Below are 144,179 nucleotides of genomic sequence, written 5' to 3' on the forward strand. Positions count from 1 at the left end.
ATACCAAAGAATACAGTCTAAAAAGAAAATCACTGATAGTGGCATGTATTTGTTTGTTAATAGCAACACTTATAATGCAACAATAACAACAATCAGAAAGCACAGTTTAAGAAAATGCAAAAATAATAAGGATTAATGAACTCTTGAAGTGATTCTTATGGCTTTCTCCTCCTTATAAAATCATACAAGATGGACAATTCATTCTTCAAATGATATACAGTCAACTTTAGCACATAATTCTCCTCCAGAGGTAGCTACAGATTAAACAGTAACTTATCTTAGGTCTATCTTGGATAATAATCACAATGACTCCAGTGAGAAATTCACCAATTCCTAAGCACACCAAATTGTTTTGGGCTTTGTTACTAAATTCTGTCCATTTTATAGAATGTATAACTTACTGAATATTTGTCTTTCAGCCACGTAATGGAAGGAGATCAGTGGATATTCGCTAAGGAGGTATTTATTTAATGCTTTTACTCATGATCTACATGTAAATTATTTCATTTTTTAGCCAAATAGACCATGATATTTTTGTTGAGAAATTGTCTCAAAAAGCCTTTAACTGTGTAATTGGCTTAGATTTCCACCCACAAACTTCTCCCAGATGTGTTAAATACACTTACACTCAGGTGAAGTGAACAGAAGCTGTAGTTATTCAGTTCCCAGAACAGAGAGCACAGAGGTGTTTCAGGCAGCAGAAATGGAAAATATTCCATGCTTGCAAAAAATTTGGGAAGTACTGACGATGATAAGTAAATCTAAGAAAGAACTGAATCAGCTACCTGTCAAATGAATGCTGAGAGTAAACTGACATCCTGAAGGTAATTCCCTAATCTTATGAAGTTAAAAAACTCACACTGAAACTGAGTGCAAGCTTCAGGATTTCATTTCAGTGCCTGCAGCTATTTGGAGAGATGTAAAAATGTAGACCAAAACTATAATGCTCTCTTATCTAATGTGTTTTATACTGCCATCATGTTTAAATGTTGTATCCAACTTAAGAGTTATATCAACAGTTAATGCTCTATCTTATTTTTCAGGATTATAGATTCCTGACTTAGAACTAAAACTGCAGGAATGCTGAGTACATGGGCATACTGTTTTCCTTACAATAAGTATCCATTATTAATGTATAATTAGAAATTACTCAAATGTAAATATTCTTATTCTGGAATAAACCAGATTCTGTTAAGAAGGTCTTTACTATCTTGATTATATTAAAAGCATATTAAAATGATTTGTTTCCAAGTGTTATGATGTTTACAACCACATATAATTCAACTGTAAGGGTCAATGTTTGCATGCAACAGACATTGCCTCTAACAACCCTGTTAAGCAAAATTTCTCTTCTAAATAAAGGCCGTCAGCCAGAGAGTTGTTTTAATGAGAATGTTTGATGTCAAGACTACAGTGTTTTTTCCAGAATACATTGTGATTTGTATTTCACTGTCTGTAAAAAAAAAAAAAAAAAAAAAAAGAAAAAGAGAATCTCTTTTCCCTTAATAAAAGGAACCTGAAAAAGTTGCATGTTTTGAAAAAATGTCATAACTTTAATTCAACTGAAATATAATGGCACCCTTTTTTTTAGCTATTAAAAACACAGACACATTGTGGTTCTCATTTAGAAGATTTCATTGCAACTGGGATCACAATTCACTTGAAAACTCAAGTGCTTTTGATGGAGACTGAAAAAAACTCTACTCAGAAGCACAAGTTAGCCTTACAATCTTCTCAGCTTCTCTCTCCCAGTTTATTTTCACACCAGGTTATGTTAAATCATGTTGTTGAAGTTGTAATTATATGGGAAGTAATTCACTCAGAACTAGATGATCTTTAAGTTCCTTCCAACCCAAACCATTCTGTACTTCTGTGATTCAGTTTAGAAGTGGGCTCAAGGTTTTAACATTGTATTGGCTGGTCATGGTTTGAATTGGCCCCAGCATTACTGCTCCTGCTTCTGCACTTTTGGACGAGCAATGAAACTTCAGAAAGCAGCTGGAAAAATTACAGCCTCAGAGAAAAGCCAAATTGAGAATAACTTTTTCTTTTCCCCATTTGTTTTTGCTCTTCATTTTAATAATTAACACTTACAACAAAATTTGTTCACTATTTATGGTTTGATTTTAATTATATTCACTTGGTTATTTTAAAAAGGATTCTGAATTAAACGTACAGTGCAAAATAGTGACAAGCAGTATGACATCTAACAGGCACAGATAACTAACTTACATCATTTCATAAAGGAGCCAGTCAATGTAAGGAAGATTACCATTCTGAATTATTGGTAGCAATCCACTCCTGTCTTTCTGTATTTTCCTATATAGTTATAATTAAATAAAGTACTTTTTTTTTCCTCTGTCTCTTATCCAGAGTTATGGCAAAGTTAATTAATTTCTAAAACAAATACATATTTTTCTTTCATTAGTTCCACATCTGCTTATTACTTTTCATACATTTAAAATGTTTGGTGACTCTGGAGGAAAAAAAGTGGACTTCTTTTTGCTTGTTTGTTTCTTTGGTTTGGGTTTTTTGTGTTTCCAGTGAAACCATGTGAATGAATGAATCTAAAGGAAGCTGAAGGTGGCTCTGATGAGACTGATAAGAAAGTTATTGATATGTACAGGTGCAGTGAGAGATATCTGTCCAGATTAGCAGTGCAAATGTCACTATTTTACATGTACATGCCCCTAAAAGATAAACTCAGAATCTTTTGAACAGTAATGTCTGTTGACTGACACAACTGCCTTTTTCCACTTTCTACTCTTTTGACATCACATAGCACCCACATTACTGTCCTACTTCTTCCTGATTGCCAGTGGCACAGAGAAACAATTTACACTATATTTTCTATTTGAACAAAAATTATTTACTCCGAAAGCTGGATGTTTAAAGGAAAGTGTTGGACAGACCACAGTGGAAACCACTGTTACACATCCTCAGCTGAGCTGAAGATACATGGGGCCACTCTGTGTTTGGAGGTGTTCTGTGTTTGAAGTGTTATAGTCCCAACATTTGTCCAAGCTACACAAGCAGGGCTCATTCTCTGTCTGCCTGATTAAAGGGTTCCCCTCACTCTGCAACACCAAAGACACTTTCTGCTAGTCTTTAGGACTTCATGCTATCATGATAAATTTTCAAAAAAAAAAAAAGAGAAGTCCTGAATCCCATTTTCTCTCTTCTCTTTTGGATAGTTTTCTGTGCATTTCAAGCCAGAAAGAACAGACAATTGGTTGTGGGTAGACCTTTTCTCTCATGTGCACAAGAAAAATAGAAAAAACAAGATCTTGTCATACATGGCTCCATTTGTGATGATGTTTTGTGTATGGTGCCATGTATATGAGGATGGCATGCCATTAAAGAAGAAAACTGTATTTTAGTGCTGGAATCAAACTGTCCAGAATTTTTAATTGATTAGCTAATTAATTTGACTATTTTGAGCAAAATATATTTCTTCTTCTAGCATAGCACTCCTTTCTGGTACAATATGGTTTCTAAATATATTACTCTAATAAAAATGCAATTTGTTACGAATTTATAGTAATTACTGTAGTTTCACTATATCATACATTAAAATTTCTGTGCTGTAGTGGTGGTAGCTGCAAAACCACAGAATCACAGAACAGGTCAGGCTGGGAGGGACAACTGTGGGTCATCAGGTCCAATACTCCTGCTCCAGCAGGGTCATTCCAGAGCACATGGCACAGGACAGCATCCAGACAGTTCTTGACTATCTCCACTGAGGAAGACTCCACAACCTCTCTGGACAACCTGTTCCAGTGCATGGCCACCCACACAGCAAGGAACTTCTTCCTCATATTCAAGTGGACTTCCTGTGAATCAGTTTCTGCCCATTGTCTCTTCTGCTATTGCCTTGGCACCCCTGAGAACTTGACTTGGCTCCATCCTCTGACACCTTCCCTGCAGCTACTTAGAGACATTGATGAGGTCCAGTCAACAGGTCCCCTCTCAGCTTTCTCCTCTTGAGGCTGAACAGGCCCATTCCCTCAACCTTTCCTCATAAGAGAGATGCACCAGTCAATAAACTTGTGTGAGGTTTAAAAGCCAGCTGTGGATCTCCAATAAACAGCTATTGTGTTTGGTTTGCCTCTTATTCAAGGTAGATTTTAATGGCTTTTCTATTTCTTACTTCAGGAAAATATTCATTTGAAGTTTACATTGAAGGAAGGCTCAGGGGAGAGCAAATCAATTTCTATAAATGGAAGGTATAAAGCAAAGAGCCAAAGTGTTTTCACTGGTGCCCTGTGACAGGACCAGAGGAGGTGGGCACAAACTGAGATGCTGGAGGTTCCCTCTGAATATCAGGAAACACTTTTTTTACTGTGAGGGTGACCAGCTGAAATGCTGCATAGTTTTCTTCCTTGGTGATATTCAGCAGCTGTCTGGACATGGCTCTGCCCAAGGCTGATGCTGTTTGAGCTGGAGGGTTCAATCAGGTGACCTCTCTTCCAAGCCCACCCATGCTGCAATTCTGGAATTCTGTGACACACAGCACACTGTTCTTAGGCTTAACTGTGACACAATCAACCTTCTTCAACTATTTAATACGACTTCACCAACCATTTCACTCACAGTACCATACAGAGTTTGGGATATATATATACCACATTTATGAATTTGGGTTCAGAAAATCTTGGCACCTTGTATTGACTTAGAAATTGTTGCTATACCAGACATTCACATTTATGTACATATTCTACAAGGTACTCTTCTGAGTTCTGCCCAGCACTGTACTGTACCTAAGAAAAATGAGGCATGCAGTTTACACAAAATAAAAAAGCTAATGTGATCAAAACCTTTCCTCTGTCTAGATTCTACCGGTGCTTACTGCTGTTGAATTGTTTTAAAAGAGTAAAATAATTCTAGTACTAACACAGTGTATCTAGTAATGTACTCTGAGAGAAGAAAATAATCCACATAAATATGTGGAAGTTGTGAACCAAAACTATTGTATAGTTGCTAACGTATAAAAGCATTGTACATTTATTATTTCATTTTTTTGTATGTGTGTGAAAAGCAATTCCACAGTGGCTTTCAGTTAGTGTAATTAATAGCTGCTTTTAGTTCAAAAAATTTCAGTAAAGCATTTTCCTTTTCTACCTTGCAAGTATTTTTATAGATGAAGACTGCCATCTACTGATTTTACATTTTAGCTTTCATTGATGATTTTAGAACTGTCTGGTAAATACTGGTATAAATACGGTAATTCTTCCTTAAATTAATTTCATATTCAGAATCACAGAAATATTTAGTACCTGCTCTGATATTTTCTTGCTTCACCTCAAATGATAAATGCTTGTACAATGCTTGTTACTCAAGTTTCCCAGATCTGATACTGACAAATTTAAAAAACTAATTTTAATCTTATACTATTGAATAAAAATTTGCATAGAAGCATTTCTAGCTCTAAACTTTCAAGACTGCAAGCTCAAGAGTTACTCAAATAATTTAAGTTATTGAGATGTACTAGAAATTATTTTAAAACACATATAAAACGTTCCAAAGATGCTTATCATTATTTTTACTTCATAATCAGGCAACAACCTTTGCAGGAATGGAAATATCTTCAGAGGAGGCAAAAGCACGTGAAGCTAAGAGAAAACTGTGGAAAGCAGTATGTTAAAGAAGTTACAAATGCTCCAGAGGATGTTTGGGTTATAATTAATTTTTATTGGTCAAGGTAATTACATTCTTGTATAAGAAGCAATACAAAGAATTGAACTGGCAATTAAAAAAACAAATCTAGGAAAAATTAAATACAAGAGGCTAATGAAATAGCAATTTTTGGAAGCAATGGAATCATAGAGCATCTGAGCTACTCAGTTTGTTAATTCACTTCGTGAGAGCTAATTGTTCACTTTTGCTCAAATACAGGAAAGATTTATTTTGCTATGCATGCTTATGACCACATATGTAACCTTATTGAGTTCTGAGTTTCACTAACAATGTGGTGTCCACTCTTGGCAGTTTCTTTTCTCAGTGGGAGTGGTCTAACAGGATTATTCTACCTTTATTTCCCCTTTGACCTGAAGAAAGCCCATCAGAAAAAGTCTCAGTTATGCAAACTAAAGAAAGCTGAGGGACTTGTTAGTTTATCAATTGCCCTGTAAATTCTCTAACAGTTGCAGAAGTTGTGAAAGGATGCAGCAAAAATGTCAAAGAACTCCCAGTCCTGTGTATGTTAGCAACTCTATTCGATGTTTTTGAAAAGCACAGAGAATTAGTGCTTAAATGTTTAATTGTTTTTTAGATTCAGACCAGTTTTCTCTTTTCCTTCTTTTTAAGTTTTTTGGGAGTGTTTTCTCAATTGTCAGGAATCAAGTATTTTTTCTCAGGAGCAAAAGGAATAGGACAACCAAATAAAAAAAGTTATAGAATTACAGTAATTTAAATTTCAAGATCTGAATAAAGAAAGTAGCAGCCTTTCTTGATTTTCATTTGGTTTGTATAATGGAGAACCAATCCTGCAATTTACCACTGAATAAATAAGAACCTTTGAGGAAACTTGTAATCCCTTGGGAATAAGGATGAGTGTCTCATTGCTATTAACAAAACTGGCTCACCTGCCTTTGACCCCCAAGGTCCTCAGGCCACACCAGCTGATTTAACTTCGGTCATATACAAAAGATCCTAATTGTTCAAAGATTAATGAGCTGGAGGGGAACAAGAGGTTGCTTTTGGTGTTTTCTGTGTCTGTGTTTTCTTCATCGGTTGGTTAGTTTTTGGTGTTTATATAACGATTGTATTTTAAATAGTAACTATGAAAATACTGAATATGGTAAGGCATGGTAAAAATTAAAATATGCAAAAGTTTCTCTGATGTTACTTAAGGAATTGAGAAGTATTTGGATGTTAAACTGAAATCTAGTTTAAACAAATGAAAGTAAGATGTATGTTACAGATTCAAAAGTCTCATTTAAACTCTACGATGACAAAATCAGTTTTAAAAACTTAGAAATGACACAGTGCTTGAAGTGTCTGGTAACTTTACTAATATATTTCATAGACTGTGCCTACTATGTATTTTTACTTCAACAGCTCTTTAAATCACTATGATCTTGGAAGAAGCTAAATAAAATTTGTCCTTCGATTCTTATAACAAATCAAAGTAGAAGCAGACTATAGAAAAGGTACATATATTCTTCGAATGCTTCAATACCTTCAGTTATTTAAAATTTATTTACACCAGAAGTGTCGTTATATTTCCTTATTCTTTTCGAGTATCCCACTGTGTTTCCTGGTTAATGAGCACCTCAACCTGCTGACCTGAAAGTTTCCAGAAGGCAAGTTTCTCAAAGCCATTGTAAACTGTTGCATTCAGGGTTACCAGGAGAGAAGTTTACCCACAATACTTGTATATAAACTGGTGAAATACCAGGCAGGTTCATTGGAATAGCTTAACATGGGGGAATATATCTGAAAGCAGAAGGTACTAAAAACATTTCTAAATAATTCACATTATGGAAAATTTTTATGTTGTTTGGAATCATTAGATCTAAAGGCCACTTCTTAAAAAAGGTATTTGAGAGGTATTTGATTATTTTTGAAGGGAAAAAAGATCTGAAAAATGCAAAGAAAATGTACAGAATTTCTGTAATTCTGTGGTAAGAATATTGTCTAAACATGGGTCTTTTGCAATTTCACGGTTAGATATCTTACTGAGATAAAATTGAGTTGGCTCTAATTTTTGTTGTTGACATGTATCTTGATCTTCATTAAAAGTCAGTTCCTTTTTCTCTTGCGAGACTTTATTGCAATATCAGAATAAATTGTTACTTGTTACAACAGCAGAAATTGGACAGTACAAAACCCAGTGATGTGATAAAAATGTATTGAAAAAAATTGAATTAAGATCATGTGTTCTGACAGAAGTTAGTTCAAATATGGTTTTCTACTTCTTTGGTAAGCCTATTGGTAGATACCTACTGGCAGATACCACAGCTGAAAGGTTTTATTTTTGCAGATTGAAAGAGATAACTAGTAGATGTATTTCAGAGACAATGGCTTATCTGCCGCTTCAAACTAGAACGCTAGCTAGTAGTTTGAAATGTAAATAGGTCATCGGGGACTTTAGATAGGATTGCACAGTCCCTTCAAGTATCAAAGCTGGCTGCTATAAAAGTAGCATTGCTTCCTCTCAGCAGCGAGCTTCCCTCCCACTGCTGCTGCAAGGGACACAGGCAGTGTGTGACAGTGGAAGCAGGTGTGACAGGAAAAGAGGCAAACCTCCCCTTTGGTGACCCCGTCTTTGTCCAAGCAAAGCGACCACGTGGTTGTAAACTGGAGCCATCAGATGTGACAAAGCACCAGCCAAATCCAAGGTAATCTGCCGGTTAAAACCAGGTATTTATGGTGCTGAGTCAGTTAAATTGTTTGGAAGAAAAGATTCCAGGAACGTCAGCCAACCTTACTTTACAAGGATTATATGGATTGTGACAGGCTTTCAAGCCACCATCCACTCATTTTAGTATTCTGGAGTGACATGAAATTTAGTTTTGAAACCAGTTACCTCAAACAGATCCTCCTTTGAACAGGCCAGCGTGGATCAGGAAGGAACACACTAAGCAGGTGGTCGTTCTGTGGCTCTGAAGTACATCGTGCAGGATGGTGATGGCATTTCTGTAGGAGACATGGTTATAGTTAATGGAAGTGCACTGGAAATTTCTGCTTCTCTGGCCCAAAGCAGTCCCATCATTCACCAATTCACAAAGGATCTGCTGCTCCTAACTTGGCATTGTTTAAAACTTGTGTTGGCTCTCACATAGCCTCTGTGAAGGAATCAGAACTACCATTAAGCAGCAAAGTCACACTGATGACAAGAGCAGAGCAATAGCGTTTCTAGAATAGTTTCATAAAACATAAAGCATCTCTAAGCTGTCCTGTTCTTTAGGATCCTGCAAAATACTGCCAAAAGAGAAGTAGCTTTAAAAGAAATGACCTCACTTAGGCCACAGCTTTGGCAGAAAATGCAAATGTCTATCATCTCCACAGCGGTGTTGCCTGTTTTGATCTTGTCAAAGAATAATTTGTTACTGCAACATTGCAGTAAGTAGGTGTTATCCTCCCATTCATGTATGATGAAGGTGTGAAGAGACAGGGCACCATCCCGACTTTTTCTGAAGAATTATCAGTGGTTACTAAAGAACTACTGGCAAATTTGACACATGATGTTATTGGTAGCCTGCTGGGTTTTTTGCTATATCGCAGTTCTGTTAATTATGCACTTCTGTCGAAAATATTCCCACATTTTCTCTTGGATGTTCCATTCCTGCTGTACCCTATTATCTCTACTACATTTCATCATTAGAGCATTATCCTTCGTGTGAGTGATGTTATTAGTTTTCCTTATGTCACACTTTCCTCAACTGAAAGCTAGAATTAGAGTATTATGAATCAGTAACAAAAATACGTGTTTTTACTAATGCTCTTCAGAATTCTTCCAGAGGAAAATATCATGGTTAGCTCTTCGGGAGCATTACTAGCCCCTGTCTCTACAGTATCTTTGCATAAGATTTTGGTCACAATTTTGAAACAAATGAGGAAACTGAACCACCTGAAAAGTAACCCATATAAAAAAAGTAATTCGCTTTACCCAAAGAAAATCCATGAAATTTGCAGTCAAGTTCTTTATTTAGTTTTAGACAAAAACACGAATGAAACTTCTATAGATACTTTTTAGATACATTGCTATTCAACTGAAAAATAAAATCCTTTTAACTGAGAGAAAAGACTGGGAGTACTAACACAATATTACTCCTGAGCATTTTATTTTACAGAAAACGGTTTGCCGCAGCGTTCCGCTGCACGCGTAACAGGTTGACGTTTAAATAGTCGCCACATATTTATTCAGTGGTATTAAAAGCCTCGTACACACTAAAGGGTTGAGGCAAACACATCTGGTCTCTGCCGCTCTGGGAATTTCACCGGTTTATGCACAGGAAAGAAACCACGCAGCTCCGCTGGGACGGGTTCGTTTCGGCCCTAACTACCTCGGGACGTACTTCCCGGAGAGAACCCGGAATGCCGCTTGTTCCGCTTTGGGAATGCGCGTGTAACCGCGCTCTGTGCCGGGTTCACCGTGCCGGTGGGGAAGCGTCTCCGTTCCGCGGGCTCGGCTGGAGGCTGTGTGCCCGGTGCCCGCGGCTGCACGCCGCCACCATTTCCCGCGGCCGCGGGGTGAGGTGAGGCGAGGTGAGCCGAGGTCAGGGAGGCGCGCGCCCGGCCGCGCCTGCGCAGCACACGCACCCCGCCTCTCCGCCGCCCCTGTGCGCAGGCGCGCGGCGCGGGGATCACCTCCCCGCTGCGCCCTTCCTGCGCACGCGCGGCGGCCGCGGCGGCCCCGGGGTGCCGTGGGTTGCAGTGCGCGTCGGCGCACGCGCGGTGGCGCGAGGCGCCGCGGCGGCCGGCGGCGGTGGGGGCTCGGCGGCGCAGGCGCGGTGGCGTCGGGGGGACTCCCGGGCCCGGGTGCTGCCGTGCCGCCGCCGGAGCAGCAGCAGCGGGAGCGGGAGGTTCAGTCACGCGGTGCCGGCGGGCGGCGGGCGCGGGGCTGCGCGCGGGAAGCGACGCTCGCCGGGGCAGCGCGGGCGGGCAGCGGCAGCGCGGGGCCAGGTGAGCAGCGAGCGCGGCGCGGGGCGGCGCGGGCGGACCCGCGGGGCCCCGCCGTGCGGTAGCGAGGGGAAAGGCGGGGGCACGGCGCGGAGAGGAGCGGTGGAAGTTTGACAGCGCCGGCGCGTCTCCCGCCGCGAACCGAGGGGCGGGAGTGCGGCGGCTGCCCTTGGGCGGGCACGGCCGCGGCCGGGGGCGGGGGGCGCTCGCGGGGCACCCGCTAGGCCCGGTGACCCACTTTGCTCCTGTCACAACTCCCGGGCGCGTCGGGAGCGCTGCCCGCCTGGCAGCGGGGGCGGCCGCGGGGCTCCGCGGCATCCCCCGGGCCGGGCCGGGCCGCGCCGGACCGAGCGGAGCTTGCGGGCGGCACCTCCCGCCGCGGGCCCTCCGCCGCCGCTCCGTGGGGCGGCTCGTCCCGCGGGCCCCACAGCCCCAGGGCACCACGGCCCCGCCGCCCCACGGCCCCACGGCCCCACGGCCCCACAGCCCCACGGCCCCACATCCCCACGGCCCCACGCCCGGGGGAGGATTCGGCGGCGGCCCCGCGGAGCCGGTGTTCGCACGGCGGCCCCGGGCCCTGCCGGCGGCGGGACAGCCCTGCGGCCCCGGGCTCCGGGCGGTGGCGGGAGCGTGCCCCGCGCCCTCCCTGCGCCAGGTGGGCTGGAGCTGCGGGCTTGTGTATGCGCTCCCTAGGCTTCTCCCCCCGCACTCCTTTTGTTTTTTGGTTTTCCGATAACTTTATTGCGATAATTGCGGCGTGTTCACGCTCGTAAAAGCCGAGGGATTCTCTGTAGCCCCCGGTGCTTTTTCGAGTTACTGCGGCCTGAAACTCAGTGTGGTAAATACTCCGTGCGTGCAGGTGTGAAGTGTGATCAGCGAGGGACTGGAAACCCGTAGAACTTCAATTTTGTGTTTGGGTTAAGGTGGATCAGGATTTTTGGTTGGTTTCACTTTCAAATTCCAGCTGTTTTAGGCCTCGAGTTGGAAATGGTTTTGTTTTCTTTTTTTTCTTTTTTTTTTTTTTTTTTTTTTTTTTTTTTTTTCTCATGAAGAGGAGTGCTTTGAACTAATCAAACACGTTTGCAGTGAGATTTTTGTAAGGCCGTTGTTTTCATGTGCTGGTAAGAGTTAACCTCCCATGAGCTACAGGGAAGGTCAGGTACGATTTTGGCTGGAATATGAAACTCCATGTAGAGGCTGAGTGGCCGATCATAGAACCTGATCTTCTAAATCCTTAAAGGAGGTGTTTTTTCTTAAGCGACTTCCTAAATGACTGAGTGACAAGCAGTGCTTTTGGTGGCAGCATTGACTTGACCCAGCTTGCCTTCTCCTTGCTCCAACTGCAGCAGCACAACAGTTCGTGGAATTGTGTCCCATAACTAGCTTGAGGAAATGATCCAGGTTAAAATTAACTACTTGGTTTTGTGTTTTTGTTTTTTTTTTTTCTTTTTAATGTGGTTATATTTAACCTGTATAATTTCTCTGGCTAACAGGTGTGTCAGGAGGCAAGAGGACTGTTTAAGCAAATACCCTAGTGAAAGAAGTACTTGAGAAATACACCTCGACTGTGGTAGTCCTGGCAAAGTTCAGTATGAACAGTTGCAGTTGTTTCACAATGTGCAGTTTTAGAGAAATAATATTGACTTCGTTTACAAATATCTGTGGGGTTCAGGCCTGTTATTTGAAATTGGACAGCATTTGATTGTTGTAATAGAGGGACTCTACTTGAGAGTAATTCTGCTTTTTAATTTTTTTTAAAATTGAACGATTAATTTTAATATGTATCCGCTTCAGACGCTTCCTCAAACTCGTTACAGACATTGCTTTCAGATCACCAGACGTAATGTGTTTGGTTTAGGTTCTTTTTGTAGAATATGGCAACTTTGTCTGAGAATTTTGTTGGTAAGGCAAGGGTTACTGCTTCTTAGCAAACAATTCAAACAGGGAAAAAACCCCCAAACTTCCGGGTTGATATTTAATAGTTTAAGGTGCCATTCAGCCATGTCTTGTTTTTTATTCCTTCCGCTTCATGTTCTTACATGGAAAAGTTCAACACATTTAGGCAAAACAGGAGAATGTGAAGAAATCAGAGTGTTTTCATTACTAATGAAATGCTCTTCTAAGGACCTGAAAACTTCTGCTGTAGGTAACTTTACTCTCTTTGTACTAAGCAGTTTAAAAACTGAGTGGTAATTACCTTAAATTTGATTTGTGGTGTTGGTTAATTAGCTTCTTAGTATAGAATTTCACAGAAGTCATGAATCTTTGTGGTTGGATTGGTCTTGCAAAAGAAATTGCTGCTTTTAAGAGATTTGAGCTTTTGCTTTTTTTTCCCCCCCTCTATTTTAAATTTCTGCAAAAAGTTGAAGACATAAAATAATAGTAGAGGTAATGCCCCCTAACTTCTCCACATGTTCTTTATATGAAATGTTTTTATCAACTTGGAAAGCTGTGAGTTTTTTTTATTAAAAACTAATAAACTTGTGTTGAAAGTAGCTGAGAATCAAAACTGCAGTTTTCTTCACAAGGTAATTTACTCATTTGAAAGCAGCTTCTTTTTTATCTCTGCTTTCCTTCAGGAGATGCATGCAATTTGTTGTCAGTGCCTCATGGTTTGAGCTTAGTTTTATAGATGAAGACTATGGATAACTCTCCTCTTAGAGTAGAAAATTAGTATCTTAATATAGTTTTTAATGCAAAATACAATTCAGAAGAAGAGAAATTACAGCTGAAAGGTGCCTTTTCATCACATTGTAATGAGTTAGTTTTTCTCAAGGCAAAGACTTTGGTAGATCTCTGATGTAAAGAGAAGTTCATTTTAGTGTTTCAGCCTTTTTAGAGTACTGACTTTCCCACAAACACTGCAAACTGTTTGAGGACCAAATGAGAAAGCAGATGTAGAACTGTTTCTGACCATTGGTGATATTAGTAGGCAGTGGCATAGCAAAGTCATTAATGATTGTTCCTGCCATTCTTATTTTGTTTTTTTACTTTGCAAAGTATTTTTAACCTTTCCAGTGTTAATGAACTGGTTCACCACTGAAGGGGTGGCACAAGACCAGGACAGTCACCAGGCTGTTGGTTGAACAGTAGCTGTTTTGCAGTAACTTTATCTCTAGAGGAGAAAAAAAGTGTGAGACTACAGATAGTGGCCAAACCATTCAACTCTTTCTCTCATCTTAAGCTAATACTGAATTATTGTTAGTAGCTTTTGTATTATTATTTTGGGTTCAGCAATCTGTCAGAATAAAAAAAGATGTGTTGGAAGCACAGCTTCAGTCCCTTAGCAGAATCTGAAATGAAAATCTCAGTATCTCTCTGTAATCTGGTGCAAGGAAATTTGGCTATATCCCTTAGGAAGGTACCTCATTCATTTCTTGGGGATGGGCCAACTGGGGAAAGGAAATTACTAGTAATAGTTGGTTGTTTTGTTAACTCAGTGGGAATCTGTAGTAATTTGAAATTCTGACAGACATTACGCTGTTTATTTGTTTTAGGACTTAAAAGATGTGAAATGCAAAATCATGGAAGAGAAAGGAGACTCATGGTTAATGCAGCTGCCCTGAAGGATTGAATTCTCTATCCCTACTGCTGCCACAAAATACCTTTGTCATGTAAAAACCACTTTAATTTTGGCATACCTCACCCCTGAGTGTTTAAATTTATGGTCTTCCTGTTCTCTTACCATACTTTTTGTGTTTATTATAAATTCTTTATTATAGCCACTTTTAGAATATATAATTATATTATATAAAACAATTTGGTCCTCTGTGGTTGTCATATATCTAATATTATGTGGAAATAACAAGGCTTCACAGATTCTTTCAGCAGTTTAGAACTGCACACTTTGGACTCGCTCCAGCTGTTACATTTTGTCATTAAAATCAGTGAATAAGTTTCCTTATTCTATACTGATGTTCTGAGTATATTATGAAATGATAATCAGTAGTATAAATATTTTATTAAATATAGATCCTTAAAAATTAGTTACATAGATGAGATTCAAGACTGATAATGACTTGTGTTTAGAGTGTGATACTTTTGAAGCTTAGTAGATACTGTGGACATTCCTCATATTCATGATAAAAATGTAGCCAAATGAGGCATAAATGTGGCTACTTCAGTGCTTTGTTCTTAAAACTGGTTTTGATAATCTCAGAGTATGTGAGAAGATTTCAGTTTTGAAGCTAATGTCATTTTACCAATAATGACAGCCTGGTATCACAAGATTAATGGCATTAGACTATTATCCTTTTGTTGAAACAAAAGAAAACACTTCTTGGAGTAAGACAGATCCAATTTAAGTGGATTTTTTAAATAAGTATATGTGACATTGTTCTTTTATAGAGGTCCTTCTAGAGTTCCACTAAAAAGGATATTTGAAGGTACCTCTGAGATGGTTTTTGATGTGTGTTATTTTGATATATGGCCATACTCATGAAAGAATATGGAGGAGTCAAAATTGATTTAGATGGATTTTGTGTGTCCAGCCCCAAATAAAATTTGTATGCATTTTAGAGGTTTCTAGGTTTTCACTAGTAAAATTTTCTGAAGTTGAACACTGAAGTTTTGTTCTCATTCACATCTTCCAGAACCTTATCACAACTGAGCATCTTGGCATCTAAATCTGTTTACTATTCATAAATTAGGCAATCTGTAAATTAGGCCTTCACTTGTTCCAAGGCATGTTCAAACCACACCTCAGGCACACCTATGGATTTGGACTTGGACCAAAATCTTGTGGTGACTCTCCCTTTTGTTCAGAAGCACAAAGGAGTGAGGAGGAAGAGGTTTTGTTCTTGTCTCCTTTAAAAGAAAAGAAACACCCAAAATAAACAACAAACCAACAAAACTCCAAAGCCTAGAACCTCACTTTTCCTTGCAGACAAAATGATTAAAGTATGATTGGGCTCAAGAGATATATTAGGCCAGTTGTTTTCTTGGAGGAGAAGGAGATGATGTATATACTATATTCTAGCCTGTGTTGCATTTAAAAATTTGAATGCTATTTTGAACTGGAACCCATGGCTGATTTCTCTTGTTTGCTGCCCTTCTGCCTAGAGAGGCGTGCATACTTCTGGTGCTCCTCTCTCCAGTAAAGCTTCACTCTTTATTTTTGCTTCCATATTCTGAAAATTGCCACTGAAATGAAAAGTTAGGAGTTGGTGCATCTTCCCATTGCGATGCAGAGCCTGCTGAGAGATGATGGTTTGAAGCCTCTTTGGCAGACTAGAGATTGGCTTTCCAGTTTCTGTGTTCCAGGTTCCTGTGCTGTAACTGTGCTGCTGGGCAAAGTGAGAGCACATCTTTTTTTCCTCTGCTGGCATGTTAAAGGAATATATTACTCCTGCTTTGATAGGAGAAGCTTAGAGCTAGGACAGAGACCAGGAGTGTGAGTACTAACCTTATCCATGTCCTAGGCCTTCAGAAACAGGTGGAGGCAAAGTACTGTGTTCATTGGTTACTTATATAGTTTCCATATATTAACTTTTGAAACGGTCTTGATGAATTATGCGACTATCCCTGCCTTTGGTACTTAAGAATTATTGATGCTTTTGTATGGAATATCCTTTTTGTACCCTGTTTTAATGAAGGCTGTGCTGTCTGTGACAGCCAGAGCAGGCCACAGAACTTACTAACCACATTGCATAGTAGAGGTCTTGCTGTGGGACATTTAGAAAAGGAGGAATACCTGGGAATGGGCTGCTCATCCAGCATGCTGTCAGAATTTGAAGTGCTTTTCAGTAGGGAATAGTATTGCTAGTGACCTCATCTTCCAGAGTTTTTAGCTTGCAGCACCACGAGTTTGTGAGTGAATCTCTGTTGCTTGCTGAAGAATGATCCCAGATCGTAAGCACGTCATGAATTGCTAAACTGGTAGATCTCCAGAAAGTTTCAGCACTTTCTTGGGGCAAGTATTTGTGAACATAGAGGAGCCAGGGTGGCCTATAAAAAGTGGCTCTTGTGGGATGTTAATGTGTGAGTTTCCTAATGTACATTGGAAACACTGAGGAAATATATATTTTTACATCTTAAGTTATGATCTTAATGAGAGTAAAAGATACTAAGCTGCTTTAAAAAAAGATACTTCAAAATACATTAGTACAGCTAATTTAATATTTCAAATTCTGAGAATCCTGTTGCTGTTACAAATAAAACATAAGCCACCATTTTTATGCTTGAGTAAACTTTTTAATGAAGTAGTTAATAATAGTTTCTGGCATTTAAGGGCATCTGAAGTGTTTGGTGGTTATTTCATTGGATGTTAAATGCAATGTCAGTGACTGCCTGTTGAGTTTTAGCTGCACCCTGGCAGAGCAGTGTTCCAGGAGTTTAGGGGTTGTTGAGAAGATGGTTGTGAGTACAGAGAAGGTAGACTCCTGCTGGTGTGCTAAGGTAGAAAGTATGTAATTTTTCAGATTACTCTTATTAGAGAAATGTTAAATGCTTGGATTTTCCCCCGTCATCCAAAAGCCTCAAGATACATTAGGAGAAAAAAACCTGTCTTATTTCATGTGGTAACTTTCCTAGACCTTAGTTCCCCAAAGCTTAATTTGAAACCTACATGTGACGTTGTAAAAAGATAAAAAATATTTTGCCAAAATCTGCTTATTTTCTTGGCTCAGTAAACAACTAGGAAATTTTTGTCGATTGGTAGCTGTAGGGAGTTGCCTTTTTTAAAGCCTGATTTCCTAAGAAAATGTGATTTATGTTTTTTCCTTGTTTTCTCTCATTCTTTCCTTACATATTCACCAGTAGGTTTTGAAATCGTTGATCAGTTGTAGCCATGTTTGTAGGAGGGATGGAAATCACAGACTGTAATGTAACCACAGAGGTTTTGGGAAAATGGGCAAGCTGGGTAGAGAGAAATGTGTCACTGCCCTCTCTTGAGAGAGAGATAATGCAATGGGAATTTGGTACTGACCTGCTTTTTTTTCAGCATGCTCTGGGTCTGTGTTGGATAGGAGAACAGCAGTTGTATGTGTCATCAGGCCTTGAGGAGACAGGATGAATATTGGGCTGTTTTGGAAAGGGATGGAGAGCTACAATATTGTAGTGTGACATTATAGCAAAATAATAATAATAATAATAATAATAATTTTCTGTCAGCATAAGAACAAAAGACAGTATTTCCCAAATCAGATTTCCAGTAAACCCACTCCTCTGTCTTGTAACAGAGAGTTAATTGTTGAAAAACAGGAGCTGAATTTATGTCTAGAATGGCATTTCTTAGCTTCTTTACTGTCTGGCCTGTATTTGCATTACCTATTTATCATAATAAACAGCAGACTGAAATCTACCTCATTATGTTCAACTTGAAGATTTTTATCTCAGTAGAGAAATGTAGGGTGTTCTGCTGCTTGGTTTAGAAAAACTGAAAAATTTAGTAATGGTAAAAGTGAGGAAAACTTCTATTAGCTTGTGCTGCTTTCATTTCTAGAGAATTTTCTGCTTGTCAAACCTTTAGTAAATGACATAATCTTCACAAATTTTAATTTATTGATTCAAGTATTAAAATAGTTCCTTTTTAAAATATCATAGCAGACTGCAAAATAGGTGTTTTTGACTTGTGCTTATTTTAAAGTCGTTTTCATAGTAATAACAAATACTCTAAAGGAAATGGAGTTTTCCTCTACTGTGAGTAGAAAAGCAAGTAGCAGCATGAATCACTGCTTCCAAGAACTGTCAGAATAGGAATGCAGATTCTCTCTCTCACACACAGATACACACACACACACTTCCCTGTCAGTTTTAATGTAGTAAAGTGATTTAATGAAGTTTTCTTGCCATCCACAGCAGCAACATCCATTATGTGTAATCAAGCTACTACTAGCAGTTGTGTGTCTGAGAAACTACAGTTCAGAGCTGCTGGTTCCACTGATAATTCCTTACCATCTCAGCACTTTTACATGTAATATATTTTTCTGGAAACGTTTTTGTTGTTAAAATGTTCTACTTCATTTTTTAATACAGTCTTTTTTTTTTTTCCAGCTCAGAAGCTTTAGCTAAACATTTTGTGCTGCCCTAGAGCTTTTCATGATGTTTCATAGATAATAAGATAGAGTTTCAGCCTTGAGAAGCTTGTGATCTGAATTTCACTGACATAGAAAATGATGACAGTGACCTCAGAAAGGAGGACAAAGATTCAAATTAATAAGCAAGTCATAGCAAGTGAATTAAACACGTTCTCATTTCTAAGAGCATGATAAGGTAGATCAGCAGCAAGTAATATGAGAATATAGAAGCAAAAAACAACATAAAGCAAGTCCAAATAATATACAGATTTGGAGGAAAAGAAGGAAAATATTTTGCAGGATCTGGAAAGCATAATAAAGTCAGAAAAGTTGTCTGAATCAAGAGGAAGAGTAACATGAAGGTTTTATGAAATAAAGCAGGAAAAAGATCTGTAGACACAAATTATGTTGATGGGTTCAGCTCTTCTGAAGAAAAAAAAAAAGACAGGAAAAGGATTTGAGAATATGCTGTTTTAATCAGTTTGGCAGGGAGTTTAGGACACAGATTCTAGTACTAATTTTTTTTTAACCCTTTAAGAAATTTACCTGTCACTTGAACTTGCTTTTGAAGTGAGTGGCGAAACAACAGGCAGCTGTGCCTGAAAATTTCATCTTAGGCATTCTTGTTGCTCTGTTGCTACCTTCTATTACACACAATTTTTCTACAAGCTGGAAGACTTCATAGGAATTTCAGTACAGTACAGGGTGGGACTACAGAAGATTTTAATATCACTGGTGATTGACATATTACCCTTTCATCTGAGTCAAAAGGATCACAAACCTTTTTCACTAAAATAACTGAAACTGCTTTTCCAAATTATTTTAGTTAAATTTGTACTGCCTTTATATAGATAGATTTATGGTTAATTTAGATTGAGTTACATTAAATTTTATGTTGCCAACATCAGAAATAAAAAATTATCTTTCATAAACTGGCATAGATTTTTTTTAAAAAGTGCACCTAAACATCCTGCCCTGTAGAATATAGTTGGCCATTTCTTACCTACATACTGGTGTTTAATTCAAATCACTGATCTCCAACATTAGAATATTTCATTTGACCACTTAGGAAAATAGATGTATAGATGATATTGGTCTGCATTTCTTACCCCATTAGACTTGGCAGTAGATCTTCCTCAAACATTGGCATTCTTCTTCCCTAGGCTGACAGCTTCTTCTTTCTATGTTGTAAGTATTGGAGGACAAGGTAGTAAAGAACAGGGGTTTTTTTGGTTTTTTTGGTTATTTTATGTCAGAGGGAATCCGCCTATGCTTGCATACAATGGAAGGGAGTATATTTATGTGTGCCTTTATGTACACTTTGCCACATGGGAGTGCTCAATAGAAAATACCAGCAGTGGGTAACCAGCAGTAGATTTTTCCAGCAGGATTATCATCAGTTAGATGATATAACAAGTTGGTGCATGTGTATTTAAAACACAGCATGGTGTGTAGGAATACAGAATTCATGATCTGTAGCAGGCGGGGAGCTATTTCTTCATTGAATATGTAGAGTCTGTGTGTGTAGAAATCTCTGTTTTATAGTTAGCTTCTTCTCAGCACATCTTACTGAAATTGTTTTTTGGTTAGTGAGGGGAGTCTTGTGCTGTTACATGCCATGTTCTCTGAGAGCGTCAGGTTGTGTTCCGAGGTAGTTCATGTGTCCTGTTTGAACCCTAGTACACACAATTAAGATTTTATTGATGCATTTTCTTTCTAGAAGTTTGCATAGTGTATTATTGCTGTTCTGCAAGGTGATAATACAATCCAAAGCAATTGTAATGCAATAATTGTAATATTAGTGTTTTGGAGACGTGGTTACATCTGTAAATTTCATGCTACCATTGGGCTGTTGCATTTATCACACAGGTTTGGGTTTCAGACAGTGCCAGAGCTACATAAAATGTTGAAGTTCTCCTTCATGAGTATTTACATTATTCTGTTGAACAGAAAAATTGGAAAGTGAAATTGTGGACAATTTAAGGATGTAAAATGATTGAAATGGCAGGAGAGAAAACAGAAATAATCATGCCCCAAAGTTTTTTCGAACAGATTAATTTTCATTAAACTACAGGGTTTTTTGTTGTTTTTCAGGAGACTGTGCCAAAGAAGACTTTTACTCAGATGACATCACATTTGGACTACTAATGCTGCCCACCCACTCTACAAGACACAATGTATTTCTAGGTAATTTAAGTAAGTAGGTAGATTTTATTGCTACTAGAACAGTAGGGCTTTAAACAGAAACATCTCTTTTTCAACCTCAGGCAAGGTAGACATTCCACTTAAATTTGAGATTCAAACTAATGGGGTGTGTGGGCAAGAATAAACTTCAAATAAGCTTTTTATAAGCTTTTATCCTGTACACTGGAGCATGGAATGAAACAACTCAACTGTACCTGAGTACCTGAGCTGCCTTGGAAACTAGAAGGAGGAAAAAACCCAGACCTTATGAAGGCACTGTCCCCAGCAATGCAGAATGCTTAATGTGGCCCTGTGTTTTCTGGAGACTTAAACTAGTATCTCTCTCAGGGATGTGTTGCAGTGAATGAGGCACACACACTGCTTTTCTGAATGCTTTTTTTCTTTGTTTGTTTGGCCTTTTTTTGTGGTGTGGGTTTGGGTTTTTTTGAGGGGGCAGGGTGGGATGAGGTGGTTTTTTTTCTTTTTTTTGGCAGATGCTCTTGTTGAGATGACTTTATACCCCAGTCATGTAAGGGTTTAGCAGAAGAATGCATCTTGGTGGGTTCAAGTAGCACTATCTCTGTTCACATGGCACCTTATTTATGAGGGGGTTGCTTCTCCCTGCATCCTTGACTGGACACTGTGAACTGTCCAGCTGAGGATAGGCCAGGAGGTGAAGATTTTCATCTTTGCAAGATTTGTGCATGTTGTGTCTTGGAATAAAGTTGCTGATTGCTTTGTGCATCACAGAGAGAAGCACAGAACAGCAGGGTAGTTTGTTTGTAGTTCATCTTTTGAGCAACAAAGGGATTTTGATTCAGTGTATCATGAGGATCATGGCCATGGCCCTCTGTAGACTTCATGTATGTGTTTTTATGTTTGGTCTTTCTAGGTAGGTGTTAGTTTTCAGACCTGTTGTTTTTTTGACTGGGTCAAAACATACGCTTTTATACTGGGTCAAAAATCCCCAAGAAATTGATCTATTTATGTAGAACAGACATTGTGCCAGTCTTGCTGAAATGGGATTATTTTGTCTTGCTGGCAGAAGGCCTTCCTGTATTTCTAGTGGCTCATAATAAATTGGAGGTGCTTGGTCATGCATGGAGTTTGGTCATGAATGGAATTACAGGTAGCAGTGCTTGTAGTTAATGATGCTTGATGCTTTCTGTTCCAGAACTTTGGTTGTAGTTGCTTATAATTTACTAAGACTTAAATCTCTGTAGTCTCCACCAAAAATTGGACCAGTTGTGTCTGAGAATGAGTTGAGAGAGAAGAACATACTGTTTTCTTGATGCAATATGCAGTGAAAATCTTGCCACTGGAAAAATAAGGCACCTGCATATGCTGGAGCAAACACTCAAGGTTTTAGGAGAAACAAATTTTTATGCTGCAGTATTTTTGTTCTGCTATCCCAGTTACATTGGGCAACATGATAGATTTCCAAAAATATGCTTTGTACCAGTTCAATGAATTTCCTAAATCCATTTCATCTGTCCAAATCAGATGAGGTAGATATATTCCAAATCCTTTTAGTCATAAGCAGACAGAGCTACTGAGCATGTTCTAGCTGGACTGTGAGAAGTAAACAGGTCTAATCTCCTCCTCAACTCCATTGTATTGTCAGGTACAAACACTGAGTAAGAAGATTTTCTTCAGTACTCTTTGTGCTTTGCCTTAACTTTATCACCCACCTGCTGTTGAATTGTCCTTCAAATTCTGCTACAGCAGTATATTTCCATAACTGTTGTCCATTTTTAAATTCATTTTTTCTCTATTCTTTGTCTTTTCTCTTTATTGCTACTCTAATATTCACTAGAGATCATAATAAAATTGATCTTTTTGGACAGTGCAGGCTGTGTGTGGTTGAAAGTTATGAAATACTTTTTTTTGAGCATCCTGAAAACCTCTGTGTGTTGTGCATCTTTGATGTTGCTTTTCAAATAACATTTTTAGAGCATGAAGACCATATTTCCTCTGAAATGGAAAGGCAATATACTTAACATTTTCAGATTATGTACATGTAAAAATTTGTTTTTCTTAAAAGACAATTTTTCGTTAGGAATTGTTCCAAAGAAATCTGATTATTTTTTTTTGTTTACATCTAAATTTAGCAAAAGTAGAGAGAAGCCCATTCTTTCATTTGCAAAATCTTCTGGAAGTTTATTTGGATGTTGTATACTAAGCCTCAGTGAAACTAGGTGAGTGAATAGTTTGGTTATTTTAAGCAACTAATGAATTAATTGTAGGGTTAAAAAAGATTAAAAAAATCTTACTTGTAATTTACAGTTCGTGGAGAAACTCTGACATATAATCTAAAATCTAGAGGATTAAATTATTATATAAATTACATAGCCTAGAATAAAAAGGGCAGAGATTAAGCAATCTATTCCTGGCTTTACATCTAAAAAAGCTGTGTGTACACCAAATACATTTTATCTAGTGTTTCTTCAATGAAGTTCTTGCATTCCATAAATTGCTTGATTAGCTTCCCTTAGTATTTCTTTGTTCCTGTGGCTGTTCTCTGGGATGATGTTTAGAACCAGGCTAATTGCAGTATTACTGTAGACTAATGTTCCTGTGCCATTAGCTGATTTTTATCAATTCCCACAGTTAGTTAGCGTGGGATTTAGAGATTGATTTGAGTCATTGCAGTAAACATATAGTAAACTTTACCCCATTTAATTTTTTTTTGAGTTAGAGCAAGTTAAATCACATTAGCAGTGCTTACAAACCTGTCTCAGACTATACTATCTAAATTTTCAGGGGGAAAACAATACTGACACCTCTGAAAGTTCAGAGATGCAAGAATATTTACTTTTCCTGGAGTGTATTTAATAGCACAGGTAATGGGAGAAAATGAATGAATAAATAAATGAGAGAAGGCTGAAAGAAATAAAGTAGAAACAAGAAGAGAAGTAAAATATTTGAAGTGAGAAAACAGGACATGAAACATGGAGTAAATAAGCAAAGAAAAGAGAAATGAAGCCTAAGGAGTAGGGATATCTTAATTCATGTTCTCTGCTGAATTCTGGTACAGAGGAAATAAGTTTTTTGTGGAAGCCAGTAGATAATTATTTTATTTATGATTATTTTTATTTTACAATTTATAACGTTATAAAAATTTACAAATTATTTACATTTATAAATATATTTTTATAAATTTAATAAAATAATTTTATATATTATTTAAATTTATTTAAATACTAAAAATAATTTACTTTATAATTATTTTATTTTTTAATAGTGTGGCATTACAAGGAATGCTCACAGAGTTTTTCTGAAGTCCTCTGGTGTGATCAGATATTCTGTTTGTGACAAGACATCTCTGTTGATTAGTCTGGTTTGAAAAGGTAGGGTATAACTCCCACGTATGCATTCCAGTTGTCATTTGGATGACGAAAACTGCTTTGGAGAAAATCTCACCCTTACCACTTGCTTGGCTCAGTGTGTTTGAACTACATTCCTTTCTCAGAAAACTAGTTGTGAATTCTGTTGCAGGTGCAAAGTGCTCTTCTGTCTCTGCTGGGGACACAGAGTTCTCCATATATCATGAAATTCCTGGAGAAACTTAAATGGTCCATGTGATAGTGATGTTTGCTTCTGGAGACCAGATGAAATGTAATCCAAAACAGACCCTCTTGAACAGCTAGCACAGGAGTGTCAGCACCAGCTGCTTTGATCTACTGGTCCATTTCTGCAGTCTCAGATTACTTGCTAATGGGGACAGAGCCATAGTTGTTAGCTTTGGTTATAGGTCAGTAGATGAGGGCACTGAACTCCAAGGTGTGGATCTATGCTACAAGTCCAGCCATAGGTTTGGTGCTGATTTTGAAAAATTTTAAAGTGCCAAGAATACTTCTCTCAATTTTGGTAATATAAGCCATCGATGAAGCACATAAATACTATAAATGACAGTGGTTCAAACAACTAAATTGTAACCGCCTCTTGTAATTCTGATGGATTAGTTTGGGTTTTTTTCCATACTTATATTTTTAAATTGTTTTAACAGAGGAGTCTTCTGATTTTTTCATTTTATAATTTTTATATGGAATTTGAAAATATGTATGCTTCCTACCCCTTCTGTTTTGCTTGAGCTGCTCATCTGCACTGATAAAACCCCAAGGCCAGTGTTTTATGGCAGTCATTAAGAGCAAGATAAAAAATGAAAAAGAGATGATCCTTGCAGGTTTTTGCAGTTATTATCTTTAGCTGTCATGAATCATGACAGACTTTTTTTTCTGGAATGAATTCCTCAGTTGTTAAGGTGTTGAAAATCTACATGATATTTAGGTGCTGGTGTTAAATCATTTTATCTTGATATAGCAGTTGAAAGAGTACTGTCCATCTGCTCAGTTTAATTTTAAGCTCAGAGTTTCCCAAGAATTTTTGCATGCTTTACTGTAGTATAATATCCCACATATCTAAGCCAGTAATTAGGACTGAATTCAGCTATGTTTCCTTTTTACTGGATTTTTGCAGAATCTTGACCTTGGCTTTCAGCTTTTTTTCTAGAGAATTTCCAACATTCAATTAAGATTTTTGTTGATAGGGATGTTTAAACCTATAGTCTTTTAATAGAGTCATTAAAATCCACACAAAACTATTAAGCTTGTAACAGCATAAGTAGCAGCAGCATTTTTAAACTGTTTGAAAAAATCACTGGCCTTAGTAAAAACAATGAAATTGTTTGCAGTATTATTCAATTTTTTCAAAATTGAGATACAAGCCTCAGTTTAAAATGAAGAAAAGTGTTGAGAGTCAAAATGTGAGTTGTAAGCCAATAAGTTCCAAAGACTCCTCATTATTTTAAGTAATCTTTCCATAAGAATAATTCACTGTATGTTGAAGTGCTCTGCTTGTGCATTTTTTAATGTGTTTGGTATAAGTAAACTGTTTCAAGCTTTAATGTGTGCTTAAATACAATACATCTGTTTTCATTACCCTATTAGCATATGGCCTGAACGTAAAATTCATGTTAGTTCCAGGATTTGCCATGAATATTGATAACTTTTGGCATCCCATTCCTCAGTACCAGTGTTTCATAGGCCACTATCAAGTTCCTGAATCTTTGAAATCATCTCACAGTGTGCTGAGCAGAAGGGAATTAAATAAAACCTGATTGTGATTTTGGTTTTAGATAACTGATGCATTAATTGTTAATTGAAATAGCTATAATACTTTTATGAGGGATAGAACCACGCACTGTGAAGGGGCCTGGGTCCCAGCACTGAAAGTCCCTGATGGTGGCAGTGACTGCCAGAGTGGCTCCTGGATGGTCAGACCGGAAACTTCCCTTAACATTGGGATCTTGAGAGTGCAGAGAAGACTTTTAAGGGGCAGGAAATAAGCACTCAGAAACATGTGTCCTGCTACATGGAAATAATGTGGTCTGATGGTTCTGTGAAAGAAAAACGTGAGAATGGTAGAAGATAAAAATTTAAAAAAACTGAGGAAGAGAGTTTAAAGTCACACAAATGTAGCAAGTGTGGTCCCAAGTAGTTAATATGATTTTTTTGTTGAGTATTGTAGATGGTAAAAAGGACTAATAGTTCTCACAGAAATAACTTTGAGGACTCATTTGAAACCGCATAGGGTTTATGTGGGGTGTCAGGATAGAATCTGAATTTCCAAAATACAAAAATACAAAAAGGAGCTGTATTTGTGATCTGTTCCCCACCCTTAATCTAATCTTGAAAATTCTTATCTTAAATATCTGCAAAGTTTATGAGAGATTGGTGTAGAATTTCCTGATACGTTTTGTCTTTCAGTCAATATCATGATCAAAAAATATTTTTGAAAGAATGGGAGACACATGATGGAATTATGCTATGAGCATAGAATTAGTCTGCAAGGTATTGAAAGCCACAATTATAAAAATTCCCAGTGCCTGAAAAGTAATACTCTCATCATAATTAATTAACTTAATTTACAATTAAATTGACTGGAGCCAATATTTTGAAGATGATACTAATAGAAGTATTAAGAGAAGGGAATAAAAACTTCTTTTCCTAAGAGAAGGGAATTTGTTGTTTTTCTTTTGCTGTTTCTCTGGTTACCCTCAGAAGGTGATTTCAGTAAGTTTTCTGGACTTAGCACAAGCTCTGAAAGTTTCAGATGGAGTGCATGCTTCTGCTCAGGAGAATAAAGAGAAAGTGAGAACATTTGTTTTCTACATAAATAAATAATCTTTTAGAAGCACAGAATGTTAGAAAATGTTAAATGTTCCAGTGTTACTTTAAACTATATTTTTTCTTTGAGCTTTGTTTCCTGGACAGTCAGAAATTGAGTTATGTTCAGTGATCTAATGTTTGAATTAAGTAAAGATAGCCTTCCTGTATTTCCATAAAAGAATATATGCAGAGTGATTACAGTGAAGTTAAATTAAAATTGGAATTGATTTATGTACTTTTTCTTGTTGCTTCATTACTGATTTTGTTTAGCTCATGTAGCAATAGCTCTTTTGTTACAATAATGTATCATCTTTCCTACCTGAACAAGTCCAATGACTGACTAAATGCTGGGCGATTCCCTTTCCCTTGGATTCTTGCTTGTAGCAGGGTGGCAAAAGGATACTTAGCATCTATACCCAAAGTAGTTACTAAGTGTTTTGCCAAAAGTTTCTAGGGACAATAAAACGAAACTTGTTTTGTCTTAGTTTTATTCATTCTCTAGCCAGATGAGTTATTTCCTCTCTGTAGCAATTGCAAAATTCTTCTGTTTTGTTGCTTTTTTGGCGGTTGTGTTTCTGTTTTGGGTGGGTTGGTTGGGTTTGTTTATTTTTTCTTGGGGAGAGCGCTGTCCCCTTTCCTTGTTAAGGCAATTCTTGCCTTTTTAATAAGAAGTACTTGTCCTTTATCTCAAGTCTTGCAATCACTGTAATTCCAGTTGAGCACAGATTATTCTGTTTAAGTTCTGACAAGAGAGTAATTCCGGTGTTTTCTTTAGTGAAATTAAAGTCTGGAATTCTGTAAGTATCGTGTTGAATTTTTATTTACAGTATAAGCTTGTTTTTTCAATAAAAGGTAGTTGTATTGAGGGATAAACTGAAGAATCTGGTAGACACTAGAATTCTAAGAAATTAAGTTCTTTACTTCTGTTGAAGCTTGTTAACCATAGGAATATAATAGTAAGCATGCTAATACGGAAGTGTATTTTGCCACATATTTTTTAGATAGAATCATAGGCTGGGTTTGGAAAAGACCTTAAAAATCATCTAGTTCCAATTCCCCTCACCCAAGAGTAGGGAATGCCATTCACTAGATCAGATTGCTCAGGGTCACATGCAGCCTGGCTTTGAACACTTCCAGGGATTGGCCATCCACAACTTCTCTGGAAAACCTGTTCCAGTGTCTCAGCACCCTCTGAGTAAAGAATTTCTTCCTAACATCTAATCTAAATCTTTGCTCTTTTAAACTATTTCTCTTTGTTCTGTAATTATCTACTTGTGTAAAAAGTTGTTCTGCCTCTTTTTTAAAAGCCTCCTTCAAGTACTGGAAGGCTGCAGTGAGGTTTCTGTGGAGCCTTCTCTGCTTCAGGCTGAGGAACCTCAGCTCTCTGCCTGTCTTCAGTAGGAGAGGTGCTCCAGTGTTCTCATCATCTTTGTGGCCTCCTCTGCGCCTGCTCTAACAGGTCTATGCCTTTCTTGTGTTGAGGATCTGAGGGCTGGATGCAGTCACCCCTTGTCACTGGCTTTCATCTGCACATGGAGTCATTGACCACAACTCTCTGGCTGTGTCCATCCATCCAGTTAGTTTTCCTTCCAGTAGTCCACTATTTAAACCTATGTCTCTCCAGTGTGGTGGAAAGGATGCTATGTGGAACCATGGCAAAGGCCTTACAGAAGTCTAGTTAGATGACATTGGTTGGTCTTAACTTTGTCAGCTCGTGCTCCATCATAGAAGGCTGCCAGATTGGTAAGGCATCATTTGCCCTTAGTAAAGCTGTGCTGGCTGTCTCTAATCACCTCCTTGTGTTGTATGTGCCTTAAAACTGCTTCCATGATCTTCCCAGATGGAGGTGAGGCTCATTGCTCTGTGATTCCCTGGATTTTCGTTTCTCCCTTTTTTTAAAAAATAGGGCTGATGTTTCTGTTTTTCCAGTCAATGGAGTTTTTTTCTGATTGCCATGGCTTTTCAAATATGGTGGGGAATGGCGTGGTAGCATCATCTCATCAGGTCCTACAGATTTGTGGCCATTCAGTTTCATCAAGTGGTCCAAAACTTGCACTTCTCTTACAGTGGAAATACACTGAAATGACCATCCCCTAGTGCTTCCCATGTTTTGTTTAGTTCTTTTTTCAGCTACCTCATTCATTTTCCTTTTGTTAGCACTTTGTGGTCTCCAAATGATGTGCAGGACTTCTGGGAAAAGTGGTGGGTGGAGGTAGAGAGGAGGAGCTGCTTGTCTGGTAATTTTTCACTTGGACTGCACTTCAGTGTTGTAGCTTAAAATTTTCCAACTGTCTTATTTTATGGAAATGTGTACTCTCACTTCATTCTTTCTGAAGATGCTTTCCACTGAAGTATACTGCCTACTCCATTTTTCAGGCAGGCAAACAGTCCACTCCTCACAAAAGCTTTACAGAATAATTTCGCTGTGAATGAGTCACCCATGCTGGGAAATTAAGGCAGCAGAAGCACTTCCACAGCTGCACAAATCATGGATTGTGCAATCAACTTGTAAAAAATAAAGTGGTGACTAGCACTTAATATTTTTAGAAGTGTTTTACTTATATGTATGCATTTCTGTATGATAAAGGTAATTAAGTTTCAGATAAAACAATAGCTTTCTGAAACACCTGTGATATGTTCTTGGATGTTGCCGTTGGCAACTGTTGTAATTTTTTTAAAATTATGTCCATTTGGTGTACCTGTACAATTATAAGTGTTACAAGTAGCTGCTGTTGGTATAAATAATTAATCAGATTTTCTTACTTTCAGATTATTGATTTAGAGGAATATCCTAGTGTATGTATCTGTACTGAGGATCATTCTAAATTGAGGCTAATGAACATGCTGTTTGATGAACAGGTTGACAGCTAAGCAACACATCAGGTATATATATATATACATTTTGCCTGAGATTCCCATTGACTTTAAGGCTGAGTTCTGGGTTTGTTTTCATATCATAAAGCTGATCCATGAGTTTGGATCAGTATGTAAGAGTAAGTCGCATTCTGCCCAGAAGTTTAAATTTGTCATGAATTGTCATGTGGGAGGCAACAGCACATGGGAGAATAAACATGTTTCATTTAAATATGATGCAGGCTTCTCAAGTAGTAGCTAAAATCCTCATTTCTTGAAGCAGAAATCTGCATCTTGTATTTTCCTAATTTTGCTCTCTGTTTGTGGTATAACACATGGTGTAGGTCAGCATGAAATGCCACTGTTGCCAAAAGATGTCTGACCTGGTGATTTGCTGCTTCCCCTTTCCCTGTGCCAACATAGCTTTTGAGCAGTCTTGTGGTGAAACAAATATAGTTGATTTAGCTGAATGAAACATTTAGGTTAGTTTGGGGCTCAACCAGTTTTAGGCTCTATTGACTGATCACATATTAATGCTATCTGAAGAGAGGGAATTTAATGTGGCCATGGAAGTGAGGGATCAGAGTAATGATCAAAAGTTAACATTATACAGACTTTTGGCTTGATCAAGGAGATCGGTGAAAGTACTTACAAACATAAGTAAATACCCTGACCACGAGTTAGGAATAAGTCTTTGTCTCCTAGTTAGAGAGTACCAACCGACCAAAGAAAAAAGGGCAAAACAAAACTAGCAAAAATCTCCCAACAAAACAAAACCACATACAAAAATCTCTTGAGTTCATTTTGTTTAGTTGTCTGGCATGGTGTGCCAGTTCTCCTCTGACCCCTCCATTGCTTTTTCATGTAGGCATAACTGAGAATCAGTAAGATGCTTCTGATGTGATAGATAATTGTATCTTAAAGGAGTAAGTTGATGATAGAAAATAATTTGATGTCCCTTAAAACTGGTTTAATACTCAAGCTTTATCCTTTATGGACTGTAAAGGGCAAGAAAGAAGTAAGGATGAAGGAGAAAGTAAGTAAGAAGCAGCAGTAAGATTACAGCCATGGACTTGAGGAGAGCTAACTTTTGCCTCTTTAGGGATCTTCTTGAAAGAATCCCATAGGAGCAGGAGTCCAAGAGAGCTGGTTGATACTCAAACATGACTCCTTTAAGGCTCAAGAACAGTGAGCAAGAAGTTGGACAGGGGCAGGAGGGCAGGAGACCTGCATGAATGGATAACAAACTGCGGTCGTTTTTCAAGTGTAATCAGGAAATACAGGAGATGGAAGCAGGAGCAGACTGCTTGGAATCAATATAGAATGCTTGTCAAAGTAGAAATAAGACATGAAGGGCCAAGACCCACCTGGACTTCAGTCTGATCAAGGATGTCAAGGACAACAAGAAGGGTTTCTTCAAACGCATAAATAACAAAAGAAAAACCTAAGATAATGAGGATCTCTTACTAAATGGAAGGGGACTTTGGTGACCAAGGATGCAGAGAAGGTGGAGATGCTGAATGCCTTCTTTGCATTGGTCTTCACTGACAAGACCAGCTTTCCAGAATACCTGACTCAGGAGAATGACAAAGGAATGTTGGAAGGAAGACTTTCCTTCAAGGAGGTCAGGGAGGGTTGGGTTAGTGAACACTGAGGTAAACTGAACATTCATAAGTCCATAGGCCCTGATGGATTGCATCAACAAGTGCTGAGAGAGCTGGTAGGCAGCATAATGAGGCTGCTCGTGAGAGGTCAGGGCAATCAGAAGTACCTGAGGACTGGAAGAAAGCAAATGTCACAGTGGTACTCAGAAATGGCAAACAGGAGAACCCAGAGTACTGGCCAGTCAGCTTCGTCTTAATCGATGGAAAGGTGATGGAATGTCTGATTCTGGAGGCCATCTGGAGGCCATGTCACCATGTGGGTGACAAGAAGGTGATCAGGAGCATGGATTCACTAAGGGCAAATCATCCTTGACCAATCTGATTGCCTTTTATGGTGAAACAACTACCTGGAGGGATGAAGGCAGAGCAGTGGATATTTTTTAACCTCAACTTAAGCAGGACTTTCAACACTGTGTCTCACAACAAGCTTGTAGGCAAACTCAGGAAACATGGTCTTGATGAGTGGACAGTGAGGTGGATTGAGAACAGGCTGATCCCAGAGAGTCACTATCAGTGACATGGGATCTGTTTGGAGGCCTGACACGAGTGGTGTCCCCCACAATTCAATATTGGGAATTGTTTAACTTGCTCATTAGTGACTTAGATGAAGGATCAGAGACATGCACAGCAGATCTGCTGATGGCACAAAGCAGGAGGAGCAGCCAGTACCCCAGAGGGTTGTGCAGCCCTTCAGAAGAGCCTTGACAAGCTGGAGAGATGAGCAGAAAGGAAATTCAGTGAAGGCAAGTGCAAGGTCCTGCACCTGGGGAGGAGTAACTGCATGCACCAGCACAGGCTGGGGACCCTCTGGAAAGCAGCTCTGGGGAAAAGGACCTGGGAGTCCTTCTGGACAGAACGCTGTCCATGAGCCAGCAGAGTGTCCTTGTCACCAAGAACACCAGTGGTGCCCTGGGGTCCATCAGGAAGAGCACTGCCAGCAGGCTGAGGGAGGTGACCATGCCCCTCTGCTCAGCCCTGGGGAGGCCACATCAGGAGTGCCGTGTCCAGCTCTGGGCTCCACAGGACAAGAGAGACATGGAGCTCCTGGAGCAGGTCCAGTGGAGAACAACAGAAATGGTTAAGGGATTGGAGCATCTCTCTTGTGAGGAAAGGCTAAGGAAGCTGGCCTATTTAACTGGGAGAAAAGGCAGTTGTGAGGGGACCTTATGAATGTATGTAAGTAGCAGCAGGGGGAGTGCCAAGAGGATGAATCCAGGCTCTTCTCAGTGTTGCCATGTAATAGCCACAAGAGGCAATGGGTAGAAACTGATGCACAGGAAGTTACACCTGAACAGGAAGAACTTCTTTACTGTGCAGGTGAACGAGCACTGGATCACATGGTCTAGGGAATCTGTGGAGTATCCCTCACTGGAAGTACTCAGGAACTGTCTGGATACAACCCTGTGCCCTGTGCTTTAGGATGACTTCCCACTTGAGCAGGGAAGTTGGATGGGATGACCCAGTGTGGTCCCTCCCAGCCTGACCCGTTCTGTGATTCTGTGATAAAGGCACAGGGTGCAGAAATAATTGCATAACTTCTTACACACTCTCTTGGCCAACTGGTGACTTTCTTGATTTTGGGAAGTTTTAGAAAAGCATAATGAGAACAGAACAGGAAATTTTGACTGAAGTTTTCTCTTGATTAGTCAAAATTCTTTACGTAAAAAGTGTAAATGTTCATTTGAATGTAAAAGCTAATAAATATTCGTTGGGTGGGGGTTTTTTTCTGGTCTAGGATAGAATTTCAGAAAGATTCATTTATGTGAAATTCATAATCTCTCTTTAGCTTCCTTTCCCACCTTTTAAGACATGTCTGTATGCTAAAAGTCTGTCAGCTGAAGTGCTCACGTAATGTGTAGGCTCATGTATTTCAGGAAGAGTAATTGAGGTGGATAGCTGAGTGTAGTTGCAGTAATAATAGCAATGATAAAGTCTAATTTTCTAAACTTAAGCCTGCATTTATATCTTGGTTTGGAAAGACAGATATCTGCCAGGGAAAGCTGGAGCTTCCCTTGGAATGGAGACTGTAAACCCCTTCCCTCCAAATTATTGTAATTTTGCAGTTAGGGGCTTTCAGGCAAAGATATGGTAATAGGAATATCAGTTCTTTACTAGGAATATTAAAAATAGAAATGAAGTAGTACAAAAAACCCCAAGCAAACAAATCAGCAAAAATCCTAGAAACCCTGACAGTCAGAATACAACCTGACAACCTGTTGGTCGGGGTTTTGGAAGCATCCAGATAAATCCTCCTGGAGTAACAGATGTGGTTCTGTTGGAGTAGACATGATTCTGTAGAAAGGGTCCAGTGTTCCTCAGGAATCCAATGGAAAACAGGCTGGCCTGCTGTGGTGAATTCTTTATCTAGGTAGGAATGCTTGGCTCCTCCCACTGGGTGGGGCATCTCACAGTAGGATGATGTGATGTTATCAGTCATGTGGTGAGCCTCAATGGCCTATTAACAGGAGATATCCCCCAGGGAAGATGATAAGGAACATTTCTCCACCTGGTTTTAACAGAAGGCACCTGCCTCATTCCCCCACCCCAGAGTTAAAAAGAAAAACACATCTTCAACTGGTTTCTACAGATTGGGAATAGAATACATGCTTTTGGTTATATATTGCAACCCAAGACAATTTATATCAACACCAAAAAGAAATTTTGCATGGAATAGAAGAAGAATTTCCTTGGTGTTATCTCGCTTTGAATGTGTAATAATTATGTCTGTTGAAATTGATAATTATTTTTCTTCAGGACAGTTTTCAAAAAGTACTTCCCTTTTATTATTGGGGTAGACGAAAACCAATGTTTGACTCTTTGATTTGTCTCATTTCTTGGTGAATTTGCATGTTTATTTTCCAGTACAAGAATTAAATATTTAATAAATTTTTCTTCTTTGTTTTGATTTATTAGGATTCTTTGTAGTATTTTTGTTTTGATGAAAATGTGGCAAACTATTTTAGAAAAACAGATCCTTAAACTATTGCTTGTGTCTGATACAAAACATCTAAAATTCATATTGCTCAGCTTCATAAATATGCACATTTTTAATTGGATTAATTATTTCAAAATGTTTCTAACTCCAAGATAGATATCTTAGGACTGTGTTTTAAAGTTTTTTTCTTTAAATTGCTGTTGGTATTGAGAAATCATCAAGTGAAGATTTTTTTCACTGTCTGGTAACTTTATTCTGTAGAAAAAAGATTGGTTTGTGTGTAGTAAATAGTTTTATGAGATAGCTATAATATCCAGTGGGAATTTAAGCTTTAGAAATTGTGTGTATAATTTTTTCACCTTTTGAACTTCTGAAAAAAACTCATCAGTTGTCTATCTTCTCAGTTTCATCTAAGAGGCTGGGAGGAGGAAGCTTGGTTTTATTTGTTCATTGTGAAATGTACCAAGTTTAGATGGATCCTGTTAGAGTATAGCAGACTGCAAATTTTATACTATCTATGACACTTTTTTCTTCAGCACAATGAGCTTAAATTTAGGATCTGTTCTTCACCTGACTAGCTCACTGAAGGTTTTGTCTTCCCAGAATTCCATTAAAGGAAATAGAGAATTACACAGGGATATGAAAGTTTTCAGTTTTGAATTGTAACAGGTTAGTAATTAGCTTCTTTTGACCTAAACTCTGTACTGAAATACTGGTTTTGTGTTAAGCACCATTTAAAGAGAGACCGTAGGTGTACTTTTAAGCCAGACTTGATTATGAAATATATATATTGTATTTTAGATGTGCAAACACACACATTCTCAAATTTAACTCAGGGTATCCTGTTATAGAACCAGGAGTGGGAGATCTGGCTAAGAGCTTCCTGCTCTTTGTAGAGGGGTACTGTTTCTTAGCTGTGCCAATTTTCAAAGGTAGATGGAGCCACACTTTTAAAATACAATCTTTATTATTTTGTTCTTACTAAAACTGTGTGATATATGCATTCTTTTAAACACGTAATTTCACAAATCTGCTTCAGTATGTGGCCAGAGCTAAAGGGGTGTGCATGTCCAGTGAGAGCCAAAGAAGGGTAGAGCCTTAAAAAATGGGAGCAAGGAGGGATCATAACATGTAGCCACTGTCTTTTTTTGTACAGATTAGTTGCACATGATTTGCAATTATTTCTACCACTCACTTTTACAGCTTTGTTATTGAAGAAAGGGAATCTCTTGTAAGGAACTGTGTATACAAATGACTGAGAAAATATTTTAAGTGAGACTACAGAAGAATAGCAGCTGTTTCTGATGGCTAGGTTATTAAATGCTGCTTTTCAGATTTGTCTTAAAAACTCAGGTTTGTACTGTGTTTTATTGTCCTTTTTTTTTGGGGGGGGAGCCTGAGTTCACTGACGACTCCAAAAATTTGTATTGTATCACTTTCTTTTAATATCTTTCTTAGTAATTTGATGGAGGCACATAAATAACACCTCAGGTTAGTTGTAGTGTAGTTAGTTGGAATCTTAGAAGGCGAAGATAATACAGACAGCTTGGAAAGGGGTGGAGTGGAAAAAAAAAGTCTGGTAAGTGCTTCAGCATCCCACAGCCAAGGATCAATTATTAGACACCTGGCAACCTGCTGAGTGCTTTCCTGGTCATCCCCAGGGGTCTGGAGGGAAGCCAGTCTCAGGCAAAGAGCCCAGATTGCTAGTGAATTCCTGGTGAAGTGGCACGTCTGAGGATATTTTGAGAAGTCAGTTCGGTGAGTCAGAGACCAGATCAGTGGGGTACATGGACAAGTGTGGACCAGGTTCAAATGTATCATAAAATAGTTTAGGTTGGAAGGCACCATAAAGATTATCTGGTTTCAATGTTTCCCTTTTTCCAGTCACCTGGAACTTAGCATGATTGCCATGACTTTTCAGATATTATAGAGAATGAATGTGCAAATGCATCAACCAATTCCCTCAGGACTCTGGGATGCATCTTATCAGGTGTCATGGACTTATATATAGTCATGTTCCTCAGGTGATCATGAATCTGATCTTCCCTTACAGTGGAAGGGACTTTGTTCCTCTAGTTTGTGTCTTGCAGTCCATCCATTCAAGAAGTGTGGGAAAGAGGTTGCAAACCAAGACTGAAGCAAAAAAGTTGTTTTTACCTTAGCTTTCTCCTCATCTGTTGTTACCAGTTTACCAGCCTTGTTTAGTGGGTGTGTACACCTTCTTTTACCTTCCTTTTCTGGTTATTATACGTGTGGATGTTGTTCTTGTTATTCTTTACATCCCTTGTCAAGTTCAGCTCCAGCTTCCTCATGGCCTTCGTCATCCCATTCCTTCACAACTGAACTTTGTCTCTCTATTCTTCCTATGATACCTGTCCTGGGACAGAGAGAAGGATCCATTTGTGTCCTGCCCTTTAGTTTGACCAGCAGTCCCTTCTCATCCTTGCTAGACTCTTGTCTTCTTTGCCAGATTTCTTTTACCTGGAGATCATCAGCTTTTGTGTTATGTGGAGGACATCCTTTACAGATCTGCCAGTTCTGTTGCTCTCTGTTATCCCTGAGGGCAGTTTCCCTGGGGTTCATATTGGCTAGCTCCAAGAAGCCTAACATTACAGCTCACCTGATTGACATCCCTCAGGGCTGCAAAGTCCACCAGTGTGCAATCACTGTAGCCCAGATAAAGGCCTGAGGCTTGTTAGGGCTTTCTGGCATGTATCTTCACTGCAGTCTGGACCAAGATTACGGAGCTGCACTGTATCAGGGAGGGAGCTGTGGGGCCATCTCTGTGTGGAGTAAGGGGAAGGAGATACAGACTGCAGAGAAGGGTAGAAGAGTGACTGCAGAACAGCTGGTCCAAGCAGAGATCAGCCCAAATGGTCTGGAGCAGAGGAGTGATGGGCAGGGGTGTTTTCTTTTTCTGTGAGCTAGAGAGATGGACATTGCAAACTGTGGTCAGTCCCAAGTCCTAGAGAATTCTCTCTCCTGATGGTGGGACAGTCTAATACATGAGGCATGCAGGAGAGAATTGCTTTTTCCTGTAATCCTCATAATCCTTGTTTCTGTGAAGATACAATTTGCAGTGACTTTTGAGCAAATGTTTTTAAGCAGCTTGTTAATGTCCATTACCTTTGTCAGGGAGTAGACCAGGGCACATCTGTGTGACAAACCATTTCTAAGAAGTTCATCTCTCTTTACCTCTGTTGTCATGTTTTCTGCTACTCAGGGTGATCTCTGTAGCCTCTTCTCGCTGCTGTGGACTGTGTATGATAGCACACAAATAGTATGCACTCTTTGAAATGTCATTATAACTCAACTAAATCGGTGATCCCACTGACTACTACCCCAACAGGCCTTCTAACAGGCATTTAATCTCTCCTGGGGACTGCTTGGACTTATCCTCTTCCCCAAAGTTCTTCAGTAGCAGACCTAAGACTGTCATTCAGGTAATGGCACTCCACACCACCAGTCTTCTGTTCTACTGTACTTTCTCCAGTATATATCCTTGAGTACCCCCTGAAAAGGTGATGCACTAAGGAAGCTGCACCCACAGCAGACTATTCATGGCCACTCACAGATTTTCCTATTAAAAGCCATCTGGGATCCATCCACGCTAGAAGCAGCTCCCTCTCATCAGTTGTCCTGTGAAGCACTGGAAGATGAACATGTGCTGCTGTAGTGTGTTTTATCTCAGAAAATGACATTTCTAGGATGTGTCATCTCTTCTGCACAAACACAGACCAAAAACTGGTTTGTTGATGTGGTAGAGGAAAACTTGCAATATGTGAAAATTCCCAGCTGCTGGAATAACCTATTCAGCTGCAGAATTTAAGCAGTGTAGCTTGAAGCCCCATCTTTAGATTTTGTTTGATGAGCAAGAAAAGATTAATCAGTCATTACCCTAATTTGCTTTCTGTTGGTGTATATACCATTGCAAGCAAAGGAGCAACTACCTTGAAACCTGCTTGCTTGTTCTATTAGACCAAATTTTATGTGATTTGAGAGCAGGTGGTTATGGTTTGCCTGTCTAAAAATATCTTGCTCTACAAAATACTATGGTTTTTGGAGAGGAGCTAAACCTGAGCAAAATCTTCCTCTTCTCCTCCCCTCTACCCCACCTCCAAAAAAGAGAAAATGGCTGGGCTGGAGGTAATCCAATGAAACAAAAAGCAAAACAGAAAATATGAGTGGTAGTGATGTACTTTTCTGGGCAGGAGATGACTGGATCTCTACTTGCCCTAATTATGGTGTTACGTCCTAGTAGGGTAAACCCCCAGAAATTCATAATCCAAATGATCAGAAGCTCATGGAAAGGAGTATCAGGAAGGTTTGTAATTATCTTCAGAATCTCAATAATGAGCAGAGCTTCTGACACTGTGCTTACATTGGGAGTCAGGTTCTGCTCAGCTTTTTGCTCAGTGTGATGTTTCTGCTCTTGGTCTTTCTTACCCTGGTGGGTCACTAGTGTTAGAGCTCTGCAGGGCACTAGGTGCTGTGCCTTTGGTTCTTTAAACAAGATCCTCTCCACAGCTAATCCTCAATGATTTTATTAGCTAGTTTGCTCCCCTGGCAAATTTGGATTATAGCACATAAATCAGATTGTATTAAAGAAGTTAATCTATTTCTGTTTGAAGAAACTGTGGGGTTGGAAAACTGTATTGCTTGATATGTTTTTTCTGTTATATTCCTGGTATGAAATTATATGTCTTAATAATACAAGCCACCTCATGTTATTTCTGATGGCTGTAATCTGCAAAATCATGTAAGAATTACTTGTATGCCATGACACAAAATTTTACATAAATCAAGGCTTTTCTATAAAAATATTTTTACATTATTGGGGCAATACTTATTCTTCCTCAGAAATATTTATCAGTGTTACTATTATGGTGAAGTGCTGGAGACGTAGGGATTTCAGTTACTGCCTTTATACAAAATGAAATACAGGCGATGCATTCACCATTTTCCCACTCATTTTTCAGTCCAGTCCTTTCAGAACATCTGTCATTAGCAAGACTGTACTGTAACTTAATAGTTTGTTCAATCTTTGAATTTGTTTCCAATATTTAATATTACCAATGTGCCTTCTAATACTGATAATACAGTTGGACTGAAGGTACTGAAATTCTTTCAGTCTAAAAAAAAATGGATTTTTTTTATCAGATAATGTGAACTTTATTACCTTAGTTGATTAGGACTTTTTACCCTGTAACTTATTCAGGATCCTTTTTATTTGGCCAAGCAATGACTTGGAACCCAGTAACTTATTGCCTCTTCATGAGTGATAAGTCAGCATAGTGCAGAATTTGCAGTATTGCTGGTTTTTGTAATTTTTCTACAGATTGAGCAATTTTGTGTAGTAATGGTTTGCACATCCACAGCAGCAGCTAAGATTTTTGATTGAGGATCTCAGCTTTCTTTAAGATAGCAAATTTCTAGCTGCCTTGGTTACAGAAAAGATGGAAAACAGGCCTGAATGTGTTCAAAACACGTGGTATCAAGCGACAGACAGACATAATTTATTTTTTTTTTTAAAAGTAATGAGTTGTGGAGACAGAATAATGACCTTTGAACACTTGTGGCTGCCAGTGCTGGCATGTAGGCGTTTTAACCTTTCTGCTGGCTTTCACATACATGCCATTTCTACTGAGTTAGAGATCTGTGTGGTTTTGGCAACAAAAGCTTTTCCACTGTGATTAGCTTCTCTTTTGGTCTGATTTAAGCTTGCTTGTGTTCATTTATGATATAAGCATATTCCTCTCGTGCTCTTGTTAAAATCTTTTCGTGAAATACGTGTAAGAGCTCCCCTTTTTGACATTATAAAAGATAGTTCTGTGATTAAGATCTGTGATGTTTAGCCTAAGCGTGTAATTGTGATTTAAAAGAAATGTACCTACATACTGCAGAGAGGTGATTTTCATCGTTAGAACTCCGTTAGGCACTGGGTGAGAGTTGGCAGAGTTGTTCCACTCCAAGCAGTTTAAAAACACTGGTTTCATGTTGCAGACTTCCATGGGACTCTTTGTCACTATTAATGTTTGCACTTGTCAAATGGAACAAAACAGAATAGGAGAGGAGGCTGTAAGCACCTAAAAAAGTAGGTCAATGGGCCAGCAGGTTATTTGGCCAGACAAGAACGAGTGGCTTCACTGAATCATACTGTAATTGTTTTTCTCCTGTTGGCAGATTGTTCTGCTGTGCTTTAACTTCCTATGTTAATATTTGCATCTGTATTTTAACCACTTGAGAACCTCTGTTAGGTGCAGGAGAAGGCACTTAACTTTTCAAATGAAATAAGTGATAATTCTGGTGTTTTCCATAAAAGTCATCAATGAATTTACAAGTAGCATAACCTTAGTTTATAGATCCCAGCTTCCTTTTCAGAATTTAATACACTTTAAAATAAAATCTTTCAGAAATGGAAGTACATGTTATAGTGGATGTGTTTTATTTTAAGACCAGTAAGTAAGGCAGATGGAAACAGGAATGAGGGGGAAAAAAACCTGTTTTGATGTAGCATGAAAATGTGAAAAGTAGCATGGTTCAAGGGAAGTAACTATAAATGAAATATAGTGGTATAAAGAGACTGGATGTAGGTGATCACTTACGTCAATGATGAGTTTTTGTTTGGAAGAAGTGCAGTTGTGAAGCAAGTTTGTGCTGCATTCTAGGAATTGATTTTGAAGTGAGTTTTGGAACAGAGTTAATGTTAATGAAACAGGCTGTGTTTGAGGAAGAGGCAATAATGCAACTGGGCAACTTTGGTAGTTGGCAGCAGCAGCATTCTACACATGCTGGAGTGAGAATAACAATTTTGGAGGCTTGGAGAGGAGAAGATGTAACAGAGAAAGCCGGAAGAGACCCTAATAAGAACTTCAGTGAAAAGATGTTTAAATAATGGTGTGTAAATACCCTTTGAATGTAGTAAGTGGACATGAAGACATAGATGGTACGAGTCCTAACAAATTCAGAAGTGAAAAGGGCATCAAGACTACATATCGGCATAAAGTGATCGCTTTAAGCCAAGATAAAACTGTGTCAGAATATCCTGTTTATCAGGAAGAACCTTAAAGCAATGTCAATTCAGATAGTGAAATACTTGAGATATTTTTGATAAGCAGAATACTGCACTTAGAGATTATTCTTGTTAAATCAGTAGCTTGTCTTTATTAAAAAATGAAGATGTAGATAAGTTGAAACTCACTGATTTTAAAGCTCTCCATTTTTATTTTTTGACAGTTTGGAATTTATTTTCTGCAGAAGAGGATACATCTGACTCCATATTGTTCTTCACAGGAACCAGGTTTCATCCCTAAACCTCATACTTTAACAAGTCCCAAAGTGTAAAAGGTAAAACTGTGTTCTTATAAGGTTCCCATGGCTTTTAGTTATTAGCACTGATGGGCTGAGTAGCAGAGCTAAGTAGTGTCTTTTGTTCTCCAGAACATGACTGAACTTGAATCTTACAAATAGACATAGTCCTTTATTTCCCTAGTGTTTATTTTCAACTTGACTGGTGTTGGTGGTATTATCTCTGCACTCTTATCCTTGGCATGCATAAGCACTGAAAGTGTTCAGTGTGTTGCAAATTTAGATACAAAGACAGAAGGGTCAGACCTTGAAAGATGAGAAACCAGTGTGCTACAGGTGTATTTCCTGTACTTTTCAGTACTTTAAACTATTTGTCTTGGATAGCAGCTCTAGGTTGCCAGTTCTGACATAGGATCTGTATGTTGTGATGAATGATTTTGTTGAATTCTGGGAACTGGAGTGCTCTGTTAAAGTGAAAAATACTGACTTCTAAATTTTCATTCTACATAATGAATATGTCAGTTATGTCACAAGTAAAAGTTTTCTGTACAATGTAGATCTGTTTTGCTTTTGCACATTAGGGAAAGTGTATAATTTTTCTTACAGAATTTCATATTGCTCTTGATCCCTACAATTTTATGTACCATTTTCATATAAAAATTAACACAGGAAGTGTAATTAGTGCATAGCTTTATTAATGCTTACAATGTTAGCTAAATGAAAACAAGTTTGTAGCTTTTGTCTTGATTGTAAACTTAGTTCCATGCCAGTCATGATAGCTTTTACTGCTGAGCAACCTGTCTCTTGTTGTGCACTTTTGACAAAAATTCAAACAGACAGTTCTTCATAATTTACTTTTCTCATGCCATTTATGGCTGGCTTTCAAATGGCACAACTCTGTTACTTGGCCAGCTAATTTGGGGAGTTTCCCAGTCTGGCCAGTGCGGTTGTTAGGTTGAAGAGCTGGAGGAAAGAAGTGATTTGCTGCTGGTGTGTCTTCGTAGCACTAGGTTTTGGATGATAAAGGCAAGACAAAGTGGTCTGTACTAATTGAAGAAGTGAAGCATTTGGGCAGAAACACCAGCATGCTTTGTGATGTGCTTGAAAGAGATTCTGCTGCATCACATCTCTCTCATTTACTTTGCTGCTGCACTCAAGTTATGAAACTTTGTGGTGAAAAATGCTATTCTTGTGAAGGAAACCCACGCAGTGTGTGGCTGTTGTAGATGCAGAGACAGTTGGGTTGAATCACAAGCCATCTTTCTCAGTTCCCTCATCAGGCATTTGCTGCCATGTTTCTGGTAGTATTGACACTGCAAGTTCCACGGGTTTTAGTACTCTCAGAAGCAAACAAATCTTTCTCAGAAAATATTGAGTCACTACATGGGCTAAGATCATCTTCTTTGAAATTAATAGCCTTTTTACTATTAAGTTTGTAGCCTACTAAAACTTTCTAAAGATCAGCAAGTTCAGCTCATACAAAACTTCCTCCATGCAGTTCCTTAATCACTACCAATGTTAGAGTCTTGCTGCTTTGGGCAGTCTCTGACAACTAACTTTTCCATATGAAAGAAGCAGGTTTAATTTTATTGTTTTATGTTTGAATTTAGCCTTTTCATAACCTGTGTTTTATTCCTTCTCTCAGTATTAATATATCGTTCACATTCTTAACTCAAAGGCAAATGCATATCTGGAAAACCAAAAACTTCCTGTCACGAGTAAGGGACTGCTTTAAGAGGTAGTCAGATTACAGAGGTCACATTCTAATTGGTATCTTGTTATCTTTTCACATGTCTTTGATAACAATGTACTCAAGAAAAAGTACAGTAAGAATAAATGATAGTTGTGCTATATCCCAAATTCTTTCTGTTTGCACTGTTTCTAAACGGAATGTACTGCTATAAGTGTATTTAACATCTGTTCAGCCTTCACACTCAGGAAGGTTCTTTAGGAAAAAGTTAAAATAAAAATTAAAAGCTATATATGCATTCAGAGTCATAAAAGCATTTGTATTGGTTTAGTACAGACATATTTACTGTAGCCTTTACTAGTGTTCTCTTGAACTCTGTCATGTAAAATGAAATATTAAGGCCCAGGTTATGCTGGTAATGGAGATTGCTTTAGAGAAGGTAGGAGGGCAGAGCCAAAGGTTGGAAGAGAGGGGAGGATTAGGAGCAAATGAAAATGTCAGTGTGTGCTCTAACGAAGAACACATTTTTTTCCCCTCAGTCACATTTTGATTTTTCTTTTTTCTTCTCTTATAGGCAGGCGTACAAATGTCTACCACAAGACTAAAGTGTGCTATGTTATGTTTTTTACCATAAGCACCCATAAAATGAGCTCCATTGCAGACAGGTATGTTAACAGATATGGAGAATTCTGGGAGAATTACTGTTTGGTTCTTTCTTTAAAAGTTTTTTTTTGTATGGTTAATGCATTTAGATGTTAACTTACACAAAAATTAAAGAGTGAGGTTTTAGTTATTTTTTACAAAGTTAATTTGTTAGATGTGTCATTCTGTACTCACTGGAAACAGTGATTTCAATTGCTTGAGGTTAATCTTAAAATGCATTACTTGTTTTCAGCCATGGAGCAACATCTGTGCAAGTTGAGCTGATTTTTAACGTTTACTTGAACTTTTAATTTCTTTTGTACTTCAGTTTTTGATTAAGGAAAACAAATACATTTAAATGATTAGTGTTGCTGTAGATGATAGTAAAGTGACCTGCTAACCTATTTCAAGGGAAAAGTAATAGCTGAGGTATGTTTTCTACTTGATTCCTTGAGCTGCACTCTCTTAGCAGCTTAGATGAACAATCTCTACTTAATATCCTGTATATTACCATTTTTGAGACTTTGGGAAATGAAACTTGCATCTAATTTATGTCAAGTTAAGCACAATTGAAAAAAATAAGAATAAAAGGAAAGGGTGAAACTTTTTAATTGTTGCCTAACTTGTCAGTTCTTCTAGTGAAATTTTGCAGCATCTCACTGAAACTTCAGCCTTTTAAAGATATGAACTGCTTCTAAAAGCCTGATATTTATGTAGTAGCATACAAAATAGTAACTTCATAACATCACTGCATAATGTACAGTACAATTACTTGATGGTTTATAAATCAGAGAGATGAGGTAAGCATTTTAGAAAGGTTACTTGGCTTAAAGGAAGGAAGCACTAGGATAAGTTATTTCAGGATAGACGCACAGAGGTCAGTGTGGACAGCACTAAATAAACTAAAAGCAAGGAGAAGTAAAGAGAAATAACATGTGAAAGTCCATTATACAGCAGTTTTGGAAAACAGAAGAACAGTTTTGACTTGACTTTCAAAGCAAAAGGAAGTGAAACAAAGTAATTGTATGAAGGTTACTGAGGCATCTTAGAAGGAAAACACATTCTTATTTTGGATTTTAACACCTCTTTATAGCAGCAGATGGACAGTTGTCAAGCTAAGAAAGTTATGTGATACTTATTGAGGAAGCAAATATAATGAATACTTACTGTTAACATTGATATTAATTGTGTATTTATGAAATTACATATGTGGATGAAGTATAGCATATTCCTTAGGTCTCTTCCACTAATAATATTTACCAAATCTAAGCATTATTCATTGAAGTGTTTGTATAGGGCTGTAAGTTCTTTTGAGAAACAGTCGACGAATCCTTTGAGGTGTGTCAGAAATACAAGATTTTTTGCTTTTTTCTTCAGTAAATACAAGCAGAACATAAAAGATTTAGATTCAGGTTACTGATGATGGTCCTTGTGAGACATTGCAGTGAAAGTTCCTTGCTTTCTTGATGTAACGGAGATGAGGCTGATGAATAATCAACTCTTTCCTCTTCCTCCTTCTTTTGATTTGACTTCAAAGGGGAAGAACTTCCACTCCAACATTTATTTCTTTTTTTTTCTTTCAGAAATGACGGAAGCATTTTTGATGGGCTGGTGGAAGAAGATGACAAAGATAAAGCAAAAAGGTAAATTTCAAAGTTATTTAAAGCTAAGAAATATCCTATACTTGTATGCTTTAACTTATCAGTGTGATTTCTAAACAATAAAAAGGTTACTCTTCAAATCAACATATTACTCAACAGCATTTCTTCTACTGTGATTTTTCAGATATATTGTATATTTATAAATCTTGATTCAGTTATTTGTGCTTTGTAAAAGGGTACTTTATTCCAGAGTCTTTGCTGCACTGTTCCTTGAGGAGGAAGCCATTCTTCAAAAATGGTGTCTGAGACAGAGAGTAGGTGTTTTTGTGACAGTCATCACAGCAGAAATTCTTAAGAGGCTGATTCCATCAGGAGCCTGGCAGTAGTATGCAGCTTACAAGAAAGTCTTACAGTTTTTATAAAACATTTTTTGATTTGCTTTTCAGAGTGTCTAGAAACAAGTCGGAAAAGAAACGTCGAGATCAGTTTAATGTACTTATCAAAGAGTTGGGTTCCATGCTTCCAGGTAATGCTCGGAAGATGGATAAATCCACTGTGCTGCAGAAGAGCATTGACTTCTTACGGAAGCACAAAGGTAACAAAAAATGTTATTTATGCATTCTTAATTTTTGTAAAGTGATAATTCAGTTATTACATAAAATATTAAAAAATTGTGCAGCTTCTTAAAGGAATTTGTCAAAAAAATGTGAAGCGCTCCTGGAGAAAGATACTCTTAAAAATATTCTAGGTAGCTGAGCTACAACTGTGTTTCTGCTAATACTTAATAAATGCCAGCACTATTTGTTTTGTTCCATAGTTGTCAATGAAATCTGTTCCACAAAGAGAAGATTCATTTTTGAAATAATCTCAAAGTTTTTTTTGTTCTAGACAGACTAATTGGTCCAAGGTGTTAAAGCTTTGCTTCATAAGAAAAATGCTGATCCATTTCAGTGGAAGTACTTGCTGGAAATACTTATTTGATTATTTAGATAAGCCTGGATTGAACAGTTGGTTCAGCTCTCCAGGTTCTACACGAAGCAAGATTAATCACTGAAAAGCTAATCCAAGAGAACTTAGTGCTCCTTCTTGTCATGTCAAGTGCTTACACAACTGGCTGCTTAAAGAAAGGTGATAAGGCAGTAGGGAATTCATGTTTTCCAGCAGTGTTTCTGGGTTGGTTGCTTGACAAGAGAAAGTGAAATACAAGGACATAGAGACTAGGAGTATGGGCCTTTTGGTGGGGTTTTTTTCCCATTTAGCTAGGAAAAAAACCCAGAAAAACTCTAAGAATATTTTTAGCTGAACTTGTAAAGTTTTAAAATGTACTCATGGATGTATTAGCCAATGAGTGTGTGTGTGTGTGTTGTTCTTTAAGGGTCGTGTGAAATGTCAAAAAGATCAATATCCTTGAACATCCTTGCTATGCTTTGTTCCTCTGGCTGTTAGCATCAGCTGATGGTGGGATATACCCAGATATGTCATACTAAAGTTTGTTACAGGTTGTTATTTCTGTCATGAAAAAAATCCTTCCACCAATTGTACACTTGTTTATGGCTGTTAGATATATAAAATACATATAAAAAGTGCCTGTTCTTACTCCTACACTTGTTCTTAATATGGCACCTTGTGGTTCACACTACCAAAAATAAGATAAAACTGAAGAAGATGGACTCTTTTGCTAATTAAGTAATTTCCTTGGGTTATTTCTTGGAACACATACTAACTAGAATGCAGTAGGGTTAAAAGAAGTAACTATAAGGTTATAAGATAAATAAAGCTGTTAAGTGAATGAATAATTATGTAATTATCAACAGTATGTGTGTCAATTTAAGGTATGAGAAATGTTCTTCCATGTTCTAGCACATCTCTTCCATTAGTGTTATGTTTTCAGTAACACCAAATGTGTACTGAATATTGCTATTAAAATTGTAAACATAACCTCAATGAAAAAGGAGAGAGGTATAATTCATATGAGAATTCATAGGTTTGGGGGTTTTCTTCCCAATTAAATATTGATTATGCTGTTTTAATTTCTGAGACGCATGTGTCTCATAACAAAAAGAAAAGCATTAAGCTGCTCTTCTGTAAAATTCAATTATTTAGGTTATAAGGCCTTTGTTAAAATCTGTTCTGTTTCAGAATTATTTTGTCTTGTATAGGTGATTCCTGACATAAAATATGCAATGCAGAACAAATGTGTGTCAGCCAGCCAGCAGCACCAGTCATACTCTTTTCTTCAATGTGCTTTCTGAGATTTTTTTTTAATAAATGGGCAGAATGCAACTTTGGAGATGGTTGCCTTTTAGGGCATGGCACTTTTGTCCTTCACTTGATGTGACAGAATGCAGCTCTGTGTGACAGCACATATCATATTAAGTTCCTTAAAGCTCTGGCTGCCAGTGCTTACTAGCATTGCTGTGCAGTGTTTTACATTAAAATGGTTTTGGACAAAGTGTTGGCAAAGTTCAGAAGAATATTTTGTCTCCTGAAGCGCTTGGATATTACAATAAAGCCGAATGACCTAGCAAAAAATAAATGGGTTGTTCAGTACTGAGTGGCTGCTTTATGGTTGAAATCCTACTGTGTTCAGCCACACCAGGATTTAACTGCGTTGCTTCTGGTTCTTTCTGGATTATTTCCACATTATCCAAGCTTGATACTCTGGCACCAGCTCCAGATGAGCTATCTGAGTTGGTTATTGGCCAATGTGGATTCCATTTCTCACTGGGAAAATACAGGAGGCTAAACACATTGAAATTGTGTCGCTGGGAGCTTCTCCTTGACTACTACTGCCTGTCATCTTTCTTTGAGTATGTGAACAATAAATGTTTAAAAATTAGTAAATACTGAGGAATTTAGCTGCAGGTAGAGTAATTGCAGGTAGTAGACTGATACTCCTACAACCTACAGAGAAATGGTACAGATCTTGGCTTGGCTAGCAATTTCTATTGAGAATTCTCATTGCTGGTGTAGAGTTACTTCAGATACAGAACTTAAAGACTGAAGTTTAATTTGCAAGTTTGGTTATGCTCTTCTTTCTGTTATCTGGTGACCTTACTGCCATTTATCTGTGAGTGAAACCTTCTGACAGAACTAGGCATTTCTCTGGAGGTACCAAGTGAAACAGGTCCTTTCAGTGGCTTTGGCTCTGTTTACCTGTATCATACTTGCTCTAGTGATGGAAAATGTAAAAGAACACCTGTACTTGTGGTATTTCAGAATGGTTACTAAAGGCATGAACTTCAGCTATCATTTAGCATAAATCCATTCTAATGCAAAAGACAGCCTTTTTTAATTCTGAAGTAGGATGGTTATAAGGGCCAGAATGAGCCAATGAATCAGACTTTCCTGGTTTAAAGTGAAGATTATCTATGTTCTGTGGAATGAATGCCCTAAGTTCCTGGAATTTTGCCTCCACTTTGGTGGCAGAGCTTTTCATTTTCATGTCCTTTGACTTTCCCCTCCGTGTTCAGTTATCTTTGTGCTGATTGAAAAGCTACATTTGGGGTTATACTTAGGTTTTCTTTATTCTTCAGCCCACTCTTTCTGCTTTGTGCTACCATTTCAAAACAGATTGGAAGAGCCTGATGAATCATGTGTTGTGTGAGATCTGGTAATTGGAAAGTCTTATTTGTTGTTTTTTTTTTTTTTTTTTTCACGTCGTCTTGCAGCTTTCCACTTTTGGCCGATGTCTTTGCATGACGTTGCTGTTTGCTGTTCTTTTAGTTAAGTCTAAAGCTCTTTTGTAAAGTCTTCCCCCTTCAGTGTGGTAAACAAAGTTACAATCTGCTCCAGCCTTTTGCATATCTAACTCAGTTCCAGGTTTTCTGGCTCTTTAAGCCATGTGAACTAAGACTCCAGCTTATGATCTTTGTACAGATTTGTCCTTTAAAAATCAGAAGCCTTAAAGAATTAGTTTGGTTCTTTTGATTTCACTAAATACTTGACTGCTTGTCCAAGATTGTTCTTAAAACCAGCACTTTTGTGATGCCTTTTTTATTCATCAAAACTGAAGCACCATGAGGGTCTTGCTTCTTGTTGTTCCATCAGGAAGTTGATAAGGAAGCTTCTCTTTCAGAACCTAGAGTCAGGCTTTGCTTAGCAGGTGTTGATTCTTTTACCTGTATATGGAAGTTATTCTATGTATTTCTCAACTCCTGCAGGAATCTCTACTTAATATTATCCAAATTCATCTGTGTGTTTGTAACAGGCAGGAATTCTAGAGTGAAACCTGACATACAGCACGTAACAATCTTGGTTGAAAAACTCTTTTTTTAAGTGTAACCAGAAAAAAGCAGGAACAAGAGAAAGGCCAATGACAATTTTTTGTGCAAGGGTGAGAATGACAAGGATTTGCCAAGATACTTGAGCATTAGCCATTTTAATGACATAAACAGATCAGGAATTCTGGTTTTCTAAATTTTTGTAAACAATACTCTTAATAAAACATCTTATTATATTCTCAGAGGAGAGTAATATTTTTTCATCATCAAAGTCCATTACTTTAGCATTACCTTGGAGTCTGGCAGGACTGTAGCACAAACTGGTTGAAGGAAAGAGATGAAGAATTTAATTATTACGCGGGAGAATGCATTTATTTTCTTTTTAAGGAGCAATATCTGTATGTCATGAATGAATAACAGAGGATACTGGAGAACCTTCTGCTGTTTTTTAATTGTGTATATGTAGCTTAAGGGGAAAAAAAGGCTTTTGGAAGTATTAATCCTTATACTGTGAATGTGTTTGATTGTAGAAATTACTGCACAATCCGATGCCAGTGAAATTCGACAGGACTGGAAACCAACATTCCTTAGTAATGAAGAGTTCACACAGTTAATGTTAGAGGTATGTTATTTCTGTTTTTCTGGCTGTAGAATAATTCCTCACCAGGAGTCATTCCATTATGTAATCTTTCAGTTTGATGATATACATTTTTATTCTCATGTTTTGTTGTAACTATGTTTTCATGAAGATGAACCATCAAAAAACCTATGTATTCAGTTTCAGAATTTTGTTTTCAAAAAAGCAGATTTTCTTTGAACTACATTTTCAATTCAACATAGTAAGAGAGCAAGTCAGTAAATGAATGTGTTGACTGTCCAAGTGGATATTTTAAATTATCAACATAAGGAAGGTACTAGAGAAAGAATTATTATGCATAAATTAAAATCCTAATTATGAAAAAGGCATTACATATCCACATAGCTTGACAGCAGTAAGTAAGTGTTTAATTTCTTTATTTGCTATGCTTTCCAAAACTGGTGTGATAACATTATTTTGCTGAAGATAGTTGCAAAACTACCAGAAAGAAACTTTAAGTATAAGCTATTGTTTCATTGATGAGCATAAGTCATTTGTGTTTTGTTAGTGAAACAATTTTTAATAATAGTTAAATAAAAAATATTACAAATTAGCAAACACTTTTTTATTTTCATTCAATAGTTAAGCCTTTGCTTTGATGCACAGATACAAAAAAAGTTCTGGGTTTTGGTATTTAAAATTTTTTTAAAATATTCTCTGATATAAGGGTTTTTGTCGAAGATGTGAGCTTTAAAATTTCCTGTTTAGAAATACAGTTCTGTCATGCTTTTGTTGGTAGCTTTCAGTGGAAATGTTATGCTGTATTCAGAGGAAAGAAATTCGAGTTCAGTAGCAGACAAGGCAGTCAGAACTGTATCTAACAGGTTTCAAGTCTCAAATCTCACTGCAAGCTTTTTTCTTTGAGATTGGGAATATTGAGATTTTTAAATGCTAAAATTCATTGATTTAGCTGGCTCTTTCATTGTTCTTCTCATCGTTTTCCCACATCTTGCTTTTGTCTCTAGCTTATTTTTATGAGCTTTCTGAGGTCTAAAATGGTGACAGAATTAAAAATAACAGGCAGGCAGAGTGGGAGTTGGGGAAAACAGTGTCTGTCTATATATGTACTTGCTTCTGAAACCACAGGTTATTTAGCAACAGAACAGTATGGAAATTGTAATGCTTATAGTGTAAAAAACAAGAGTAGGGGTTTTTAGTAGGGAAAGACATTCCCATTTCTCTAATAAACCAAACTAAAGTTGCTCTGTATTATTTTGTGTGTTGAATATATTTTAACATTTTTAGTATGCTGTTTCTTTTTTATTTAACTGCCCGTTATGTTTAATTTCAGGCTCTTGATGGTTTTTTTTTAGCAATTATGACAGATGGAAATATAATATATGTGTCTGAAAGTATAACTCCCTTACTTGAACATTTGCCAGTAAGTAACAAACTGCTTACAGTACCATACTGGTTTGTCTGTGGTTGATTGGTGTTCTGACATGAGTATTAATTAATTGTTAGCCTTTTTGGCATTGTAGGACAGATGTATGCTTTGTTGTTCAGTACATACTGTTGGTTTTATTTCACTTATCTGTAATCTGGGTGATATTACTCACTGATATATGCAACATTCTAGTTTTTAAAGTTACCTTTGAATAATGTTATTCTAAAGTGAGGCAAATTAATTAGTGTGAACAATTGATGAGTTAAATTGAGTGCATTTCGAGAAGGGCAAATTCTCTTTGAAGGCTAGTTGTTTTACTGTGATAAGAGACAAAGTAAATTCTCTTAAAGTATGCATGGTAACAGTCTGAGAATTTTTAAAAATATGCAGGTAATTGTGATTTTTATTTTTTCTTTTAGTAGAATTTACCAGGTTCTCAGAGGCACATTTGTTCTTGGCTTTTAGGTGTGATTTATGAATTCTAAACATACTTTTTATGATTACTCTTTTTTGAATACTTAACCAAATGTATTTATGCATATAATAAGTTGTTCAGTTTTGCTGCATCCGTCTCTGTTGTTCACAAAACCTGAAAGTTTTGTGTACATAGCTACAGAACTGATTATAAAATACAGTAACTGGCAACTCATCCTCACCCAGCAGCTCACTCATCACCCCTCAGTGAGAGGCAATTGCAAGGGTAAAAGTAAGAAAACTCATGGGTTGAGATAAAGACAGTTTAAATACTAAAGCAAAAGCCACGTATGCAAGCAAATCAAAGCAAGGAATTAATTTACCACTCCCCATGGGGCAGGCATATCAGAGTGAGGTTTTTTTCCTTGCAAAATACTGATAGGTATTCCAGCAGGTGGCTTTATTGAGTCAGTAAAGAGCTGTGGAATTGTTTTGCATTAAAATAGTATACTTTGTGACATTGTGCATCTTGAATTAATGCTTATTAAATCTTTTTCTTTCAGTCTGATCTTGTGGATCAGAGTGTATTTAATTTTATCCCAGAGGGGGAACATTCAGAAATTTATAAAATATTGTCTTCTCATCTGCTGGAAAGTGATTCCTTGACACCGGAATACTTAAAATGTAAGTAATTATTTTGGGCTAACCCCTGTAGGCAGCTCAGCCCCACACAGCCATTCACTCATCCTCTCAGTTGGATGGGCAAAGAATCAGAAGTGTAAAAGTGAGCAAACTTGTGATAAAGGCAGATTAGCAGGTGAAGGCAAAAGCTTCACAAGCAAAGCAAAACAAGGAATTCATTTGCTCTGTCTGGTTGGTAGGCAGTTATTCAGCCATCTCTAGGAAAGCAGGGCTGTCGTGTGTGAATGGTTACTTGGGAAGACAACTGCCATAAACCCAGATGTCTCCCCCTTCTTCCTTTCCCCAGCTTTTATTGCTGAGCACAGTGGCATACAGGGATATCCCACAGTATCCTCTTGCTGCTGTGTCCCCTCCCAGCTGCTTGTGCACCCCCAGCCTCCCCACCAGTGTGAGATAAAGAGAAGCCTTTGCACTGTCTAAGTGCTGCTTAGCAATAGTGGACACATCTCTGTGTTAACAGCACTGTTCCAGTCAAAATCCACCATGTGAGCACCATGTGAGCTGCTCTGGAGAAATTTAACCCTATCCCAGATAAAACCAGTACAATAGTTGTGTTAAAACTACCTGCTTGAAATTCTACGTGATCAGTTTTTCCAGTGTTATTTCAGCAGAGACATATGCTTCAGCCCTGAAGAACAGAAGTGTTACTTGGTGTCACTTTGTGTACCCTGCTCTAGAGCAGAATGTTCAAAGTTATGTTGCCTTTCAGTCTAGAACTTTCCTGTGTGTTAAAAATATTCATATTGTTTATAGAATATTCTAATATAGAAGAAAAATATTCTTCTATTTAGACAGTTTCAGCAGTTGGCAAATATAAATACGTAGCAGCCTACTGGAGTTTAGGAGCATGTGTTTTAGTGAGCTTAAATTCAGGGCATTTTCTTTAACACAGCTCTAGATCTCAGAGGTTTTCCTGTCACTAATATGCAGGCCCTTCATGCACAAAATCTAAAGGAGTTCTTTAGGTTAGTTACTGTCATGCTGGTTAAAAGCAGATGTTGATGCTTTATGATTTTAGCCTTTATATTTTTCAAATCCTGTACTGCATTAGTGTGTAACTCTAAACTCTATATAAAGTTAACTGTCTTGACATTTTGGTCAGACAAAACAATCCCTCTAGGCCTGAGGTTCAAGGACACCCTACAGCCTCAGGCCCTGAAAAGTATTAACAAAAGTGAACTGGGGGAGAGCAAACTGGGGGTATATGACTTCACTACCTGAAGTTGTAATTGGAGGATTAACCCTTGATATGTAAGGGGACCAAACTTATATCTGTCTGAGAAAGTCATCTACATCATCTATCTTGGGTGTATCCTCTGAAAAGCTTCTGACTGCCCAAGGTGTGCCTGTTTGAAGGCTTTTAATAAAATACCCACTTTATTCTTCTAATCTTGTTTAGCCTCTCCTCTAGGTAGCGACTCCAAGGTAGCACTGTAGCCAGCTGTAATCACTACACTTACAGTACTTCAATATGTATTCAGCTTAATTATTCCTGCTTTCCATTTCATGTTGCCTGTGTGCTTCAAGCATATAGCCTATTTATTTATTTTTTTTGTTTTCCAGCAAAAAATCAGCTAGAATTCTGTTGCCATATGCTGCGAGGAACAATAGATCCAAAAGAGCAACCTACGTATGAATATGTAAAATTTATAGGAAATTTCAAGTGTTTGAATCATGGTAAGTAATCTCAGCAGTGTTGGAATGGAATATGTAGGCAGCTCCACAGCTAAACTGGCTTGGGATCATAGTGCAAAATGTAGGTGAAGTAAAATCAGGCTTTTGAAAGAATATCTTGAAGCATTTTTAGCACTTCTATCTTGGTATAATGGAAAGGAAGAAAAAACTGCCTATCAGGAATTACAGGTCTGTGTAGTAATTATGCTTAATGCGTTCAATTAAAGAACAGTAGTATTTTGTAAAACATTGTTTAAAAGAATGTAAGAGAAATTTAAGCAAGTGTTTTAAAATAGAGTGTGAATAAGTCATATTTAAGCAGGTGACTAACTTGAAGATTAGTGGTACTGAGTGCCTGCAGTTCTAATCTGGCAACTAGGAAGGAAAATGTAGGTTTCCCCCCTATTTCAGTTCTATGCTTTCACTTGACAGGAATTACCATTCAGATGAGTGGGTGGGCTGTACAGTTTTCCTCACTGAGTTCCTGCTCCCTTCCACTGAAATTATTTTTATTAGTTATGTATTGTATACTTCCTCTGTACTGCATCTCTATTCTGTTTGGCCAGGCTGTGCTGACTGTTTCCTCAAGAAACCTATTTATTTGTCCAAGTGGGTTCTGTAGTGTGATCAGTAAGTAGATTCATAGACAGCTCACCCAAAAACCTTGTGAAAAAACCAGTGTGTTGTAAATGAATCTGTGGGTTTTTAATCTGATACCAGTATTTGTCTTACAAAATAGGAAGAGGTTGAGTCTTAATGCAAATGCAGTTATGTAATATTATACAAAGGATGAGAAACAATCCTGAAAATGCCAAGTATCATGCTGGTCTTGGAATGAAGAGTTGGGAAACCATAGACTTACTGGTTGCAGTTCAATATTTGGAAATACTCTGGAATAAATAATTAAACTATATATGAGTTTCTGGAAGCTAGCAGGGAATTGTGTCAGATGTTGGAATATAAATATATTCCATTTTGATGAGAATGGCAGCCAGTGTGGATTTTTCAGGTAGAAGTAGCATCAAATCAGTTGATTTGACCAAAAAATAACACAGTCTGGATAAGAAGATAAATCACAAATAAATGATGGACTTTCAGTGTTTTCGTTATCATAGTCTGTTCTCAAAAATGTGTAAGTGAAGCACATGTTAATTGAAATTGCAGGAGAGTAGCTGTAGAAATTGATGGGAAAGGTTACCAGTGTTGACCATCAAAGTGCAATTTTAATTGGCAACTTCTGGATTTGATCAGTATTTTCATTAATGTTATGAACAATGAAGCATAGTTTGCAGTTACGAAATAATCCACTGTAAACAAGAGTAGAATTCACCCCCAAATTGAGAAAAGAAATTGTTTTTGGCTAAAAACTCAGAAAAATTGACTGAAAAAAAATACAAGTTACTACATTTAGGAATATCAAACTATATAAACAGGGATGGCTACAGCCTGCTATATAGCAGTCCTATAAGAAAAGGACTTACTGTGGAAGGTAAACTGAACAAGACCAAATCACCTTGACCAGCCACCAAGCTGGGAAAATGCAAAAGCCTTTCTAAAATACAGTCTAAATCACATGAAATAATCCCACTGCACTTCTTAGGGCTTGCATGTCCTCATCATTTGATACTTATTTGTCAGAAGTAAAGAAGCTGGAGAGTTCGGAGTAGAGCAACAAGAGCACAAAATATTTTATAAATCTAACTTACAAGGCAAGACAAACTCTGAAGAACAAAGGACTAGAGCTAAGATAAATATTAAAGAAACTGCCTATTTTCTTTCTGATGGAAACAGCAAGGAGCAGTAAGATGAAATGGCATGAGGAAACTTCAGTAGGAGTTCTAATCTAGAGCTGAATTAAAACCAGTTGGGCTTCAGAAAGCCTCACAGTCTTTTAAAATCACCATCTCTAGACCTTAGTAAATATAAACTGAACTGGTAGCTGCTGGAAATGAAAGATAAGGTTAATCTGTTTTGAAGTCTAGTCCATCTTTTGCCTCCTTTTGATTCCATCTCTGTGATTCAGTTAGTGAACTTTGTTCTCAGTTCCATATCCTGATTCTTTTACTTCCATAATTGTGCCTTTGATTCTCCTGTCACTCAGTATGTCTTCAGCATGTGTTGTTTAAATGTGATGGAAAATAAATCCCTCAAGAGCTCAAAAGAAGAAGTTAACAAAACCTGATAAAACGATAAAATTTAAGGATATTTCTGAAGAAAGTGTAATCCAGTCATTTTTACCAGTTAGCAAGGATAAGGACTGTTACTAGTTTCTTAAAAATGTCAGTAATAACACCATGTTAACTGTAGTTTTAATTCTTTGAGAAAGTTACCTGATGGTCATGTTCCCATTACTATAATGCAACTACTCCTACTACTGTGGTACTATTCCTGTGAATATATGTGTAGATATGTAGCATTTTTCTTAATGCCTGTTAAGTTACAAGCAAACCACAGATAAATATTAGGCCACTTGTCTTCTGATATTACTGCCATTTCCCTCCACACTTACATTGTCATCTCCTCTGCCTTCAGTTCCCAACTCAGCGCACAATGGTTTTGAAGGAACTATTCAGAGATCACACCGGCCTTCATATGAAGAGAAAGTTTGCTTTGTAGCCACAGTTAGATTAGCTACACCTCAATTTATCAAGGTATGTATAAACAACATCACTCTTATATCATTCTTAAATGGACTCTAAATGGGAAGACTTCAGAGACAATGCATACAACATATAAAATATTAATGAAAACCATAAGGAATTCTATGATGTGAAACTGAAAGTGTCTGTTTCTTGCTTCAGATATGCCAAGTTTTATGCAAAGTATCAAAGTTATGGTGAACACTAATTATAAATAGTAATATAAAAGAGAAATATGTAAGAAATGAATTTTGAAGAAGTTCACAGGAATATAATTTAGCAAGATGAACTTAAACAATATGAAAGATTACATTGAGATCCCACTTTCCACTGGACAAATGACTGATGTTAGTCAAAACTTGGATGTGAATTTTTTGTTGCTGGTGATCTTTCTGCAGTTAGACACAGAAGTGAATCTTGGAGGGCTTAATGAAAGCTTACATTACTTGTCAGTAATGAAGAGCTGGGTTTGAGATAATAGAAGCCTTTTGTTTCAGTGCAGTTATTCAGTAACTCAGTGGTTTAAACCTAACATTTTGCTTAGCTGTTTATGTATGACATGAAGTTGCCTTTCCAAGTGTAGAATTGAATACATGTGATACCTGTAGTTCAGTAAGTATAATCATATTTCTCTCCAAACCTGGTCAAAATAAATACTCTGGATACAGTACAGTGTAGTCTGTGATTGTGATTCTGATTCTGTTTTCCATACAAATGTATGAATCAAGGTTCAGGATAGTCTGCTGTAAAGTAGTGCCATGAAATGGATGTGGCACAATGTTAAGCTGTTGTCTGAACATTTAAACATTCTGCCTCTTAAGTTTAAAGCACTGATGTCTTAAGCTGAAGACTGTTGGTGATAGGTTCTGAGGACATGGTTTATACACTTTGCACTTCAAAAGCATGGTAGGGAGCCTCTGGAGAAATCATATAAACTTATTCAGTCTGAATAGGAATTTTGTCTCTCCAGACTCCATGCCAGAGAAAATTTGTTTTTTTTTCTGAAGCTATGGAAATCTTTCATCTGACACTTTTCTTCTTGTGCAGGTGGTCTAAGAAATACTCCTCCTGTTATGCCTACAGTTGATAAAGATATTAAATATGGGATTTTTGCTTCATGAAATAGTTGTGGAAAAAAGACCAGCCTGACATTTGCAATTGCTTTTGTCTTTTAAAGTCTGACAGTTCATAGTGAAACTTCTATGTTTCCTACTTCTGGAAGCTGAGGAACATCCATTTATGATCTTTAGTTGTCTCAGTCTGCTGCAGGCTAAAGCCTTACAGATTATATATACTCTGGCCAAAGTTTTGTTCCTGTACCTGAATCTATGAGCCCAAGGAAGCTTCCATGTTAAAAAATTTTAAGATACTCCTGAGATTTTCAACTGATGTTATTTATTTTGGAAATCTTTTGAAGAAGACTTACATTAGAGCAAGGACAATCTGGCAATACGTGTTTATACTTGTGGTACATTCTGTCATTATTGAGGCTAGCATTGACTAGACTTCAGCAAATGAGTGTATGTCAGGAATTTTACCATCCCAGTAACTTCACTAACAAATGTGTGATGCAGCCAGTAAGGAGATGTGTGTTTCACTACTTGCTTTATTTAAGGTAGAACCTTCCTGCTCATCTGTCACTTATTCTGTTTCTTTCAGTTGGTATAAGGTTCTGGATTCTTTTTTTTTTTTTTTTTTTTTCCCCTCAAGTGTAATTTCTCAGGATACGCAATGCTTTTTGTACCTTTATCACATTTTTATTTTATGCATATGACCATACCACTTTTGGAACAAAGCGTGTCACAAGTTTTGCTCCCTAGTGAAGGCATTTGGTTGTACACATTCTTTAAAACATTTATCCTGCATTTTGGCTAGCTGATGATTGCATCCTATCAAGAAGGCCAGATTAATCCAGCCAGAAGGATTCTACCAGAATACTTTTTGTTACAAATGAAAGTCCTTTCTTTTCTAGATGCCTTGTTGACAACTTCAACAAGACGCCTTGTTGAACAAGCTGGCTTCTGCCCAGGGGTATTTTACAGTGGAATATCTGCAAATCATTAATATAAATGCATTGAGTAATTGGATACTAACCTGCTGCTATTTCCTCTCTAACCATGATGGTTTTACTGTGGTTTTACTGCCTGCACTCCAGTGATTTTTACTTTTGTTTTGACTTATGCCAAAATAATTAGATCAAAAGAAACAACAAATCAAAAGTATATCTTGAGGATATGCTCTTGCTCTGTCATTTCTCTTACTTTGAGTGGTGCTTTATTAAATGCTGTAATTGTAGAAAAGTGGATGAGCTTTGGGTTCTAGGGGTAGTTTCAGGTTTGAAGCTTAAGTCTTGCTGAGTGGAGTTCACATCAAGAGTCATAAATTTGTGCCCAGAGTTGTTTACTTCATTGCCTCCATCCAATTCATCCATCATTCCATCATTTTCTAAGTCATTGTCTTTAGATTTTACATTGATGAAGGTGAGGAAAAAAATTTGCCTGGGTATGGTCACTTTTTCCTTTCATAGAAAGAAAACTTAGATCTGTTTTAAAAGCTGCAAAGTATCCCGTTAAAGTCTTTGGATTATAACCTGAAAGAATGAGAAGAAAGGCGGTGCCTCTGTTGGTCTTCTACTGTATTTTTCTGCAGGACTACTTTAGTTACTGATGTTTGCAGGGCAAACTATTAAATTATTGATGAAGTGTGTGTCCACACTTGTTGTGAGTATTCTGCCAGTGTAGCAGCAGCTTCCACACTGCAGTCATTCAGAAACCCTTGTACCTGATCATCAATAGATTCCAGTGTGTTCCTGGCACTGGGAATGCCATTGCAAGCTCCTACAAATGACAAATGTGTGCAGGCATCCAAAAAAGAAAGATTTACGTATCTCTAATTTTAATGTAATTATTTGAGGGGTATCTGTATGCATGTATTCCATCATCCATTTTCCTTCTTGTAAGGCAGTACTAGAGGAGTTTGCAAAAGAATTGGCTGGCTTGGGGTGCGTGGTGTTGTGACTGTCTCTGCATGAGGCACAATACTCAGTGGGTGTCTTTACCTTTCTTGAAGGGGACAGTAGAAGTTGACTGACTTGCTCTGAATACATTGGAGCAGAATACATTTAGAATTATGTGCAGAATACCTTAAGGTTTTGTTGTAATGGAAATACGCCATTCTCTTACTTTTCATGAGTTCTAAAGATAAGAATAGTGTGTTATTTGTAGTAGATGTCTGTGCACTCAAAGAGATGTGGAGTACTTTGTGTTCACTAAAGGGAAGAATCGTGTTCCTAAACTCAGTAATGTGACCATCTTATTAATACTGGGTTTTACCCATTATAAACACAGACTATAATCAGACTGTCTGGTGGGAATGTTTCATCTCTTCTTGGGAGTGTTACCATTTAAAAGCATAGCTGCAGGAACTATGGATTTCTGTTTGTACTACTCTGTTTGTAGATCCTGAGTGTGAGTTTATCTCATGACATGGTTAGTCCATTTAAATCAACCGAGCATCAGCTTGGCACAGTTTAGATTAGATTCTGCCTCAGTACTGTGCGTCTAAACAAGCAAAACCAATGAAGCTGTCTAAAAATAACATTATAACTACTGTGGAATTATCTACTAACTTTAGGTATGTCTGAATTTTCAGAAAGCTTAGGTACTAGAATAGAGCAGTTTTAAGAGATTTTTTTTTCCTTTTTAGGAAATGTGCACTGTTGAAGAACCCAACGAAGAGTTCACATCTAGACACAGCTTAGAATGGAAGTTCCTATTCTTGGATCACAGGTGCATTTCCTTCTGTGTAGTAGCAGTAGCAGCTGAATCAGGGGTGCCTGTAGTATTTGAAGTTCACTAATCTGCATTAACTACTTATGGCTTGTGTTGGGTTTAATTTTTTAAATTTTTTTTTTTTTTTTGGAGCACATACTGTAAACAAGAAAGCTTATTATATAATTAACTCTGGTTTATTTAAGATTGTTTCATGTGTGTGAAAATAAAATGACTTTTTTTTTTTTTTATTAATTAGGGCACCTCCGATAATAGGTTATCTTCCATTTGAAGTTTTGGGAACATCAGGCTATGATTATTATCATGTGGATGATCTAGATAATCTGGCAAAATGCCATGAGCATTGTGAGTACAACTAAGTCACTAAGATGAGCAAATTTGTTAAATTGTACAACTGTTCTGGTGAAATTTTGTAATATTTTGAGTGAAGTGTCTTTACTCCCATTCATTTGACGTTATTATACTGCTGTTCTGTATCTTTTTTTCTTTTAATAACAGAACTACAAAACAGATTTAACTTTATCTTACAGTTGTGGGGTTTCATTGTGGTAAATTGGAGTGCACAGCTCTATAACTAAAACTTTTCCAGTTCTTCCAGTATTAAAAAAAGCCTTTAAAAGTATAATATTTAGTAAGTGCAAAAATCGGTGGAACGTTTTCAAACCTGTTTTTAGTCTTTGTCTTTATACTGGATTTAGACATGGTTTGGGACTATATGAACCTGGGAAATAATGTTCTTTTTTATGTAATTGGAGTATTTACAACCTGGCAAGACAGTGAACTTTATTCTTCGTCCTTACAGTAATGCAATATGGGAAAGGGAAGTCATGTTACTACAGATTCCTTACAAAGGGACAACAATGGATTTGGCTGCAAACTCATTACTATATCACGTATCACCAGTGGAATTCCAGGCCAGAGTTTATTGTCTGTACGCACACTGTTGTAAGGTAGGTTACTTTTTAAAGTGATCCTACTGCCATGGGAGCTATCTTGATGGTATTTTGGGGGTAGAGAAGTCATAGCAGTGTGAAGAATCACTGGAAAGCTTCCTGGGAAATTTTATAAGCAGGGTGGGTTTGAGGAGTTTGGTCTTTGAGGTGTACTTTTTAAATCATCCCACAATATTATAACCATCCTGGGTTTATTCTTCCAGTTATGCAGAAGTCAGAGCAGAAAGACGACGAGAACTTGGTATTGAGGAATCTCTTCCAGAGATAACAGCAGATAAAGTGAGTGTTTGATATGATTTTATTTTACATCTTCACATACTAAAAATAATACGCAAGCAAATACACAGCAGCAAAAAGTATTTTGTCCCATTTGTCCCAAAATTCAAGTAATCAAATAATTATTTGATCTCTGAATAATGTGACTATTGAAAATGATCAAAGAAGTCTCGAAAGAGTGTTTAACTGTGCTCTGCCTATAACCCCTTTTCTTTCCAGGAATTGATGTGCATGTAGTTATAACTAGTAGCACCCATAAGTTTTTATTAAGATCTAATTTCTGCAGCATTAGATTCCTAAATAAATGGTCTCCCTCACTGGAAATGCCCATAATCTGAAAAACCAAGGTCAATACATCAAGAAGGAATTCGCAGTAAGAAAATAGGAGCTATTTAATTGTGTGACTCTGTCCCACTTCTTAAAAGTATAAAAAATTCATTTTGAATTAATGAGCTTGGAAGCTCAATGAGTCTTATCAGCTTGTGGAGATGATCTGACATTTTTAGTCTGACAGTTCAGAAATATTTTCTTTTGGCACTTTCACAAGTTTCATCTGTCGGTGCTCCTAGTGGAACAAACTCATCCTTTCTCAAAAGAATAAGCAGTTCACTCATTACACTGTTGTTCAGAGTCATTTCAGTGGCTACAGAAGAAGATCAGCTCAGTAGTCAGTCTGTGGCCTAAGTCTGCATGCATTTTGGTTTCTGGGATTATAGAGCTTTGGCTTTTCAAATGGAAACAGAGCTTACAGCTATCAAACTGGTCAATACTTGTGCATGGTCACCTGTGTAATTAGAAACAAAAAGGTCTGAGATAGTTTCTAAAAGAAATATACTTTGTGTGTTGAGTTAGATAAATGATTGTTGTTTATGTGTATCTCTTCAGAGTCAGGACTCTGGGTCTGACAATCACATAAATACAGTGAGTCTCAAAGAAGCACTGGAAAGGTTTGATACCAGCCCCACACCTTCTGCTTCCTCCAGGAGTTCAAGAAAATCTTCACATACTGCAGTATCGGATCATTCATGTAAGCACCAACTATTGAAAATAGAATTGCCTTCCTAATGAAGGCTTTCTCTACCTAATGTAATTAAATGCGTAAGTGGCAATTAATAATCATTTTATGAGAAGTGTGCAGGTGAAAATACCCTTCTTGATGGTTCAGAGATCTGCAGGATACTCTGAATAAGACTTTTACTTCTAGGAGTACAGTATCAGAGAAAAGTACATTCTATTTCAATCCATCAGTTTGCAATATTGGTGGATAGTCGGGGGGAAAAAAAGAGTCCAAACCTTAACAATTTTTTTATTCATTACATGCTTCCTGTAATTAGATTATTGCATTACAGAATTGAGATAACAATTAATATATTTCTTTCTGTTCTTACTCTCAACATTGTCAGCAACACCAACTAAAATGACAGTGGACACTAGCACTCCTCCAAGGCAAGGCTTATCTGGTCATGAAAAGACTGCACAAAGAAGATCATCTCTGAGCAGTCAGGTAACTTCAGAGAAAAATGTTGTATTTAAACAGTGGAGTTCACCTTTAAAAGCTTTTATTAAATCCATGTAAGCTTTGTTTTATTTCTTTTAAAAACACATTTTAAACTGTAAGAGTTTCTCTTGGAATATGTCTCTTAGAATTCCATCACCAGTATGCAACTTTGGTATACTAGATTTTAAAGGAATACAATAATTAAACATATATGGATTTAGGTTTTGTCCTTGGGATTTGCAAGAATGTGAATGAATCTCAGCTTTCACTCACATGGAACTTCTTTCTGTGATTCTGGATTTTTAATACATACACACACACACACATATATATGTAAAATTGCCAGTGTAATGCTGTGTGTGTCCCTACAGAGAGCTCATACAAGTTTCTGGCTAAGAGTATTAGTGGATTATTCCATATCCTTTCTGAAATCTTTGTAATATGAGAAATTGTCATGCTTCATGTACTTGGTGCTCATTTTCCTGTTGAACTAATACATTCACTTCATAAACAGAATGCTTATTAAAATATGTTAAAAATCGTTAGTTTAAGAATAAATCAAAGGTGTCAACTTCCAAACCTGTTGAAAAAGTCTTTCCCTTAATACAATTAAAACTTCTAAAATACTTGTAGTTGCAATTTCTCTTTTATACCTACTGCTTATCTATATTTTTGGCAGTGGAAAAGTCACGTATGTATTTTGTAGATAATCAATTGCTCTCATTTTCTTAATTCCCTAATAATTAAGGTTAGATATTTCAAGAAACAATTCACTAGTTTCTATTATATGTTCATACTACGCTGTTTTGGATTTGACACTTAAAAGAAATACTTCATGTCAGGTATGAAGTTCATTCTCTTATAATTATGGAACAATTTTTTTTTAATCCTAGTCTTTAAGCTCACAGTCTCTTGGACAACCAGTAACACAGCCAGCAATATCTCAGCCTGCAACTTTACAGCTCCAGTCTGGAATGACTCAGGTATGGATTTACTCTGTTTATTGTTCATAATTTTTTAAACAGTCTGATTCTCCTAGAGAACAGCATTCTCCTGGAGTAATGGGCTGCTTGTGGCTTGGATGGATGCACTGTTCACTGAGTGAAAAGCAGTTTGGATGGCCAGGCCCAGAGAGTGGTGGGGAGTGGAGTAACATCTAGCTGGCAGCCAGTCACTCGTGGGGTTCCACAGCACTCAGTACTGTGGGCAGTCTCATTTGATACATTTATTGATGATGCAGACAAAGGGATTGAGGTCACCATCAGTGAGTTTGCAGGTGACACCCAGTTGGGTGAGAGGGTTGATCTGCCACGTTTCAAGTGCTGTGTTCAGTTTTAAGGCCCTCACTGCAAGAGAGACATTGAGGTGCTGGAGCAAGTCCAGAGAAGGGCAGTGGAGCTGGTGAAGGGTCTGGAACATGAATCAGACAAGGAACAGACAAGGAATGTTTATGGGAGCTGGCTGGAGAAAAGGCTCAGGGGAGACCTCCTGAAAGGAGGCTGTAGTGAGGCGAGTGTTGGTCTCTTTTCTCAGGCGACAGGGACAGAGTGACAGGAAATGGTCTTGAGTTGCACCAGGGAAGGTTTGTGTATTAGGAGAAATTTCTTTACAGAAAGGCTTGCCAGTAATTGGAACAGGCTTCAGGTCATGAGCGCAGGCTGACAAGGGAATTGGTGGAGTCACCATCCCTGAGGGTATTGAAGAGCCATGTAGATATGGCATTTAGGGACATGGTTTAGTGTTGGACTTGGCAGTGCTAGGGTAGTGGTTATCCTTTATTATTTTAAAGGTCTTTTCCATCTTAAGCAATTCTCTGCTTCTATATTTTGAATATAGTGTTAATTTCTCTTTTAGAAATTGAGTCCTTTGGTGCCAGTTATTCTCTAAAAATGAGCAAATTCTGTAATTTGACACTTTTCCTTTATTTTCTCCTTCCTGTTATTTGTGTGGATGTAGTCTTCAGCATTAGCAACATAGATACAAAAACAGTTAAAGCTAAAATATTTTAGGACATGAATTTAAAAATCCATCAACACTGCTAGCAATTTTCAGGCATATGCATATAACACAAGGCTGCTGGGTCTGTGAAATGCTTCTGTGTAATAAGAACAGAATATAAGTATCAAAAGGTCATACTGACTTGGGGCATGTAGCAAATGTCTGAGGAAGAACAGAAGTGGCAAATACTTTCTCTGTGGGCTCAGCCTTCTGCTTTTTGTGACTGAGGGTGTTCCCAAGTTGTATATTTTAGCTCTGGGTGAATCTTTTTTTTCTAAACTGGCACAATTCTAATTTTTAACATGAGAGAGCTTTAACATCCACAATGCCATATAAATTACTAAGGTTATGTGTGTGTGTGTGTGTGTATGATTTGGACATCAGTCAATTTCTTGTGCTATGGATTTTTTTAGTTCACCAATTCTCATGGATCAATTAAATGTTGATTTGGTGATGTTTTCACACTTGTGAATTGGTCCTCAGATTATGGTTTATTAGCAATTTCAAGAGCAATGCTTGATTTCTTTGCTTCTGTGGAGGACTGTACTTCTCTCTTGTAATAAAATGTCATTTTTGCTCAGCTTTTAATTTATTCATTGCACTACAGCCTGTGTTTCAGTTTTCAGCTCAGTTAGGAGCTATGCAACACCTAAAGGACCAGCTAGAGCAAAGAACACGAATGATAGAAGCAAATATCCACCGGCAGCAGGAAGAGTTGCGTAAGATTCAAGAGCAGCTTCAAATTGTTCATGGTCAAGGACTCCAGGTGAGTTAGTGTAGCAGGTTTCATCTGTAGAGAACATGGGCCTGTGAAATGTGTCATGGGCACACCTAATTCCACAACATGATCCTCCATGTTCCCTGTCAGTTGCCATCTGGGCCTCATACATCTAAAATCCACAGTGTCTGATGCTGCTGGTGCAGATGGACCTGATGTTTTGCTGCTGAATGTATCTGGAAATGCCCCAGTGTTGAACAGGTCAAGCCTAGCTTATGACTTGGCCTAATTAAATGGGAAAGGATGGAATGGTTGTTAATTCTTGCAAAGTTTTGCAGCTGTTAGAATATTAATCCAAAATCTGCAAGATGAGCATCTGGGTTTTTTTTCTGTTAGCTCTGAGGATGTTAAATCCATGTTTCTTGGTTTATTAAACTATCCTATCAGGCTGAATGGCTCTACTTTGTATGCTAAACTTGAAGGAGCTACTGAGCCAGAAACACAAAAAGTCTAGAGAGTACATTGCGAAGTCTAGCAGCTGAGTACCTGATTTCTGATTTTTTTTTAATCAGTATGTATTTTTCTATATTTTTCATTGTTTTTTCAGCAGCTATATTTGGAAAAAAAGAATTACCCAATTGGGTTTTTCCAGTTAAAAGGCCTAAACAAAAAAAACCTGATCACCTCAAACGAAGATACATTTGAAGGAAATAATTTAATATTTTCAGTCTGGATTGTGACTAAAGAGTAGAAAAAATACTTCCTGGAAGTATTGAGTACGTTGCTTAAATTCTGTTGAAAGAGTAGGAGTTTCTGGTGTGTGCCATTTTCAGTGTTGTGTGGTGTCTAGTGTAAACATGCCAGCAGCAGACTCAAAAGGAGAGATTCACAGCTCTACTTCCTTGCAGTATGGAGGGACCTTGTTCAGGAATGTGAAAATTAGAGAAAATACTTCACTGCTGCACATTCTGTCTTGTTGTAGGCTTAGGCCTAACTTTTTGTAAAGAACCTAATCATTTCCTGCTGAATTCTGTTTATTACAACAGTGTTGGAAAGTTCAGTGTAATCATTTTGATCTCCTGATTGTCAGGGAAGATTACATTCTTGGTGCTGTGTCTGGATCTAGTAATTCAGAGATTTTCTTCACCTGATTCAGTGTTACTGCAGAAGGTCCTACAAATAGAACTGTCATCTCAAATATGTTTTGTCTTTAGATAGTTGTAGACTGCATTACTGGTTAGTCTCTAAATGGTGCTTTTTCTTTAAGAACAAATATTGAATGTTAATATTTAGAACTCTAGAAATCAGGATTCTGATTCTTACCAGTTAGAGTTTAGTCTCTGAATACTGACCCTATAACTTGTGCAATTTTTTAAGATGTTCTTGCAGCAGTCAGCTTCTGGACTCAACTTTGGTTCTGTGCAGCTTCCTTCTGGAAATTCTTCAACTGTTCAGCAGCTTACGCCAATAAACATGCAAGGTCAAGTTGTTCAGAGTAACCAGACTCAAAGTGGGATGAACACAGGCCATATAAGTACTCCACACATGATACAGCAGCAGCCTTTGCAGAGTACTGCAACACAGGTAAAGTTCTGTTACTATTTCCTACTGGATAGAAATAGTTCTATTACTGATATTCTACTGGATATTTGCTCAAAACCACAGCTGAAACACAACAGCTTCCCTGACATTCCCCTCTTATGAAAAAGTGTTTGAGATTGCTTAAAAAATCATCAGCAAGGGTAGCAGCAGAAGCCTAATTTAATATTAAGTGCCAGCACGACAAAGTTCGTTGGCAACTCTACTGTTTACAGGACAGTTAAGGCACAACAAGGGAAAAGCAAGCAGCAACAAAATCCAGGCAATCAAAACAGAAGTGAACTGAGAACTATGTAGGGGAGTGTGTTTATTATGTGTATTTCTGTGCATGTGATAAAAGGACAGCGAGGGCAAAGATAAAAGGGAAAGTGGCCTAAAAGCTTAACAGCACTGAACTTATACATTAAACCTAATAATGTAACAAAGAAAGAGCTCTTAACTTAAGGAGTAAATTTAACCCTAATAGTTTAGAAGAATAGTAGCACTCTGCAGCGTGTATCCCCACAGAAGCTGGTTCTTCATGCTGAACCCTTTTGACCATTTGTGTATGGAGACTCCATATACATCTGATCTGTGATCTCCCTCCTCTTGTACCCTTTCCCACATTCCATATTTTCTTTCTGAGATTTGTGAAGAGGCAGACTAGTGATGCATTTTACGCTCTGAGCAGTAGGCTAGTTCCAAACTTTCAAGTAAGAAATTCTTGACATTATGTCCACATTTTAGTCTAAGTTGGGCACAGAGGTGGTAGAGGAGTAAAAAGATAATTTTGAACAAACAGTATGCAAATAGCTGAAAAATTCAGGGAAAAAAATAACCTGAACAGGAAAAGAAATTAAATGTAAGAGACTCAGATGTCCAGTGTCCTGTCTCACTTCTAAATCGTCAGTCAGTAGAAATACCTGTGTACTTTGAATTAAGAATTCATTTGAATAGAAAAAAACCCACCACAGTAGTTTTGAACTGTGGGCAGTGACAGTGAGGAGAGCAGCTGTAGCACTTGGCTATTTTCAACTTACTATCTCAAAATTTCTTTTCAGCATAATCAACAAAATGTTCTTAGTGGACACAATCAACAGTCTTCTCTTGCCAGTCAGTCACAGAACACAGTCTCAGCACCTTTGTACAACACTATGGTGATCTCTCAGCCAACAGCAGGAAATGTGGTGCAGGTTCCCTCTAGCTTACCACAGAACAACAACCAGAATGCTGCTGCAGTAACCACTTTTACACAGGACAGACAAATCAGGTAAATCTTCAAGACCTATATTTAAGGTAACTTTTTATAATGGTATGCTTATGCATCTGCACCATATAGAAAAGGCACTAAAGCAGCATTACAAAGATAGTGTGATTTGTCTTTCAACTGTATGGATACAAGCCTTGAAACTAAACTGCCCAAAGTAACATGTTTGCAGGGTTATTGAAACCCATGTTATTATAGCAAAATATGACTTTGAGAAATCTGCCTTTTTCAAGTGATGCTTCGTATGTTTTTTTTTTTTTCTGAAGGGGTTCTCCAAATATCTTTTTCTATTAACAGATTTTCCCAAGGTCAGCAACTTGTAACAAAACTTGTCACGGCCCCAGTAGCGTGCGGAGCAGTCATGGTACCAAGTACTATGTTCATGGGACAGGTGGTGACAGCTTATCCCACTTTTGCTGCCCAACAGCAGCAGACACAGACTTTGTCAATAACACAACAACAACAGCAGCAGCAGCAGCAGCAGCAAAGTCAGCAGGACCATCAGCAGCAGCTCACCACAGTGCAACAACCAGCTCAGTCACAGCTGACCCAGCACCCCCAGCAGTTCCTACAGGTAATGAATGTAGAGCTGTCTACAAATTTTTCCAAGTCCTGGCACTTTTCCTAGCATTGCTAGGTTGTCCAGGGGTGCTTTAGCTGAAAACAAAGCACTTAAAATAGTAACCTGTGAAAAAGCTCAATGCATGAGGTAAGTTTATTCTGTGGCTGTTTTCTAAAATCCTATTACTTAAAAGAGAGGTGTTACTGTGTGCATTGTCTGTCTGTCTGTCTTACATCTTTTTCCCTTTGAATTGCTGCTCTTAATTGACTGTAGGATGAAAAAACAAATGTTTCCTTTAAAACCGTTCACATTTTCTTTCATTAACTTTCCATGTTAATGCAGTAAGGTCTGAGAGATGATGGTTGGTCTGGAAAGCAGCACACAGCCCAGAGCAAGACTTGTTCCAATACCATGAGGCATGAAATTCTGTCTTGCAACAAGTAACTTTGTAAGCAGAGAGCAGGGAAGAACCTTATTTTAGTGGAGAAAGAAGAAAGATAAGGTCAAAAGAGAAGGAAGACAAAACCCAAGGGGTTTAGAAATAGGAGATCTCTAAAAGAAACAAGATAAAAAGGAATTGATGGGGAAATCTGTTGCCAGTTGTTGATTCCAATTAATTCCTGGTGCATGGGTCACCCAGCATCTGGAGTTGGTGAAGGAGATGTAGTAGTGACTAGAACTCTAGAGAGGCTGTTTAGCAGGTTGGTAGTGTCCATATCTCTGTTTCTAAATTTGAAAGTTTATACAATTCTGACTTAATTCTGGTGAAACAGATATGTGAAATATGAAGAACTCAAAAGCTTTCTTTCTACTCTAGAATTTTGTTCCAGGCAAACATCTAGTATTTTTAATACAAACTAATAAAATGCTAGAATTAAAAGTGAAGCAAAGGACTTTAAAGACTTTTGTCTTTAAAAAGAACAGAAGTGCCTTTTCTGCTTCTGTTCATTGGGGCATCTTACAGTCTGATTCTGTAGTGGAGCAGTTGATGTACTTTACTTTCTGCTGCAGAACATTTCAGGATTGAGATGTCCTAGAGCATTTGTACCCATCCTTCATTGTTTTCCTTCAGTAATCAATTTTTTTTTTTCTAAGAATACTGTTAAAACTAAGTTCCATTTCTAGTAGTAGTAAGTCTCCTTCAGAGGGGATCTTTGGGTCTGCAGATGCACCATTTTCCTTGACTGTGCATTTTATCTGTGGGGAATAAATGTGATCTGTGCCAAGTCATGCACTTTTTTCATTTGACTGCAATGACAGCTACCTACACTTATTCAAATAGATTCCTTGTGCCCTGCTATGCTTTTGTGGTTTGAAATGAAGACAAATTGCCATGTGTTCCCACCTATCACCACAGAAATTCCAAAGAACAATTACAGCTGCTTTATTACTTGGTCAGATGCACTGCTTAAATGTATTAGTATGAACAAATCTTTGCAGTGTTTGCTCAGTTTAACTGGCCAGATCCGAAATTTATTTTGATTGAACTCTTACAAAAAGTTCCAAAGCAGCTGGGCCCACGTTAAAGGGAAAAATAATTCTCTTCTATTTTCGTGTTTTAGACATCCAGGTTACTTCATGGAAATCAGTCAGCTCAGCTTATTCTCTCTGCTGCTTTCCCACTACAACAAAGCACTTTCACTCAGTCCCACCACCAGCAGCATCAGTCTCAGCAGCAGCAGCTGTCACGACACAGAACTGACAAGATGACTGATCCTTCCAAAGTTCAGCCACAGTAGTGTGGGCACTGCCTCTTGTTGAAGCAAACTGCCAGGAGGGGCTGCCCCACAAACAGTTGCACTGAAGCTACAGAGGTAACAGTACGAAGGCTTTCGAGCCACCATGGTGTTGAGATCTACTTCTAACTTCTGGAATCTGTTAAGAAAAGCCACAAGATGATGGTGGGGACATGGCCAACTTTTGAGAGTTGCCCCAGTTTCTATGTTCTAAAGGATTTGCTGCCATGTTGTAATTTGTCCAGGTGAAATCTCCAAATGTGACTGAAATGAGAGTGATGTTGAAAATAATGGTATTTTTATCAATCCTGTATATTTTTAAAGTATTAAAATGGACATGGAGCAATTGTTTTGAATTAGCAGGAAAAAATGCCAGAAATATAGTCCAAAACCATCTAATTTTTTTTCAGATGATTACAGGACAGTAAATATTTTGAAAATGTTGTGTGAAATCCAGTTCTCTGTTGTACAGATGCTGTAAAATATTGTGTATATGTCTGCATAAAAGGAGAAAGAGCAAAATATTTTATATGATGCATGAAAATGTAATCTGTTATTTGTAGGTTTGAATATGTTTCCCTAAATTCTCACGCCATACTCAGACTAATGTTTTTCCTCTGTTCTACCCTTTTGTTTACAACATGATGCATCATTATTTTCACCCTTAATGTGGGCACAAGTCTCTTGTTTGTGCTTTGTCCGTGATGTCAGGGTTTGTTTGGTGAGGTTATAGTGTGTTGGTTAGTTGACTGCTTGAAGTTAAATTATTGATGAAGCTGTTTGAACTGGTGATCATGCATCAGGGTTCAGGACATTCAGATTCATAAATATCATTCATCATTTCATAATGAATTCATCATTTTATTTGAAAAAAAAAATAGGAATTTGCACTGCTTTCTTGCGGATGGTTTGGAATTTTATTCCCCAAAGCTATCTTTTGATATAGTTCATAGTTGGAAATATTTATGTAAAAGGTTTAAAAAAAAATGACAGTAATTTTCAAGAATGTTTCAGTTATAGGAGTAATTTGCACAAAAAATTATATTTACATTTAATAACCTTTTGGGCACTTTTTAACCACTTTCTCTGTGGTGAGAATTGTAACTTGTTAAACCATGTTGGAATCTTTTTATTCTCCTTCAAAAATTAGTCAGAACTAATTCAGGGTCATTTTAACAACAACAACAAAACCCATAGTGCCTTGATTTTAATTCAGGTGATAATGTTGAACATCTTGAATTACAATGTCTTGAATCTGTAACCATTTTCAATTTTGAAGTCTTAGCACATTGTCAACCAAACTTGTGTATCTACTTCATAGATATTTCTGTATTGTGTTAATTTTAACAGTGGTCTGAGTTGAGACCATGAATATTTTTGACTGGTACTCCCCCTCAGACAGCAGCCAGAAATTAGGAGTCTCAAAAATCTCAGATCTTTAAGGTAATACTCTTAAAAAAAAAAGGCAAAAAGAAAGAAAAAAAAAAAAAAAAAAGCAATCCTTTAAAGACAAGACTCCTTTTGCTGAAGGAAGAATAATAAGCTGATTTTTTTTTTTTAATCATTTTTGGAAGCATTTGGCGTGTGTTTAGGGGGAGATCATGATTGCATTTAACACTACCAGGTATTGATTTAAGAGCTATCACTGAACTAAGACTTCAGAAGGCAACTTTACTTTATAAAGAAAATAAAAAGTTCCAACAGATATGTGCTATTTAAGTAAATGTTGGTAGGTTTTTATGGTACTAGTTTGTGGAAACCAGAACTTCAGAGGGAAATTAACAAATACTGATAGATCTGATAATTAATTAAAAACAAAAAAAAAAAATAGCAAAAGCAGTTAAAACTAGTGCTAGGGAGAGAAAGCTGGATTAATCTTGAATACTAAGGAGGAGTTGAATGAATGTAACCAGATGGTGATGGTCTATTTTGTACTGTGGAACAGTTTGATTGTATTACTGGATGAACCAAACCCGCAGGAGGTAATACCAGTTTAGCCAAGCCTTTGGTGCTGTTGGTTACGTTCTGGGGCAAGCCTTGGCCTCTGCACGTGTCCCAGCATTAGACCTTTGTTATTCCCCAGTCATAAAGCAAATGTTTGGCACCAAAAAGCCAAGCAGTGAACAAGGAAGGAGAGTGTGAGAAACACAGTACCAAAGAGAATCAGATTGCTCTCTGCTCCAAGAAGCTTACTGCAACCTGGAGCAAGGAACAGATGCCAATACCAAACATAGCAAGGAACACTTTCCCTTCTTTAAAGGGATTTCTGGCATTCTTCAGGCTGGGATAATTGTCAGAGAGCTGTTTCTGTGAAGTTCTATGTAAAGAAATCCTGCCTTGCTCTGCTGTCCCTACCACTCCATTCCACCTGTTTCTATACGAAGCTGCATTGACTATAGAGGTGTGTGCTATCACTTCTTTGCCTAATGGAAAACAGGTTAGATACAAATTTCTTTAACCAATTACAGTAAAAATATAGCACTAAAAAAAGAAAACAGGAGGAGCTTTAATAGTGCTGTTAGAACTACTGAATAGTGGTAAAATACGTGTATTAAGCTATTATACTGAGAATTACAGGAATTAGAGATACTAGACAGACAGTTAATGATGCAGCTTTTTATATAAAGCTTCATTTCAACTTCTCTTCCCATTCTCCCCTCCCCAAATACTCCGGTGTGCTGCTATAGGTCTGTCAGTAAAAAGGCTAAACTAGGAGAGAGAAATTAGATGGTGAGATAGCGTGGCTGCTGAAAGACAATATAGAAACATATGCTTTGATCAAGAAGCTTTTTGTAGCCTCAGAGGGAGGTCATTCAATTACAGAACTCCCAGCTAGTAGAGAAAGGATATAAGATGGGGAAATTCTAAGGAACTGGAAAACTACAGCACACATTTGAAGACTTCCTGATGTGAATCAGGCAAACATTACAAAAGACAAATGTGTAGACCTTGGTACCAATTGTGTGCAAGTATGGAGATGCTTTGTTCACAGGTAGTGACTAAAAAATGTGTATTTACCAGGTCTGCAGTTTCCCCTGTTGCTGAATCGATTGCTCAACTGTCCTTGAGTTTTAGTGAGAAGAGGACCAGGCTGTTGCCTCTTTCCTAATCAGCCTTTTGCTTCTGCCTGACTCATTTACTACAGACTTACTTGCCACATCCTGATAAATAGCATGACCATGAATGCTGTGATGCTGCAGAAGCATCATCTGGAGCAGAAATATTGCAGAACAACTCTGACAGAAGGGAAGGAGTCTGTTAAGGGGAGGATCATATTTGTGAAGAAATGGGCTGGTGATACATAATGGAGTGAAAAGGATGGCATTTGCACGGTGTTTATGAGACAGACATTGTCTGCAATGGGTGAGGCTTTGAAGAAAAGTGTCTGGGATAACTTCAGAGAGAAAAAAGAATATAGCTATTTTTATATTATATTTAATATATATTATATTTGTATATAAATATGAGACGATTCTAGTAGGAGCTCTCCATATGCCTTCCACTTCATCTAGAAGGTTTACCTTCTGCACTACGGTTCCAGTGTGTCACCACCTTCTGTGGGCATCTTGCCTACTGCCAAACACCAAAATTAGTAACCCAGCATCCTTACAAGAAATAGGTTTCATTTCAGCTTTATGTAAAAATGAATAAAGTAAAGATATATCAGGCAGTTTTTCACAGGAAAAAGAAATTATCTTAAGACTTAAATAGCACTTTCTCTTTTTTGGTTTTTTGGTTGGTTTTTTTTTTTTTTTTAGTAATAACAAGCACTTTACTGAAAAGACTATTTGAAAAACAGTTTATTTCTTTAGTCAGTGAAACTGTTAAAAAGGGGGGGCGCATCGAGGAATAACAGATAAAGCTGTCAAGAGAGACATTTCTGGAAAATGTTTCTTTATTACGGTGATCCTTTGAGGTTTAAAGTGCAGGATTTAAAAGGCTTCTAAAACCCGTTGCCTTTGTGTTTTCTATGGCCAGGGGAAGGGATTAGGGATGATAGCTTTCTTGGAAGGAGGCTTTTTGAGTTGCACAGTTGCCTATGAGAGAGAATCATCCGGAGGCTCATTTGCCTGCTCCATAATTCTAAGTGTCCCTTAGGATTATAAATTGTGTGAAAATGTTCTGAAGGTTTAAAGATGTGGCCTTTTTCAAATGTTAAAGTCAATTCAAGAATCATTTATATTTTCAGAGATTTAACCCAGGTATTGTTATGAGTGTTTTAAATGTCATGGCATCAGGAGATGTCAAACTTGTCAGATTCATAAGCTTCTCTATTTGAAATAATTATTAAAATTAGATGTACAGTCAGAGGGCTGGAAAACGGTTATTTTGATTAAAAGGGAAAAGAGACTAGTTTTAATAATTAACCTTTTATTTTTTTACTTATCCCTGGTGGAAAAAAAAAATGAAGAGAAGGAAATGAATTTGGATTAAAAAAGACATACTTAAGTCATAGTAGATGAGACAACTGTGAGAGAACATTTGAAATTGTCTTGGTTGTCCATGAGACTGGGTAGTTGCTTTTTCACTACCATGAACTTTTAACACTACATTCCGTGTCTTTTTCTTTTTTTGTCTTTTTTAAACAGGTGATTTTAAACTCTGCGATACTTCATGCTATGCCATCTGCATGAATTTTGCCAGCATGATATGCTATATTCAAAGAAAGTATACCTAAATAAAAAGGAAAGGGGGGGGAACAAAACACTGTGTCTGAAAAAAAATACTTTATGGCCTAATAACAGAGACCCCAGCTATGACTGAGAGATGCTGCATTAATAGACAATCAATCAATGGGTAATTATTTATGAAACACTTTTGGGAATGGTCTTAAAGATGTAACTGCTTTGAAAGCAGTTGGTGAGTTGTCTTTTTCTAACAAGAAAGGTAAAAAAAAATATTTATTTTCAAATATATCAGATTGAATTTTGAGTTTTTAAGCAGTGTTGATTTCACAGTGGGTTTCAGTTTTGTTTTGTATTTTTTTAACTGGCATTAGATTTATATACGTAAAAGAAAACAAACAGAAAAACCCTAGTGCCGTTCATATTGACGTCAGGAAATGTAGATACAGTTCCCTGGTGTTCATGTGACCATTACTAACTGTCAATTTTTTAACTGAATAAATGTAACTCATTTAAAATTTTGCTTTCTGTAGCTTCTAAGGTTCTAGAAGTTTTTTTTTTCTGAGTTGCTTGATGTCAGTTTTATCCAAGTTTCACAGTGAAGCGCTCTTACCCTTCCCACGACTGTACCAAAGGCACTCTCTCTCCCCCACCCACAGAACTGACTTGTGAGAAGTTGCTTGATGTCACTTTTACCTTCTCTCCCAGACAAATGACTTGTGAGATTTCAGTAAAAATGCATACTGTATTTTTTCCTTGTCTTCTCTCTGTATCTTTATAAACTGATGCCCCACTCTAAAGGCTAGAGACCTCTGATTTGTGTATTTACATTACTACCGTGGAATTTACTCACGCAGTACTTGATTGAGTGTGCACAACTTAAAACTGCTTTCACACCTTCCTGTCTACAATCCCTGTTCTTGCCAAAGGATGGAGCAGCACTGCAGCCGGTTTGGATGGGCAGAACCCTTCCCTCACTTTGTGTCATGGGCAAAACACCCCTCTCTTTAAATTGGTGCCACTCCCCTCACTGGGTGTTTCTTCTGCTGGTGAAATGTCAAAGAATAGTATTCTAAAGGAATAGAGGTCTGAAATGTTGGCTGTGCCGTGGAGCAAGGAAGCAGAGACTTGAATTTAGCTGCAAGCACAATTTGTTGAGAGCATGTAGCTCCTGTCTGGAAGAGCTGTGTGATAATATGTAACCTGTCAGGGTGGTCTGACCCTCTTTTCACTGATCAAAGTGTAAACTTTAATGATTCCAAAATGAATTCAATGTTCGGGGAAAGGAGGGCGGGAAGAAAATTGGGTAATTGAAAACTGAATGCCTGAGGAAAATGATAAATACATTTTTACAGTCTGCAGTACTTTTTTTTTTTTCTGTAATACCACACCGGATGCCCAGAGGAAGATACTGATCCTTTGAGTCTGAGAATTAAATAGTACTTGGATGAGTTTATATTACTTCTATATGCCATGAGGCCCCTGTGCCCCTGGAGTGAAACAAAATCAGCTGTAGAAGTGCTGTAGCTGTAGTTCAGAATTGCCACCACCCATCAGTGATAAGACTGAGAGCATGTAGCAAGCAAGATTGCCAGTTTTCCTAAAACTGAACTTTGGAAACAGCAGTGTATTTTTCATAAACTTATCAAGAAGAAGAGCAGTAATTCCAACTGCTGCCACACCTGAAGCAATTCTGTTAAATGGCATTTTGCTGTCCTGCAAAAAACCCCCATGTTTATATGAGAATGAAGCTGTTAAGTACTTGTAAAGATTAGCAATCCAAAGGTTAGTTGCATTTCTGACTTAGGCATTAGTGATATAAATTCCAGATTTCAGCTGTTTGAGGGTAACATAAAATGGCAAGAGCCTTACCAGCATTCTTTGTAGCACACTGTCTCTCTCACTGTCAGACCCTTTGGCAAATACTTTCTCCACACAGCTATCAGTGATGCCCACACCAGTGGGGAATGCTGTGGAAAGGAACCCTCATCTCCACTAACAGAACCTGTAGCTGTCACTTGCCAAGGGTGCTGACTTCAGGGGCCATACAAGGTCATCCCTGGAAAAATGCCACGTCAGTACCCCGAGTCCATTACATCATTATTTCCATGGCTCTGGAAATAAAGGATAACTCGGATTATGTTAGGATGAAACAGTCTGATCCTCTCGAGTCAAGATGTGATTTTGGTTTTTAAATACACAGTATCCGGGACAAACATGGGAGTACACTGAACTACCAACCTCTTTCTAGAGCCAAAACCACTCACGTGAATCCGGTGGCAGTGTTCCAGAGCTAGCTGAGCTGGAGGGGCAGCTGAGGTGAGTGCTCAGAGAACACAGCCCCTCTCTCACTTCCAGGTTTTCCAGCTTGGTGTGTCTCACAGATCACAAAACAGCAAGCCCAGGCACCAGCACACACACACCTGCTGGCATTACCCTAGGAAGAGCAGGCTTGCTGGTGACCTCCTCCTGTACTTTGCTTCAACAGGTTTCCTTTGAAAAACTGTCCTGGCAGGATGGAAGATTAGTTTACCTTAGTCTTGGCTAATTGCACTTTGCCGTATACAGAGTAATGAGCCAGGTTTTACCTAAGGATTGGGAATAAGGCACCTTTAAAAATATCACAAACTTTTCTCATTGTAAACATTTCAGAATTTTCAGTAGAACTGACCATCATCTCCATGTTACTTCTATTGCCTGGAAGTGAGGAATTGCTGGAATTTGCACTTGCAAACCTCTGCTGTGTGCAGTGTGCAGTCAGAGCTGTAAATTCCTGTTTTAGATGCTGCTTTTGAGGCTCCTTTGGTAGCAGCTGACATCAGCTGTATCCCCCCCGCAGGGAGAGCTGCAAGATGGATGGAAACCTGTGGTGGAGAGTTGCCCATTTCCCATGTTACAGATACAATGGTCTGCAGAACCTTCCCTTTAACAGCTGCTGAGCTCTCACTCACTGCATTTCACCTTCTCCAGCTACAAAACAACAAGAAAGTGCACAGGATTGTGGCAATCAAGGCTTCAGCTGGTGACCCTTTATATAAATGTCCATGCACTCTATATTGCCTGTATCTCAAGTATCCAGGTGTTCTGAGACAGAACAGTAGCACACCCCTCTCTGCTGGCAGTGTGCTACAATGACAAGAAGTCTGATAAAAACTAAAATCCCAGCCCCTGAACCTGCCAGCCAGTGAGAGCTGGCCTGGGTGCAAGTCCTTTGAGACACTGTGGAGGGACGAGGCCAAGTCTGGGCTGGAAACTGCACAGCAGACAGGGCACTGCTAAGACTGTGTCACTTCATCCCTCCATCACTTTCAACAGTCTTTCCTCAAGTCCCAACTCAATTCTTTAAACTGTAAAAATTCCAACAGGCACTTGACAACGTGAAGTCAATGTAACTAGTAGTAACTACTAAGCACCTTTCGTAACTTGTACTAAAATTTCCATCTAATTTCATGCTGGACTTCAAACAAGTCAGTGTTTGTGCTTTAAGAAAAAAACCACCAGAACAAACCATCAGAAAACTACTCTAACAGCACTATTCAAACTAACCTGGCAGCTGGTCTTTGAAAGCAGCCAAATACATGGCTGTGTATGACTGGGCAAAAGCAGTTACTTGGCATCTGTGCAAGTTTGTAATAGTAAAATAGAGATGTGGTATAACACTCACCTCTACAAACCTCTTGAAGAGTTTCATTCTGTTGATCCTATGATCCTAACTTTTCATATCAAAAATAGCATTAAGCAGCACCCACGAACTTTGGAAAGCTCCTACAATTAAAGTATGGCAAACCAGGTTGGCTTTTTGGATTTTGAGAAAAAAAAATCTCCTTGTCTTTTCCCAATTACATTTCTGTTCCTAAAAAGCAGAATCAGGTGGCACCACAGTTACCCTGCCTGGGATGGATCTGTATGAACACCCAGCAGCACCACTTCTGATTAAAACAAGCAGTTGTCTCACAAACTGTCAGAAGTTTAGGCTCTTTCCTGCAGATCCCTCTTCCTGCCCTATGTTAACATGACCTTTGCTACAAAGGTAGCACTCCCTACAGGAGTTGAAATGATGAACAGTGTGGGTCCTCAGACTGGAGGAAAAGAAGCTACAGATTTTACTACAAAGTTTGGTTAAAACAAACAAACAAACAAACAAAAAAAACCCAACCCAAACAGAACTCCTTAAGACAACCCACAAAACCCCAAACCATACAGTTCCTTTGGGCCAAGACATGAACTTGCAGACCTGGAGCCTGAAATGGCAGCCTGTTTTCATACCACTGTGCATACCTTGCACTGCTCTGGCCTTAAGAGTTTGAGAAATGTGACATTAAGGGGTTTTCTGGAAAGAGAAACCTAAGAGAAGGATGAGGGGCTACTCAGTTTCTGGTCTACAAATGGAATGGTCAAATCTGTAATGCTCCATAGTACTTCAGCTTCAAAAAAAAAAAGGCAAATTCATACCACCTTCCAAGACTGCTACAAGGTAGATCTTAGTGAGTTACACAGGCTCAGAATCCAAATCACTATTGGAGAACAGAGATAAGCATGTATTTCTGCAGCCCATGTATCTTCAGTGCTCAACATTTTCAAAGGCTTTATAATACTGACATTTATCAGTAACCAAAATAAATTTAGTAAACTTTCCTGACTTGAAGTACATAATCACTAGGTAAACCTTTGTGGCAGGAATTATGGCAGCCTTCAAAAACAAACTGAAAATAACACAAATGAAGACACTATGTTTTATTAATACTCTTCCAGATTACATTTCTATTCCTAAAAAGAAAAATCAGGAATACATCTAAACCTAAGAATTCCATTACTGCTCAGTCCTGGGAATAGAACATGGTTAAGTTGGACCACTTCATCACTTTCTGTATACCTTAATATTTATAAAAAGAAAAAAAAAAAAAAAGTCAAATAACACTAGCTCCAGCCAGATTGCATATTGAACACAGTAGGTTGTTAATCACCCCACATCAATTTCCTGATAGAAATCCCTGATTAAGAAGTTTTCCCTCTAAATTAAGTTTATAACATTCTCTGTTGGTTGGCTCAGCCACTGGATGGCATAGGAACTGCTCCCAGGTTTCTTGTGGCTTAGATCATCCAGCCTCACGTGCACCATGGAATGACCATCTTTGGAGGTGGGAGCCAGCAGTTTTCTCCAGAACACATTCTGCTCAAAGAGGCCTGAAGAATCAGCTCTTAAAAACCAGGAAAGGTGGTTGTGTGTTATCAGAGGAAGAAAAGAGAAATTCTCAATACTTCAGAGAGCAGATCCTTGAACTCAGCTGAGGCAGGTCAGCAAGTGAGAAAACCACTCCAATCCCACCATGGGAACAGGCACCACAGCACAAACAAACCTGACAATGAGCAGATCTCCACTGCAGGAGCTGTCCAGAAATGCATCAGTCCCATGAATCATCCACTATAAAAAGTTCAGTGTCTCATCTTCAGCACTTATTTAACTAGAATTCTGTACATTATATATACAAAAATGCACAAGGAGAACTGCTTGATGCTTCCAATCCTTGTTCTTTTACAGCAATGAAAAAAAATTTTAAAAACCAGAGTCTGGACTTATAAATAGTGCAGAAAATGCAAATGCTAAGAAGACAATGCCTCCTATGATTGTCACTGAAAAGAAAACACAAAACAAGAAGAAATTAGATATCAAAAAGTAATTATCTCCCATGACACATTACAGACTTAATTTTTTTAAAATGTCTGATTCCCAAATAACCTTACTTAAAAATTCATGCTACAAGCAGTGGATGTTGTTTCTATCTCAGTATTGGGATGCCCATGTGCCAAGCCACTGTCTAACTGCATCTCCAAGAATATATTCTAGCCCACAGAAGGAAGCTTTTACTCTTTACTTTAGCCAGGATAAAACTAAGTTAACTCAACTGCTGTTGAGTATTTGGCTCTGTGGCACAAAACAGGATAGAATATTCTCATGCCAGAGCAAGCCATCAGCTGGGACTGACATATAATTAACATTTTTTGCACATTTTAGGCAACTGCCTTGAAAGAAAAAGTATCAAAAACATTAACTGCTTGCAATGGCCACAATCTGCTAGAGGCTGGGACAGAATTCTGGGAAAGCACCACTGTTTATGTTCCCTGACTCTTTTAACAAACTAATGTGGTAGAAGGATCTTTGGTTTAATCTGAGGCTATTCCTGTGGCTCAAGATCCACACAGTGCTTGGAGCATATGAAGCCATTGTTAATTAGCATTTTGTCACCAATTTCCTTGGCAAATAAACACAACAGAGTGCATGTTTCACTTTTAGCAGTGAACTTGGTTTTTTTACCACCTCTCCAGCTACAGAACAAATATTGTGAATGAAAAGATACAAGAAACAGCTTCACAAGATTATTCTTGGGAGCAAGAAATCTCACCACATCATTGGACTGACAGCTGCAAGCTGCAACCTAAGTTAAGGAAAAACAACCCAGTGTAACCTTACTGGTCCTGCCTGTTGCAGTTAGTGGGTCTGATAAAAAACCCATTTATGCCACAGAGTAGCTTTTACAGCTTTTAAGTGGCTGGTGTAAGTCATTAGGATGCAATTTTCTTGCTCACCTGACGGTCTGGACTCAGAATTGCAACAGAATTTCTATTATCCACTGTCAAACAATAAATACTGACCATTTGAAATAGTGTATTTCCTTCCTCTGGTCTCTCCTAAAAGGAGTAGCTGATAGTGAAGCAAAACAAGGTGGGATGTAAAACCGACTCAAAAAAACCCCCCAAATAATCCAAAACAAGCCACCAGTTTTTACAGGTTTTCCAAAAGTTTTGAGAAACACTGTTCCCAAGCATGCAGCTCTTGACACCACAAACATTACCAGCAGTACATTTTTTCTGGCTGGAGTGAGTCTTCACTTACCAGTCCTAACAGAAATTTTTTGTGCTATCATTCTCCCTCCAATAACTGCTAAACCAGTGCATAGGCAATGTCCCACTGTTCCTCCTACTGCCACACCATAGGGGTCCTAAGGAGGAAAAAGAGAACCACAAAGGAATAAATCAGCATTGTTGAAAAGCCACTAATCCACAACAACCTGGGAGCAGTGCTTTGATTCTCTGTTTTAAGACAGACTTAAATCCAGCCTAAGATAGGAGCATAAAGCATGTTTCAGCCAAGCAGCATCTTTAGGTTGTTAATTATAGATCCAGAAATCTCTCTGCTGTAGTTAAACCAATAAGCAACCTCTAGAGGGAAGGTGGCAGCTGTTGAGAAACACAATATGCAACAGCTGGAAGAACACCAACCTATCTATAAAGAGAGAAATGAGTCCTTGAACTGCAAATGAAAGCTTTCAGCAGCTACAGCATTCCAAGTTCTCTGCCCTGCTTCACCCACTTGTGCTCTACACTCTGCCCCACCCTGTCATCCAAAGAGGGAAGCATGAAAGTCCAGAGGATAATAAATTATTTTATAATTTACTGCAACAACAGCTTTTCACATCACTAAGTAACAAGCAGCTTCTCAATGTGTGAACATACATACAGAGGTTTCTCAGATTCCCTTAGAAATTACACACTTAAGGACAGCATATGTCCTCTGCTCATCTCTGTGTGACACTTTGAGTTTCACTGCTGCCATCACCTGAGGAATGCATGAAACCTCCAAGAGGCAAACAGTAAAACTGTTAAAGAAATTCTGTGGTTTGAAGACAATACTCACTGGCTCAAAAGAACCAAACCCACAAGGCAGTAAGAAAAGGTGGAGAGCAGTTGGCAGGATGGAAAGCACCAAGAAGTGCAGGAAGGATCAGGGCTGGGCCAGCAGAACAAACAGGGCCCCAGGATCAGGACCCAGAGTCCCTGGATATCCCTACAGGCAGCAATTACCTACCCAGCCCTCACTGGCAGAAGGTGAATTTCATCCCCCCATTCCATCATAATATTCACTGATTTTGAAAGTCAGTATCAAGATACCTTCAGTTCATTTTTGGCTTGGTAGCACTCTTATGAACATTTCATATTCTACAGGTACAGCCCACAAGCTTTATCTACTGTGCTCTGCACTTCACAAACCACTTCCTAAGGGGGCACTTAGGAAATGCAAACCAGAAGTCAACAACCCCCTGTAAAAAGATGGGCTTAAGCAACTTGCCTAGCAAATTGGGCAGAGGCTGTAGTGCTTCCTTTTGTTCCAAGAACAATGAGATCATCCTCTCCTGCTGTTAGCTCTAAACATCTTCCCTACACTGTGCAGAGACAAGAGGTTCCTGCAGGTTACATGCTCCCTCATTACACAGCCCTGATTTATCCCTAGGGAACGTCTGAAAGTGCACCTGAAAGGAGCATGAGTCCTAGGGAAAAAAATGTAAATTACCTCAATGCATGAAAGAGCACAGGCAAGCGACTTATGTTTATCAAAAGCTTGACTATAAGCCTCCATCCTCCTTTAATAATACAGTTACATACACTCTAATCACCACAATGAATATAATTTAGTTTACAGCATCACTTAGTGCCCAGCAGTTTAGAGTTTAGAGTTTACTGTCCTTCTATACACTGTATCATAATAACTGATATTTTAACAAGAGGTATCTGAGGAGGTATCTTTGTAACAGTTTAAAGCTTGATGGAATGGAAGTATCTTTTAAAGTTACCCGGTTAAAACCTGAATGACCACAAAGAGCAAAGAAACATCTCTTCTGTAACATCTCACAACACTGTAACAAAACCCAATTGATTTCAGCTGCGTGACATAAAGCAGCTGTTTCCAGAAATGCCAATGCAGTCCCAATAGTTTTAATATTACACAGAGCTTCAGTGCATTTACTGTCAGGTCTTGGCAAACTACATACGGCACATCAAGGCAGCAGGTGTGAATCTGATCCCTCCTGCCAAGTGTATTTTGTCTCTTACCTCTCTGTGGGCAACCCAAAGAAGTCAAAGAACAGCAGAGATTCTGCAACACTCACCTCTCTGGCAGCCAAGACTATGGTTGTTAACTGGGAACGATCGCCCCATTCTGCTAAAAATGTTAAAGTAAAAGCTTGAACAAAGATTGGTGAAATAAAGTGTAGCCACTTCTTCTGAGGTATAGTGGTGCCTGGCCCAGATTCCACATCTCCTGGCCCATTTAACAGTTTAGTTCTCTGAAGCTGTGGAAAAAAAATCCAAGAAAAAACCATAAAATTAAAGATGTCATCTAAACAACCCAGATGAAACACTTACCAATAAAACTAGACATTTAGTTTCTAGAATGTTATTAGCCACTATCTGCTGCATTATCAGCATATTTATACAGTCACCATTACAAAAAAAAATCTAAGTATATGCATACATGTATGTGTGTGGAAATATACACAGATATATATAGTTGTAATCAGCTCTAACCTCTGATTATTTTGTTCATCTTGTACTGCTTACAAACAGTAAGTGTCTGACCATAAAAAGAAATAAAAGTAGAGCCAAGAATAAACTGTTGGTGCCCTCTCTGCTAGTAAAGCATTAAAAGCACATCAAGAACACCCACACTAAGCAGACAGTCCCTTCTCTCCTAAGAAGCCAGCCTTGCCACAGGACTGGAATCACCTGCTGGAAGAGCCTCCAGGGGCCACTTCCATCTCATCTACCACACATTTTCTGTGTCAGTTTATCACAGACAGAGCTGAGCACTGCAAACATGACAGTGCTGCTCTGCAGCTTCACAAGCTGTAATTCTTCCAACCAGCTTTAACTAGCACAATTTTATGACTTACTTCCTCATCTTTTTTTTTAATTTCTGCTTGAACTTCCTCCAGCTCTTCCTGACCCTCATCTGGACTCATTTTCAAGCCTTCCCGAAGCATTCGGATGCCAAAGATTGCAAACAGTGCTGTTGACACATAGTATGTGTACACACGAGGAATAACCGTGGTGGCATAGCCAAACAAAACTGCAAAGAAAACAAATGTGACATTTCAAAAAAAATAAGCATGAGGATCGTAATTGTTTTCCCCACATCTAAAAAATGCTCGCTAGCAAAGTCTGCAATGCAAATAACCACTGATAAATAAATACTGCATCTCTTGTCAGTTTTGCATATTTTTTTAAGTTTTTGGAAGATAACACACTCGAAACTCCAAGCATTACTGGTCATGCCAGAGACTGAAGTCCACTAAAACACAGACAGTGCGCTCCAGTCAAAGCTGAGGTGCTGCTGCTCCTGAGAGCCAGTCCAAACAACATTATCTTTCCCATCAAGGTCTATGGAAATCCTGCCTCTCTCCGTGCACACTATCAAACTACCATCTGTAATAATGTTAGATTAGTCACAGTGTACCCCAGTTCATTCCATTTACATGGATAGCATCTCTTTCTGATAATTTCATTTATCAGATAAAGTTAAAATAATATTTTCAACAAGGTAAATCTACCAGGCATATCTATAAATCATCCAGCTGGATGAATCCATGTCTGTCTTCCTTTGCCAAGTGCACACTACTGTTGCCTTGTTCCCCATATTCCCCATGTACACACAACTTTGTGTGTTGTGACCAACTTTGATCTTCCTTTATTTCAAAGGCAGGTCCCACTTACAGACTGAAAAGCAACCTTCACAGCAGTCTTTTAGAGGTATTGAGGGTGATCAAACTAAGCCAAAACTAGTTCTTAAATAAGAAATACATATCCAGGACAAAGTATTTAGTTTTCACAAAGTAAGACCACTTAATAATTTTTGAGAGAGAAAAGCCTATATAAATGGGAAGAAATAAAAAGTCCACACCTTACATTCAAGGTTGCTTGGACCATGCACTCAAAAGTGTTTCTGCTACTTTATTCCACATGCTAATTAGCTAATTAGCTAAAAGGAAACATATTACCACATGTGCTTTTGTGTACACACCATTTTAGTTGAAAAATACACTCAGAAGTGATCTAGAAATAATTCTGCACTGCCACTACTAGAAGAATGAGATCAGAATTAATCAGTCTTATTACCCTTAAACACAGCACATACATACACAAATAGCAGTACTATCTGCAAAGCTAAATAAACCAGGAGTTGAACTAAACTTTTTTAAAAAGACTGAAAATACTGCAGCAAAACAATGCAAGAAAGCTAGACCAAAAAAGCTATCTTTTTCTTAGCATTTCTTACATATATAAGCATAGACACAGTGAAAATAATCAGAATTGTAAGACAGCTGATTTTGTCAAGCACAGCTTGAAAAAACATCCCAAGTACATTACTTAGAACTAATGGGTTTAAACGAGCATGTCTTCATGAAATCAAGGTGAGCAAACCCTCCAGGAATTTCCAAACTCGACTTGTATAAAATAAGGGCAAGAGACAGGAGAAGGAAATGGTGTGGGGGAGGAAGAATGCAATACCAAGGTCGTTTCTGAAAAAGGAAGAAATAATTGGGAACCTCTAAACTGGGGGATAAAAGCAGAAAAGGAAGCTTTTATGAGAAAGCATTAAGAAAGATTAGAAGAAAGAATTTGTACAGAAAAAGAGAGCCATAATGGGCAAGAGAAATTACACATAATGCAAGTGGAAAATGTTCTGACTAGAACCGCAATAATCGCAGCAGTGTACACAGCAACAGTTACACACCCAAAAATCATTCACAGAAACACTTGCCAAGGTGCCTGTACCAATGAACTGGCTGTCTCCAGCCTGTGTAAACCAATCACCACTATTTCCAGTTGGCTGAAATGGGCATGGATAGAAATGAGCACACAGACAAACTCTGCTGCATGTGACCTACCTGAAGGCTGCTCCATTTTACAACCAAGGCTAAGGAAGTGCCTGCAGCTACAGGTTCCTCAAGTGCCACCTGATACTTTACTTCCTGCTCCCTCCCCTCCATCCTCCACTGATGCAGCTCCCAGCACAAATCCAAACAGCTCTGTGTGCAGGAATACCAGTCAGATGAGGAGAATGTGTCATCATATAAAGAATCGTGTGCCTTCGGAGGAAAAACAGAAGCCACTCCCACATTCCCTTTAGGCACACTAATTTAATAGCGGGGGGAAAAAATAAGTAAAAAATTAAACATAAAAAAAGAGCCCCAAAATCAAAGGAAGTGCTTAGGCTCTCAATCTCATTCCCCTTTCTTAAAACTCCAGTTGAAGCCTAGGGAACACAAAGACTTCATTAGAGGAAAGAGCCTTAAATACTCAACCTGAGAGTCCATGCTCTGCATGAAAAACTCCACACTCTCCTCAAGACTGAATATACGTACTACCTGCACTCCAGTTAAGGTTTATCGATAAAACACACACCTGCCACTTCTTAAGAGATAAAAAACAGAACAAAGCCGAGTGCTGACCTGACAGGCACGTCATGAGCCCCAGGGCCAGCATGGCGCCCGCCAGCACGGTCAGCCGGTTGTAGCGCATGGCCATGATGGCCGCGATGAAGAAGGTCTTGTCGCCCAGCTCGGACACGATGATGACGGATATCGCGGCCACAAAGGCGTGAATAAAGCCCAAGTTGGTCTTGTCAGCCGACTCTTCACTGACAACGTGCACTGGAGCAACGAGGGAGGAGCCTTTCTGTAAGGAGGAGGTGTGGGGGGGATAGAAAAAGACAAAACAAATCCTGAACATTCGTCTACCAGGCTTAAATGCTTAGTATAAAGAAATACAGAGCCTTGTATTTCTTCTGTTGTACCATCCTGTGTAGAGTGACACTTGAAGTAGCTACATCTCTCATGTCCATTAATGATCACTAACTAGTTCCTGTCTGCCAACCCACCTCAAATTGCCAGTTAGGAACTAGGCAAGGGGATCAGATATTGCTGATTATTAAAACATTACTTCACCTTGCATGCTATTACCAGAACATGAGAACCACCACTAAAACAAAACATGGTCAGCTTAGGTCCAATATTGCAGTCTTTAAAATCCATACCTATTTTATAACCTTAACTTTCAACAGTTTTCTGATATAAATACTAATAAATGCTTCAAAATAAAACTGACTATGATACCTTGGGAAAAAAAGAAGCTCATTCAAAAATGGTGAGGATAATTTTCTTCCCTTGCAAAATCTTTCCATCTCAGACACACTATAATTTTCTAGATTCACAGAATGGGTTGGATGGGACCTTAGCAATCATCTATGTTTAAGACCCCTGCAACAGGCAGGAACATTTTTCACTAGACCAGAGTGCTGAGAGCTCCATCCAACCTGGCCCTGGACACTTCCAGAGATGGGGCACCCACAATTTCTCTGGGCAACCTATTCCTAATCCCTCTAGCATGAAAAAAAATTCTTCCTAATATCTAGCCGACGTTTCTCTTCTTTCCATTTGAGCCCAAGCCAAATTTCGTGCCGGTTTTCATCAGCTTCTTCTGCACTTGCTCTGTGTTTGTTGAAAACGAACTTTAAGATTCTACAGCGGTGAAACCTGACCAGCACACTCCAGTTCCCACTCACCCAAAATGTTTAGTTCTACACACAGTTAAGTATCTATGACCAAAAGCGAAGCCCAAGACCTCCAAACCGACCTTCCCAACCCTCACTAGGGATGGCTGCTAAAGCTTGTTCCAGCACATCCACCAGCAGAGACAGCCCGCAGCGTGTTTTGACACGACGGCTTCCCAGCATTCCACTTCCAGCAGCGCTCCAAGTTTTCTTGTTGATATTTAGCTCCCCCGCTCTGTGTGACACACGGACTCCCCAGAGCTCCCTCACCTTTTGCAGCGCTCAGTGTTTTCTGATTTGGGTGTGTGACACCTGGCGTGCTCCATGTGCTACACCAAGGCACACGGCAGTCATTTTTCCATCCCTCTCTGTGTGATCAGCGGAACTAGAATCCCCTCACCAAGAACACAGTTCAGTAAGTTTTAACGCAAAGGAATTGATAGTAATTGTTGACAGAAAAAAACCCAAAAAACCTGGCAGCTTTGGAGTAGCAACAAAGCCTGCTTTCAGCTGCTTCTGCGGGGCAAACAGAGCACTGACCCCGTTCCCACGTCGGACACAGATGTCCACCTTTTAGCAGAAAAAAGGGAGTTGGCGGTGGCCCGGCAGCGCTCCTTTCTCCCGCTAAAAGCGGGGAATTTGGAGCCCCACGGCCTCCGGAAGGCGCAGCGCGGCGCCGGGGGCCACAGCGCGGGCAGCCGCCGCGGCCCGTCCCCGCCTCACCTCAGCCCGCGGCTCCGCTCCCTGCGCCGCCGGCGGCGGCGGCGGCTCCTTCTTCCTGCCGGGCTCTTCCTCGGGGGCGGCGCGGAGCCTCGCCGGGGCCGCCAGCAGCAGCGCGGCCGTCAGCAGCAGCGCGGCGGCCCGCGGCAGCGGCGGCGGGGACCCCATGGCGGCCGAGCGCGGAGCTGAGGGGCGGCGCGAGCCCCGGCTCAGGGCGCCGCGTCACCGCCCGCGCCGCGGCCCCGCCCCGCGACCGGGCCCCGCCCCACATTCAGGCCCCGCCCCACACTCAGGCCCCGCCCCGTGTCTAGGTCCCGCCCCCATGGCCCCGCCCCGTACCCGGGCCCGGCCCCGTGCCTAGGCCCCGCCGAAAGCCCAGGCCTCGCCGCGCACCCAAGCCCCGCCCCCGCGGCCCCGCCCCGCATCCGCGCCCAGTCGAACGCCCAGGCCCCGCCCCGTGCCTAGGCCCCGCCCCCGTGGCCCCGCCCCGCAGCCGGGCCCTCCGCTGTGTGCCGGGAACGCCGGGTCCCGGAGCCCGGGCCGCGCTGCCGTGCCGTGCTCCGCCTCCCCGCGCCGCCACGGGACGGGCAAAGCTGGCTGTGCGGCGTTCCCGGGGAGCGGGAGAATCCGAGCGCGTCCCTTCCGCGTTCGGAGTTGCTTACGGGCAGGGAAAGGGCGCAGCGGGAGGGACGGGGAGCATCCCTCCCGTAAGGCGGCAAAAAAAAAAAAAAAAAAAAAAAAAAAAAAAAAAAAAAAAATCCGCATAGGAACGGCGCGGACACGTCTCGGTTTCGTTGATGGCCAGGTGCACGGCAGCGCTGGGTGTATGCGTGACCCCAGCAGGGCCGGCGCCCCGAGCACGGAGCCGCAGACCGGGTCGGGCTGGGAGCGGCCACAGCGTCATCCCGTTAATGTATATTAACACCCTGCTCCAGAGGGTCAGTGTACATCACCAAGAAAAATAGCTTCAATTATTTTAAGATCAGCTAATATGTCTCAAAGCCATGTCCAGCCTCCCAGAGCACACGGCACAGGGCAGTGCCCGGCAGCTCCTGAGTATCTCCAGGGAGGGAGTCTCCACAGACTCTCTGGAGTCTGTTCGCGTGCTCAACCACCTGCACAGTAAAGAAGATTCTTCCTCATGTTCAGGTGGAACTTCCCGTGCATCACTTTCTGCCAGTTGCTTCTTCTCCCGTTGGTTAGCACCAGTAAGAGCCTGAATCCTCAATTTTGAAAAACCATACATAATGGAAACAGAGTGTAATAAGCTTTTAATTAGGCAATTCAAAATATACACTCCAGTGTATAAAAATACTTCTTATATACAAAATAATGTGTGTGTGTAAGTAGACAACATGCTGAAACACCAGCATCCATAAAACTTCATCACACAAACAGGTCATTCACACCAGTATCATGAGAAGGACCAAAATATTCAATAGTTAAGTGCAAAAAAAGTCCCTGTGCTGAGTGACATCATCTCCCCAGTAAAGATTTTCTTTGCAGTGCTTGCCATGTACTGTCTTCTGTGTGTGCTCTGCCTTGGCAGTTTTATTTATTATTATATGTGTTAAAAACCACTGTAGTGGTGGTTATGGTCATCCTGCACAGCTGTCCCCTCTAACACTTGAGGGAGTCCAATAACCCACTATAAAGACAACAGCATCACAACAAAGAACATTAATTTTCTGCAAATTCTCTTCTACTGTCTTTTTAGTCAGAGAACCTTCCGCTATTTTCCCAGTTTAGGGATAAAGCAGTCTTCATCAATGAACAAAACCACTTTGGTGCAGAAGAGATAATGCAGCAAATGGGTTTGTTTTTCTCCACTGCTGAGCATGAGTCACTCTTCCACCCAGCTTTCTCCACAGCTTTTTGTGCTTCCAGTTGTAAAGCAGTGGCTGGTTTTCATTGTCACCAGGAGAGCACAGAAAGACACACAATTTGCCTCCCTCTGAAGTGATTCAAAGAAAAGATACTTGGAAAGAAATATGCTTAAATATTAATCAAGACATGGAATACAGTAGTTCAAATTATTCCCTCCTTTCTATAGTTTTCACATGTATGAATTTGGACTTGCTGCACAACAGCAAGTGTTTTATGCATAAGATTTAATTATAAAAGAGAAAAGACACAATTAGCATCTCTCCACTTTGAATTAAGGTCTTCAGTAAACCTTTTTTAGCTTGCATCATATGCAGAGACCTTGCATTTCCTCACAAATTGGTTACATAGATGAGATAATAATTAAAATTATGAGCTTTTGAGGTAGAATTAGAGAAAGTGTGCAACTTTACCTTGGTTTTAATAAATATGATTAATCTCTTATATTCCCAGTTTGCAGGAAGATATTTTAGAAAAAAATTCTCTAAAAAACAAGTGGTATAAATGCTTTTCGATGTTTTGGGTAGGAGCTGAAATTTTTCTGATAAAACTCATGACACAAAACAGCAGCCAGTGCCTGGTTAAAAAGAACATACATCACTACACACCACCACGTCACGTTGTGAATTCCAAGTGTGATGGCCATAGAAACATATATGAGGAGCTCTGCAAAATAGTGAGGGCAAGAAACGCTCTCAAACCAGTCTCCAAAAGGTACACTGTGGCTCAGACTTACAACCTTTCCTGCAAGCAAACAGAAAGAAATTAATTGGGAAGACGAATTAAACACACTCTTCTTCTCACAATTACAGAACAATTTGCTTATTAATCATCATCATCATCCACCTCCATCTGATCTGGCAGCTTTCCACTTAATGAAATAAGATGCCACCTCTGGCTGTGCAAACACAGAGTATGGAAACCATGCCTAACCTTAAGATGTTAGAAGACAGAACTTCATTTTAAGTTTTACAGAACTATATATACAGACATACCATGCCCTGTCTCCAGTTCAGCCACCCAAACAGCCTCATTTAATCTACACACTACAGGAACTGAGAAACACTCGTGTTTAAGGTATTAGAAGCTATAGAACCCTACTGAAACAACCAGAAAAAAATAACACAGTAAACTGTTGACAGAAATGAAGCATCTTACCTGATCTGCTTTTTCTAAGATTAGCTAGAATTGCAAGGCATCTGTGCTGGTGAAGAGAGGCCCAAATGTACATCATAACTCCTATAATGTGATACCAGCAGATCTGTACAGAAAGCCTTTTTCCTGAATGAAACATGTTTCATTAATAAATAGCCAGGAAGTAACTTCCCAAGTATCATCCCAAAACACTATATACGTTGTTTCAAATGTTACTGTCTTACAAAATTCTAGTAGTGAGCCTCTAATTCCTTGAAAGATGCTTTTAAATCCTGCATCATTTAAGTGCCCAGCTAATAGCTCATTTCCCTTGACTGCTCTCTACTAAAATACCTAGTTATTAATCCAGCAGCTTGAAATACAGTGTGATGTACAATGATACATAATTGGTAGTCTAAGACCTCAATATTCAACAGTGTTTGCAACTATTATTATCCTAATTAAACATGCTGTCATGGCTCAGGTCAAGATGCAAGCACAGAGTTGTCTCCCCCACATACCACCCCCTGCCAACATGGTTCAAAGTGCTTAAAAACTTCACCAAACTTGGTAATGACTGCCTTACAAAAATTAATCACGGGACCAGTGCTACAGCCAGCTGATCAGGTTCATTTGTGCAGGGATTTAGCAGCTCAGTTGTGAGACCCAATGGAATGTGTTGGCAGAACCAAGTCATATAATACAAATTTCTCATGTATTAATGGAAACATTACAGTACCAAGGGAAAGAAGACACTGCCTGAGTTAAGGCAGGCAGACACTTCTCAAACAAACAGCCCTTTATGAAACCATTTGCCACAATGGAAACAAATGAGAACAAAACTGCATCTTTGATGATAACTAAGCAGGGCACTTACCATTCCTGACATTAGTAGGCACTTGACACAGCACAGTTGAGCCAACAGCAATGTAGTAACCAAGTCCAAAGCAATACTGCACGATGTGAATGACACCACTGGAAAACACACTGGTCCAGAGGCATTCTGCAAGTCTTCGACAGCTATGCAGCCAAAGGAGCAGGAGAACCAGGAGCGCAGAGAAATGCTCACTGCCTGCTTACAGATAAAACCCAGCAACTTTCAAACAGACAGCAACAATTTAACCCTGACAGTGCTTCAAAAAGACTGTTGTTCCCTCTTCCCACAGCAGAATTTTACCCTCATTTTAAATTAACTAGGAAAAATGTTTGTACAGGAGAGGCACTGCTGGCCAGAGCAAGGTTTCTTCCACAGGGTGCTAATGGCTCCTTCTGTTAGAAGGACTGCTGAAATCCCACATATTAGAAATATTTCTATCTTCAAGAATGACAAAGGTACTTGGCCTACCAGGAAAGTCATTTGGAGCATAAGTTGAAAAGCAACCAATGAAGTAGCACTTGGATACAAATTCAGCACAGCGTTGGTAACACCGTTTTTTAATACTTATATGGCTATATGGCTACATTATAATATCTGGAATACTTGCCCACGTCCTTGCTCTGAGAATCTCTGCCAAGAGCATGGTGCATGTCCTGAATCCACGATGGGAGTGACTCTCCAAGGAACTCAGCTCGGAAAAGACAGATCAGCAGAAAACCATTCCAGAGCACGGAAACCACATAAAAGTGAGTAAACCATCTGTGGGAACAAAAAAGGGTTTTCATTAATGTTCTCATCATTCCTTGGAAATGTAGCTGCAGGACATGCTTGTCTGATGGTGAATACATTCCACTTTGGTGCCCACATCAAATGTCCAAGTAGAGAATTCAGGACTTCAGTGGTATCAAGCAGGAATAACCTTAACACATTTTACCCCAGTGAAATGCTGCCTGAAATAACATCTGATTTTGCTTACCTTACTAACCATAGCTGCACTAAAGAGGAGAGTGTATTCCACACATTGCAAAAGTATTTCTCAAGGCTTACAACCAATCAGTACTCCCACTTTTCTTAGTTCCAATGGGTGCATTATGTGACATTATGTTAAAGTTCATCAAAGGAACCCAGAAGTAATTACCCTACTCTACATTAAAATATCTTGTCCTTCTGCAAATTCTAGTTCTGCAACAATCATATAGAAAAAAGCAGTGACCATCAACACTGCTGGGTGATTACAAGACAAGACCACACATGGTTTTTTTAAGGAAACAAAGAATCTCCCAACCCTGTTATGCACTTATAAAAGCATAGTGTGCATTACCAAAATTCAAGACATGACAGGCAAGGCAGGTAACTGGGCTTGCCCATAGCTGTTTACAATATCCAGCTCAAACTAGGTGATCCAGTATTTCTTTTTGCCTTTAAAATTAAAAATGTCCTTCTGGCAGTGAAGAAAAATCAGGACTTCTGGAAACGTCTGCTAGGAGATAAAATGTGTCCCACGGGAAGATGCTGATGGCATTGACTTGACAATTTAACTACAGGTACAAAACTACGATTTTTCTAACTGTATAGTCAAGGGAAGACCAAATTTCTGTTGAACATGAAAACTCTTCTCCTGGGGCAGTGAAGGGGTACAACACCCTTGCTTAGTGAAACCAATGAACCTCCCAGAGCAGCTCAGGTATCTCTCAAGAGCACAAAAGAGATCAAGTCAGAATCACAATCAGAGCAGCAGCAACCATCCCTGAGTACTCCAGAGCACCTTGCCCATTAGCAGCTCGCTTTCCCTATAGATTATGATTTCTCCTCAGTTCCTTCTCCTACCAAGCACAAACTGCAACATTCCATCTTGCTGATTCACAACAGGAGAACTAAAATTTAACCAGTTTCAGTTTATAAAACAGAATTTGTCTATTGATAAAAACTCACCATCACCTTCAAGTTTCAAGCTCTTTCCCTGCAGTCCTGTTACTCAGTTGGCTCATATCTTGTCACTTGCCAGGGGACTTTCTCCACACATTGATTTCTGCTACCAGCACACAAACAAGTCCTGGCAACTTTAAAGAGACACACCCTCCGAGCTTTCAGCAATCCAAATTACACTGGGGATATATCTGACCTACAGATCAAACCAGCACTGCAGTAAGTACATGTGCCATCCCTCCTCAACGAGGGGAATTTTCACTATTTGCCAACCTGAAATGCAACACAACATTTTACAAGACAGAATGGCAAAGTTAAAAACAAGCCCAGGCTAGTGAAAACACAATGCTTGTCTGGAAACAAGACACAGATGAAAAGAATAGAAACACCTCGATGGCTACCTTCAAGATCTCTATTCCTTCAACTATAAGTGTTATGGATTCACTGATTAACTAACAGAATTGCTTTGTAGAGGTTGAGACCTTGAGACCAATTCCCCGAAAAAGCACATTATTCAGACACCAATCTCCCTAAGAAGGGGTTGGGAAACTTCTGTTGGAGAAAGGTCACTCAGACAAGAACCCGCAGTACACAGATTAAGACACAGCCTTTATGAATCCTTATTTTCACTCAGGGTACTGCACATTTTAAACACATCCCTGGGCATTTTCTGTAGCACGAAGCCTGATAACCAGGATACTACATAACAAGCTTTCCATTAATAACATGCTGTGTCACAAAACTTTTTTTTTTTTTTTACATGCAGTTTAAAAGCTTTGTATACAAAACGTGTCAGAGGTTGTTACAATAGGGGAGATCAGATCTTCAGGCTAAGTAGCCTCTCAGTCCCGTCCTGCCAGACTTGCAAGACCCTGACTGGCCTAAGTTTATGTCAAAGACTAGTTCTAGTCATGAATCAAAGCTGATTAAAAAAAAAAAAAAAAAAAAAAAAAAAAAAAAAAAAAAAAAAAAAAGATAATATATAAAACTAGAAACAGATAAGAAGCTGTAATGGCGGGGAATTCCTTTCATGATTTCACTAAACATCTATTTAATGTCATTATTTCATTTCATTAAACATTTAAACATATACATATATTTAATTTCGTTTCATCAAACATCTGTTAAGATGGATTTGGATAACACAGTGGTTCTTTTGCCTTATCAGAGACTAGAGGTCCAGATTGCTGTGTTCCCATGCTGTTAATAGGCACATTGCAAAAAGAAACCTTGAAGGGAGAACGCAAGGACTGAGAATTGGTGTAAGACAGTCAACCTGCAGCATATTTGCACAGTCCCAGTTCTCAGGATTGATTCCACGTTCCCAGGTGCCTGAGTCTCGCAGGGAGCTGTGTTTGGGAGACCTCGCATGCGACTGCGATTCAATTAGGCTTTTATCAGATTTGGAACACACGGATTCTTTATGATCGCTCGCAGTCTAACTCTCCTCGGTTCCCCATCTGCAGAACCAGAGTAACACTTTACAACAGAGCTGAGCCCGACTCTACGAACCCCGCCGTGCTCTGTGTGCGCTGCTCACCGCCGCGGCCCGCGGTCACCGAGACCCTCACGGCCACCGCCGGGCCCTCGCCTCACCTCTTGGGCACCTGCAGGAGCCGCAGCCAGCTCGGGAGCTGCCCGCACCCTCGCTTCGTCTTCCCGTAGCGAATGAGGTCCTGCAAGAGGCCGGAGATCACCGGGCCAACGCCGCCGAGCCGCGGGGCCGGAGCCCGGCGGAGCAGCAGCAGCGCGGCCAGGAAGGCTGCGGCCAGCAGCGCCCAGGCGGCGGCCAGCCCGGCCAGCATCGCCCCGGCTCCGGCTCCGCTCGGCCCTGCCCCGGCTCCGCCCCGGCTCCGCCCCGGCTCCGCTTCGCCCCGGCGGTGCTGCTGTGCCTTTCCGCTTCCCGTGCCCGCGGAAAGCGGGGTCTGTGTTCGCCCAGAGAGGCTCCGGGAGTCGCGGCCACTGCGCGCTGTCCCTGCGCACACAGCCGGGCACACAGCCGGCCCCACAGCCGGGCACACAGCCGGGCACACAGCCTGCCCCACAGCCGGCCCCACAGCCGGGCACACAGCCGGGCACACAGCCGGGCCCACGGCCGGGCCACAGCCGGGCCCACAGCCCGCCCCACAGCCGGCCCCACAGCCGGCCCCACAGCCGGGCACACAGCCGGGCACACAGCCGGGCCCACGGCCGGGCCACAGCCGGGCCACAGCCGGGCCACAGCCGGGCACACAGCCGGCCCCACAGCCGGGCACACAGCCGCCCCACAGCCGGGCACACAGCCGGGCACACAGCCCGCCCCACAGCCGGGCACACAGCCGGGCACACAGCCGGGCCACAGCCGGGCCACAGCCGGCACACAGCCGCCCCACAGCCGGCCCCACAGCCGGGCCACAGCCGGGCACACAGCCGGGCACACAGCCGGCCCCACAGCCGGGCCACAGCCGGGCACACAGCCGGGCACACAGCCGGGCCACAGCCGGCACACAGCCGCCCCACAGCCGGGCACACAGCCGCCCCACAGCCGGCCCACAGCCGGGCACACAGCCGAGCACACAGCCGGCCCCACAGCCGGGCACACAGCCGGGCCATGGCCGGGCACACAGCCGGGCACACAGCCGGCCCCACAGCCGGGCACACAGCCGCCCCACAGCCGGGCACACAGCCGAGCACACAGCCGGCCCCACAGCCGGCCACACAGCCGGGCACACAGCCGGGCCACAGCCGGCCCCACAGCCGGGCACACAGCCGGGCACACAGCCGGGCCACAGCCGGGCCACAGCCGGCACACAGCCGCCCCACAGCCGGGCACACAGCCGGCCCCACAGCCGGGCCACAGCCGGGCACACAGCCGGGCACACAGCCGGGCACACAGCCGGCCCCACAGCCGGCCCACAGCCGGGCACACAGCCGGGCCACGGCCAGGCCCACAGCCGGCCCCACAGCCGGGCCACGGCCAGGCCCACAGCCGGCCCCACAGCCGGGCCCATGGCCGGGCACACAGCCGGGCCATGGCCGGCCCCATAGCCGGGCCCACAGATGGGCCCACGGCCGGGCCATGGCCTCTGCCTTCAGCACAGCCTTTGACGCCGTTCCCTGCTGTAGTCTCCTGGAAAAGCTGCCCACGGCTTGGACAGGTGTACCCTTCGCTGGGTTAGGGACTGGCTGGGTGACCAGAGAGTGGCGGTGAACGGTGCTGCGTCCAGCTGGTAGTTGGTCTCCAGTGGTGTTCCCCAAGGCTCAGTGCTGAGCACAATCCTGTTCAATGTCATTATTATTGATCTGTGTGAGGGAGTCGAGTGTACCCTCAGTAAATTCACAGATAACGCCGAGTGGGTGATGGAGTTGATGTGGTGGAAGGCAGGAAGGTTCTGCAGAGGGACCTGGACAGGCTGGATCCATGGGCTAAGCCCAGTGGTGTGAGGTTCAACAAGGCCAAGTGTGTTCAGCACTTGGGTCCCAACAACCCCCTGCAGTGCTACAGGCTGGGGTTAGACTGTGTGGAAAGCTGCCCAGCAGAAAAGGACTGGGGGTGCTGGTGACAGCAGCTGAACAGGAGCCAGCTGTGCCCAGGTGGCCAAGAAGGCCAGTGGCATCCTGGTCTGTATCAGCAATAGTGTGGGCAGCAGGAGCAGGGCAGGGATTGACCCCCTGTGCTCAGCGCTGGTGACACCACACATCGAGTGCTGTGCTCAGTTCTGGGCCCTGCACTACAGGAAGCACGATGAGGTGCAAATTTTATATTTTACCAATGGACTTTACTAAGCAGAGGTATAAACTCTGCCTAGATTATTTTGAGATATGACTGCATTAATCAATCCTATCAGTGAATCTTTCAAAGCAGCATATGCACTGCTGAAGCACTCGACATCAGTAACGTCGCTTTGGGAAAAAAATCATTGAAGTTCACATTTCTTGCTAAAATGTGCTGCTAACTCTCTGGTTCTATCTGCATGACAGGTTATAATAAATATCTTTAGTTCAATATCATTTATGTCAATATTTGGTGCTCAGTCTAATTCTCTTGTCAATTCTGTATAACTGAAACTTAACTCTGGTTCAAGGATTTCGTGGCCAAATGGTTTTGGTAATTAGCAGGAGATAAATATATCGGGCAGGTGGGTGTAAATCTTTGGGGACTGGGAGGAAGGAGCTGGCTGTGTGTGGGTAATCCCCCAGCTGGTGAGAGCAGAGGGAAGGAGAGCCTGCCTAGGCTGTGCTGGGCAGGATGTAGGGATGTCACCATCCCTGCTTCCCAGCCCTGCAGCTGGGGAGCTCAGTGAGCAGCTGCCGTGCCATGCTTATCTCTGCATTCCACAGGGCCACATTTCCAAAATGCTGCTGTGGTGACTGGTTCTGGCAGAGCAGGGCATGTGTTAGCAGGGAGCAGCCATGTCACTTTGCAAGCAGTGGTGGCACAGGAGCTGTCTCTGACAGCCTGCAGGTCACAGCTGCAATGTGCTTCTGCATGTCCTGACTCGAGGCACCCTGTCCTCTTGTGCTGCACATTTCCCTCAGCGGGACATTGTCCACTCTTGCAGTGTGTCTGTCTGAAACACAGCAGATGAACCTCTTTTCAGCCTCATCTCCTTTCTGAAACGAAAAGGAGACAAGCTGCAGCCTTGTCTCTGCAGTCTGCTCCTTTTACAGCTTCCACAAGACAGATAAGACAAGGGGCAGCAATGGTCTGGTTTATAAAGCAAGTCCTTCCTTTGTCTGAGCAGCAACCTTCTGAAACTTGAAATAGCTTTGCTCGGCAATTTTGGTGGCCAGTGCAGTTGCCATTTTCATGGAATCATGGTCTAAAGACTCCTGGCTTGCTGTGTGGCATGGCCCTGCAACAGTCCAAGTGGATCCTTGGCTTCCATGACACTCAAGATACATTTTCCTGCAGAGTTTCAGCTTTGGGGATTTTTGTACAGTGAAGGATAAGGAATGTGGCTGTTATAGTGTCCATGAGACAGTGAAGGCCAGAATGCCTACAGCTGTGCTGCTGGGGAATAGATCTGGTGTATGAAAGCAGGTCTCCAGCAGGATCATCCCACATACCCAAAGACATGCAGTGCATCTTGCCGTGTTCTTGTTTAGGGTGACAGGTACTCAACTTTTTGGCACTTCAATAATCTTCCAAATTTATCCAACTCAGTGCCTCGGAGGTACAGCTCTCATGGAGGTCAGTGAACTACCGAATACTTAATAACAAATAACTCTTTCATGAACTAAGTTTTAAGGAATGAAGACCAGGAATCTTCTACATGTTGGTAAGAGTGTAAGAGGCACCAATCCTACGTGGCAAGCTGTGTTGCCAGCCGTGGTGTGTTGACTGCAGTGCTACTAGAAGCAAAGCCAGGCAAAGAGGGATTTAGTAGGCATGGCCCAGCACTTGTTCTGCACTCTACCAGGACACAAAAGTGGGAAGGGAGAGAATTATTGTTTGAGAAAACGGCAGCTGTATCAGGTAGAACAGGTCTCTTTTAATATCTTAACAATCAGCTTCAGCACGGCTGACATGGGATTTCCTATGGGGCAAATAAGAGCATGAATGCTGTGCCCAGGGACCAACCCATGGCAGTGATCATGTGCAGAATCTTAAAGGAAAGTGCTGTGGTGCACAGTGTTTTTGGTCAACACTTACTCAGAAATTATTTTACTACAATGAAATGGTCGCAGAGTCTACCCGTCAACTTCCAGCACTTCCCCGAGCTCCATAGTGTCCCTGCAAGTTATTGTCACTGCTGCAATCATGGTAAAACCTACAGGTTGCAGGTGGCAGATTTAATGATGAAAGAATTACAACGATTTATGTTTGTGCTTGAATCCTTTTGCTTGTGGATGCTGGCCCTTTTCCTGCTATAATGCAGAGCAGATTTAAGTTACACAGGAAGATGCTAGACTCCAGATGGATCATTTGGAAAAGCTGGTGGTCTGCAGAGGGCTGTGGAGTTGCATCCCTGAGGCTTTCTTGACCACACAGTCACTGTGTCCAGGATGCCCAAGGCACCCCTCCATGCCAGCTGGCTCCAGCCATGGCTGATGCTACAGAAAAGCAGGATCCAACCTCCAGTGTGGTCAGCTTGTTGGTATTTTCCCAGACTTCAGATGAGTGGAGGAAGAAGGGAAAGGAGTATAGCTGTGTGTGGCTGGAAAATTGTTTGAAGGGAAGAGGAATCAGTAGTTGGTTGCCTTAAACATACTGTCTACATTTATAATTTCAAGCTAAACTGAGATGAAGATGTACGTTTTACACTTCTACAGCTCATATTGTGTAAACAGTTTGCACAGCAGTAAGAGAGAGCCCTTCTTTCTAGGATTTTTAGCCCTTCTTCCTAGGAATTTTAGCCCTTCTTTCTAGGAATTTTAGCCCTTCTTTCTAGGAATTTTAGCCCTTCTTTCTAGGATTTTAGCCCTTCTTTCTAGGATTTTTAGCCCTTCTTTCTAGGATTTTTCCCCCCAGTGCCGTACAATTGTGGCAAATAGTGTGACGCCGTGTGCGGTGACGATTTCCCCATTTTTTAGGCGAGTAATTCCCTCTAGGTGGCATCAGCACTCTTCGGTCTCCCGAAACCCGCTCGGCCTGCGCTGGGCTCCGGCTCCTGCTGCTCGGGAGCGCCCCGAGCATTCCTCCAGCATCCTCTCAGCATCCTCCAGCATCCTCCAGCATCCTCTCAGCATCTTCCCAGCATCCTGCCAGCAGCAGCGCTGCGGGGCTCCCACCGCGCTGCCTCTCCTCGCCTTAGCTGTCTGGAATTTTTGAATTTGTAGGCTTTGAACTTCGACACTTTGCAGAGGTTTGTGGTTGCTTGTTGGCTTTCTGTGGCTAATACTTGTTCTCAGCTCCGTGACACTTAGTACATCTTGAGGGGCGGAGTCGACTTGCCTAACTTGATCCATCTGAAGTTAGGTAAATTGATTAAACTATCAGGCTTGGTTCCTGATATAACTGATGGGGACAGGTATCCCCAGAGTGCCATTTTTTTTCTTCCTGAGCGTGGATGTCTCAGCTCTTGAGCTGCATTGTCCTGCTTGCTGAAGATCTGTTTGAGGGAAAGAGAATCATAGAGGATCCAGAATAAAAGTGGGTATAAATTATTTATGCTCCTGGATCTAGGGTTGGTTTGATGAGTGTCATGCAAAGAGGTTTTCACTAATTTAAAAAAAAAAAAAAAAAACAAAAAAAACCCCAAAACTTTTTCACAAAAGCCTGGGTCATGCAAGAGAGTTATCTGTAAATGTAACTACTTCGTGTTTCCTGCCTGTTAAAGGAGACCTACCCAGACAGTTTATAGGCTTCTGTGAGACATCACTTATAATGAAACTTATTAGTTTTTAGTATAAGGAGAATGGTGAGAGAGCCTGGAAAGATGGTGTGCAAAAGCAGAGGAGGACTAAGGCTTGGCTGGACTATATAGGAAAAGCCAGAGAGGTCAGACAAGAGCTCAAATTTCTTTGTCACAAAGCTGGACTTGTGTGAACCACTGTGGACCATGATGTCTGATAGATCTTCATGAAATGCTTGCAGGGTGTGGGACAGGAAAGCTCTGCACTGGAGATTTTCAACTCAGACTATCATATTATTCAAAGGAATTTGTCTGCATGAGGGACAAAAATCAGCATAATTTATTGGCCAGCCCACAGCAGATTTCACTGCAACTCCAGACTTAATAAACTTACCCACCTATATTATATAATGATTTGGGTTTTGGTTTTTGGGCTTTTTTTTTCATTTTTAAAGGAGAATAGGGAAATGATTCAGTTACTCAGATACTTTTTGCTGGTTGCTTTGTTCAGACTTTTCTTTCCAACCAATATTTTTATTTGCTAATGAAGCTCCCAAAATTGTGAGCAAAATAGCTGCAGTTAGGTTTCTTGGTAATCTCTGAGACTCAGGATTCCATGTGAATATAGCACAAAGACAACCCTGAAAGTAGAATTAGAGGCCACAGTCTTTCAGACTTGTATCAAAATTCTTAAAGCCAGTACAGGTGAGGATTTTAAAATCTGATGTAATGATTTGTGTTTTAGTTGGTTAGTACCAGTGGATCTAGAAACCTTAGTTGTCAAAACATTCTTTGATTCAGCTAATTAACACAATGGGGTAAAGTCATACATTTCTGTAATTTGTGGGCAAGTAAACCAAGAAAACTAACAGACTGCTCCTTTTTGAAGTTTAAAATGCTGCCCTGTGCTCTACTGGTTTTGATCACTGGTGGAATATACTGAGATGCTGGACCCAAGAAAACATAAGCAGAGCACAAAAAGCCCCGCTTAGGGATGTAAGAAATGTACACTGAAATGCACTTCCCACCATTCAAGGGATGACTATGTGCCCTTGGCTTTCAAGTTTTAAAATGTGAGTGTTTCCACTTGCTGATAGAAAGCAGGAATCAGTCTCTGATAAGAGAGATGAGAGCTCCTGTTCAGGATTGGTGCCATGCTCCTGGGATAAACACTGTTATATTTGCATAGAGCTTCATTCATAATTCATGCACAGGAGTCCATAGACTTCAAGGTGTGACTTCTGCACATCTTAGAGCCATGATACTAAGATACATAATTTATTCACCCTTCAGATATATTATTTGCTGATTTTTCCCCAAACACAGCTAGCCAGTGTCTTGCCAATGTAGTCAACTTGGAATCTGAGACAGTTTGGAGTTTCACCCTGGGAATAAAAGCAACTTTATTCAGCTTGTATGATTTGGTATTGATCTCAGATTGGTAATGTGCTGTGAAGTCTGGGCAAGTTGTTGTTTGCTGTGTGAACTGGCATTTGGATTTTTTGAGAAACTATCATTACCTAAGGAAATCTCTTAAGGGAGAAAATTACCTAAAGCAATTATCACTTGAATTATTTTGATTTTCAATATAACTTAATGAAATACACCTTTACTTAAGATTGTAAGTAAGTTATGGTTAAAATGAGAACAAGGAAGATAACTTAAATGTCTCAGGCATGATTCATTTATGGTTTCTTTGTCAAAGGGCACTGGTCCATGCTACAACCACAGGGCTTGGCAGGGGCAGAATTCAGGCCCTAAGAGTAGCAAATAATTGTCTGATCTGACTCTGTACAAAAATCCTCAAAGGACATACCTGTCTCTGTCTTCTGTATATATATATATATATATATATATATATATATATATATATATATATATATATATTTATTTATTTAGAAATCTGCCAGAACATATTTGCTTGCAAAATGATTATGATTTTCCTGGAACAGACAGATTGCATTCAGGCAGGGGTTCAAAAGTAAAAGTTTTTCCCTGAGATTCCTTTTGAAACTTTCAGACTCAAATACAAGATTTGAGAGTTCAGGGACACTAACTGCCTGCCAAAGGAGAAAGACCAAGGCTGATAAAAGTAATGGAGGGCAATTTGCTTTCTCAGGGATATCAGCTGAAGAAGGAAAGCTCTACATAAACTTGGCAGGCAATGAGAAAGGTAATAACAACAGATGTAGCTCACAATTGGGAGGAATCAAAATTCCCTCAAGGAAACACAGACAATTTCTATGCTGTTTTATACACTCCATGGAAATGGATGACATAAGTGGGCTTTTCCAACACCCTCTGGGAGCGTGAATATAAAGTATTTTAATGCTGGTGCCTATTTAATAAGAATAATCTCAGAAACAGAAGGAATTTTAGGACACAGGTCCTTTTCTCTGTGGTGGCAGATGTTCCAGTCTATACCTGAAATGATAAACAGGAGCAGGACCCAGATTTGTCATGGACTATGAGAATGATATTACTGAGCAGCAGAAGCACCCTCTCTACTGGGTATTACGTGGAATGGGTACTGCTCCCTTTGTATGGAAGCTGAAGAAAGTGCCCATGTCCCAGGGATGCCACCTGTTGTAAAAAGGCAAACACTAGGTTTGAAAATGCCAGGCTACTGCCCTGTCCCACAATGGAGATGTGTAATTTTCCCCTGTATTATCAGTGCTCTGCCATAACATGAAGTCTTAGGCTAAATTCGTGCATCTGCTCATACTTACTGGTGATCCTGCCTTGGGAAAGATGCAGACACTCAGTGAACCCTTACTGTCTGTGGTCTGTGACTAGAAAGAAATTCAGGTTTTCAACTACTAAGAGCAGTTAACAGCTGTAAAAACAGCTGTAGAAAATAATTTGTGTTGCTAAAGGTAAACATGTCACAACGGAGATGAAAAGCTGTTGATGAATATTCAAAATTTTTTTTTTGTTTATCCTTATTGTATAAATATAATCTGGGCAAATTAACTCTTCCTGATTAACTAATTTAGTGCAATATTGGAAAAACAATTTAACATCTTCACTTTCTTATTAATGCCATACTGCAACAAAGGGGAAAAAAGATGCAAGGTCTGTGCTAACAGTATATGGTTTATACTTCAGACAGCTAAGCTACCTTAGCAGGACTTGATCCTAAATATATCCTAAATAAATCTGTAATTTACCCATTACCTGTGATAAATGGGACAAACTAGTGCTGGCTTTACAGTGTTTTCAAGTGAAGATGCAAGAGAATGGGATTTTATTCAAAGGAAATCAATTTTATGTGTAGCTTTTGGTATAAATCCCAGTCTAGTTCTGAATGAAATCTGGAGTGAGAAGGGAATCAGTTCCACTTTACCTCACATATCTTCTTTTATTCTCTCAAACCCTTTGCTGTGTACTTCTTCTGTTGCTGGCATGTGCTTAAATGTTGTACTCCTTTTTGCCAGCTGTTTGATTAATTTTTATCTTGCCTTGCTTTTCTAATTAAATTTTTGCAGTAGCAGATTTTTTAAGGATTTTTTTCTTCCCTTGGTGTGCTTACTGACTGAAAATCTCTGGTAAATATTCATCAAGAAAATGTTATGTTAGTTATTTTCTCAATAAATATTTATTAGAGACTTAACACTACAAATGCCAGTGGGATTATGATAAATGCTGGCTTCAGCTGAGAGAGAAACAGTGCATGAAGAGCACTGCATGCTGCAAGCATGTTCAGATGCAACCAATCAGTGACAAATATGTGATGATTTTTAGGTAGGAGAGCTGAGATTTCCATACCTACCAGGTCTGTCATACACATGATGCTATAGGATTAGTTTTTGAGCCAGGGGCACAGAATTAAGAGGCAAATCATTTGAAAGAGCAGCAGCAAACTAGAGGAACTGGGGCTGGCACTGGTTTTAAAGCACTTTTGAAAATAGGCTGCATCTTCTCCCAGTGGAAACAGTCATCTGGATTTGATAGATGTGTGAGAAGCCAGAGGGGTTTCTTGTGGTACAGCTAGACGAGCATGTTGGTGTCCACTTCATTGGCATCTGTGTCTATGACTGGAAAAAAAAAAAAAATTAAAAGATCCCTGGAAGTGTTAAAGCAAATGAAAGGTCATCCACAAGTTAATGACTTGTAGTGCCTTACCTGTGTATTTGTAGTGACACATGCTGCTCTCTGAACTGAGGGCTAGGAAAATAAACATTTATGAGCGGGTGGATATGACTGAGGCATGGGCGGTCTGTGGTGATAAATAATCCCAGCCCCTGTGCTCAGATGCTGCGAGCAGCTTTGGCTAACAGCACGACTTGCTCGCCAGATTCATTGTGTGATTCATGTGGGCTCAAGCAGCCGAGACAGCAGTTCATAAACATTCTTATTGTCCGCACTCAAAACAAAGCTGAGGTCACATGGGGCTGGCACTGTTACCGAGGAGGAGATGCAGGCTGTGCTCTCCAGACTGCTGTTTCCTTGACTGTTTTAATGAAATCTTATCCTGACAGGTTTCAAACCCCTTGGCCTGAGAGCAACGAGATGACTGTCACAGCAATTGGGATGTATTATTTGCGCGTGCTCCTGGTCTTTGTGCCAGGATCCCAGCGGTGTGCCAGGAACTCAGGGCAATGTGCTTTACCCATAGCTCTGCTGAGCTTTCCATAAGGAATACTATTCCTGCTGAAATCACTCCTAAAGCAGTTAGAGAAGGAAGAGAGAGAGGTGGAAACGGCAGCAATTTGTACCATAATGTAAACAGTTTAGGTTTTGCTTTCCAACTGTGCAGCCTGTGGGTGTGAGGAGAAATGCAGCCTGATCATTAAACCTTCTAGGCTAGCTTGTCTGGGCCAGTTCTCAGCGTGGACAGGGCACAGGACAGTAAGTGATAAACATCTCTCCTTCTCTGCCACTCATTTACACCATGTCAGAGGGGTATAAGTGACCCTGTCTCCACTGTCTTTGCAGGGATATAGGGATGTAAGCACTGGGCATCCTGCATGGTGGGTCAGGGCTTGATGGGCTGGCCTGAGAAGGTGTGTAAATGCTGCTGGCCAAGAGGACAGGTTGTGGCCTGTCAGAGCTCTAACTGGGCAAGACAGACTCTCCCAGGTTCCTTTAAATGCAGTCATCTTGCAGCTGACTTTGGTCTTACTTCAGGAGTCCCTCTCTATTCAGTAATGAATTAAACACAAGCTTCAGTGTTTTTTTTTGAGTAGGGATAGAGTTAAGCTCAGGACTTTGCTGATATTTGTTAGCACCATAGTCAGTGGTTTGACTGTCCTGAACAGTGTATGAAAGGACTGGGAATGCCCACTGAATGGCCAGCCTGCTGCCTGTCACTCCTGCTTTTTGTTGGGACCAGCAGTGCCGCAGTCACTCAGAGTCCCTCTGCTTGCCCTCAGCCCTGCCTGACCAGGGTCTGGGAATAGTAGCTCTGCTTCCTCCCCACCTCTGCAAAAATCACTTTTAGCAGTATCTCATCCGCCTCCCAGTTCCTAGTGATCACAGGGTCTGTTGGAAACTTTTGGACTCAGCACTTACTATCAAGGTTGAATTCAACTCCTGATCTGCTCATAAGCTCCCCGAAAAGTCATCCTGGCTGAGGAAACATAGTTTTTCGTTTCATCCCAATACAGACAGTTTTAGCCTGCTGAATTCCCTAGTTCACCTCCAGTTGGAATCAACAGCTCCCATCCGGCTTGAGGACTTAAAGAAAAGCATAGATTAATTCCCGGTGACCCATGCTGGAGTGATGTGCTGCAGAGGCAGTTTCACTGTTTGTTACACCAAAAAATGCAGTGACAGTGGACGATTTTCTCTGCTCAGTTCGTTTGTTTTGCATGCAGCATTTGTTTCCACTTAGGTCTGAAGAGACTTGGAAAGTGATCTGATGAATTAGAAGACACTACTTAGGAGGAAGTGAAAATAAATCTATGCAGCTCTCTGTTGCTTCCTCAAGCCTTTCTGTGACTAGTGCTAAGCTGTTATTGTACAGGATTTTTGAGATGCCAGCGAAGCAAAAACAAAGGGATTTCTGTGCAGCACGAAGTTTTCCACCCTGGGGTTTTGGATTCCTGTTTGTGGGGCTGACATGGAGCTATCCCACTGCTCTCCACCAGCAGCCTGGAGCCCTTGCCCATGGGGGAAGCTGGCTCTCACCTTGCAGGAGCTCCAGTCTGGCCTGTACCAAAACTCCTGGGGGCTCCAGGAAAAACAAAAGAGGATTCTTTCTTTATTTTGTGATGGAAGTGAAGAATGTGCTCCCAGGCTGGCCTGCATAAGAGCACATTGCACTGGTCTGAACATACCACTCTACTGCTGAGGATCTAATGAAGTCTGCTACTGTAGCTTTGTTAATGTGTGTCCTTCCAGAAATTTCCATCTCTCTTTCTCTCTCCTCTGTCTCTTTTTTATTATTTTATTTTTTATTTCTTCTTCTTCTTTTTTTTTTTTTTTCCTTCCAACTTTACAGGAAATGTTTTGGAAGGGAGAGTCAAGAGACTTAAGTCTGGAATTTTTATGTACACCAGAAACTTAAATGTGTGGTTCAAGCTGATAAACTCACCACACCTCTTTCTGTTTTCTTTATAGACTTATTACAAATATCTGGCTTGGAACCTTGATTTATGGTCTGGACAAAAGAAATATAGACAGTGGAGACATGAAAAGGTAAATCTCTGGAGGAGACATAAAAGAGTTTGTTCAACTTTCAGAACTCTTTTAGAACTCTTAATGAAACAGAATAACAGAAAAGATCAGAACACTAATTTTTAAAATGTTTGTGTTTAAGGAAGCTAGTGAACATTACTGATGCCACATATAAAATATCACCTCTGTTGTTTTATGCCTATATTGAAATTGCCTATAGAGTGCAGCCCTGAGTTTCTCATAGCACCACAGTTTGTATTGCTCTCAACTGGAGGTTTTTAAAGAAAAAGCACCAGCAGAGAGCTCATAGGGTATTTTTAAAAGAGAGCTGGCCAAAATTTCCCAATGATGCATTTAGGAACACTCTTTTGATTCATTTCAGCTGGAATGTTTTGGGAAGATGTGTCTACTGCCATGATATTTAATCGAGAAAAGAATAAATGGATAATTTCTGTTTACCTTTTCTTTTTCCTGTATATGGTATTTTAAATAATTCTGATCAAAATGAGTCTTTGTGACTTCAGTTTTGACAGTGACATAAACTCCAAAGCCTCTGGGGACATACAGGATGCCTTCCTTCCCAGCAAAGACATGAGGCATCCGTGAAAGTTTGACCTAGAACACCTTTTAGAAAAAAAGGAAGAAAAGGAAAAAAAAAAAAAAAAAAAAAAGAAAAAAGAAAAAAAAAGGCATTTACTCTTGACTTACAAATTTTCAGTGGTGGAGAATTTCCACAAATTTGGCTAAGTTTTCCCAGTGATTAGTTATCCTTACAGCCAAAGAGCTTGTGCTTTATTTCTGAACTGAACTTTTCACTCTATGGACTTACTATACCTTGGTCTTATACAGATTAAAATATCCAGCTCATAGGCTCAACACAAGTGCATGCAACTCTGATCAAATTATCTCTGTTCTGAGTTGTTAATTTAAATAAGAACTACCACTTGTGTCTGTTCATGAAAGACATGTGTCCTTTATGGCTGTCCTTTGAATCTCTTTCAATTGAGCAGGATCACTCCTTGATTGCAAGCACCAGAATGAATCCTCCTGCTCTGGCAGAAATTTAATCCATGACACATAAAGGAGAAATCTCACTTTCCTACTCAGTATATATTATATGACCAAGAATTGCACAGGGCATCCTATTGCAAGAGGAGTTCAATCATTACTTCATAAATACCTGGATACAGTTTAGTTTGAATGGCAGAGAGTTCATTTGGTTCACCTAATTGTCTGGTTTGAAACCACAAAGATTTTGCGTGTCAAAATCATATGGCACTGAAAATGCATGAGGATCATCTTGTGAAGTCAGCAGGTTTCTACTATGTTCACATATAACCATAGGATGTTCTACATCCACTTTGAGGGTTATTTTACCTAGAGTGGAGCTCTTTGCCTTTGGAAAAGGGGATTTTAAGAAGTAAAGCTTCATATAATACACAGACCCAAGCTAACATTATGAAAAAATGGGTGCTCTAAGTCTATGTATTTCAGCATCTAATTGCCCAGATAGACAAATTAAGATTTACTTTCCACTGTGAAGCTAGAAGATCTGGGATGAGGAACTTACTTGTAGGTTTAGTCTGTCCTCATGTCACTGGGTGTCCCACGTGAAAGGAACTACTGAGTCTTATAGCTACAAGTAGCCACACCATGGTACAGCCACCATGACCATTCTCAGCAGGCACTTTTCCCAAGGACTAAGTAAATGTTCCAGGGTCAAAATGACTGTAGAGACAGACCTATCCATTCATCCCCATCAGGATGCCTGTCAGAAAAAAGAAATGAGGCACCTCATCAGGAGCAGGTGGAAAATTTACACTGCTCCTAGCCGAGATGTCATTCCTCTGTGGCTCAATAAGATATTTGCTCCCAGCTCTTTCAAGAACACTAAATTAACTTACAAAAAAAAAAAAAAAATCAAGTCTGTATCCAAATGTAAACAGATTATCTCTGGACCCTAACAAATGAGATTGCAGCAAAGAATTATGTAATTCTCAAATTTGACCTCCAGTCAATGCAAACCTTCAAGAGCAGCCTCGTCTTTATGGGGATCTACTCCAAGCTTTAAAGCATCCATGGCTCTGGTTTTGTCATGAACACATAGTAAATGTGTCTAAACATAGCTACTGTGAATGTCTGGGAGTTACCAGCAGAGGCAGAAGCAGCTAATTGAATACAGCACCAGCAGATTTAATGAATGTGCCTCGATTTTAATGTTATGTGGAAGATTTAATATTCAAGTGACTACATTACTATTAATTGCATTGCTTATTCTGAAAATGAAAAAGGTAGAGAATTACCAAAATTACTATGTTAATTTGACTCAAATGAAGGGATTAAAGGTAGAGGGAAAAATGAAAACAAAGTATTACCAAGTCCTTTTACTCACTTTTTTTTTTTTTTTGGCAAACAAGATCTTTCTGTTCAACTAAAAAGAAATATTGATCATTTTAATGTATTTTGTGCCAAGCGAGTATTTTGCATTACAACAATTATTTTCACTTAGCACATTAATGTTGACAGAAAAAGACCAAAGGCACCCTTGTGACTTTACCAGCATGTCATAACAAAATGAAGGCTTAACCTGTTTCTGAAGGATTGACTTCCAAGCAGGAAACTGTGCTATTTTGGAAACTTAGCTAATGACACTGTTATTTTTTCTCCTGAGTGATAAGGTTGATGGATACATACCATTTGTATTTTGCTTAATCCTTTTTCTCCCATGCTCAGGACTATCACTTACACCATAGTGTTGATCCATCAATGTATATTAGTATCTAGCTCTACAGACAAATGCTCTTGGTCTGTCATTTGCAGCTGTAAATTTATTTTGACAGAATTATCTGACACACGGTATCCTTTTTCTTCTCTGGAGGACTGTAAAGTATAAAATTTTTAAAGTGACCTGGTATAATTTGGTTTCCAACTCTTAGTGAAATCCTGGGAGTACCAAGTGCCTGTGTGCTCCAGTAGTCCTGGACAATGCAGCCAAAGGCTCACAGCATCTTCCTTATGCTCCAGAATAATGTCACAGTACAACTAACGGGATAGATAAAGTTTCTAGAAAATGGGAAGATGTAAAGAGCAATAAATATACAGATTTATGAGATTTAGGAAGGGTGCTAATAACAGTAGCTACCACAGGTGTTCAAACATTCCAGGGTTTTTTTTCCCTAAGTGAACATTTTCAGGCTGGCTCACCAAAATAAACTCTTTCAGCGAGCACGCTGTAAAGGATATATTTGGATTACAGAACTCTGTAGCATCAGTGCTTGGCTTCCTTTGAGCATTTAAAGTCCACTTTAACTGATGGTGAAGAATTTCCAGTTGGAGAGAAGAGATGCTCAATAAAAAACATGATTTTACCATCACCCGACACTTCTGCAAGGTCACGAGGGCAGATAAACAACTTCCTGCAGCTGTGGCTACATCTGGCACACGACTGAGGCAGAGAGCGTGCTTCACAAGATAAACAGATCAGGTTGTATCTCCATAGTCTCCTACACTTCTGGATAAAGCTGGGGGAACTGAACTTGGCCCTGCAGTGCCAGTGGTAATTAATATCTGAAACTGCTTTGCCACTAATGAAACAAAACAGCCCTGCAGTGAGTTCAACCCCCCCAGTCCAATAATGTGTGGTGATTGTGGGTACCTTGGGGCCGTTTTGCTGCCCCTGAAACCCCCTGTTTTTTCTCACCTGGAGGACTGGAGACTACAGGGGCTGAGAGCTGGAAAGAGAAAAAATGACCTGGATCTGTGCGGTGGTCTGTGGGTGGGTGGTGTGTGAACGCCAGGTAGCAGATCTGCTCCCAAAATTGTAACATAAGCAATTCTTGAGCTGGGGAATGAGTTCTTCATGGCTTGTAGGTTTGGGGATGCCACTGTGTTCCCAAGAGACATTTGATTAGCCGTTTTTAGAAGATAGTATCTCTATGGATTGCTCAAATTCAGCAAGCTTAGTTTGAAGAGGATTTCTAGTGTATTGTGACTCAGGTGGTAAGTCACAAAAAGGTGACAGCTTTTTCCTGTAGAGGCTGTCGTGGCACTTTTTGGCTGTAGATCAGGGGCAGTTTTTATTTGCTATCTGAGCAAACTGAAAATCAATAAATGATTGTTGACTGATCCCAGGTGAAACTTTTTGGCATTTAATGACACAAGCTGAGTTAGCTTTAACCTGAATAGTAGATAAAAGGAATTAATTAAATTTACATGGGTTTGTATTTGAATAGTGGGAAAATGTTGCACAGCTGGAGTGGTTTTCCTTGTAACTCCTTATGCGAATTCTAAGTGGTGCCTCTGAATGTTTCTGGAGGGAAATGCAGTCCTCAAAAGGTGCCTTCCTCTCTCCCAGGAACCCAAAAGTCCACAGAGGTCAATCCAGACCCCCTCTGAGGTAGGAGAGGAGTAGGACCATTGTCCTCTCTGCTGAGGTTTGAGCACCTTGTGTAATAGGGAAAGGAAGGGTAGGCAGTACTAGCATTTTCATTATCTTATATATATATTACATATTGACTAAATGAGGTTACACTGATATGGTCAGGTGGTGACTTTGCCCATGATTGGGACCTGCAACCCTGTGGGCTTGAAGAAGCACCTGAGAATGACCCCCACAAGCTCTGTACAAGAAATTCTTGGAGAGCCTGCATTCCAGGTATTGCCTGCACAGGTCTGTTCATAACCCGCACAGAGGTGGGCCCTTGGTGAAGTGGCACAGTGGAGGTTCTGGGCACACACAGAGTTCTTGGAGCAGCCTCTTGCCCCTCTCTGATCCCAGGAGCACTCAGCCAGCAGCTGGCAATGGAAGGATCACATAGACATTGGACCAGCCATATCCCTCAGGAGGAAAAGCAGAATTCCTCCTCTGCCCTTAGCATGTCAGCACCAAGGAATACTGGTTTGGTGGCTTAGCTGCCTTCTTATATGTTGGGAGACACCACTTCATTGCTTGCTTATATGTAAGACATTGCTGGCCTTGTTACCTGTTGATGTCCATGATATATCCCATGAGAAAACTAAAGTTGCTAGGAACTTGGCCCCAAGTTTATTCTATCTGGAACAGTGTAAGGTTTTTTTTGTGTTTGAATTTAATTCAGTTTAGCGAATGGAGAAACAAAATAATGAGTTATGGAACATCTTATTTCCTTCACAAAAGCCCAAGTTCTGTCGCAAGCCAGTCAGGTAAGTATTTGTCCCCAATTCAACACATCAGAGGGTGAGCTGCAGGAGCTGACAATATACAAAAGCGTTTGATGTTGTGTTTCTTCTACCCTGCTTCCTGCAGACACCTCTCAGAGATGACAAGGGAATATCATTTTTACATGACGGTGTTTCTACAAACTGCTGAGAGGCCCGTCACAAGATCACAGGAGGTCCCTATCATCTGATTTAGCATTTAGAGAAGCGCTCCTCGGGAGGGAACTGCAGGGAGACCACAGAGCTGCACCCTCAAGGGCTGAGAGAGGAAAGACTCAATCAGTGCTTGATAAGGCTTAGCAATGATAAATCACAACAAAACTCCAGCTTAGGAATTCACAGCACAATCTGTCATGAATTTCCCGTCCCTTTCCTCCCTCCCTCCGCCAAGTATCTGATGAGAATTGACTTCTAAAAATGATCTCTGGCAGTACAAGAACCAATTCAGTGAGATTGCTGAGATATTCCGGCCTGTGTTACTTTTCTTAATGTTCTATTTAATTTTACTTCTTATATATCTTTTCTTTGTTGTGTGTAGGTCTCCTGGGTATATTTATGCAGATTGTAATGTTAAAAATGCAAAATTCCCATGTGAAAAAACGCTTGGTAGCAGATTATAAACACTTTAAGAGGGCATTTGAAATGTGTCTAGGAGCCGCAGTTTCCCCATTGAAGCAAAACTTCTCAAAATCATTCAGAATTGACTTCAAACAAAACAAAGAACCATTTTTTACAGGATGTACTTCTGCTGGGAAGAGTGCTGTCTTCATCAGAGAAGCTGATGAGAGGTTGTCACACTTCACCCTGCACACAACACAGGGTACAGGTGTGGAGGTGGTGGCCAGTGCTGGGCTGGAGATACATCCTGCCCCACTGTGGCTGTGGAGGACAAGGGACACTGTGGAGTGCCAGTCCATGGAACAACACATGTGACTGAACTCATTTTGGAATGGCAGCACTGCTGTAGGTCTGCCCAGGACTCTTCAGCTTCAGCACCTCTTCCCCTTGTTCACCATTCCATTGATGAGAAGGGAAGATGCAAAGATCTTCAGCTCCCCTTTTGCCTAAGAATGGTGTAATAGGACTAAACAGAGTGTTCCTTCCTCATTATAGCATTTATAACTGCTCATGTCCAGCCCTCTCTCTCACTTTCAGGGTACAGTGAGCAGGGTAGAAGCAGGCCCCTTGTTTTGTCTCTGCCTCTGGGCACGGGAACCTCCCTGTGGACTGTGAATTCCGTCCCCAGCCCCTTTTCCATGCTGTACCTCACGGGAAGGTTGGAGGCAAATGAGTGTGTGAGGTGTCTTTCATCCAAACCAGTTCCTCCCTCTCTTCAGAGAGATGCTGGATGAGCAGAGCCCACATGAACAGTGTCCCTCCCAACTCACTTCTCTGACAGGAGCACATGGGCGTGCAGAAGGGGGGGTCAAATAATCATGTTAAGGTAAAAACAAGGCAGAAAAAATACTGTTAGAAGGACTATGGAGGGAAAAAGTTGATTTGAGGGAGAATCTTTTGCAAAAAGCAGACCAGAAGAAAACAATTCTCTTGGAGAAAAAATAATCTGGAAGCTGCACATTGACCACTGCCTAGTTTGAGGGATGGATAGTAAGAACTGCATTGAGCTCTCACTGAAATGCCTTTTGAAAAACATTAAAATGTTGGCCAGTGGACTTGTGATGAAATCTGTGGGTTTTAACCCAAACCTGTGATCCTGGGATATCTTGGGGCACTGATGCACTGCTTTACTGTGGTAGCTGATAGGATGAACTGAAAAAAAAGCAGAAATGTCCTTTCCAAACTAATGTGAGAAAGAAAACTTTTTCCAGAGGGGAATGCCGAGGATCTATTTTTTATTGTTTTACCTGATCAAAAATCATTGTGTGACTGCCATGATTTGCTTTTTCCATCTGTAACGATTTCTGTTCCATAAGAGCAGAAGTAGGATTCCTCCAAGGGATATCCTAGTATGCAGAGATGCTGACACTAGCCTGATGCTGGTGCTAACAGTGTGCACTGCTTGCTCCTCTTAGACAATAACATGTACCCTGGGGTGTCTTCAGGCTTTTGATTAGGCTCCCTGGGATTCCAGCTTTGTAGATGGGCCATTGTAAATGCAGAGGCAGAAGAAAGATGTGACCCCCTCTGCTCCAAGGGTGGTACAAACCACCTCTCCCGGCAGGAAGTGTTCAGATGCCCTTGATGACAATGGCAAACAGACAGTGTTTTTGTTTATTTTCTCATAAAGTGCTGATGAACAAATGAGGCGGAGGCATTAAGAAACTCACTCATGCTGTGAGAAGAGATTTGAGTTTATCAGCTGCTTCTTGGCAGGCTAAATGTTACATAGAGTGAGAGTATAAAGCAATCCCTTCCTGAGGTGTGAGACTCTGGAGTTTTATATCATAAATAAGAGGGGAGGAGTGCTTTCCTGAGAGATTTGCTCTTTTCTGAAGTCAGATTTGAATAACATAGCTTATTTTCTCTGATTTTCTTTGGTGTAACACAGTCCATGAAATACATCACCACTAGCTAGTCTATAGTTGACAGGTAGTAGAGGATGAGAAGCAGCACATATGGATAAAGCACAGCCTGGAAATACTGAGGAATGTCTCAAACTAACAGGCTAAACTTTTCTACTAAACTTCATTCAGTCTAAACTTTCTGCTGAAAGGTTGTGTTCAAAACTCAGGCTGCTATCTGCTCTCCCTGAAGGCATCAGAAATGGATCAAATATAGAATCACAGAGTATTCTGAGTTGGAAGGGACCACAAGGTCATGGAGTCCAGCTCTTAAACGAATGGCCCATGAGGGGGTCATACAGAATCATGCCTGACAAAAACAGGCAGGAGTGACCCTGAGCAATCTCATAATTCACAGGCAGATCTCCGACCTGCCAAGTGGTGAGGGCTGAAGACATCAAACCTCATACACAAGTCTCACTTTTCCTGGTGAGAAATTACCTAGGACATCTTTATATATTATACCATTACCCAGGACATCTTTATATATCAGAGCAGAGAACTCATAGTACATGGCAGATTTGGAAAACATTCTGGAAATTTTGTGTGAAGAAAAGTGGGGTTTTTTTTTCCCTCCAAAGCCACTGGCCATGCCCTCATGATCTCTTGTAAAAAGGTGATGCCATATGGCAGGAAGCCATTTATCTGGCTTCATTGCTGTAGGGAGTGAAAATTGACAGGACAATGCTATCTGCAGAGCTCATGGAGCTGGGTCAAATCCTGCTTACCTTACTTATGTAAATAGTTCCCTGCATCTCAATGGCTCTGTGTTGTTACAAACTGTCCTGATTTGCACTTTGCAAACTGAGAGCAGAAATTGCTTCCAAACCTTCCAAATGGAGCTTTCCCTTCAAACAAAAAAAATAATAATAATAAAAAAGCTTTGTCCTGCCCAACCAAGTCATCCACATGACTGCAGAAACCCAGTAGTGTTTAACAGGCAGTTTTCTTTTGAAGTTTGGTTGTGTAAGACAAGAGGAAAACCTTCCCTCCCAAGCGTAATCCTGTAGTGTAAAATCAGCTTTATATTTATTTATTTTGACATTCAAACCGTTCTTTTTAATCCGTGTGTATTAGGTCTTAAGGCTTTAAGTCTTCATCTCTTGGTGATTTGCCTAGTATTTGTCACAGCCCCCCTACACAAGGGAAATATTTTTAAGAAATTCTGCAAAGTTTAGGCTTTGCCATTCCTTTATAATGGTTGGAAGGAGAAGGCTGGTGAAGGCAACAGATGTTTAAACAAAATATTCAGGGGTGGTTTTATAGACTGCACAATCCAGAACTCAAACCTCTTGAGTTGTTGCCAAGTCTTGCTCTCAGATTCACCTGAAATATTTTAGAGCTGGTGCAGGTCAGCTCTGAACTTCAGCAAGAGCTGTCCTGTGTCACCCCATGGGAGACACACTCCCTGCCATACTGCACCTGCCTTTGCAAACAGAGCATCTGATGCTGAACAAACACTGAAAACAACAAAGGAGGCTACAATGGTTAGGAAATAGTCCTTGAGCACAGGTTCTGTGCAATAAACTTCCCTGCTGCAGTCCTCCTGTGCAGCTGTGGCCAAGGCCCTGGGATTGCTGTTTGTAAATGGCAGGGCACGCTGTGATTTGATGGGACCACCAGCCCCAGCATCCAGGAGTGTGGTGCTCAGCACCCCAGCTTTCACCACTGCACTTCCACCAGTTCCCCCAGCTGGAAACTGGCTTCCACAGCTGGAAGTGTCTGAACAGATCCCAGTCCTGGCAGTGCCATGATGTCTCACCCATGAGGGGCCTGTGATCACTCTCTTTCATTGCCTGACACTTCTGGAGCTCAATTCCTTAATGCTCCCTTGCACCAGACAGCACTGACTGGGAAGAATAAGAAGACTCATACATAGTCTTGGACTCAGGAACAGAGATGTTAGCTAAAAGTTGATTTTTCAAATGTTTTGCTTAGTTGTTTAAGTATGTAAGTATTTCTTCTGAGTAAAATGCAAATATTATCATAAGAGGGAGAAATTCAGATGTGCTCATCTGGAATTAAATGTAATCTTGATTTGTTAATTTTGGCATTTATAAGCCTGCTTGAAGCTGGAAGAAGAGTGATTCCTGCAGATTTGTGTATTGGCCTGCAGAAGACTAAAGAAATTGAAATAGCATAAAACCTGGGATAGGAATTAGTCTGCCTAAACCCCACACTGAATCCTACTTTCTTGGACTGCCTAATCTCTACTGATGCCAGAAATTACAAGCATAGTATTAGCAACCCACACCCAGACTTTTAGGCAATAATCAAATTGCTAGAGATCCCCCCCAAAACAGAGTTCCTGCCTGCCCCAGTCTGAGGGAGCCCCTCACCTGGATGAGCATCCCTTCACCCACTTGCTGAGCAGCCGTGGGGAACGCAGCCTGCAGCAGCCCTTCAAGGCTGGATGTCCTTCCTCTGAGCAGCGCTATCCCCTGGGTCATTCCTCCCCTCTCAGGGGCACCCAGCAGAGCCTGAACACCAGACGTGGCCTGAGCAGGAATTTGGGCAGGAATGCTCTCCCTGTGCTGGTGAGAAGTCCAATTCCCTGAACGGGATCTGTTTCTGTGGGTTGTCAGAGAGAACTTCCTCCTGCCAGTGCCTTTGTGGTATTTCAGAGCTTCCTTTCAGAGGACTAACTCATCCCCTTCTTCTTCTTATGTACAACTGAACTAGCTATCCACATTTGGAGAACTTAACTCTACCAGCATTTACCTAAATGGTAAATTAGGCATCTAAACTGGGCAGTCAGTGAGCTAAAACATGAAATGACTCCTTCTTTTCCACCAGGTGAAGATGTTCCACAGAGAGGCCCTTGATCTCTGTAGGTGACCCCTTTCTCCTGGACTTCATTCCCTGACAGCATGGCTTTGAGGGAACACTAGAGACAGGTTCAAGCACTACATTTCTCCAACTCCTATGTACCTATATGAAAAAAGGTAGCACAAGAAAAAAAGGTAGCACAAGTTTGTTCAACATATTAATTAGCTGCATGAACCAGGCTCAGGATTTCTGTTTTTTGAAGGTCAATTTGTTGTTGACATACATTTCCATGTATCCATAAATCCAAATCTATCTAAATGCAATAGATACGCACAGCTGAGCCAAGCCTGCCACAAGCCTGTGTCCCCTCTGCTATGGTTTTAGTTGGTTGCTGTAAATATTTAGAAAACTTCAGGTCCTGAGTTCCCCAGCTCTCTAACTGCTTGTTTTATAAAAAACATTCTAAAATAGAAATACAGAATGTTAATAACTGAGGGAGCCCACTCCTGCTGCTAATATTCTGGCTTAATTACGTTATTCTGTGGAAAGATTCATCATGGTTTGTTTTTCTAGAAAAAAAATGCTCTGAATAATGAAGGAAATATGTATTCAAAGGGATGAAATTTCAAAATTATAATTTATGTCATTTCATTGCGCTTTGTAACTCTGAAAAAACGTCCATTGTTTGGTGTTATCAGGAATTTCAGTGGGAACTCCCTGGAGAAAGGTGCAGTTGGCTCACTAAAGGCTTTTCATTTTAAACATTACTGTAGATGGGCCTGTACATGAGATAAGAAGGAGGGGGCGATAAAGGAGGAAACAATAAAATATGCCAAAATGTTCTGAAATTATGGTGCTGAGTTGATTTTTTTTTTTTCATTTCCCTTTTTCCCCCCCTGCATTGTCATATGAAGAACATGACTTCATATTTTCATCAAATGGACAATACAAACTCAACTCTCTGGGAGTAGAGGGAAGTTTTTCTTCCAAACTTTTCAAAACCTGTGATCTGTCAGTAAAAGCAAATAATGTCTATAATAGAGTAATTAATTGAAATTTTATTTACTGCAGAGACATGGGCTTTGGTAATTCTTTCTTTCTAGTCCATGTCCTGCAGAGCAACAAGAGCTTTCAGATTGGCAAGGCATGTTCATAGTTTCAGGGGAAAAAAATTGTATATAATTAAGGACACCTCTCCAGACTCTGTGTTGTGTTTTCAGTCTGTCCTTCCTTTCTATCACTTTTTAAAAATTATCATTTAACCATAATCAGGTCATCACTACTATCCCAAACAAAACAGAATAAAAACATTTCAGCATTTTCTGCTCCCTTTTGGCTCCTCATCTGACTCTGTAACCATTCAGCTCCAGCCCAATCCTTAGAGGTAGCTCCTATTTTAAGAGCTGATTTCTAATTTTAACTTATCCTGTTTCTTCGAGATCCCAAATGTTTATACTTACTCTATGCAAAGGAGAGAGCATCTTATGCTGCCCATTTTCAGTTTGATTTCAGCCTATCTCTGTGTTACAGAGCTGAAAGAATAAAAAAGGCTTGTGTTATAAATTCCCTCTTTAATGTGTTCTTCATTGTATTCATATTCTGCACTGAATTTTTCAATTCTTGCTTTCTGTTCAAGACACTCTCACTCTTCCCTCTTGCTGCCTGAAAATTGAATCTTATGTGAATTGATATTGAGGCCAATGTAATTTATGCTGATGACTCAAAGAAAGAATCCTATGGATTTTTTGAATTAATAGCAGGCATTGCATAGTTTTGCAGAATAAAATTATGCAAGATACTAGTTTTTGTATTTCTACGGTGAGAGAAGCATTTCAGGATTCTCCACCTTACTTGCTCCCAGACTTTTAAAAGTAAGAAGAATAAATACAGTTTTTTTTGCTTGGTAGTAGTGGGTGTTATTAATGTTACGTGTTATTACTTGTTGCAGGTGTCAGCCCTTTGAATTAATATTGCCCATGCTGGTGGTCTGCTTCAATAATAGCAATCATCATCATCATCTGCTTTCCTCTCTTAAAATGGTGGGGGTTCTTTGGAAAACTATTACTTTTAACATAAAGAATTAATCTTAAAATGTGTATTGGTCCCCCCAAAAAATCTAAAAAATCTGCTTTTTTCTTTTGTTTCAAATTACAAATCTTTCGAAATGTAGCCATGATCTGAAAATTTGATCTTGGTGTTATTGCCAAGATCTCAGAAGAGTTTTATCTTGCTGAACTCCCTCTGCTTCAGCTCTTGCTACAGACCACCTCCACTCAGTACACGTGTTACCTGACAGCAGCCAGGCAGGGCAGATTGTAGCCACTACATTGACTGTTAGTCCCCAGGTTCTAGGGAGCAAGACAGCAGCCAGAAGAAGTGCAAAACCTCATTAAGGCCAGGATTATTTCTCCTTGTCCATGGACTCCATCTTTCAGAATAAGAAATGGAATTTAATACTGACTTGATATCTCACTACTCACACGGATTGAGTAATGCTCAGGGTGTCACTAGATCAGACAGCAGGAATTAACCTTTGCTCATCCCAAGATCCTCTGGTAGAAAAGAGAATTTCATTCCCTGGCTTTGTATTAGGATGAGTGATCAATGTGCAGGTTATGCTTTTTCTGATAAAGAAAGTCTTCTCTCCCCAGAGGTTACTGTTCTTGGGGTTTTACTTTTTCATACTGGTAGCACTGCTTCCTTCTTGAACTGAAGAAGATAAATGTAAATGGGAAGGTCAAAGATCATTGGAACACGAATATTGAAAAAGCATGCTTCTCTTTCTGAAATTGCCACTTTTGATCTATTTCTCAGAGTTTATTTTTCCCAGCTGTATTTTGAAACAGCCTCCTGGATCAGTGACAACTTCCCTTGGTGTTGCTCCCAAGAAAAGTCTAAGTACTTCTTTTGCAATTTCTTGGAGTTAAAATCAGTGAAAGAGATCTTGAATGAGAGGAAGAAAACTGTCATTCAAGCAGCATAAAAACTACCCTCTAATAATGGCCAAATAGTAAGGATAAGTCGGAAAAACAGGAAGAGAAACAAATTCACTTTCATTAGGAGAACTGCAGGATTTCACCTGTAATACTATCTTCTCTCCTTGTGTTTGTGTAACTAACAGGCTCCATGTGAGCAAACAGCTCAGCTCATCCCTCTTGTGGGTTGTTCACAACAAGGCTCATTCCCCATGGCACACATCTTACACTCTAATTGTTTCCACCTTCCCAGCCCGGCAGGATTTCACGACGCGAGTCCTCGGCGCGTGTCCACGGCCGTGCTGTGGGGACCTGCAAACAGCAGGGGAGGAATTTTTAGGGTGTATCTAATGGCCTTTGCTTGCCATTAAGCTGTTAAGTGTAAAAAAAAAAAAAAAAATCACTCTCCAGACAACTTGTGACGCTTAATGGTTTTCACACGGTGCTTTTGTGACTTAACCATCCCCACATCACCTTCCTGCAGACACAACCTGTGTGTCTGAGCCACAGGGCAGAGCCTCTGCTCCAAGGAGCTCTGAAGGCTTTGGCTGAAGGAGTTTGTGGTGCTACAGGATAATGCTCTGCCTCTAATCGTGTGGTTGCATGCCAGGAGATATTTAGTGAAATGTTAAATAACTATTTAACATTTAACATAAATAACTAAGAGAAGAGTGAAGGTGATGTGGGACTACAGGAATGAGAAAATCTGCTGTGTAGGATAAAGATGCATCTCAAATGCATCTTGATTTCATGGGGCTTATATCATTTACCAGGATTAAGAGAGAGATCCCTGACATCCTTTTTCTGCTTGAACTTAAGTGCCAGTACCCCAGCTCACCTTCACTGGAATCTGCTTTATGACTTAATTGCAGTACTGCTAAGACATCTGGAAGCAAATACCATACTGAATATGGAGCCTGGAGCTGGGTGTTCAGTGGCCACGACAGCTCTCTGTGGTGGGACTGCTGTTGCATGGCTCCAAAGGAAAACCTGCTTTAGGGGTTGGCAGGACTGACTTTGGGATCTGTTGAGTTACCTCTCTAAAATGAGGAAGAGAAAGTAGATGGAGCACAAGGTTTGGACAGGGGTAACAGGATGACAGGAAAACAAAGCAAAAGCATTACCCTTTACTTGAAGTTTAATTCTCTAGCTTAATTCTATCCCTTCTACAGCTTTTCTCTCAGGGCATGGCATCACCTTTGATGCAGATGGAGCAGTACTGGCCATAGGTGCAGTGACTTTTCTCTGGAGGATGCCCCAAGCAGCTCTAGTTCAGGCAAAGGGACTTGCCAGCGTGGGGCTATATCCTGAGGAGAAGAGGGAGACCTGTGGTGCCTGGGGTGTCAGCAGGGAGAGGAGTGGGTAGAGATGAGCAAGGAGAAAGGCTCTGCCATGCTGGGAAGGCTGGTGCTACTGACTCCTTCTTTTTTTCCTGTTCTTTGACACAGACAGACTATCACAGACTATCAGCTGATCATACAATAAACTATATGATTTTTTTTTGTCCTTTTAAAGTGATGGCTGTATTCTAAATTAAGTTTCTTTACATTTTGCTCACCAGTACTTCTCTTTAAAGTGCCAGATTCGAGATTTCTCACAGAATCAATCTAATACCAAATACTGCTTCCTTGGTCATCAGAAAATCAGAAATCACATCAAAAAATGTGGCCAAGTCTCAGCTGTAAGTGACACTGCTATTGGCAATGCACTGCTTAAGGTGGTGAGCTGGGTTGGGGGATTCTCTTTCTGCTATTTGTTTGTACCTAGCTGAAGGAGGATTTATTTCCTGCTTGGATCCTTTATGCACTATCACACACTAGAAGTGGTTCAATTGCTTACTGAGCTTTAGTTTGTTCTTATTTGTGCAAATTGCCAGACACTGTTGAGCGTTTTTAACTACAGCTATTAAGTGTGTAGTTAATTAACTTGTGGACATTCTGACTAAATTGTGGCAATGCCAAGGTCAGCTACTTTTCCATCTATCAGTGTATACCTCACTGGGCACAAAGCATGGGGCTGGGTGTTCACTGACAGCTGTAGGCACATCATCTGTGGTTGACCACGTTCCCTACACCACAAACAGCTGTGTGCCCACCAGCTGTTTGCTTGAAATCCTAAGCTTTAGAAACAAGTCAAAAACTGCCTGGTTGTGAACAGTGCCTGTGGTCCACCAAGAACCTTCCACGTGTCTCTACTATGTGAAGATTTTTCTTTCCTCACCAATTAATGATCAGCTGGTTTTCATGGCACTTTTCCATCATAAAGCCTTGTTTTTATATTTGTGAACTGGTAGACTAGGGATCTGCTCTGCTTACAGAAGAGCTTATTTTCTTTGCAGCTAGTAATGACTGTTTATTTTGTCATAACAATGGAGATAAGATTCTGTGATCCTGTTCAGCTGTACCATGATCCGCATCTTCTTGGAAAGGAAACAACTTCCACAAGTGTCCAAAAACTGTAAGCAGCTTGAGGGTCAAACTTGTGTTGTGATATATGAAAAGCAGAGTGTTATGCAAGTGCAAATAAAAATAACTCTAAAATAGTGATAGAGCACTGGTTCAATTATAAAACTGTGTGAAAAGTGATGTTTAACCTCTCACTGAGGTCACTTGGAAGTGGATATGACCTCATGTTTTACATCACCTCCACTGTAAGATTGTTTGAGTTTTTAAATGAGGCTACTTATGACCCATTTAAATACAGTGTGTGGTTTCCAAATTTCACATTTTCACACCTTTTTTGACTATCTTTCTCTATGCTTGATAGGTTTTGAAAGGCTTTTTCAAAGTCTGAAAGAAATATGTCCAAAGATTCCATTTATTTGGCTGTGTCTTTTGTTGCACATGCAAATATAGTTTTATATGCTCAAATATAGTGAGCAAACAAACAATACTGATAAATATTGTACAATAAATACAAGGAAAATTCATCTAAAAATTATAACCACAAAAACCTAAAAGAAAATCAGAAATTAAAAACAAACTAATTTCAATTTAGCAAAAAAATGGTTTTGGTTTGAGTTTTTTTCTGGAATGTCACATCCTAAAGCACTGTTCTGTTTAAGAGAGGGAGATGTTATGGAAGTTTATGTGTGTGGTTTTGGCCATTAAATTATTACAAAAATATTATTAAAATTACTCAAATGTTACTACTGGAAACTGTAAATTTTGTTCTCTAGAAGTATTTGACTGGATCAAAGAAAGACCAGTAAGTAGGAATGGAAACATAAGAAACATAAGTGCTGAATTAACTTTGTTCATTATAAAAGTTATGACTCTATGCTGCTGACAATGCTAAATTTCCCATTGGAGAGCTTTGGAATAAATACATTCTTGAGGAGTTAAAGCCTCTTAGTATTCACACAGCACCAAATGGTTTATTTATATTTAAATCAGTCCTTTTTTAGACTTTGTTCAAGAAATTTTTCAATTTTTCACTTTGTGGATAACCAGGGACTTGAATTAGTTGTCCAGAAAAGCCATGTAATTTCTGTTCTCAAAGATATTTAAAACTGGACTAGACAAGGCCTGAGAACCTGCTCTAATTTTTATGTTAAGTCTAATCCAGGAGCTGCTCTTGTGGGGAACAAGATGATCTCCAGAGATCCTTTCTAACTTAAATTATTCGATGGTTTTGTGCTTTTATGGGTGAGTTTTAACACTTATGGCAAATTCTTGAAAGCAGTTCAACTACAGTGCTGTCAAAAAAGGTGAATTTGTGTTCTGAGGAGGGAAGAGACTTCTCCCTAAGTTTAGTGATCATTGCACCTAGTTACTCTTCTTTTGTCTTCCTTCTGCTTTTGGAATGACTTTAAAGGGTGGGATGTGTTTTGTATGACAGATACTCAAAGGATCTGGAAATACACTCAGCTGTACACAAAAGGAAGATCATCTAAATATAGACTCTTCCATAGTTGAGCTCTTCCTGCTGGACTTAAATTAATTTTCTTTTAAAAAGAGAAGGATCCTGTACACTTCCCATCACCAGATCCAAGCACGAGTGCAGTTTACAGAAAATGCAAAAGAGCAGAAATCCCAAAGGAGGTTGAAGCATTTTCTTGGGATAACACTGTCAGTTCCTAATTAAAATTGAGTATCACACAGGTTAAACTGTATTGTTAACCAGCCAACATCACTTAAAGAGCAACCTTCCTGGCTGCCAATGTAAGCACCTGAGTAGAAAAAAAATAGGTATTTCTGAATGTGGATTTGACATCAAACTGTATATTGCAAGCTGCAAAGTGCTAGAAGGCAAACACCTCTTCAGAGCCTCATGAGGTAGCATCCAACATGTGGAGATGAGGGAGGAAGATGCTGGGTTGCAGTTGTAGTTACCAGGGGAAACAAGATTTCTCCTTACGTTTTACCTCTCCTCTTTTTTTGGAAGGGGTTGGTGTTTTTTTTTATTATTATTTTTTTTTATTTTTTTATTTTATTTTTTCCCCTTGGGTGTTTTTTTGGGGGTTTTTTTTGGGTTTTTTTTTTTTTTTTGGTTTTTTTTTGTTTTGTTTTGTTTTTTTTGGTTTTTTTTGGGGGGGAGGTGGTTTTTTGGTTTTTTTTTTTTTTTTTGTTGGGTTTTTTTTTTGGTTTTGGTTTTTGTTTGTTTTTGTTTGTTTGGTTTGGTTTAGTTTTAGTTTTTTTGCTTCTAGTCCCTGTGCTGAGGCGTGGACTCTGGCACAGCCTCAGTTACTGCAGTGGCTCAGTGGCCCTCATGGGATACTCCCCCATCACTGGGCTCTGGCACCAAGTGCTCACAAAACACAAAAGTATGTTCTTTTGATCTTTTCAGTAAGCATTGAACCAGTTAGTTACGTCTGCAAATTGTCCCCCAAACAAAAATGTCACAAAGCCCTCATTTCAGAATGTGACTATCCACTACAACTTAGCACAGCGAGTGCTGCCCTTTTTCATGTGCCAAATACAAACTGACTTATCTCCTCTGGACTCTCCATTTTACCAGATCCATGACGGATGAATCTAACTGAGCAAGCTTCAGTCTTCTGTCTTCTCCCACCCAATGACTTAAATGCCTGAATCTGAGGTCCAGTTAAGACACAGAGGCTTTGGGAATTAAAAGAACTCTTTCTAGCTTTGCTGCCACCCCCATTTCAGTTCAGGAGGAGCTAGGTAAGAAAAGTCTTATCATCAGTTGTCTTTTTGTAGTCGCTGAAAATCTGCAAATGAAGATATTTTTTCAAGTTAAACTTGAAATAAATCACTCTTCTACTCACTAGATTGGAGAGGGATCTGATTCTGTATTATACAGCTGAAAAAATCATGCAGTTAGAATACACATGTGTATTTTCTATGGAGAAGGGGGTGATACAGGGATCTATCCCAAAGAGCTGTAAATCTCTGATCCTTTGCTGGCCATGTGCAGAACAAGGAGGCAATAAGGAACTTTATGATTGGGCAGGAATCAACTGAATAACGGGTTGCTAAAAATGGTTTTTAAGATCATATTTTGATGCCTTTAGACAAGCTTTTATCCACATGCCTTTTTCTAGTCCTGTACTGTAGCAAGTGCAGGATTGAGGAGTGGTAAAGGTTTTCTTCATTTTCGGAAACTCTCCATTGCACTGTCAGTCAAATCACCAATAACATCTTCAATCCATTGGAAAACAAATAAGGAACAACAGATGTAGTTTCAGTTCATATAGTGAGTTTGCAAATGAAGGTATGTTTTCAAACTGATGTGTCTACTTTTTAACTTCTTTCCTGTTCTGTTTCATTACTGAGAGAGGATAAAAAAGTAATGTTTTCCCTTTTCTATTCATTGGGATTCATGAGTCTTTTGTTGGGCTGGATTTTGTCTTCACCTTGTGATCCTCACACATGTTCCCTTCTCTGTGGTTCCTTCTTTCCTCTCTGCCCTGATAGATTTGGGCTTTTATCCTCTTCTGAGCTGACACCTTTTAAATATTCTTTGGTGTGCTTTTTGTACTGCCACCAACCTTCCCTGTGCCAAGTGTGCCACTCAGCTCTCATTTCAGCTGTGTTGAAGGGATCTTTGTGATTTCACTCATCAGCCTCTGTACTTGCTCAGCAGTTATTATATATTTTTTAATCCCATCTCATATTGAAGTAAGGAAAGTTAATATTATTAAAGAGCTCACAACACTTCTGCCATTCAGCTGTGTGGATCCTTTTTCACAGAGCTGGGTGTGCACCACAGCTCCTGTTTTGCAGCCAGGGAATGTGAGGCAGTGATTTGTGTGTCCAAGCATGGATGGAGGTGAGATCCCTGGATTGCAGTCCTGTGCCCTGACTGCTCATGGTGCCCCATCCTGCTAGAAGCTAGCATGAAAATGAAAAGGAAAAAAATATTTGGAGGTGCTGTTGTCCTTGTACCTGCTGTCTCTGGTTTAAGATGAGTGAGGTTATGTCAAGGACAGAGGCATCCTCTGCAGATGCTCAAGCAATGCCTCTGCAGGGAAATGTTGGGAGCTGACACAGGGAGGGAACACAATCCTCTGATGGGGTAGGTCAATACCCTGCCTTGGCAGATTTTTAATGTTAAATTTGCTTTCTTTGTATCACACATTGCTTGGGAGTGTGCAAATCCCCTCAGAATGGTTCTGACAATAGTCTGATGTCCAGAGAATTTTCTGGAATGGGAAAAATCTACTGGTGAAAGTGATATGCTTAAAAAAAATACTTGTTCTTTGTGAAAAATGCTAATGGCAATTTAAGACTGGTGCCAAATGACTGAATGTGAAGGTAATGGCCAGTCCAGCTGCCTGCCAGAGCTGCAATACCTGCAACAGTTCTTCCTTGTGGAAAAAAACAAAACAAAACAAAACAAAAAAAACCCCAAAAAAACCTGGAATAGTTGATCTAGGACAGCTTCTCTTCCTCACAACAGCTGATTGTATGGTCTGTAATTCTTTTCTGGATGTGTGAAAAATCTGCATGCCTGACTAGCTCAAGTTCAACGGATGTTAAGGCTCCTCGAGAGGATGAGGGAGAAGGTTTGTGCAATTTTATCTTTCCCATTATCTTTCTGCTCTTTTTTAATTTACCTCCCAGGGAGCTGAAAGATCAGGGTCTGCACCCAAGCTGTCTCCTCTACAATCCTGGTAGCCCACTGGATTTAGCTGGAGAGTGGGAGTTATGTTAACTCACCTTCATCTGGGAAACCAAAGCAGTTAATTTTTGTGACAATCTCAGTGAAGATGAAACAGAAATATTTGAAGTAGATCAGATTTGCACAATGCACAGAGTTAAAGCATACAGTATCGTTACCATGGTTTTTCCAAGGTTATCCCATTTACCTGGAATAAATATTTACATCTAATCAAATGAACTGCACAAGGTTGCTAATAACAAATAAATAAAAGGCAGCAGGGTTCTGGGCTCTTTAAATTCTATTACAAAGGCTCATTTGAAGTGTATCTCCAAATCAAGATCAATGCACCTAACCAAATCACATCTGGGATCTAAAAGCTGATTATCTTTCTGGTTTCAGTGAAGAGAAACTCCTCCTGCTACCCCTGCAGTGCAGCTGCCTCCACAGAACCAGGGCTGATTTGAGTGGGCTCTGCACTGGCTCATGCAAAGAGACGTGCTACAAGATCCCAGTCACCCTTCAAGTCACCTCTTTCCATTGCTGAGACACCTTCAGAAAGCTTTTTGAGGAATAATGCCACTTTCTTGCTCATCATTTGTGTCAATTCTTCTGTCCCAGTGCTTATGGACTCCATACAGTCATGCACTCTGACAGAAAAGACTACTCCCAAGTCTTTCAAAGCTTCTTAGTCACTAAACCCAAAAGATCCTGATGACTTTCCAGCTTTGTCCTGCTTTGCACAATGAAATTGAGCATTAGCAGTTTGGAGGTGTAAGAAATTTACTGTCATATCACTACTTTGCCATGCAGATTAGACACCTAACAAGCAGTTGGTTCTACCTGTTGTCACAAATACATTTATCTGGTTGTAGCTATACAATTAGCCATTTTTAACGTTGTTTTATCCAACTAAATAATAAGATTATGCAAGGAAATCCTTTACGAATTCAACATGGCATAATTACTTTCCAAGAATATAAAATATAAAGAGCTGTTAGTTTTTTCAGTGTAGCAGAAACTCTTTTCAACCGCATTGACTCTGGGTCTTTTCACACCTGAAGGCCATGGCTCTACAGAACTCCAGCACTGTCCTACAAACTTGTCTGACATTACTACCAACCTGCTCCAGGGGTGCCTTTTTACAAAGCCAGATGGTTCACTCCTTCCTGATTTAGCATTGTTCTGGGTTCAGAGTCAGCAGTGGCTATTTTGTGCTTGCATGCTTGTTTGTATGTGCATGTCATATAATATCCATGAATTATCAGTTAAATATGTATTGCCATACAGAATAGGCAACAAAAACCAAGGCTGGAGCTTAAATCTCATCTCTGAATTTCTCTTTCCCCTCCTGTGTTCTGGTTCCTGCAGGCAGTTTACTGCAGGAAGCTATACACTAATCAGCCTGTAAAATGCTGCTCTGGGGCAGACAGGCTTGGGCAGATAATAGACTTGCCTCACTTGACAAAAAGATAAAAGAGTGCATTTTGTTCCTCATTATTTCACTGGTTTGCGGAGGTGAGTTCTTTCCCTCTCTTGTTTAAACCACATAAACAATGCCAAGTGTCATGACAGGAGTGGGAGCTGTCAATGTAGCCTGCAATTACAAAATTTCCATGAATGAGGCTAAAGGGCTGTTTTCAGGCCACTTCCTGGCTCACTCATCCAGAGATCAAAAACCTGAGTGAGATAAAGAAAAGAAGATGCCCAGCAAATGTAACATACTCCATACTGCTAATTCAGACAGCCTTATATTTTTTTGTTGTTGTTGTTGGGTCAGGGGCTGCCTCACGTGGCACTTCTGCCTTGCCACCTCATTGTAACATCACTATTATAAAGGTTGGCAAGACAGAAGTCTGCTGTCCTGTTGGGGCCAAACATTTTGTCCTCCTTCTTCTGGTCTTCTTTAACCAGAGCATCCTCACCAGATTCTTCTGCCCAAACTAGTAGCAGAAGAAAAATCTGCCAAGCAACCCAATTAAATATTATTACAGTTTAATTTTTATATTCATCAGCTTGCTTGGTGGCATGATCCCACCACATAAACACCTTGCTTTTTGTGGATGCCTCAGCTGAACTCCCTAATTTATCTCTGTACAAACACAGAACATGTGAACACATACAGCACTTAGAAATATCTGTCTCTGACTATTTCCCTTCTTGATTAATACTTTTTAGTACTGAAGTCAGCTTAATACCAAACTGTTTCCAAGCCTCACTGCTTGGGGCTGGGGTATGGCAGACATCACAGATATTACAGGTACCCAGGGAGGGGAGGGCAGGAGGGTTTTACTGGCATCAGCATCTGATCTGGTCAGACTGAGTATCCTGGTATCTTAATTCTCAGGAAAAGCACCATGGGCTTTTCAGCAAGAATGTGAGGCCAAGACCTCGGTCCTGCAGAGAGTGTGTACAGAGAGAGTTAAGATCGTCTGTCAACAGTTCTGTCCCATAATGTGCTGAGAAGTCTGGCCCTGCTCCAGGGCTAATTCTAAGCCTCAAGTCAGTGAGAACAGCAGGGTGAGCTGCTGGCTCCATCAGAACGATGGTCAGGTGCTGGTGCAGCTGAACCCAAAACCCCGAGGAGGCAGAGACAGTACCACCCCAAAATATGAGCTCCCAGGTTTGCAACCCAGGTTCAGCCACCCCCTTCCCTCCCCACGAGCTCCCAAGGCAGGGTAGGTGGTGCCAGGGCTGCTGCACTGCTCATATTGCATAGGATTTCCTGTACTGCCTGGCCAGTTCCCATGCACCATGGGAAGCATATGGGATATGTCTTTTCCTGTATTTTTGCAGTCCCACTGTTCCAGAGGCTTGGCTGGAAGCTGTCAGGAAAAAAATGTTTATTGCGCACCTACAGATAAATCACACTGGATATACCAGCCTTACTGTGGCCGTGCTGTGCTACTCATCTGGGTGTGCACAGGGCAGCAGAGATGCAGTTGTGTCTGTCTGAGAGGAAAACACGGTCAGAACCACGACTTGAGTCTATAAAAGCCTTAGTTCCTAACCTTCATAATGCAAACACCCAAAGCAATGTTAAAATGTTTTACAATATTACTGCTTTTTTTTTTTTTAATTTTTTTTTTTTAATTTGGCATGAGTGACATGAGTTTGTAATTTCATGTAGATGTCACGTAGATCACATTTTTAGCAAAGAGTTTAACAGCTCTCAGCTGCTGCTGTTGCACTTATCTACTGGAATGTTCCCGGGCATGTACAATTACTAGAATGCTAATTTAGTTTCAGTTTTCAGAATTTCCTAGTGAAGATTACATCTTCAAAGTTAATACAGTATGCCCATCTATTATCTAAATCATTCATTATCTCAGTGAAGGCCATGTCTACTCCAGAGCAGCACTTACATGAAAAACTCTTATTATCTAAGCACATTTAACTAGGTAAATTCCATATCTCCTTACAATGTTCACTAGATAAAGAAGGCTACTGCATATTCAGGACACAGCCTACAGAAAAAGCAATGCACCCATATGGGTCTCTGCTTTATTAAAAAAGTCTCATTCTTACCCAGTTTTTTTCAGATTCCCATCTCTCCTAGTGATTTTTTTAGATAAATTGGTGCCTCTCCAGCTTTCTATTTTCTATGCTTTATTTCACTTCTTAATTTCCAGAAGATGTAATTTCTTTCCTTTCCTTGCTGAACAGCAATACTAACATTATAAACCAGTCCAATGTACCAGATGGGTACTGGCAAATGACTGAATAATTTGTGTCCCTTATTATGTTGAACCAGGCCGCTATTATGGTTATCAACTCAATTAATTAAAATTATTTCTTTTTGCCCGCGTTCCTTTCCTGTGATCTAACCTGATAAATATGTTGGCTATATTGAAAATACCCCTTGAGGAGCACCTTGCCTTCCTCTTCCAAACAGCAGAGCAGGGCTGAGCAGCTTTCAAAACTCAAGGATCCTCCAGGCAGTCACATAGGTTTGCTGGTTTGCTCTTGTTTTGACATTTCAATTCCTGTGAGCTGCACCATAATCTTGCCCGAAGAAGTTTGCTTAAATCCCCCTTGCTGCTTCAGTGGCTATGAATTAAAAAAAATCAAACCAATTCAGGCAGATTACAGCCAGAAAATATGGACAGTTATGAATCAGAACCAAGGCTTTCTTCAGAGGTGTTTTCTTTAACTTACAAGTAGAGATTCAGGAACTTGTGCTATCGACGAGGAAGCCCAGGAACAATGGCTCTTTCCTGTAAGCATCAGCAAAATGATGACTAAACAGGCACTCAGTAGGCAGACAGTGAGCAAGGCTATCTCCAGTGGGCATGCACTGGAATTAGGATGGCTGCTGAGAAAGATGGTGAAATTAGACCCTCTTCATTAACACTTCTTGCCATATTCGAGGAAGGGAAAAGTGACTAATAAGCCAACAGCAGACAGTAACTGCCAGTAAAGCGTGGCCAAGGTTATTTGGTAATTAAATGTACCTCCATATGGCCCAAGCCACTTGTGCAGCTGCATCACACCTGCATTTCAAATTATCTTCAGGAAAAACAACTTGTTGCCTTCTGCACAAGCTGCGTGGACTGCTGGAGAAAAAGGCTTTTTTGGCTCACCCAGACCCTTCCTTGGCCACCTCCTCATGTCATCCTCTCAGCCAGACCCTCATCCCAGGCTTCAGGGAGCCAGTCACCCTACCAGAGATGAGCTGCACCATGAGTGCAAAAGCATCAGTTGCTTTCACCAGTGAAATGAGTACAAGTTTCTTTAGTACTACAGGCAGAGAATCTAATCCTGTAAAATACCTAATGGGCCCCAGCTGACTCTTGAAGGCCTCTCCAGGCAGGAGCAGATATGGGCTGTGACCGTGGGACAGACAGCAGCATCCTGTCTGTAGTGCACAGAGCAAGTCTGGAGGCCACAGGAGCTTCTCAGTGAGGACCCAGCTGACACAAGAAGGAAAGGACCTCTGGGCTCTGCAGTGTGGCTGTTGTTTTTCAAGGGCAACCAGAGGTGAATTTGGGCAGAGCTGTTTTTGTGCACTGTTGGAGAGGATATTAGCAGAGTAAGATAGGCATTAGAGTAAGAGCTTAATTAGAATAAATACAGTTATATCAGTTAAGAGCAATTAAATAAAACACATTTTGGCACCAGAAAGGATGGGCAGTTAAAATAAGAAACCCCAAATTTATTTTAGCCATCCAAGTCTTGCCTTCTCATTACGACTTTTCTCAGTTCTTGATGATTTTAATTATGATGAAATCTCTCCTCACATTCTGAGGATCTCCTTTGGGTCCAGCCAATGCTTCTGCTTATAGTCCTGTTTGTACACCTGGCTTGGGCATTGCTCTGACAGCCTCAGCATGACAGCAAACACCTTTGTTTAGAAATAAAGTTATATGAAATAATATGAAAGATTTGTTGAACTTGGCCCATTATTTCCCCGAGAAATGACTGGTAAACAGATTAATTTGTCATAAATTTTTAGCTGTGTAATTTCTGCACATGTGTTTTGGCTGCAGACCATTTGCAAATAGTTTGCAATTAATATTGGACATTTGAGATTATTTGCTTTAGGCCATGAGAAATTTCTGCACTCTTAGCTAAATGAATATAACTCTTAGAATCAGGTTTCTTGTAGAAATTCATGTGTGCATAAAAGGCTTATTTACTTTCTGCAGATTCTTGAGTGTATAAAAGGATTCTGCAGATTCTTTGTACTGTGTGGTTGATCCTGCCAGGGGCATTGTACACTGTGTCTGCTCCTGAAAAAAAATACTTATGCCTGTGCTGAACTTGAAGGACAAGATTAGTTCCCCAGAAGCCAAGTCAAAGCTTAATTTGAGCATGTGTAAGAGAAAAAGCAATAAAAGTTGTTTTATGATTATATGATCAAAGAAAAAATGGGTGTCCCTTCTTGGTCCTTAATATTATGTCAGTGTAGGTCTTGCTCTTGGTCTGGCCCCATGCTTGTGGCACCTCTACCCCTGCTCAGCCAACCCCTGCCCCACTTTCCTGTGGGGAAAAGGTTTTTCCTGCTCAGCAGAAAACCCCAGTGGCTCTGGGGAGACTGTGCTCCCCGAGCCCTGAGGTCTCTTCCCCTTCTCCATCACTCCTAAAATACTGCACCCCATCTCCACCCCCAGTCAGTGGGACAAGCACCCTCCTGGCTGGTTCAAAGCAGAACAGTTCTGAGATGGTTGAGATATAATTTCATCCATATACCAAGTTAAAGGGAAGTGCACACCACGTGATAAAAGCCCTCTGTTTGTAAAAATCTTTTCCAGGGATTTTTTCTTCTCTTGCAGCAGGATCATGCCACACAGCAGCTATTTCTTCACAGAATGAAATACAACTTTCTTTTCTGGGGCTGGTAGAAAAAAATTACCAGAGCAACAACCTGTTCTGAAGGGGGCTCTGGTTTGTCTTAAGGACAACAGAATTATGAAAAGCTTAACGTTCAAGGCACATAAAGGACCAGGGTTATCAATGCCAAATAGTTACAAAACCTCAGTGAGAGCTTCTGCAAGTTTAGAATGAACAAGCCTTACCTTTCATAAATGCTTCTTGCTCTACAAAAGTCCTGTAGCATCGCAAATACTGCATTTGCTTCTGCTCTCTGCGTTACAGCCTAACTAGGACCAAGGATAACACTTGTCAACACTGTCACCTCATGATATGTTTCTCATTAAAGTCTGAGAACTGTTGGGAGAATTTCATAAAGACCATCCCATAAACAGTTTTGTACTCTGCCTTCCACTTGTCAGTTCTTCTAAAGGAGCTGCTCACTGGCTCGATTCTTCTCTCAGACCTTGAAGGCTGAATCAGTTGGTATAAATGGAGATGGTTTCAGTGATTCTGAATAAATAGCACCAGTTTCTACCTGCTCCAGCTTTACCCCATGACACTTCTTTTCCTCCATTATTAGTGAAAATTTGTACCTTTGTAAAACTTACTATCTCAGGAATGCATCTGTCTTGATGTTTTTATAATAGACATAAAATCTTAGAGGAGCATGCTGTGCTCTGGAGCCCAGTGCAGAAATACCCAGGCTAGGTGTGACCAGCCTGGGAATGAGAATGCCTTGAGTCCTGCTAGAAGCCCTCTCGAGTGGCAATTACCTGCCCATCTGGAGGTAATATGGAGCATTTAGCATCCTACTTCCATCATACAGCCTCAGGATGCTGAGTCCTCCCTCACTGCCACTGTGGCTCCTAATTCCAGACCTCTAGGCTAAACACTTGCATAATTTTCCAGCAATTTAAATTTCTACTCCTGGCCAAAACCCATTGCTCCAGTGGTTCATTCTCCAGCCATTCCATGTGGGAATGATGGTCATTCATTCATGGTGATGCCATGTGTTCATGGACCTGCTTTCAGTTACAGCAGCATGGATGGGCACAAATCCTGCTGTGATTACTAGTGTAATAAGAGACCATGTTGGCCCATTTTGTCTAAGTCTGGGAGACCAGATGTGCTGTGTTGGTGTAGACAGTCCTGATGCACAGGAACTTCCCCAGCCCTTCGGCAAAAGGCTTTGCACTCTTATCTTGTCTTCACGATTCACAGGGGTGCAGGATTTCCCTGGTCTCTGCCTTTTGAGCTGCAGCCTTGGGACCTCATAATCCATCATGGGATGAAGAGGGAGGTGGGGAATGGGGACTGCCCTGCTCCTGCCTGGTGCAGTGGGGTGGAACAGCTCAGCAGGAGCACAGCTTTGTGCAGGAGAGATCCCCGTCTCCTGTTTGTCCTCTTTCCTAAAGAAACCTAATCCAACAGCAAACAAAAAAACCTGCGGATAAAAGCTTCATATTTAGGACTGACTTTAAACTGTAGCAAAACCTAATCTTCCCTTTCCAAATGTGTTCACCTGGATGATGACACAAAATGCTAGTGTTGCAATGGAGAAAGACTGCCTGTATCCTTTCTCTGAAAGCAGAGGGCTTCATACCTCTAACTCTGAGAGTGTGAGCCTATCCTCTGCTACAAAAGCCATTTCTATTAATTAATAAGTAAAGTTAAGAGGGAGTTCGGTGTCCCATCCTTCCACCTCAGCCTGCAATAACAGTTGTCAGTAAGCCCCATGTGAGAAATAAGTCCTCACAGCTGCTATCCTGTTAACTTTAGCTATTTTGTTATTTTGGCTAAGTTGTCAAAACGTTCATTTCCTGATGTCTGGGAAACTGGCTGAACAGCATATACAGCACTGGGCTCTGCTGCTTGCTCCTGAGATAGAGGGAGGCTGGGTATGAGAGGCTGGCCTTTGGCAGATGGTAATGCAAAGAAAGGGCTGCTCTTAGTTCCTCAGCAGCAATTTTATCTTATCTGTGCACATTGCTCTTTCCAAATCAAGACCAGCCTTTTCATTATTATAAACACCAGAGAGTGGGAAAATATTCCCTGAGGCAAGAAGCAGCACTTGAAGTAAAGTGGTGTGGTGGAAACTGCAGCACGCAGCAAAATTACTCACTCCTTAAGACATATTCCTGCTCTCACCCGAGAAGTTGCTTTTCTCCAAATGACACACAGCCTAGGGTCAGCTCCTCGAGTCCAGTGAGACCATATTACAGAACAACATGTTGAGTGACAGCTTTAAATCATGCAGGGTTTGATGTCACAATGTGCTGCACATGTCCAAGCTGCAGTCCTGTAGTGCGTGTCAGCCTCAAAACACTCCTCCTGTTTGTGAAAGCCATGGGAGATACATATATGCTTAAAACTGAGGACACGAGCTGGAACCTCTTCAGGAACAGCAAAAGCAGGACCTTGAACGACTGAACTAAACCAAACCATAAGCTACTGGACCTATTTGAGGTCAAATCACAGGAGTTTTTAGAGGCGCTGTCCAAATCAAATTACCTTCATCAGCTAAGAAAGGTGCTTATATTGAAAAACAGGGTTTTGTCAACCAACCTTTTTGAATTTTATGACTCTTCCTGCCTCTTCTCCCGAGCTGTGATGCTGTTGCTTTTATTAATTATGAACATCCTCATCTTTATTACTCTCACTGTGGATCTACTTGTTGCTCACTGCTATATGTCTTGCAGTGCTGGTGTAGCATTTCACCCCACATTTTCTCCAGCAAAGTGACCGAGCCAGCCTGTAATTGGAAGATGGTGTTTGTGAGAGTGTGGTCAAAGTGCACTGCACAGCACAGGATGACAGCCTCAAAGTCAGCCCTGCAGCTGTTGTGCTTCTTTGAAAAAGGCCTCAGTCAGCTCTTACAAATTTGCTGATGTTTTTTCATTTCCATGAAACGGGCCAGAGTCCCAGAGCTGTTTCTTTCCCCATGTGCTCTTGCCATCCCTGCACACCTCGCTGAGAGTTTGCTGGAAAGGTTTCCTCTGTGTTTGAAAGCCTGCTGGCATTCTGAACAAGGGCACTGCAGAAAAGTGCTCACAAACAGTCAAAACTCAGCATAGTCTTGAAATGTGATTGTATCAGATCAGGGCTTTGCTTTTTAGTAGGTTTGAGCTTTTTTGAATCAGCAGCTTCCAAAAGGAAGAAAGAAAAGTGAAGTTTGTATGAAGTTAAGGTTGGTGAAAACTGCAGAGCGATCCTCCTGACTCTATGCCCTCAGGAAGGAACAGGAGAGTACAAAGAGGGAATCATGAATTCGATTCAGTCTGCAAAGGGCAAGTGAAACTGCTGCTTATGCCAGTTCTGAAGATGATTTTTTGGAAAACAGGAAGCTTTTCAGAGGACACAATCCACTAGACTTAGTTGAGGCAGCAGCATTCTGGTGCAATTTCATGATTTACTAAATCAGACTTGATTGCTCACTGCCAACCAAGAGTTGATCTATGCTTCCCAGATTTTATCATAAGCTCCCTACTCTCTAATAATTGCATGGTTATGGATTGTGTTGGTCTGTTGATCTGAGCTGATGGAAAGCTGTTTCTTGGAACTGGGTCTGTCTTCTACCAGATGAACTCAATTGACCAACTCACTGTAACTGTGTGACTATGTCAATAAAGAGAAATGGCAACTTATGTCAATAAAGAGAAATGGCAACTTATGTCAATAAAGAGAAATGGTAACTTATGCCTGGAGGTGTAGCATGGGATCCATTCCAGTGCCCCTGGATCTGGCCGGAAAAAGTGAAATATTCAGCTTTATTTTCATATGCCATGTCAGAGGCACCACTGGGCAATATTCAAATTAGCCCTAAAATCAATACTCTGTTGAGGGTGGGAAGGATTCTCTAGGACTGTAGCACTAATTCTGGCCCAAAGAAGGCCACAGGGATGCCTGGGGAAGAGACTGGGACTGTCTTTCTCAGTAGTCTCAGCTCTGCTCACATATGAAGCACAACATCAGGGCCTGAATCTGCTGTGTTTATGGGTAAATTAGGTTAAATTTTCTGTCTCTGCTTGAGATGAACACTACTAGTAAACACAAGTCCCAAAACAAAGTTTTTTTCACTAATATCACTACATGCATGTCATGGTGAATGACTCAAGATCAAGATTTAGAAAGCTGACCATCCAACAGCTTTGGCTATTGCTACAACTATGTGGTCAAAAATTTGTTCAGCTGCCAGAAGAGAGGATTTCCTACTTGTGCAGTTTAATTTACCATGGCAAGGAGCACAGTGGCACTCACCAGGTGAAAGCAAGATGAGAGAACAAGCCATGGCATCAACAGCACACCTCTGAGTGAACACAGAGGTCTTGTGCCCATGCTGGCAGTGACAGATTGCTGAGTATCTTTTTGTTAGCAAAATGCTAGGCGTGGTTTGGTAGGAAAGTGGAAGGGGGAGCTCCAAAGCCACTCCTGTGCTCAGTGATGCTCCATCATCACCTTCATTTAGAGGTGTTTGGATGCAGGTATCATAGGACTGGCTGAGTATTACATGACCAGCTATGCCCCTGTGGTAGAAGACCTCAGAAGCAGGATACACACCTGGGCAGATGTGATGGATTTAGGTGTCCAGGTCCCTATCTCTTCAGTCTTCTTCTTTCCTAAAGGATATTCCCCTTATTGAGCCATTGCAGCTTATAATCTTCTCACAAATAGGCACTCATTCTGAGATTTTGCTGGATTGTAAACCCCCATGGACTCACAGAGGCTGATGAGGTGTCCTACAGGAAAAGCAGGAAAAGTAACAGCTTCTGAGAAATGGGTGACACAAATCACCATGAGTTTTTCCAGCTCATGAATCAGACCTTTTTCAAAGAAAACCCACAATTTCTGTTTTCTTAACAATTTATATTCCTTTTAAAACAAGCAACTACTCATAAAATTTGGGATCTGTGGATCTCCTTCCCCTATATAAAGTTACTGATTCTTGGTAAAAGGGAATTGGATGTTGAGGCATACACAGCTTCCTCTACTGTTTTGTTGTTTGAGGGGGTTTTCTCAGAGAGTGAGTACTTGGGCAGTAAACAAAATGAAGGAAGCAATACCTTCAAGATGTATGAAAAAGCACTAAAAATGGCATGATTTCTGCTCAGACTCAGCACTGGGAATTTATCAGAATCTTTGAAATGAAATGCCTTATGCCTTACTAATTAATTACTCCTGATGACTTGAAATGGAATAAACTAGCAGCTCTTACTTAAAAAACAGCTGAGGGAAAAAAAAAACCCAAAACAACCCTATATGAGCCTTCTGGTATTTTTCCTTTCTTTTGCTTTTTTTTTAAACTCAGATTTGATAAGTACAGAAATTTCACCATGTATTATGTTTTCAATTTCCCCTTACTTAATCTTTACTCTTAAAAGCACGGTGTGCTTTAAAATGACAGTGGAAAAATGTATAGTAAACTTCAGTTGGGCTGGGATATAGAACAGCCCCTGCTTTAAAATGCTTTATAGGAAGTGGGATGGGCACACAAAAAAGTGTTCTGCTTCCTGACAGCTGATTTTCCATCGTTTTATTTTATCTAGGTCTCGGTGTGCCTGCTACTTTCACTGAAAATCCATATTTGTCTCCAAGTTATAAGAAAAGATTCAAGGAGTAAAAAATCAGATGGAAATATCCCCCATAATGAAGGGGGCTATTAGAGCCTTTTGCTACAAGATTCCTTTTATGTGTGAAATATTTATTAGTCCTTGCCTGTTCATTATTTGAAGGGATATCTGAAGCAGTGCATCCTTAGGGAATTATGAGGGGAGCAGAGAGAATGTTTACAATGAAAATGGTGCTTAATCTCCATGAATGACAGGAAAAGATTAAGCAAACAACAGATAAACCATCTTATCATTCAGAAGTATACATGCTGAATGCGTTGTAAAATAAATACACTGCTGGTCTTTAAATCCTCCGTGCATCAAAGGACCGGGAGCACAAGAAGGACTTATTCACCTCAAACAGGTTTTACGTGGACCCTCCATCCAAAGATTTTAAAGTACTCCCATTGATCCAGCCTCTGAGCTGGTCTGGATGTCCCTGTTGGGCCCAGAAATTGTATCTGCTGTGCTCCCTCCATAGCCAGAGTGATGCTGGCTGCAGCAGCTCCCTCTCCTCAACTGCAATTCAGAAACTAGGCAAAGTGGCCCCTGTTCCTATGCTGGCTTCTCTGGACTATAATATGACTATAGGACCTTTATTTTAGGAAAGCCCACCACGGTAGCCCATTTGTTATATGACACAGAAGTCAACTTGCACAGCCAAGAAAGGGTGGCTTGGGTTTTATGCCCTTTCTTGTTAATGTTGATTCAAAACTGTACTTGCTAACACTGGATTAAGACTGCCAGGCTCTAACAAAACCTAAGAAATACCTAAATATTTACAGACTGTGACCTCTGGATTGATGATGGTCATTTTGAGAAGTATTTCACAGAAGGAAAATTTCTGTGCCTATAAGACCTTTATCAACTGGCTGAGAGCTCTTGAGAGATACTTTTCTCACATATTCAGAAGATTTGTCTCTTCAGATACTGTGTTATTTTCCCACTATAACATCCTCTTTCACAACTAGAGCACTTTCCTACCATTAAACATACCAAACCCAGACACTTCCAGCCTTCATAAAAATTCATTTTGCAGAGCCTTTCCTGGCATTTGACATCAAGTGGAAGTTCTTCTTTATCCACCCCATTACGAGTCCTCCAGGGTATAAAGGCTGCAATTCCAAAGTGCTGTACAGCTATTACTAAAGTTGATCCAAAGATAAGGGGCAGTTTCATTCACCTCTGGAAGAGGACAATGTACAGACCCTTCAGTGTGATGGATGAGATTAGTTATTGTGTCACCTCCCAGAGCAAATATCATCCAGGTTAAGGCTGTCCCCAAATATCACCTCCAGAATTTGACACAAGTCTTTCCCTGTGTTGGAATTCATTGTCTATCACTGTGTGTTGATGTTCATTTTGCAGAAAATGATGTCTCTGTTCCTACTGCATAAAAAGCCCCACCATGCTCACAATAGAGGATTCTATCTTTCTCTATTACAGTTTTCAAAGTAATGACTCAGGTAGATAATTGGTAAAATTCAACCATTAGGAATTAAATCTAAGCTGTTCATACTGAAAAAAAATCTAGATTAACTG

General features: G+C 40.1%; 4 protein-coding genes across 18 annotated transcripts in view; 2 read left to right on the forward strand and 2 right to left on the reverse strand.

The window, feature by feature from the left end:
* Positions 1 to 1,240, forward strand: part of NMU (neuromedin U) — a 14,197-nt gene extending 12,957 nt beyond the window's left edge. Inside the window, exons 9-10 of the mRNA XM_066316776.1 lie at positions 420 to 459; positions 1,044 to 1,240. Coding sequence (XP_066172873.1) covers positions 420 to 455 — 36 coding nt within the window. The 3' untranslated portion in view covers positions 456 to 459; positions 1,044 to 1,240. The remainder of the gene's footprint in view (positions 1 to 419; positions 460 to 1,043) is intronic.
* A 9,138-nt stretch (positions 1,241 to 10,378) lies between these two features.
* On the forward strand, positions 10,379 to 77,171 carry CLOCK (clock circadian regulator). 15 transcript variants are annotated; one of them, XR_010743404.1, is made up of 24 exons: positions 10,483 to 10,629; positions 20,736 to 20,837; positions 41,684 to 41,794; positions 44,020 to 44,110; positions 45,671 to 45,730; positions 46,135 to 46,283; positions 50,442 to 50,533; positions 51,840 to 51,929; positions 52,913 to 53,033; positions 54,615 to 54,728; positions 57,258 to 57,376; positions 61,070 to 61,152; positions 61,394 to 61,500; positions 61,958 to 62,105; positions 62,312 to 62,387; positions 63,270 to 63,411; positions 63,788 to 63,888; positions 64,776 to 64,865; positions 66,488 to 66,646; positions 67,976 to 68,182; positions 69,238 to 69,446; positions 69,741 to 70,017; positions 71,568 to 71,819; positions 76,331 to 77,171. XR_010743404.1 is itself a non-coding variant. In XM_066316972.1 (24 exons), exons 5-24 carry the CDS (start codon positions 44,064 to 44,066, stop codon positions 71,742 to 71,744), a joined length of 2,568 nt encoding a protein of 855 aa, XP_066173069.1. In that variant the 5' UTR covers positions 10,483 to 10,629; positions 20,736 to 20,837; positions 22,937 to 23,023; positions 41,684 to 41,794; positions 44,020 to 44,063; the 3' UTR covers positions 71,745 to 77,171. The 15 variants fall into 15 exon arrangements, 14 of the variants coding, with proteins under 14 accessions (XP_066173081.1, XP_066173069.1, XP_066173070.1 ...); XM_066316972.1 differs by adding an exon at positions 22,937 to 23,023 and having other exon boundaries at positions 71,568 to 77,171; XM_066316973.1 differs by adding an exon at positions 22,937 to 23,023 and having other exon boundaries at positions 20,736 to 20,828; positions 71,568 to 77,171.
* A 3,914-nt stretch (positions 77,172 to 81,085) lies between these two features.
* TMEM165 (transmembrane protein 165) lies at positions 81,086 to 90,654 on the reverse strand. Its single transcript, XM_066316964.1, has 6 exons — positions 90,474 to 90,654; positions 88,651 to 88,876; positions 86,092 to 86,267; positions 85,309 to 85,491; positions 83,259 to 83,364; positions 81,086 to 81,997 (listed from the first exon to the last, which is right to left on the reverse strand). The coding sequence occupies exons 1-6, from the start codon at positions 90,636 to 90,638 to the stop codon at positions 81,921 to 81,923; spliced, it is 933 nt and encodes a 310-aa protein (XP_066173061.1). The 5' UTR covers positions 90,639 to 90,654; the 3' UTR covers positions 81,086 to 81,920.
* A 1,070-nt stretch (positions 90,655 to 91,724) lies between these two features.
* On the reverse strand, positions 91,725 to 98,096 carry SRD5A3 (steroid 5 alpha-reductase 3). The gene is made up of 5 exons (XM_066316965.1): positions 97,888 to 98,096; positions 94,969 to 95,124; positions 94,366 to 94,556; positions 93,513 to 93,635; positions 91,725 to 93,098 (listed from the first exon to the last, which is right to left on the reverse strand). Exons 1-5 carry the CDS (start codon positions 98,094 to 98,096, stop codon positions 92,839 to 92,841), a joined length of 939 nt encoding a protein of 312 aa, XP_066173062.1. The 3' UTR covers positions 91,725 to 92,838.
* Between the last annotated feature and the right edge of the window lie 46,083 nt (positions 98,097 to 144,179).

The sequence above is a fragment of the Sylvia atricapilla genome, chromosome 4, assembly GCF_009819655.1.
Source record: "Sylvia atricapilla isolate bSylAtr1 chromosome 4, bSylAtr1.pri, whole genome shotgun sequence".
Lineage (NCBI taxonomy): Eukaryota > Metazoa > Chordata > Aves > Passeriformes > Sylviidae > Sylvia > Sylvia atricapilla.

What these genes read in the sequence shown, in the direction of transcription:
- CLOCK (XM_066316976.1), top strand. Translation starts at nt 44,064, where the DNA reads ATGTTTTTTACCATAAGCACCCATAAAATGAGCTCCATTGCAGACAG. An exon ending in TGTACGCACACTGTTGTAAG is followed by an intron (nt 62,106 to 62,311) that starts GTAGGTTACTTT and finishes TTATTCTTCCAG; the next exon opens with TTATGCAGAAGTCAGAGCAG. An exon ending in CAGAGATAACAGCAGATAAA is followed by an intron (nt 62,388 to 63,269) that starts GTGAGTGTTTGA and finishes GTATCTCTTCAG; the next exon opens with AGTCAGGACTCTGGGTCTGA.
- TMEM165 (XM_066316964.1), bottom strand. Translation starts at nt 90,638, where the DNA reads ATGGGGTCCCCGCCGCCGCTGCCGCGGGCCGCCGCGCTGCTGCTGACG. An exon ending in TAGTCTTGGCTGCCAGAGAG is followed by an intron (nt 83,365 to 85,308) that starts GTGAGTGTTGCA and finishes TTTCCTCCTTAG; the next exon opens with GACCCCTATGGTGTGGCAGT. An exon ending in AAAAATTTCTGTTAGGACTG is followed by an intron (nt 81,998 to 83,258) that starts GTAAGTGAAGAC and finishes TTTTCTTTTCAG; the next exon opens with TGACAATCATAGGAGGCATT.
- SRD5A3 (XM_066316965.1), bottom strand. Translation starts at nt 98,096, where the DNA reads ATGCTGGCCGGGCTGGCCGCCGCCTGGGCGCTGCTGGCCGCAGCCTTC. An exon ending in CTCCTGCAGGTGCCCAAGAG is followed by an intron (nt 95,125 to 97,887) that starts GTGAGGCGAGGG and finishes TTGTTCCCACAG; the next exon opens with ATGGTTTACTCACTTTTATG. An exon ending in TCTTAGAAAAAGCAGATCAG is followed by an intron (nt 93,099 to 93,512) that starts GTAAGATGCTTC and finishes GTTTGCTTGCAG; the next exon opens with GAAAGGTTGTAAGTCTGAGC.